Genomic DNA, 144179 nt, shown 5'->3' with positions numbered 1-144179 from the left:
GAGAAACCTCTGTAAGCCAGTATCCTCCCTATATGCACTCCCTACATAATGGATGGAGGCAGTTTGTTTCCTTACTAAAAAAAAAAAAAAAAGTTGGATTTCCTGGTAAAACTGCATACCTGCTGTGGACTTCCTGAAGAAGAGACCTTAAAATGATGATTAATAAAAATGACATATTGGAACAAGGAGTAAAGCTGAGATAGATGTTTTTAATTTCATGTACTTAAAAGTTTTTTTCGCTCTTTCCTTAAAGAGATACCCACCCAAATACAAGAGCCTCAGTCTACAATTCCTTTGTGGATTCTGGCAACAGTGACTGGAATTCTTGCACTCTACAGTGTGCTAATAACTGCAGCTTGTATTAACTACTGGGTAAGAAACTTGTCTTTTCCTTTGCTCTGTATGCTCTAGTAGTTCATTTCTCAGGCTATACTTGCCATATTTGCCACTAATTCACTGATACCCCTTCTGTACAGGATGACAATATTTCTTCATCCCAGCTATGTATGCACACCCGTGGTGAACCCCAAAAGAGCTGAAACACCAGATGCTCTCCAGGTGGACAGTCAGGCCTCTGCAGTAGAGTCCTACAGCAAATAGTAATGCCACAGAGTTGGCAGTGCCCTGCAACCAGCAATACTGGGGCACCTCTGGCAGCTGAACCTGTCAGGGAAATCTAGAACTACAAGCATTTCTGGCAAAACTCTTTGAGACTATACTGATTGGAGCTCACCTACAATAAAATAATCCATAGGGAGCCCTCAGCTCAGGACCATCTGCACTGGTCTTGTGCCTATCCAGCAATTCCCTTGAGCAACCACTATTTCTGGCAGCTTGACTACAAGGGAACAGGAGCACCTGGATCTCAGTAGAGATGAGATGTACAGATGTTGTCTGTACATCGACAGTAAGAAAGCTGAGATAGCCTTATGGCTCATAATTTTTGCTTTCTGATCTCTCTGGAGTTCTCCTCCTGGTGTGATACAGGGGCAGCAGAAGGACATTTTCTTTGACAAGTCTTAGGACAGTGATCTGGAGAGCCAACTTACACTTCTTACTCCAAGTGAGAAAGACTTGAACACAGAGAACTCAATTCCTTGCACTCTGACTTTTCCACTCTACCTTTGTTGTTAAATAGCAATTTTCAACACAACAATTACCAGGTAGCCTGTATAAGGGGTTCAGAGTCCCTGCCGGGTTAAACCTTGCACGTATACAGAAAGCCACTGTCACTGCTAGCTGAAGCTTGAGATCTGCTAAGTGTTTCACAAAAGGACACTTTCTCAGTCTGTGGCTATTTCTAATGGAAAACAATCAAAGGGGGCACTGCCGCAGGAAAATGCAAAGGCCGGTTAAGTGGTTCTTCTTTGTGTCCTATTGTAGAGGCTGACTGTGAGGAGAGCTGAGAGGATTAAGAGCAGCTGCTGGTGTTACAGTGCTGTACTGCTCTGGCTGTGCCACAGATGAGATGCTATAGCTTTAAATCCATCATTTACAACCTGAACCATTTTCTCGGTGCTATATTCATTTGTTACCTAATGGCTTCACGCTTTGCCACTAACATGCCTGCCCCCAGCAAGGGTGACAAGGCTGCATTGCCATGTGTGCTGTTTGCTGCATCAATTTTTACCTGCTGTTATTACTACTGGTAGTATTCTTCAGATAATATGTATTCTGATTGAGAATGTATTTAGAGTGTTGTTGAATGTAAATACAGCTGCCTAAAAGACATTGTGAATTGTAAAAAAAGGGTCTTAATTGTAGTACCCGACAGACATGTCAAGCTTGATCAGTTCCTGAAAGCAGCTAAAGATTTGTTGATTTTCATACAGTTCTGCCTTCCCTGAAGAAAAAACTGCTTTCCATTGCAAAAGTAGCAGTCTCTGATCCTGTAAGAGCCCAACAATCACTCATGCTAGCAAAATGTCTTTCTCCCATGCAAAACTACCTCCTAGGTGAATTAGAAATCCTGTATTATGGAGATGAACACACAGGGATAAAGCTTTTGTATCTAATGCTTTACATGCATTGACTGCATTACGTGGCTTAAGCAGTATGTAACTTAGATTCAACACTTTGCATATATATAACATTAATATTAAAAAACTTAAAATATTTCATAGTAACTGCCCCATTCTGGACATACAACATAATTCAGCCATCAGATTTTGTACTGCAAACCTCCAATTCCACAGCATCATATGCAGCATATGCAACTAATTCTGTATATGGAAAGGAAATTTCAGTAAAAAGGAGATTACAAAAGCGGGTATGATCAGTATTAAGGAAAAAAGCATGGTAGCACTTTATTTACCCCTGATCAATAAAGCCTTAAGCTATGTAAAAACCACCAACCTTTTGCACAGCCTGCAGCAGTCAGAGACTGAAATACTGCTGTAGCCACATATTTCCTCTGTGATTTTAGGCAAATTATATAACCTGTCTTCTGCTACTTTTATTTATGAAAGAGCCGATGCTTCCCTTGTCTCACAGGGGCATTATAAACAGTAATCCAACACTGGAAATAAGATTTTTGAGGCCCAGAAAAGGAAACAAAAGATTAACATCAGCTCTGATTCTTTCATTCCTTGAAGGAAGGTTCAGAACAATATATGCATTGTGTCTTACTGCTGTAAATGGTAGGAAAACCATAGTCTGGGCTGATTCTTTATGCTCTTATTCTGTTTAAGTTAAGCTAATTTCTCTTTACCTCCTAATAAATGAGGACAGCCTTCATAGTAAAAAAAATTTTGTTTCTGCTGAATCATTCCACAGATGAGAGAGGCAAGATGATGGTGAAAGGCATCAGTTTGTATCCTTGGTGTGTAGCATTCCTTTACCTGAAGAACTAACACTGTAAATCTCTCACCAGATAAGCTGGAGACTTACTTTCAGATTGGGCAAATTCCATAGATTATTTGATGAGAACATGTGTTCTAATTCTTTTGTAAATGTATTTAAACCTGAAGCTGCCTTGCAAATATGCATGCCTCCCTGAACAAGGACCTAGAGCCAGAACTGTCAGCAGTTAACATGAAAAGTTTTCACAGTTGTCTTCACCCTTCTCCCACAGCAAAAATCCAAAAATAAGAAGTACCATCAGAGCGACTACATGAACATGACTCCCCGGCACCCAATATACCAGAAGAACAAGGGATACCCATCCTATGCACCAACACGAGACTACACCGCGTACCGCTCCTGGCAGCCCTGATCCCGCCTGGAGCCTCCTGTGCTTCCAGGCAGCCACTTGCTCTGGGGCATGGAAGGACAGCCTCTCATTTTCTCATCATGTTTGTTGCTAGTGATCATGGACACCTACACCATAGCAAGTGTTAACTAAACTTTGATCTACTAAAAGGAAATCCAGACCAACAAACAAATATAAAAAGGCAGGGGGGTGGAGGGAGGGGAAGTAAAAAAAGAATTTTTCTCCATGGTGGCTGAAAATGAGGCCCAGCTTGTGTTGGTAGTTGTCAGTGGGTAAGATGGAAAGATGGCATCAGACCTCGGCGCTGGTCTCTTCCTAACATTTGTGGTTTTACTCAGCTGTTGGAAGAAGCACAACTTCTGATCTTTTCCAATAACTACTGCCTTAGAGTTAACCTTTAATTTCCTTCCCTGTATGTGTAATCCTCAGATTGTTGCTGTTAAATCTGGCAAAATGTAAAAAATAATCTTTTTTCTCTACAAGACCAGGACGCAGTTTGAAGTTCAGAACACATACTTAAAAGAAAGAGGAAAAGGTCAGTCAGAAGTCATCCAGGCTATTAGGCTATGGAGCAAACAATCTGCCAGGACAAATCAAGCTGATAGAAAATTAATAAACCTTCAACACCTGAGTCCTTAGGCTGGACACTTTGTAAATGTTCATAAGGCCATCTGCAGTCATGACCAAGCAACTCCATAGTCTGAAAAACCAAGCAACATGAAGACAAAATCAAGACAAGTGGGAGAGGAAGAAAGATCTGTCTTCATCGTGAACAACCCCATTTCTTTTTAGTTTGCCTTCTGCATCAAGGGCATGCAAAATCGTATATGAAGCATTAGGAGACAGAGAGCTCAGATTTTGAGAAGATTTTTACTTTTTGAATTTGAGAATTCAGAAGGTATTTTCCTGAGTCCTCCTGAAAATTCATGCACATCTTCTGGCACCTAGGTTGTACCAGAGCTCTTTCAAAAATCTGGGTCGACTTGTAAGCAGCTAAAGACCACTTGAATTTCTTTTCCCATAAGTGTCTGGGATGTGAGGGGATTCTTCATTCCTAGCATTGAAATTCGACCTGCAAGTTCTCAAACATCTGCAGGATCTGCTCTGGGCACTCTGAGGGACTTTGTGTTATCTGGAAGTTACTTTTCTCTCTAAAGATGTTCTTCAGGCCCACTCCATGCCACAGTTGGACAAAGTCTTTAGCAAAACATGATCCATTCTTTCAATCTCGTATATTTACAGTAACAGGACATCCTAAATTGTAATTGGGGTTGCCTTGGCATAAAATCCTTTTTCATAGTGAGGAGACAATGTTTATTTTTTTAAAGACTACTGAATAAAAAATTAAAAGAAAAAAACCCCACATTCCCACCTTGATAAAATTGGATTGTACAGCATTTAATTTCCTTCAAACTGGGATAAGAAGATTCTCTCTTTGAGAAGACAGGACAAAAGTAGAGATGTGGAAGCATGACAACAATCTGCTTTGATGTCTTAAGCCAAGAAAGCAACTTTGGCACTTCCAAATTGGAAGTTTTATTTGAGTTTGCTGACTGGGCCCCAGATCTTCCACTATGAGTCTTATGTCACCATGAACCATGTTCCTGGAGGGTGCTGTGCCACCTCTGAGCAGCAGTGAAGTGCCCCCTGCCCCAGCCAGGGGCAGGGGAGCCCAATGGCAATGGTAAACAAGGCCCAAGAGGCAGTGCTGGGCCTTCAGCATGAAAGCCAGTCATGGACCCAGCAGGCCCCAAGAGCCTTGGTCTGGTTTGGTTCAGCAAACTCAAAAGCTTATGATTGAACCAAAAAACTTAAAGACAAGGTCTTATTTATTTTTTCTCCTTTCCCCTCACCACATGCACAAACACCCCAAGGCTGACATTTTTCCCATGTACAATTTTTACTCTCTTTTCCTGAAAAGCCCTCACTGCACCATTGTACTGCAGCTGAGGCAGCAGGGAACGCGTGCACAGAGCAGAGGGGAGGGAGCCAGGCAGGACACACGGGCATGGCTGCACGGTCCCAGCCTGGCACTGACAGCAGGATGCGAATGCCTTGTCACCTCACTCCTCTCTTGGAGGGGAGATATGAATGATCCTGTGCTGGGGCACACAGCCTCTCCCAGCAGAGAGCACCAGGCTGAGCACAGCTCTCTGACAGGGTATGGCACTGTCTCATCAAGCTCCAGGCTGTCACTGTATGACACAATGACATGTATGATCATGTGTGCTGTGGAAAATCACAACTTCCAGTGCAAGTATAAGGTGAGATGGCAAATGCACATCAAACCTATGAAACAGAATAAATGTTCTTTGTGTAGACTGCATATATACATATTTAGGTATGGATGCATTTATTTCATTGCATCTATATTCCCCAGAGTTTTATTATACTTTTAGCAACCTCTTAAAATTATTAAATAGATGCAGTAAACTAAATCTTGAATGAATGTATTAGGCCTGAGGCTATTCAGAGGAAAGTATTACTTTCTAAATAAAATATTAGTATAATTTGCTTTCCTTCCCCTAGCACTTTTGTACTTTTCATATTTAAAACATACTGGTAGCTCCCATGACATGATACTGGAAAGTAAGTCCTGGAACATCTGCAACAAGTATTAATTTGTTTGACTGACAGAAAAGGAAGAGGGGTAAAGAGAATACCCTAAATTTAAATTGAAAAAAAAGAGGAGAATCAGGATATGAGAAGTCCCAGCTTCTAAAATGGACATTGCTGTTATATTAAAGCTCTATAGGGACATGAATTACAGACTGCTGGAGATGGGTTACCAGTAAATTCCTTTTATCCACCACTGTAAAGGACTAAAAGAAAGTGTTTGCAGAGAAGCAAGCAAGTTAAGCCTGGAGTCTGCATATATGGATTAGCATATTTGACAAACAGCAATCCTAATTTATTCCATCTGGTTTTAGGCAATGTATAACATGCCAGGACAGTCCTGTCCCTCCCTGGCCCTGCCTTTGGGGTCTATATGCTGTTTATGGGATGATGTAAAAAGAAACCTCCCTCTGCTGCAGTTCTGAACTTGGAAACTGTCCCTCATGGAGGGCAGAGGTAAATCAGTAGGGTTTTCTGCCTTACACATTCTTAATTCAAATATGAATATAACCATGCCAAAGAGTGATTTAATTTTTCATCCTCCTTTCCCCCACTTTTGGGTCTCAGTGTCAAATGAACATCTGATCTGCAGTCATCACATCTGAACAGCAATCAACATATGTTGCAAGGGGTCAACCAGGGGTTGTGCAGCTCCAGCCCCCTGCATGCTGATTCCTGTTGTGCACGTCTCCAGCACAGCACAATACAACAGCCTGGCTCTTCTTTGCTTCCAGGAACCAAAGCCCCAGAAGACAAATGCCAAGGAGGTAGCCTGTGTTAGCTCTGCAGGGTCTCGAACCTTCCCCACTGGGGAGGTCAGGATTACTAAAGCCAAAAGCCTTGGATGTTTCTTCTAGTCTGAATATTCCAAATTCCAATATCATCTTCCTGCATAACATTTTTTTCCAAAATGCCTCTTATTTCTTCTGAAATGTGAACCCTGCATCTCTGCCAAACAATATCATATCTTCCTTCTTTGAGCATCATCTTTTCCGTTTCGTTTCTATTCCAGACTCAGCTGTTCAGGAACCCACCCTATTTATTATCTCTAACACAATTGTGCAGCCTTCCACATGTACTCCTGCCTTATTTCTTGCCTTGCTTCACAAAGTTACTTGCTTCACAAAGACTGTCTTGTATGCCACATTACTCCTCAGTAGAAGGAGATCGAAGCCATGTGGTGATTGGATAGGTACATGTTTTCTGTTTGAAGGGTTTGGGGGTCTTTCATCCCTTTGATTTTTCCCATCATCTTCAGATTTTCAGTTTTGCCAAACAGCCATGTGGAGATCCCACATACCACATAATTCCCATAGTGCATTTAATTTCTGTACATTTCATTTCCTGTGCATAACAGGTTCTTGGCTATTGCCAAGACCATTATGCCTGCAGACATGCTCTGACAGCAGAAGCAACTTTGCCTACTGATGGTTTATTTGACTAATAAAAACATGGTACAAAAAACTTGAGTTTTAAGAGCACACAGGCAAAGGCTTCAGTGCTAAAGATCAAATCTTTCCACTTTCAGCAAGGCTTTTGCTGTGTGACTGGAAAATGCATTATGCAAGATGAATCACAGGCCAAGACATAATTTTGTTAGTCACTCATACTAACCAGAAAACAGGTTAGGATGATAACAGGATTAGCTTTGTGATCCTGTTTTAAGGTCCAGTAAAGACTGGGAAAGTCTGAAGACAGTACTAGGCAATAATTTGTAGCTAAAGTCAGTGTCTTTAAGTGGCTGTGAGAGGGAAACTAGCTGCCTATCTTGATGCAAATGGACTATTCTTCACAATTAGGTGCTTTTGTTGAAGCATCACATTATAGTATGTTACTATTCCAGCCTCAAGGGCATGCAGATAGTATGATGTGGCCAATTTGGCTGACAAACTATTAAGAGGCTGCCAATTTCATATTAACCCATTTGCAAAGAAACAAAAATGAATTATCTCAAATTCGTGGTGGGTTGTTTGTTTGTTTGTTTTTTTCTTTTTCTTACTGGATTTTCAGGATCAAGGCACTGGTTCTTATTTCCTGCCCCTCCTGCTGTTGTTGTTATTGTTGCTATTGTTGGTATTGTTGTTTTATTAAAAATTAAATATAACTTTAAGTCACAAAAACTTACTAGGAGCTCTTCAATTTCATTCATCTGACTATTGAAATTATGAGGAATTTTCAAATACCACGTTTTCATAGCCATTGTATCATTATGTGGCTACAACATTCCTTTTCCTCATTGTCTTCTTACTCCTTCAAGGGAACTGTTCTGAATTGGTTGAAATGTTCTCATGGGTTGGAACGAATCTAGTTTTGCAGGCAGGAAAGATTACTACCTAACCAGCAAAATCAAAGATGCAAGCAAACAATTAGTAACAGTTCTGTGGAAATTAACGTAGTGATTTCAATCTGGTAGGAGGATCAAATAGCCTTTTTATAGTATCGTTTTCCTCTAAATTAAAGAAGCTTGAGAAATTATATACTAAAGTACCTTAAAAGACAAGAGATCAGGTTGCGAAATGAAGAAATCAAAGGCAGGAAATGCCAGAAGGAAGCTGTCCCATCCAGCCTCCCTTCTGCCCCCGTGTGTGACCGGAGTGGCTCTTGAGCTAAGCGCGTTTCCCGCGCTCAGCCGAGCGCACGCCGAGCGGGGCCGGCCGCGCTCCCCCGCAGCGCTGCAGGAAGGCTCCGCTGGGCCGCAGCAGGCGCTCGGCGGGCCACCGATCCCGAGAGCAGCGCCAGCCCTTCACCTGGAGGGCTGCAGCAGGGCACAAGCAGCAGTCAGGCTAGCTTAGATAATTGCCAAATTAGTGCCCGACAGCCTCGTCAGTGCCCCATTCAATTAGATCGCTCTGTCGTGAGTCAGAATGAACTAGTTTTCCTGCTATGCTCGCTGCCTGTGACAGCCCTTGGGCTACTTCAATCTTCAAACACCAGTGGTCAAGATAAGAGCTGATTTATTATTTCTCCTCATGAAAATGATTAAGTAGATTGCTCACATTTCTTCCTGGGTTTCTCAACCTTCTCCAGACAAATCAAATCTGACTGCAGAAAGGAAATTGTTTCTCTGTTTGGATAGCTCATCAGCTCTTGATACTTAGGGACAGAGGCTGAAGTCCAGGGTGGAATGACGCCTTTGAGAGCATTATCCCCTCCTTGTAGCTCTTTCTCTCATTAGCTGATTGTTGAAGTAATGCCAATGTTCTATCTCAACAACAACAAAAAAAGTATGAGACTAAGAAGATCCAGAATTGGACAGCAGGGGAATAACCTCTCTTTCTCCCGCGAACACACACTTTCAAATCCAGCCCTGTAAGGGAGCAATTCATCAGTAAGGATGGAAGAAGCAGAAGGGGTTAAAGGAGAAATCACTCTGAAACCTCTTCAGTGAAATTCTGGAACAGTCCCTCCGGGAATGGAAATTAACAAACCAGCTGCAGTATGTACTACACAACTCAGACTTTTGCCTCTCTCTAACCCTACACTAGAAATAACTTAAAAATTCCCTAGTCCTTCTTGCCTCAAGAAGTACTTTTTACTGTTTGGCTGCACTGCATATATTATATCATATATTATACTCATATATTGAGATATAAACTGCATTGATGGTGGAAGCCAGTTAGGTCCTCTGTGTAGACTTGGGTGTACAGTCAAGTCCCATGAAACTCTTGAGATGAAAGCACAAATTATGTTCAAAGGGCAATGGACAAGCAAACTGCCTGGAAAGGTAGGATGGATGAACGGCTGTCTGCAGGAAAAGTGAAGTTAAGCAACTCCAGAGCTTTTCTCCAGCAAATGGAGAAATGCATTAGTTTGAACTGCAGCTGTAGTGGATTTCCTCCAGTAAAAGCAGCTCTTGGAAGGATGAAGTGATTATTTCAGGACATTATAGTAAAAATAACCATATATATGCAGAAAAAGATTTTAAAATACCCTTATTTTTGCCTTTTCTCTTTTCTGTATTAAATAATTACTTACTTACAAATCCTACATTTAACCCACAGTATGAGGTTTTTAAAATCAGTGTTCCTTTGTTGTCCCTATTTAATTTTTTTTAAAATTTTTAAAAAAAAAATTATTAAGGTTTTTATGTTGTATTTCTGCAATCTGATTTCGAACCACTAAGGCAGAGGCAAAATGAGGACCGGGGTATAGATGAAGTATATATGGACTGCAGCTCAGTCCAGTCACAGCATGGCAGTTCCCACATGCTGTAAAAAGACTGCAGGTGCAAAGTGGAGTTCAAAGAGTCCACTGGTTACATGAGCAACCTGGTGAAGAAATGTCAGTTAGAAAAGAGCAGCAGAAACCAGCTCTATTTTCCTACTGCTGTGGCTTTGCTTGGCGATGATGACATACAAAGATTAAGCCTAACTGTACGAGCTCCAGTTGTTTATCTCCTTTTTTATCATCACCAGTAAGTGAGGGAGATGTGTGGGTGTCACCTGCAAAAAAAAAGATGTTGCATTACTGAGAGAAAAACATCTGCAGATCCAAAAAGGCAAATGGTTTTGTTTAATTCATGCATATCCAGTTTCCTTCCTGTCACTAATCTGCAGTACTGAATTTAGTCTCCTGGATTTCCTCAGCTTTATTATGCTGAGAGAGAGTACAAGAGAGAGGGAGACAGAGAGACTTGAGCAATATTAAGCGCCCAGAGTGACTTCAATCACTGAGGTCATTTGTAAATCACTAAGATAGCCTGGCTCCCAGGGCATGGAGTTTGATTTTCCCTCCCCCCTCCTCCAATCTGCTGAACTATGCAGATTTGCAACAAGAAAAGCTATCTGCTGTGCAATCAATTTACAGAATAACATTTTGTTTGGTCTGCTATTGATGGATGCTAGCAGAAACTGGAAGCCCTGGGTTCACGACACAAGTGTTAGTGCCCATGTAGAAGATGTGGTTTTTTTGTCCTTGAATGTTTATGCCTGTGACAGTATGAACCTCTGCAGTTAGACACTGCTTGCTGCATACACTGCACAGAAATCACTACTTTAAAAAAGATTTAAAGCAAAGGCATCTCCTACATTGGATACTGAGGGATACTACATGTATGGACATGTAAACAGCTGTACAAACAGAGATGCAAGCTTTGGTCTTTCCTCTCCATTAGTGTGTATATATGTAAATATAAAATAAAAAAAAAACCAAACCAGTGAGCATATGTCTTGAAATGCACATCAAGCACAGTATGCTCACTGTGTCTAAGGTATTTCTAGATTAATAATGTTTGGCTTGGCTGTGTGCTGACTTGTCTGGGTCAACTTACCAGTCACTGAGACATCAGGAGTATCAGAAAAATTATAAATTCAGGCTATCTGTATTTAGAAGTAAGCCTTTCCTACACCTCCAAATTTGCTGTAGCCCTGGACTTGAGATATATTCATAAGACTTTTATCACTAAGTCCAGTGAGAACACTGATAACCGTCCCTTTTGAATGCAGATCAGAGAGTGGGTTCCCTGTGGCTCTGCTACATCTATTCTAATAGTCAAAAGTGCATGTTGCACTCTTCTTGCACCCCAGCTACAGCTTGACTAACCCTTCTTGCCCCAAGCGCAAAATATGACATTCACCTTCCCCACTAAACAGACCTCCTTATAAAAATTAAACTCACTTGTTCTTGATAGCTGCCATAATGAATGCTTGGCCAATAAAGATTAACTCCTTGTTCTTGCAAACAAGTTCTTGTGTCCATTTACTGAGGGAAGGAATCCAGTTATCTGCCACTAGTTGTGTGAGGAAGTTGCACATCTGTGCAACTTGGTGTAGGAGTGTCTTCTTCCTCATATAAATGCTGGGTTGTAATCTGGGTCAACAAACTAATGTTCAGCACTTTCAACTACACAAGAGCAGAAGAAAAATATCAGAACCAAAAATCTGTGAAGTTTGAGGGACTGATCAATTCAGTGCTGCCTCTGTTGAATGACATGAGCACTAGCAGCTGAGTAGCACTCTCAGATCCCTTAGGAATGAGTTCGCACTGTAGTCTCTCCAAGTTTAGCATCTCATACACATATAGATTGCAAAGGCACAGTAAAATACTAAAGGATACAAGACAGTGGGAAAATACAGAGAAACAAAAGGCTTTTACTTGATAAAGGCAGACTGGTTTTGTGCTGGCAAATGGAAACCAAGAGACAGTGCAAAGGATGTTGTGGCTGCTGGAAGGGCCATTACTGTAGTTACTGTGCATACCTGGGTGACTCATCATCACTGTGACAATGACTTGCACTCTAATGTCCCTCCTCTCCCTGCTGAAGCCATCTGTCTCATCCTGCTTGGCCTCTCCATGTTTCATCTCTGCTAGGGCATCATCTGGAAAGCATTGGGTTGGCACTATGATGGACTAGATGCTGGAGTTGTGACATAGATGGAATACACATGTGACACACACAAGAGTGATGTGCCAGTCCTTGCTTGAGGGGATGAGAAATGGAAAAAGGAAGTGAAGGGGGAAGCAGAGGTATGGTGCTTATGCACATGTACAAAGCCCAGCAGTTGTGAGGACAGAAAGCACTACTATGACATTCTTCACACTGCTTGTAAACTCTACCCACTGCACCCACTATGGGTACAAGTGCATCTTGTGGGGGAGTTGCTGCTCCACAGGAACTAGAGGGAATAATCTTTTCATTACTTGAAAAGCTTTGGGATTGGGATTTTTTCATAATGGATTTTCATATGGTCACAGAGTTGACCATCTCTCACAGGCTTTCTGTAACTTAAGTTATCCCCTAGCACCTTACACACAGAGGATGACAACCTCTGGTTATCAGATGACAGGGTTGGAAAACATCTTTCCATGGAAAAAGGAAAGCCTGCTACTGTGGGAGTAAAGAAATAAAGCAGCATGGCCGTACATTGTGATAATAAAGTATAGCAAATTGAAGGCAGCAGAAAGTCAAAGATCTGTGTCAGAATTTGCCTGTGCCACCAGATTGGATCCTTGTGAAGGTCATTTTTCCCACTACTCTCCAGGAAAGACCAGGAATACACCACATTACACAGCAAGAAGGCAAGTGAAGGTGATGAGTCTGACTCAGAAGACTGAGGAGCAGGAGCTTCAGACTGACTCACATTTTTTATTCACAAGAAGATTGCCAGGATATTGACAAGCATCCTTGGCATACATTCCCTCTTCAAGCTGTGGAACTTGCGTTGCATGCAAAGGATAAATTAGTCTGCAATTTATTCTTGCACAGATCGCAACAGACTCATGTACAGCAAGAATAGTGACTGAAGTCTGTTCCTTCATCTATTCCTGCAGACACCCTGTAGCTCTGGGTAGCTGCTGTCCCTACAACTCAGCGACTCGCTGACCAAGATCACCTGTACTGAGAGGTCATCAGAAAGACTTGGCAGAAGCAGTGTAATGTAGAGATGACACAGAGAAGCTGATAGGTGAGCTTTGCTGTCAGCACTGCCTCTGAGCTTTCACTGGCATTTTCTATGTATCTTCCTTATTGTGACTGCAAGCTCTTTGGGCTATTTTTACTGGTGACTGCATTTTTGTACAGTGCCTGGGACTCCAAGTCTTAGTCAAGGTTCTTATATTCTAGTGACAACTTCAGAAGATTTTATATCAGATCCTCATTCCCTTCTTCAGTAAATGTCAGCACTAAGAGCCATGGAGGGGAAAGTATAAAAGCAAACCTGCAAAGTGGAAGGGGCTGGGACAGAAACACATAAATGCTCTTATTTTCTTCCTTCCACACATTTCACTTCCTTTCTGACATCTCTCTTACTTACCACTTGGAACACATCTGGCTGTCAGAACTGTGGTCTTTCCAAAGCTTATTTTTCACTTTATCACTTATCTATATGGCTGCACGTGTTAACATCAAAGGGAAGCCAAGAAAACAATATCAACAGAGAGCTCTATAAGTGATCTGTCTCACTGCACAACTCAGAAACCACAGGTGATCCCCTCACACCGAATTCAAGCACAGCGTTGCTCTGAAAAAAGTTCCACCAAGAGAGAGCTTTGCTGATACTTGACTTGCAACAGATTTGCAACATCGTGGTGCTGGGGACAAAACAAGAAGGAAGAACAGAGTGCCGATCAAGCACTCCAGAAGACAAATTAGTGTTTTTCAAAGGGCAGAAGGATGCTTTAGATCCACCTCACACCCCTTCTGCCTCTCACTCTCATTCCCACACTAGAACATACTGAAAATGCTTTATCCCATGAGAAATATCTGTACAAGGTAGAGAGGGGGTAACCATTTACAAATATAATCAGTTCTATGAGAATATAATGTTTATTTTAGAGTTATCCCAGCGTGGTTTTCTATTTCACCAGCTTTGCTCAGTGTAAGGTCTCCTTGTACAAACTCTCATTCTCAGTGACTGCTGCCTGCCCTGCTCTCTGGTTGGCAAAGAGTGTTTTTTCTAATGGAAAAAAAACATGCCTGAAGAAACTTGCTTTCTGGATGCATCAGTCACTCCTCTTGCAAACTAGATAATATGAACTCTCTTGCCTCGTCCTAGGGGACCCAGAACTCATGAGGCTTTTTGCAACAGAACAGAAACACATAGACCTGTGCTCCATCTGGCAGTGGTGTCCGGTTTCCAACAAACCTAGCAGCTCCAGTGGAAGATATTATGCCTTTATGAAGGCCTAGCTTGCCACAAAAGCAATGTGTTTCTATCATTAGCTAACAATAATCTCAGGGCCTTTAACAGGAGCTTTGAGAAATAATATTTATGATTTTCATTCAATGCAATTGCAATCATTGTGATCACAAGTACACATTTATATCACAGTAATAATCAAAGATCTAATTTTTTCCATGCTGTATAAGCTGAAAAGTGATATTCCACGTCCTGAAGAGTTTAGAGGGGAAAGGCAAAACAGATGACAGCTGATTGACTGGGAAATAGAATACAAGAAAATGTAAGGAATTGTAATGTGATTGGCATGTGTAGCTGCTTGCTTTTAAATAGGGTGTATAACCAATGAAAAAGAAATGAAAAGAGAAGAATATATATTGTTTCTGCCTTTTGGAGTTAGCTGGTTTTGTTTTCAGTCAAACACCAGTTTAATGCTTGAGAAGAGGAACACAATCTACATCTCTCTGCTACACAACAGTGAACAGTCAGCAGTGACTATTTGGGATTTACACTGGTGCAAAAGCGTGAAATTTGGAACTGGAAGTGTCTTTTTTTTTTTTTTTTTTTTTTTTTTTTAATAACACCACACCACATATAACCTCTGCAGCCAGCAGAGGAGTGCCTCCAGTTTCTGGCTAATTGGTTGAACAGTCTTTTTCTTCCTCTGAGCTCATTAATTTCATCTCTGCTCCCAGCTATCATTCCTGGAGAGTTTTGGTAGGATGCTGTCAGATACATGTGAGGGAGAGATTTCCTTACACTGATGAGCTGATCCCATTTTCCTTTCTTGACAAACCATGGTGCTTTCTCCTGTCAGTATGTGACTGGCAGAACTAGGCTCTGCATTTTATGCCTCACCCAGATCTTGACTGCAGCATTGTATTCACTTTATTCATTAATTGCAACAGTTCTCTTTACTGTGAGCTGTAAAAGCAGAGCAATAAACTTAATGGTATTATGTAGTGTAGACTCCAGCTCGTGTTGTTACTCATTCTCTCAAAGCAGGAAGTTCTCAGGAGAAGGATGGCTGCCTAATTAACCTTCTTCTGCATTGAGGAAGCCTTGGCAATTGGGTCATTTTCATTTAGATTTCAACACAAATTACTTTGATTTCAAAAGAATCCTCCCTTTCTTGGACCAAAACAAATTTGTCATCTCCAGCCCATTGGCCTCCAGGTTCCAGCTGCACTCACAAGCATTACCTGACAGAAATAGGAAAATTGCTTACAGTGATGCTGAATGAAAGCACAAGTACTGTGCCCTCTTTGCAATGTCAGCATGTGCTGGTATTTCTTTAGCAAATACAGAATCTCACTGCTGACATCAATTGTAGGAAATCTCTACATTACAGCAAGAATCCCATCCCCTAAGGAAATAGTATGGCAGCATGTAAGTTGTTTTGAAGACCTAATACAAAAATACACAGAAGCTGAGTAGTGGTTCTTTTGCCCTCAAATCTGAGGTCTCATCTACTGAAGCAGAGCCCTGTTGATGTGGCTTGGCGAGTCCTGTGCACAGAGAGGACAACCATGGGAGGAAGCATTTCTTCAAAACCTCAGAAGAAATTTAGCCATTCACTGGGCAACAGCCTGTATCATGAGAAGGTGAAGCCTCACTATGAAGAGTAAGACAAAGAACAGTGGCACATCAGAACAACCTTCTGCTGTTACAAGAAAAAAAGAAGGACAAACAGAAGATCTTCAAGAGATCTGGTACTCTGAAGGAGCAAACCCACAAATCGATATGAGATTTCTATTCTCCAAGGACAAGTACTTGAAAGCAGTTTAAATAAATCAGGAACTCCTGAGCAACTGGATGTACAGAGACCATTGTAGGCACTACAAGGATAAACTATGCAGGCCACCTAAGTAATCCATTAAGTTTTTAGGACATGGGTTCTTTTAAAAGCCTTTGACTTCTCCATATACTTGGAAAGAGTCAAAATATCATGTCATCTTATCTTTTCCTAGATTAATAAAGCAAATAATTATGCAAAAACTTTTCAGATGCTCTCACTGGAAAAGTATTTCAGAAGACAGCTTGAAGCTTGAGTCTTTCATGTAACTGAAAAGGCTGACCATCAACTTTTTATGACTTTCAGACAAGGAGAAAGGAGAGAAAATGGAAATGGCTCCATTATCTCAAAAACAAAATGGCAACCCCTGCATATGTAAAATCGGTTTCCTTTTCTATTGAGATGCTTTAGTTTTTGAAGGGTTAAGTCACCAGAATGGAGCAACTCCAACACTGCAGAAAAAACCCGTGAGACCTTTTTAGTGGTGTACATGTCTCTGCAGAGTGATGTGTCTGCAAACCATACTGAATTATCTGATTAGAAAGTGAGAAAAAACAAAGGCAGCCTGCAGTGAGAAAATGAGACTGTGCAGAATCCATCTGCAAGCAAAGCAATTAAAAAGATGGACTTCTTAGAACAGCATTGATTGTCATTTGTGTGTGACACTCAGTGGGCTCTGATTCCCACAGATAACACTCATGCACTGCAGCACCTGAAGACCATGTGATGATCACTATGTGGCTCACTAGATTTTCAGTAGCTAGCACTAGTTTAATCCCTCACTAAGCTATTTAACAGGCTCTGAGAGTGAACAGCCTCTTCAAGAGTGATGCAGAAAGATTTGCTTGTTTGTTTTTTATTTCCTGTAAATGTATTTCTCTGAAGGTTTGTGGATATGTATCTCCCTCCTCTGGTGCACAATAAAGTAACACCCTGGTGGAAGATTTGGAAAATTTGATGTGGAAAAAAAGAAAATAGGGAAAGGGTCCTCAGTGAAGGAGCACTTCATGAAATTCATGGGAGATAATGTATTTCCTTTGTTTTTCAATTTCATTATACTAATTTCATCACATAATATGTAACAACTGTCCTCTACTCCTGGGCACATTGCATTCATTAATAGTTTGCCTTAGAAACAGTTCAGCCTGATTTGATGACAAATCTTCATGAATGTCAAAGAAAGTGCACACTGCCCCCTGACAAACTGGTAACAGTAGATGAGGAGAAGGCTGAGGTATTAAAAAACTTTTTTTGCCTCAGTGTCCACTGGAAACCTTTCTCCACACGTCTCTTGAGTGGGTGGACTGCATGGCAGGCAGACTGGGGGAGCAAAGGCCTCCCCACTGTAAGAGAAGGTCGCATTTGTTACCATTTATGGCACCTGATCAGATGCATCCAGAGTCCCCAGGGAACTGGCTGATGTAGTTGCCAGGCCATTCTCTGTAATATTTGAAAAGATGTAGCAGACAACTGAAGTCCCAGGTGACTGCAAGAAGGAAAATACTGCACCCATTTTTGAGAAGTGTAGAAAGGAGAACCATGGGAACTACAGAGCTGTCAAACTCACCTCAGTGCATGGGAAGATCACAGAACAGAGCAACTCAGACAACCTAGAGTCTTTCTGTGATGGAGTGAATACATCAGGGGACAAGGGAAGAGCTACAGATGCTGTCTATCTGAACTTCTGTAATGCCTTTGACACAGTCTCCCAGCACCTTTCTCTCTAAAATGGAGAGGGATGGATTTGATGGGTGAACTGATCAATGGATGAGGAATTGGTTGGCCAGTTGTATCCAGAGGGTAAAGATCAGTGGCTCAATATTCAGACGGACATCATGACAAGTGGTGTCCCTCAGGTCTGTGCTGGGACTTGTACTGTTGCATATCTTCATCAGTTACAACAGACAGTGGAATCAGGTGCACCCTTGGAAAGTTTGTAGACACCATCAAGCTGAGTGGTCCTGTTGGCGCACCTCTGATGCCATCCAGAGGGACCTGGACAAGCTTGAGCCTGTTGGAATGTTATAAGGTTTAATAAGACAAAGTGGAAGATGCTGTAGCTGGGTCAGGGCAACCCTCAGTGTTAATTCAGGCTGGGGCACAAACAGAGCAGCCCTGCTGGGAAGGACTTGGGATGCTGCTGGATGAGAGGCTGGACATGAGCCAGCATCATGTGCTCCCATCCCAGAAAGTCAGAAAGTGTCCTGGGCTGCATTCAAAGCAGTGATGCCAGCAGAGTGAGGGCAGGGATTCTGCCCCTCTACTTTGCTCTTATGGAGCCCCACCTGGAGTACTGTGTCCTCGACACAGGAAAGGCATGGACCTAGTGGACAACATCCAGAGGAGGGCCATGAGAACAATCATAAGGATGAACACCTGTCCTACGAGGACAGGCTAAGAGACTTGGGGTTGTTCAGCCTGGAGAAGTGCAGGCTCCAGGAAGACCTTATTGCAGCCTTGCACTATTTAAAGGGGCCCTACAAGAAAGATGGGGACAGACATTTTAGCAGGGCCTAATGCAATAGGTCAAGAGGCAATGGTTTCAAACTAAATGAAGGTAGATTTAGCCTAGACATAAAGAATAAATTTTTGACAATGAGGGTGGTGAAGCAGTGGAACAGGATGTCCAGAGAGGGGGGAGATGTCTCAGCTCTGGAAACATCCAAGGTCAGGTTGGACAGGGCTCTGGGCAATCTGTTCTAGTTGAAGAGCTCCCTGCACATTGCATGAGGGTTGGCCTAGAGATCTTTAAAGCTGACTTTCAACCCAATTTACTCTATGATTCTGTGACCTTCTCTGAACTCAATTTTTTCATTCCTATCAGGTTGATCCTGTTTCCTATCAGGATGATACAGACACATTTTTCCCATTTTCCTGGTTGTTTTGCTCATTCACAAAAATGGCATGACCACAAGTTGCCAAATCACATGTTAAAATGGCTGTACTAATTTTAGTAATTTTATGTAGATCTATACTTGACACTACAGTAAGTCCATTCATGGTCTATGAGAGAGCCTAAAGAAATTGGGCTCATTTCCTCTAACACCCAACATCAGTAAACAGATAATTGTTCTCTGATGATTTGAGGGGGCTCTGGAGAGCTGCCTTAAATGCAGATATTTCCATTGGCTAGCAGCCTGCCTTGGGCAGCTCCCAGAAAAGCACCTTCTTGCCTCTTGTGCTCCACTCACCTTCTGTTTGGTTCGTCTTCAGTTTGAGCTGGGTACTCTGCCAGAAATCCTAAGAGAATAATATCATTGCTGTAGTCCAGAACATCAGCTGGAAAGGGAAAGTGATCTGGCAGTAAGCTATCACTGCTGACATCCGTCTGCAGCAGAGCAGGTGTTTCCTCACAGGTGGGTAGAAACCTGCTTGTTGCTTCTCCAAGCAAGACTGCTCAAACTGCTGCAGAAAATTCAGATTAGAAGAGAAATCCTTCATCTGCAGACTTCTTTATTCTTTGACACAGTTAATGGAATTTAAGAGGAAAAACTCAGTGGGCTTGAGAAAAAAAAGAATTAAAAGTCTTTACAGTGTGCAGAGCTTGACAGAAGCAGACAGCAGCCGAAGAGCTACTTAGCTCAAGTGGCCTGACAAAATGTTTCTGTACTATGACTGTTCAGCTAATCATGCCAGTGGTACAGAAACTCTTCCATGGTAGTTTGGGAGATGGGAGTACACTGCTCATCCAAGCCCAGCCATCCTCTAAGAGGTTCAACACCCAAATGGGCCTTCCTGAAGGTGTTGCCTGAAGTAGTTACGTGTCACAGTGGGATAGGCACAAACGACAGCTCTATTTGCCCTTTCAATTTTTACTTGGATGCATGGAAATTCAGCTTTCCCCTTTGAACACATGGGTAGCCTTTGAGCTAGAAGGAGATAAATAAAGAAACCCGGAAGGAAACAAATGACTCAAGAATTAAAAGGAGCATCTAATACTAACAGAGGAAATGAGAAAATACAGAATATGACCCTGAAATGTAATACACACCTATGGCTTTACTGCTTTCAGAATAAAATGGCTACAATCATAATATTAAATACAGATCACTGTATGCCCAACACTTGGAAATTCAATCGCTTTACTAAGTGTAACTGATACAAGTGTGCAAGGCAGAGTGACTTTTAATGACTGAAATGATGTTTAAAAATTCTGCAAACCATTTCCCTGCCTTTAAACTTGTACTGTTCGTACAGCACATTACTGCTGTTCCTGGGGGTGACTGAGGGGGGAGCTTAATTCTTGCACAGAAGCTCTTGAGTCATGGATATTAAATTTAAAAATGTGGTTTAAGTACGCTCCTATTTGGAGGTCTAGTTGTGGGTGTGCTGATGGAATAGCAGCGCAGTCCAGCAGCACCCACAATTTACAGAGAGCTGCTGCACACGGGTCCGGTCCGGTCCCGGTCGCGCCCGCGCACGGCGCTGCTGCCGCTCCCCAGCGCCCCCCCGCGGCCGCCGCCCGCCGCTGCGGCTGCCCCGAGCCCCGCAGCTCCCCCTCGCCCGGGCCTCTGCACAAAGCCGTGAGCTGCTGCTCTGCGCCAAGAGCCTGCGAACCGCCGGGACGCACCGCCCCATGCGCAGCCCCACCTCACAGTCACATGGATTCACAGCCCCCTGGGGGCAGGAGGGCAGATAGGAAAGGGGGCCGTCCCTGGTATCTCAAGGAGCAGTGTTTCTCTACCTGCTGATCCATGTGCATCAAAATTCTCGTGTCTTTACAGGCCCACAGGGAGCTATCCAGAAGCACTCCATAGATTCTTGGATGTGCCTTGCCTCAGCTTTGGCCCATGCATCTGCTTTGCTGCAAGCAGAAGAAGGCTAAGTTAGGTAGCTGAAAGGAAAAAAAAAAGCTGTGCGTCCCTTTCAGAAAACCACCTACTCTGATGGGCTGCTGCACACAAGGGGCCGCAATCCTCTGTTAAACATGGGCACATTGTGAGCTGAGCTGAGGAAAACTGCATGTGGGAAAAGGAGCTGGGAAGTGCCTCTTCAGCTGAGATCCCATTCAGCCTTTCCCCATGGTCCAGAGGAATTTGATGCATTTCCAAAAGTTACAAATGTTCTTGAAAGCAGTGACATTCAGTGCTGAGTACCAGAGGTCTCCTAGGACTGGCTTGGACAGTTGCCACATGAGAGGATGTAGGGAGGAGAGAAAGAGGTCAGGGATATGTTTGCTCATTCTTTATATGAAGGCCAAATGAGGTAGCTAGAGGCTTTGGAAGGTTCACCACAGTTCTTACAACTCTCTTCATTCCATAGTGCTCATTTCTTTCGTTTGCTAAAAAAGCTCCAATAGTACAAACCCCAGGAATAAGCTTTACTTGATCTAGTCAACTATTCCAGATTTACACTTCTGCTTCCCACTTTAAGACTGTGCAAGACAAAGTATGACTCCATCCTAGCACAGCAGGAAATATTCCCTATATTTCCCATGAGCTCTCAAACTACTGATAAACACTGGGTTTTTCACTTCACATCCTCATGCAGCAATACTCCTTCAGCCTTGTAAACTATGAAGACACCAGCACTGAGCAATGACAAAATGTTCCCTGGCAGGAGAATTGGGCTCTACACAAAACTGGCCAAGGAACAAAGCCACTACGTGATGCTCCCAGCAAAGTACCTGCCAGGATGCTACACTCTCCATGTCCCACCTGCTGATTGGGTAATGGTGTAGTGACTGCGCAGTGAGAAACAAACTTGGCATATTGGATTTGTTCAAGCCTTGGGCTGGACCCTCATGATACTCATAGCACCTGCTCCCTATCTCATGCAGCACCTGCCATGATATATTTTGTGGGCCTTGTCTGTGGCCATGAAAATCTATATGACTGGACCCTGGTGCAAATGGTCTGCAACCTGCAGAAGGGCACCGAGCTTTCAGCTCCGGTCTGCCCAGCACAACTGTGAGCAACACTGAGTAAAAAAAGCAGGGAGCACATTTGCTTCTGGAGGACACCTGAGAGGGACATCCAGCCACACATCCACTTTGCACTAAAGCAGAGACTACTGGTGCTGAGAAGGATATGAAAGGAAAGACTTTGGCTCACACGCTTCTCATAGTTACCCTCGATATTCATCATTCCTGCCATGGGCACAGTATTGCTGCTTCTGAGAATGTGGCATGTCAAGTGACATTTGGCTGTGGTAGACCTACTTTACAGTGATGGTTTGTACAAACCCACACTTCTCAAACTGAAAAGGGGGAGGCTTGCAGGAAATGAATTCTTCAGGAAGGTATGGCAGAGGCTTTTCTAAGAATATACTGCACGATAACACATAACACTCTTGCCAAAGGGGAAAAGCCAAAGATATAAATTGCCCTGTTCATCTATCAAGGAGGCCTGATAAGGACATTATTGCACACTCAACTAATTTTTTTATTTCTAAGTTTTTTTTTTCATTACTCATTTATACCAGAGTTTTTACCTAATTTGCTATGCTTAAATATTTTGGAGGGATGCTGAATTTAGAGAAATTAGGATTAGATTCACTACCAATCTCTTTTTATCTACCCTTTTCTTTGGGGCTGTCAAGTTATAGTGGTCAGCAGCTGTTGTTTTTTCTTGCACACCCACTTACAAGGACTAGATACAAGATTACAAAACCTGGTCCTAGTGTGAGAGTGAAAACACCATAAATGTCATAGATAAATATAATAGAATCATAGAATATCCTGAGCTGGAAGGCACCCACAATGTTCACCAAAGTTCAACTCCTGGCCCTGTACTGGACAACCCCACACATCATACCATGTGCCTGAGAGTGTTGTCCAAATGCTTCTTGAAGGTGTGGGTGTGTTTTAGGGGAAGAGCTAACAATGCTTTTAAGATTTGAGGCCCACTCTTTAATGTAAAAGTATGTTCTTCCTAGAAGGAGAGAACTTCGTGAGTTCCTTATAAAGCCTCAGGGTTCCAACCCCCAGAGTTACAGGAACATCAGCTCAGAAAGCTGGCAAGTTCCCTTTGCACCATTTCCCTGGGGTTAAATCTTGCTCTGTGTCTGTTTGTAAATCAAATGGGCCCAAGGACACTCCTGTGGAAACCTCTCAGCCTCCTAAGCTGGCTGGCTGCATCCAAACTGCTTATCTGGCTGGGGCTAATACTGGAACATCCTCACTCCACAAGTGTGGGGCCCTTTGGTGAGGACACTTGCTGGCTGCTGTGGGGTAAGGGCTAGCTGCCCCTGCCAGAACTGTCAGCTGGTAAATAACACCTGATCTTTGAGTTTAAATACCTTACAACACTCAGGCATGGCTGCTGGAGAATGGTGTGGGGACAGACAGGATATTCCTGGAACTCAGAGCCATTCATTCCAGAAACAAGTATCTTGTGGCAAGCACCCAAAGCAGCACCTGCTGTTCACACAGACAAGTAGCAGAATTCCTCACATCTCCATCATTCCTATGGCTATGGCTGATCCAACAGGATTTACCTTATAACACAGACAACTAGAGTGAAATTCTGGGCACCCAGAACTCCTTTTCCCTCACCTCCCTCCTGAAGTTCCCAACTATGCCTAGATTTGCCTTATCCTTTGGAGAGAGAGCTCAGCCCTGCTTTAACTCCATCACATTCACTTGATACATGTCTCTGTAGCAAACTGTGTGTTTCTGGAAGATATTCCCCTGTTCAAATTAAATATTTCTGATATTTTTTACCACCCTTCCTTCAGTCCTTTCTATCAGAGCAAAAATGACATTTTGCTACAAAACTTTACTACAGCAGTCATTGCTTAGAGGACCTTTGAGGTAGACCTCAAGTGCAACACCAGGCAACAGTGCAGAAATAAATTTTAATTTCAAAGATTCATCCCATCCATTTATTCCCTGAGGTGACAGTGCTCACAAGTGTGAGCCATATCACACTTGTGTGTCAAGCCATATCATAGACTATGTTTAGGATTTAATTGTCTTCACTGTCTATTAGATGTACTATATACAGTGTGTTGTAGAGTCAAGACTCAGAAAGATTCAAACACAAACAAAATGTATGTAGCTGAGAAGAAAGCCTTGAGTAATTCTCCAGTCTTGTCCTGACTGTCAGGAATGTTTTGTGCTAGGAAGTATTTTAGGACATGTTTTCATGATATGCTTTACCTGATGTCAGTCAGCATCGACAAAGAAAGGCAGCACCATCCAGACTGCTTCTCTGGCCTCCAGCTGCACTGATCTGTTGTGGTGGCACTGGGATTAATTTGGCAGTGGCATGAACTGGAGCAAAGAAAGGATTTAGCTTACACAGCTGCACAAGGGCTAATGCTGCAACAAGGGAGAGAGAGGCACTGGGCCACTCGGCTGGGGATTTGGGGAGGGGGCAGGGAATGATCCTGCCCATTCTGGTAGGAGTTGCTTTTCCATATGATCAGGCTGTCAGTGAAACTACACCCACAGGACAGAGACCCTTCCTTCTCTGTGTGATGAGACAATTCAGGCACTGTGCAGTGTCTTCTCAGGCACTGTGCAGTATCTTCTCACTTGGATCACAATAATTTATACAGTAAAATCCCATGAGTGTGATCAGTTAAAAGGTGGTGGTTTGGGCTTGCCTGAGGGAAATGATGAGGTGGAACGGTGATAGCTACTTTAGCTTAAGAGATAAGAGCTGAGACCTGGCAGTAGCACACACCCAACTGCAGACCAAGTCCTCCATTTTCAGGGAAGGCTTAGTGCTGCCTTGTGTAAGGTTGCTGTCACAAGAGGAATCTTTCAGCAGCTCAAAAGCAGCACCACGGTCCCAGCACTGAATGTGCCCACAGTGTAACAGCAGAGGTGGCCCTGTTGATTGGTAAACAGAATTGCTCCCTGAGGAGAATTTCCTCTTGAAGGTTGACAATTGCCAATGCAAATTAGAGCTGCCTGCAGTTTCAAGAGTACAAGGACAAACATGTCTTCACCAGAAATCAAGTCATGTGATTTGCCACTAAGACATGTTGATTGTCTGGGCTTCACAATCTCCCTGAAATGAGCACAAGCAACTCAGAGGATAAGGTGCCATTGGCTGAGCTCTGCTCCTGCCCAATCTTTAAGGACTGAAGGTCTTGATAGCATTGGAATTGAAGAACCAATCTGTCCTTGGTAACAAAATACCTTATCATCTTTCTTCTCTTTCCTGCTAAATGAATGATGATTGCTATAGGCACACACTCCTGTAGAAGACTTCCACTCATCAAGAGGAAAAAATGTCCAACAAAGACAGGGACAGTAATGGTAGACATTTAAACAGCTATAAGTGTACAAGCTAGATGTGGCCTTTATAACATTTGCTCTTAAACTGAGTAACTGAGAAAAGCCTTGAAGAAACTGTGGGCACTGATTTGAGTGAATTCAAGTAACAGCAAATGCAGGTTAACTAAAAATGCAGTTAATCCCTGAAAGTGCAGAGCAAATGGACTACCATGTAAACGGTGTGCTGGTGGCTGCTGTCCATTTTAGTGCAAAGGGCAGGACCTGTGCTCAGCTAGAGCACCTGGGATACCACCCTGAGGCCCCACTGGTCCTATGTGTGAGTGAGAAGTGCAAGAAAGAGAACATTTCTTGTGCAAATTGCAAGTAGCAATATTAAAGTAGGAGGCATGTGTGTTCCTCTTCAAGGTCAGCTGAAAAGCCTGGCAGCATGAGGGTGAATGAGGCCAGGGTCCTCCTTCAGAGAGGCTGCTGGGGAGGTACTGGCTGTGATTCACTTCAGGAAGGTGTTGATTGACAGTAAAGAGGAAGCTGGCAGCCCTTGCTTCCCACCACGCTCATTGGTGGCAGCGTTGGCAGTCGCAGGGCACAGAGAAGAGGGAAATGAGAAGGTCGGGGTGGTTGCAAAAGGAGGGCAAAGTAAAAACTTCTTCTTTTCCCTCCTCTGCCTCTGGTCCCTCAGCTTGACCTTGTGTGTCCCAGCTCAGTTGTTTTTATGTGTTTGTTTTCCCTAGGGGTTCACCTGTAAGGACAGACCTCTGTGAAGAGAATCCCTCCACCCTTTGCCAAAAAGAATTCCTGCCCTGCTGGAGATCCTGAACATCAGGCAGGCCAGGCCTGCTATCCCTGCTCTTCCTGCCATCCCTGCTCTCCCTGCCATCCCTGCCATCCCTGTATCCGTGCTACCTGGGGGTGCCATGGGTGCCCCAGGGACAGGTGGCTGCTCCTCAACCTTTCTGCTGACACCATCAGAGTAGTAACAGGTTTTGCAAGGAACATCATGAACCAAGTCATGTAAACATTTCTGTCCTCTCATGTGCATTTGTCTCTCAGGATGCCTGTATTTGATATCTCAAAAGATAAAGAATATTTTGTTGTAAGCAAAAGAAAATTGGAGAAGATTGATGGTGGTATGAGGGAGGGTGGAAATGAACTCAAAACCATAGACAAGGCAAAAGTCTAAATAATCAAATGAGTGAGGAGGGTTATAGTGTGCAAATGGAGAGTCACTGAGTCATGTTTCAAGCTTATACCATAAAATGATCTATAACTATTTCCCAGAAGGTGATTAGTTTGCATAATTCAGAAGTTTTATGAAGGGTGTTCATTGGAACTCAATGAATAGTTATTTTTTGTGTTGCATTGGCAAATTTGGAAAGTCAAGAGGACTCATTTCAGTCAGACTGAAAGGAAAAAAAAAAGATTTTGTGAACAGAGAAGTAAAACAATAATTTGGAAGCTTCAAAACAGACATTTAATCCTAAAACATCCAAATCACTGATTTGGATGGTGAATATTAAAATATAATAGAATATTTAAAAATAGAGGGGTTTTGGAAGGAAAATGATGCTTTGAAAGAAAATTCAAATAATTTAATTTGGAAAAAAAAGATAATTTTTAAATTAGAAATTCTGATTTTTTCCTTGTTATTAAAGAATAAGATTGTACTGGCCAAGCTCTTGAAGTGTATTGCTATCTCCTGTCCCAAATTTTTGGCTACAAAAGTTTATTTCAAAAATAAAAGCCCCATTCCAAGGCTTGACAGCATATCAGACAAATCCAAATTTCTCAAAACTTCAGATCCTGCAGCTCCATGTGTCTCCAGCTCCTCAGTGGCCCAGGGACTTTAACAAAACACTGATCAGTCACTGCCAAGTCACAGACAGAAATTATAGCTGCATCCTCTCCAGAGCCCACATTTACCAGCTCAGTGCATTATGACTTAGTACACAACCTATCATTAAATATCTTGAAATAAAATTACTCTGTTCCAGGACACAGTATTAAAAGAGCAGCAAGAAAAGTGCTCTTACAGAGCATTTGTAATTAAACACCTTCAAGGCAGGAATGGGCAATGCTGTAGTACAGTAGCTGGAAGAATGGTAATGAAGGCAGACTGAGTCCTGCTTAACCCCTCTAGCCCAAAGCCCTTGGTACAGAGATAAGATGTGTTTTCACTGGATCTTGACCCCTGGCAATAACCCAACACAGGCTGATACATGAGACACGTAGTATTGCGGGAACACCAATCACAAGGCTGTGACAGCAAAATTTGTTGATGTGCTTAGGTTAATGAGAACCAGGTAGTCTGCTTTCTTCTTTTTCTAAAAGACATCAGTTAGTTGCTGACATTTGAAATTCACAAAAAGTGGGTTAATACAATGGCCATTTAAATGAGCAAACATAGCAAAAAACCTTAGGAAGTGAAACTTTCTCAAGAAAGTTTTGCTTAACTGCAGTTGCTTTTCTAAAAAGGTTCCCTTCACCTTTTTCTCATTTCACCCATTATTGGTTCTAGACAGAAAAAAGAAAAAATGTAATTTGCTGTGTCTTTTTTTGCAATTGTTTTAAAATGAAATAAATTCTGAGGGACTTGCTTAAAAAAGTTTTATGAAAATAGGTACATGCAAAATTTCCCTTTTCCTTCAACATTTCTTCAAAATTGTAAAATTCAAAAAGTTTCTTCCTATTTTGCTTTGAGTTCAATTTTTATTCCATCCCATTTGTTTTCTTTGTATGTTCCAGATACAATCTCACTGATATCAAAAAGAAGAATTCCCCAAGTCGTGTTTTGCCCACAAGCCCATCCTTTCTTACTGATTTTTCAGCATTTTTTCATAATTTATTTCCCCTCTAAAAATACATTTGCAAACGTCTTTGATTGTCCCTTTTATCCTTAGCCAACAAAACTGATCACTGTCATAGGTTGTAGTATGTCATCCCTGTGGCTAAATCATAAAGAATTCTTTTGGAGGATGGATTTGAATTTTAAGTTGTAGGATTTCCTAGCTGGGTCTTCAGGTATGATAGTGGGAGGAACCAGCTAGAGCTGTGATGAAGCACTTAAGTTAAATGCTCACTACAGTCAAAGGCTTCATAGCAGGCATTAATCAGTGCTCAGCATAAATAACCAGGAGAGCAAGATGGCCACACTCACACATACAGGTTAATATTCTTTAGAGTTGCTATGATGTGACTGCTTAAAAATATGAGAAAGACAAAGCTTGTAGGGAGCACTGATATCTGTCAGCAAACAGGGAGAGTAAGAAAGAGCTTTTGAGCAGAGAGGTAGAGGCTCATCAGCTATTACAAACTTCCCTTTGGCTAATGAAAAACTTCAGCCCCCCCTTGCACATCTGGCCTTTCAGGTATTTCAGGGGTTTGTTTTCATACTTAGCCCTGGCAGGCACTTTGGGAAAGGGCAGTTTCTAAGTCCTAGAAATATGGTTTCAAATACTTTGTAAACTAGGGAAGAGAAAGGGAGGTTCAGTTATCACTAATCCAAGAGTAAGACTTTGTACATGAGATCAGATTCTGTGTGGAAGAATGGATTGAACAACAAATCCTGCAGCTGATACATTTTGGAAAGTACAGGACCTGCTTTTAGTTTGCTGATGCCAGCCATAAAGCCACTGCTTGGCTATAGTATCCCATTTGCAGGGATGTCTACCTTATGGAGTGACAATTTTTTTTGCAACTGTTACACTTCAAAATCAGAAAGGTTCTTGTAAAGTCTGGGATTTATTCTACAATCCTCTGCTAGAAATTCTGTATCTTTGTTTTCTAGAGCCCCTAGTCTATGATATAATAACTATTCTAATGGCAACTCACAATCCTTGCATACATCACTATAAACTTTCAATAACAAAAAAAGCTACAGGTACCCTTCACTGATCCAGCCACTCATATTTCTGTCAAAATATCCTTTTCCTTCTTGATATTCTTGTTTCCCTACCTCCATCTCATCACAAGCCCTCTGAGATTTCAATGAAGAAGCTTCCCCTAAAATGTCCAAGACTTGTGGCTTGTGTTCCCAAACTTGGTGTGCCCCTGGGAAGAGAAGCATATTGTGCTGTACTTCTAAGATCTAGTTCCTGCAAAGGCAAATCAGACAAAATATGGATGTGGTTGAATGTGACCAAATGCCGTTAGAAGCCTTAGCTCAAGATTCTTGTTCACCTCAACTGCTGAAACAATCTCTGCTGGCCTTGACAAACGTTGGCTCACTGCTGCATATTCCAAATGTTAATGTGAATCTGTCAGTTTGAATACCTTGTCATTCTCTTTGTGCCTGTCCAGTGACTTCTGCCTTCTGCTACATTACCCACTTTTCCCTTAGTTTAATTTAATTTAATTTAATTTAATTTAATTTTCTAGCCCATTCCATTCTAACTATCAGCTCACATCCACTCTTCAGAAATGCCCTCCAGACTTCGCCAAACAAAGCTGACCTTCATTCCTCACTTGTCATTAATTCAAAGAAGTACTTTAGAATCTGCTCCATGCCTTCCCTTGGATGAACTTCACACTGTGAGCTTATGAAAATGCATTTCTTTGTTAGGTCTCCTGTCTTTCAAACATTTGAATTCTCCATAAATCTATGGTGCTGCAGCATTCTCTCCAAATTTCATTGAGTCCTTTGCTTTATAAAGGTTTAATTCTAGGTTTTCCAGAAGTCCTGCTTTGATCTTAATAGTTTGAAATTCCATAATTTTCTTTCTTATTTTTTTTTATATCAGGGAGCTCATTAGCCTTTAATTGTGCTTCTCATCTGCACCCTTTAAAAATATTTCTTACCCATCTTATTCTTTTATTAGAACGTAATTTGTCATGTGTTTTCAGCACTGATTTATTCATGTCCCTCAATAATGCAAACTGCTGCAGTGTCAGAGCCAGACGCTCAGAAATATGTCTACCTCTTGCTGTTTTTCCTTTCTGCAATGCTTTAAGAAATAAAGGAAAGTGGAAGTAAAACTTTTCTCCAGTCATGGGGTACAATTAATGGCCTAATTTTAAGGATGGGGGGTTCCTTTGGTCCTTTTCTGCTTATTCATAAAAACAGGCTAGCTTTCAGTGTTTGCTTTGGGGTGAAGATATCTGCTTTATTCTGTTCTCAATTACAAGTGATTGGTCTAGAAACAGCAAATATGTGGAGCTCTGCTCTGGAAAACTCCTTCCAGTAAAAGAAAGTCCTTAAACATTTGCTAAGACATTTGTGATCTCTGTTAAAATTTGTCCTAAAATCTTTCTCTTGACACAACCCCCTGCAGGAAACTGAAGAATAAGGAAGTTGGTGTGTGAAGACCTTTTGCCTGTGTTGTTTCTCAGGCCTGTGTCTCTATTTCCTCTTACTTCCATCTATATCTCTTTCCATACATCTCAGGTCTTAAATTTTGACCATAAGCTGCATGGGGATGGGGATGGAGACAATACATTCACACAGGTCTGCTTGCTACTGGGGCATAGATGGCTTCTGACAAATAATATTTAGCAAACCCAGCCAAGTAAGGGCTAGAATGCAGGCACTCAAGGCTAACTGAGAACTGGCAGCATTAAAAAGTTGGGAAGAGATTTGCCCTCTGTGTTAGATAATTATAGATGCCGTGCATATCAGGAAAGCTTGGATATGATTGACTTTATAGTATGTGAAACAAAGCCTAGCTTGCAGAAAAGAAATATCAATGATTGCATCACAAAGAAAAAGGACACTGACATATCCACCCCCATCTCAAATGATTCTGGACAATGTGCTCATCAGCAGAAGTTCACAAGAAGACCAAGTCCATGGGCCCAAAGAAGCAGTGGAAAGAGAATTCCTCAGCTTGTGCTGTCCTCACCTCTTCTGAGGCTGGATTGAGGGCACAGGCTTAGGACTGGAGAACAACATTTACAAAACCAGGTTAGAAGCTGAGAAAAAGATAACAATTCTGAGAGACTTAAAAATCAGTAGTTTTGTGATGTGAATTGTGATTCTTTCAGGAACTGAGTCTGATCCATCAAACTTGGTTGTATCTAGGACTTTACTTAAACTAACCAGGTCCTTTAATGGTAATGAAATGGTATTTTTCCAGTCACTCTGTTATTTCCTTTTCTCTTTACTTCTTGTTTTGTACAAAAGATTTTTTCTTCAGCCTTACCACTCAGAAGTGTGGATTTTTTTCAAATGACAGTGCATTTCAAACCCTAATAGGTTTGTGGCAAATGAACACGGTAAAAATGTGAACTGTTTAACATAGTAAGACATGATCTCACATCTGAGTTTAGCAAAATATCCTGAAACCAGATAGTTATGCAAATTATAAGAATTTCTTCTCCCCATTACATCTTAAGCAATTTACCAAGCAAGTTCCTGTCACAGGAAAGAAAACATGGGCAGCCTGAGACAGACTTACAAGTGTGAAAATTATTTTGTGAATAAAAACATTTTGCAATGGGTGTCAGCAGGACACCCTAACAAGTGTTCAGTGAAGAAGGGCAAATCACTAGAATGCAAGTGACTAAACCAAAATGAGAAAGCAACTTACATGAGAAACTGAGTTATTTAACTTACTAGCAATCTGAGTAATTGCAGGAGTGTAGTCCAGTGTAAAAGTGCATGCCCCTCCCTCAGCTAAGTTCAGAGAGGTCGTGAAGCCCAAGCTACTCCTAAGATGAACGTCTTGTTTAAGGCTCTGCAGCTTTGCACTGCAAGGACCTCAGTCCTTTCCCCTCTGACACTTTGCTGTGGGAGCATATGTAAAGTATAAAGGTTATACTTTAAAGTATAAAGTATGAAAGTTTATATTTCTTCCCTGTGACATGGGAGTTAATATCACCCCTAAGGACAAAGACCCCTACAGTATAACTATATGCATTAAAGGAAAGAGGAATATCATGTTGATCTTTTGAAGCACAAAGCACAAGATTTTAGAAAAAGCCTGAGGAATAACATCAATTAAAGACCTGAATTTCAAAGTCAAAATTAGGGCTCTTCTTTCATCCATTCCCTTGCCTGGCCACTAGACCATGTGTAAGGTTCCATTTACGGGAAAGGGTGAAAGATGAAGGGTTCCCAAGATAAAAGAGTCAGGGCAGGAAGACACCAGACGCCACAGACAAGAAGGTGCAGTAACTAGGTAAGATAGGTCCTGTGGCTGTAGCCCACAAAGCATGGCCTGTATTTTTCTCGATATATTCAGGGAAGGTGGGGCAAGCAGAAGTCTGGAGACTCTTGACCAGCTGAAGTTAGATAAGGGACACAGAGGAGAGAAAAGGTGTTCCCAGTGATTCTTGTGGATTTTATTTTAGTGGGGAACTCATTCTATCATCAATACCTTACTCCATGCCATAACTGAGCTGGGAAGGATAGGAGCAGTGAAAGTGAGATGTTATTTGGAGCAAGATCTCTTCTACTGCATGGTCTACCTGCTGTCTGCATACATTAACCCAAGAGCCTAAGTCTGATCAGGAAGGGTAGAAGGCACCATGGCAAAAGTAATCTCTGTCATTGGAAGGGATAAGCAAAGGCAGCCTGGGCTCACTTCAGGCTGCCTTGTCTGTGAAGATTAGTAGAGTAATTATCATAACACAAGGATTTTAAGGAGGAACAAGGGTAAAAAGGAAAAAGTCATGCATCTGAAAATGCACTGAGAACAAAATAGCCAGGAAACAGATGAGTACCACTGGAAACAAAGCTTGCTAGAGTGGTCTCAAACAGGAGAGAGAGGACTGCCAGAGCACTGCCTGTCACTCTAGCAGTGCAAGATCCTGTGGCATGAGCACTGAGTTTTACATGGCAATCCTTTGCCAGTGTTTAGTGGCTAATTGCACCAACAATTTGCAATCTCAATCAGTTATCAGGAGATGACACCATAGTTGATGAAGCTCAAATGCATAATTTGTTTAACTGCATGCAAAACCCAAGGCCAAAAGATACAAAGGGCTGATAATTCAGATAATTTAGTTACTACACAGGATATGAAAATAGGCAGGCATAACCTTGTAATTTAGTGCCATAAATCTCAGTGATATTCTGGTACATGATGTTGCAATAGCATTTATTTTACATTTAATATTAAAATTGATTTAAGCTTGTCTAACTAGTAATACAGTACGTGCCTGTCTCATTATTAGGGTGCAGTTTTTCGTTTTCCCATAGCAATATTTTTATTTATCATCAGTTCTGTTTTAAATGCTGGTAATGATTAAAATGACTGTCATTCTGTCATGTGAATCTGTCATTCCAAACAAATATTGCATAACCTAGGTATGGAAGCAGTAAACTTATTTATATCATTAGATATTTATGTGATTTCAAGACTAAGTATTTTTCCTGGATCTTTGGATTGGGCGAGGTAGTGTTCAAGAACCAATGCTGTTAGTTTTTCTAGGTCACAGTGCAAAAGGAGGTCTTTGCAATCTACTAGATCTACATATATAAATGATGAAGCACCTTCTAAAGGAGCTTCTCAAAGTGTAGGTAAAAAAAAAGAATGCTGACATTCAGGATAACCGAAGTGTACCTTCATTTTTATGGAATTCGTTAGGCAATGATTCATGGATGTGACAGCTTATCATATAAAAAAGCAAAACAATTTTCAGAGCTTATATGATTTTTAAGAGGTACATGAGCAAAATCTGTTTTACTGAGATTTGAAATGACGCAGGTGCTCTAAGCGGAGATAGTAAAAATCAAAGCTCCTGCAGTGTTTCATCTGCTGATGTCAAGGTAATTAGGCAGTAAAGTCAACAGGTAGCAAAGTTCTGTACAGATGTGAAGTCATTAGCTATAAACCTAGATATTTTTTCTTGGAAACAGGAAAGCTTAAAGAGGCTGGGTTATGATTCAAGTCACATTTCTGATACAAAAAGATGAAGTAATTGCAAGTGTAGCCAGTATTTTGAAGGGGTAGCAATTTTTAAACATCAAAAGCATTAACATTAAAGCAAGCAAAAAATTGGGAGTGGAGGCAAGTCCTCCATAAAAAAGCTAGCTTGCAGTGATTCACTGTGCCACACTGGGCAGAAGTACAGTTCTCTGCACATTGTATTGTAGGAAATACCTGATGATTGCTAAAATATTAAGTGCTATAATTCTGCAAGCTGGCACCCCCAAAGGGCCTGAAATGCCCTAGTGATGATTACCTTTCCTCCCACAATTCTTAAAGCAGAATGGACAGCAGTTTCAGATTGAATATATATTTTCCATCTGCCGAATAGTTGTTTTTGTTCATGCTGTTTGAGGTTAACTGTACACGTACTAATCAAACCCACTACTTCCTTTCTCGTGAAACCAAAACAAAGCTTCATACTACTTTCAGGCACAGCATCTGGGATCAAAGCTATATATATACACTGGCTCTGTGTGGGTTCAAACATTTCGAAGATTCAGTATCCTGAAAGGTGTCACCTCTTTTCCAGTCCCGAGAGTTCCAGTTTATCTTAAAGTCTGAAGGCATCCGACCTTCAGCCTCTTCAGCATCTGTCCCAGCACAGGAATGATCTCAATATTGGTCACCGTGGGCTTTCTCTGCACAGCCACTGCCATTGCTGAAGGTGGGTAGATGAAGGAAGCAAGGTGTCCGGGGGTGTTGACTTGTTTTCAGTTTCATGTCCTTGCATGCCTTGAGAGGACTTGGTACAACAGGGAGAGAAAGGCGACATAGGACTAATAGGAATGAGGTCTTGGTGCTCTGCAAGGTGTCTGGAAAATCAGACACAGACTTTAAGCAGTACTATCTGCAGGGACACTGGGCAACATTCAGAGTAGCTCAAGAAGGAAGAAAAGATCTTTAAAAACCAGGCTCTGCAAGTAAAGTTGTGACAGCTGATAACATGGGTATAGAGGTTTGAATGCATGGAGAAATTCTACTCTTCATCTGGAATTCTTGCACTGCAGAACTGAGAAGATAAACCCTGCCCCAAAATGGATTGATATAAAATAAGATTGAAAAAATAATACTTCATATTCACAGCCTACTAAAGCAAAAATGTCTTCCCATCATGTGTCATGATAGAATATGGAAGTTGCAAAAAGCTGTCAGTCAGGTTGTACATGGTACAGCAATTTCCCCCTAACATTATTTTTGGCAGTCTGTTTATCAGGCTTTGCTCTGTTCTGCTATATTGGCTTGGGGTATAAATTGTTGCTATATTGCAGTTTGGGAGTAGTGAGTTAAAAATAAAGAGAAAAAGAGATCAGAAACAAAAGTGTGCAAACAGATTTTCTATTCAGTTTTACTGTTATCTTAATAATTCTGTTCCGTGTTCCATACAGGATGTCAGTTTTTTAGTTCCTAAATGTAAACATGTTTATTTCTACTAGGCAGAAATTGTGGTTTAAAAGTCTGATTTTAAATTTCAAAATTCAGCCTTATCATCTATAAGCTGGTTTTTTTTAATTCTTATGCATTTTTGCATAAGAATAAAAATAAGTTTGTGCTGAGGAAAACTGAAACATGCAGGTCATTCATTGCTTGACTAAGTGGGCCAAATAACCTACTATTTAAGCAACCAGTAATCACTGAGATTTATAATATAATTTCTAGCAATCAAAACATTTATTGAGCTTTTAAAAAAATATTAATGCAGTGCTGACATGAACTGTGGTATCGGAGTCCTTTCTTTGAAAGCAGCCTTTCTAGGAATTACCCATGGATAATAGGAGATGGCAGGACTCCCTTCCTACTGTGCAGGTTGGAAGTAAATGGCTTCAGATCCTTTTTGACAGTTCACTTACCATCATGCTCTTTACTTCCTTACAGTAATGGAAGTGACTCAGCCAGCAATGGTGCTGGCCAACAGGCAAGGAGTTGCCAGCTTGGTGTGCAAATACAAGAACATCGGGAATGCAAAGGAAATTCGAGTGACTTTGCTTAAACAGACTGGTGACCAGTTCACAGAAATCTGTGCTTCATCATATACCATGGAGTTTAAAACATTCTCTGTGGAAGAGGTCATTCAGTGTCATGTTACCCCCGGCCAAAACAATGTGACCCTCACCCTGGCTGGCCTGCAAGCGGATGACACTGGGCTTTACATTTGCAAAATGGAGCGGATGTACCCCCCACCCTATTTTATGAACAAGGGAAATGGGACACACCTATATGTCATTGGTAAGGCAAGCAGGTTTACAGCACTGTGATATTTCCAAGTTAAGGTAGTTGCTATTGCGTCTCAAAGGTCTTCAGAGTTCTGTTTGTAAGAAGTGAGGGGGAATGCTGGTTTCAGCACTGAAAACTTGATGAGCTCTTATTTCTTTTAGGTCTCCCTGCACACACTCAAAGCAAGCATAGTCATAGCCATGGAATGATAGCATAAGCAACACCATGCAGCATACATGTATGTCCAGGCAGTTAGATACAGAAATGAAGAAGTGACAGAGTAAGGTGTGAGCTCTTCTACAGATAAAGACTCTTTTCATCGGAGGTTAAGTAGGCAGCAACTCAGAACTCAGTCCTGGTGGTATCACCTTAAGTTTTAGCTTTTATATTTTCCAGATTCTATACTTCATTAGTATATAACTCTGAACTTCATATAAAGTTTTAGCAAGCCCTCTTCACAGTTTAGTTAGACTAAGCAATCCTTTTCCAGTCTAAGAACCAAGGACATGGTTGCACCTTCAGGCCTAAAAAAGTATAAACAGCAGCAAATTGAGGAGAGCAATCTGGGAAGATGGGACTTCTTAACCTGAAGCTGTAATTGGACAATTAACCCCAATATGTAACTGGACCAAAACTTATAAAAGTGTGAAAACTGGTGACATGCCATCCATCTTGGGTCCATCTTGGGTCCATCTTGGATGGAGCCACAGCCAGGCTCTTTTACTGCCTAAGGTGTATCCTTTGAAGGCCTTTTAAAATAAATACCTGTTTTATTCCTTTAGCCTCTGTACTAGGTAGCTTATTTAGGCATCACTGGGATAGCACATCCTAGAGAAAGGCAGTGTAGAGGCTGACTTACTAACTCTAGGGCCTTTCTTATGAGGCTCATGTGTGACATGACTTGTGTGATATCATATGTTTTAGATCCAGAACCTTGTCCAGACACTGCCATATATCTCTGGGTATTAGGAGCTACTGCCTCGGGATTTTTCCTTTACAGTATCATCATCTCAGTCATTCTTGTGGGCAAAGCGGTAAGTTCCATTAACTCAGCCCCCTTCTGCTAATAATACCCCTTTGTGTGATGAAGACAAGAAGACAGAAATGAGAACAGGGAAGAACACTGGGAACAAACCCAGTGGGATGCTCCATTTTACTAATGCAATTACAACTGTGCAAACTAAGAGAAATTGCTGAAGCTGTCTCTTATATTTATTTATGGCTTATTTACGCTGCCAGCATACTAGAAAGCAGTCAGCTTCCCTCAGCTGGACTGAGCCATTGTTTAGGGCTGGATGCTCAAAACTAGGCAAAGTCCTGGATGCTTCTGGGATTGAAGGTACCAGTCTTTGTGTGTATCTTCATTTCACAAATGATTCACAGAAAATCCCAGAATTAGCTTTTTTCCTTTTCTCCTTTTTCACCTCTGCAAAGCAAATTTAAATAGCCTTCTCCTTGGATGGGGGAAGTATAACTTCAAGCATTTTTAATTTCACAGCTAGAAATGTCTGCACAAAAGCATGCAAAATGTAAACCTGTCTTGCCTTTTTCCACAGGGATCTGTAGCACTCATAGTCTGTTAGAAATGTATCTGAGCTTGAAACCAAGCAATGTCTCTGTCCCATATTTTTCAAGCAGTCCTTGTCCCTAGAAGTTAAATGAAGCTTCAGGTGTGAACATGCTTAGCTTTGGAACCAACACTGAACTCTGAAGCAAGAGCACCGTCAAAAGGCTAAATGAATGGAAGGATTATATTATTTTTATTTTTATAAATAGTCCCTGTACATCCTGATCCTCCCTCAAATGCTCTTAACAGATCTCCTATAAAGAGGCAGAGAAAAGTGTCTAGAGCACATTCTACTCAGCAAAGAAGAGCATCCATCGGTTTCTCTAAAATGTGCTGGTCAATAATTATGCTATGACTGCTTGTTTATTTTACTTTCTTCCCATATGTTACAGATAAAGAGAAGACAATGTCTCACAACTGGAGTCTATGTGAAAATGCCTTCTGAAAAGCTAGAGAAAAAAGTGATTCCATTCCACATCACTGTTAACTGAAACAAGGAAAGAGAGAAACCATTTCCTAGCTGGAATGGAGAGTCTGCCAGTTCGTTTCAGTTAAAGAAATGAATTAACTGTCTTTTTACAAAAGATGTACAGGAAGATGAGAGAATATTCTTTGTAACTTCAGTGGTTTGAAGGAGAATAAATAGTATATGTATTCGTATTTGAAGATTAACCTTGCCACATAAAAATGGCTGCATTAGGCCATTGACTTTTTTGAGATGTATTGTACCAATATGTGATATGTATATATATATATATATATATATATATGCGTGTAGCATTAAGAGCTATGGCTGTTGCAGTTGAGCATCTTCCTGTCAAATTTCCTCATGCCTACTGATCAACTGAAATCCAAACACTATTATGACAGAGGTTTGTGTGTCATTGCAAGGCTGATTCACAAGTCTAGGGGGCAGTGGTAGGAGAGCACACTAGTGTACAAAGGAATGTTGACTTTTTTCCTCACATTGGTATTTATTAGTTCCATTTCTGGCATTAGTGCTCTGCACTTCCTCAGAGGCCTCCCCATAGGCTGGCACAGATGACACTGCTGCTCTAGAGGCCTGATCTTAGCTCCCTTGAGTGTGTCCCAGAAGTGCTGTAATGGAGCTGAATGATGGTGTCTGAATCAGTGCTGACAGTTTGGTTAGAGGAAAGGCTCCAGCAGGAGCTCTCTTAGGCTGTGCTGGGAGAAAGTTTCAGCTCTGCTGGGGCCTTGTGTTTTACAAATGCTAAATTAGCATCTATACAAAAGGCAAAAGTATGTTGCTGTATTTAACAAAGTCTATTTTCCATGAAAATATTGACAGTGTATAATCTTGTTTATTAGTTATGTACCATTCAATAAAAACCTTGAAGCTTTGCCCAAATTCGAGTTCATTTCTTGTTCACCATTCTCAGAGGAAACAGGAAGTGGCTACGTATTAGAAAGCAGTGAAGACACCAGGTACCTTTCCTCTCTGACCCCGTGTTTTGCCCTTCAGAGACAGCTTGTGTGCTCATGCCAACACGCCCATTCTCAGCTCTCCTCCTCAGCCAGCCACCATTACAATCTATTTGTCTAGTTAATTACAGCTGCTGTGATGTGCTTCAGAGACACTACCAATCAAGTTTTCACTTTCAGCAGAGTTACTTGCAGAAGGAAGCTGTAATGCCTTTGACAGCACCTCTTGTACATGTTTAAACAAAAAACTTGTCCTAGTTTCAAATCCTGTTTTTTTTTGCTCCACTCTGACACTCTCATTCACTAAATGCCAATCAACACACAAAGCTGCTGGAGCTTAAAACAATTTCAGAATTCTCAGCTACTATCTATTAATTTGACTCTTTGCTTTCAAAATTTGACCTTGCAGCCCAAAACACTGTACCTCTGTTTCACATCTGTGAATTCACCTTCTTGGCTGCACAGCTGTGCAGCCAAACCCCAGAGCCCTTTATTTCATGCTCTTGCAGTTGCAGCAGCTCCCAGAACATCAGATCTCAGCTGTTTTAGTCTGCTTTCCCTCTCTTCTTTCATCTGGCACCACATCCAACTGTGCAGAAACACATTCAAATTCTCTATTTGCCAGTGTCTGCAGGTGCTAACTGCTCTCTCAGTGTTGATACACAAGTGTGCTGCATTTAGTAAAAGTAACATCTGATGACACATCCTTTTTCTTGAAGGTGTTTTAGTATTCTGATATTAGTCTGGTATTTTTTCCTAATTTTTCACTACCTGGTGTTTTGGGGACAAAAAATGGTAAAAGATCACATATCTATTGTCGCTGCAAAATGACTAAACTTCTGCCCTTTCAGGTGCAGCCTGATCAGGCAAGTGTGTTCCATGACTCCATGATGAAAAATAGGTTTGACCCACACATCCACTCATAGAAGCTGTACAGAGCATGAATAATTATCAGGGCCAATTTTTTCCACCACAGCAAGTAGTGAATCATGTGTCTGACTCCTAATCAAATTGACTGTTTCTTTTTATTTTCCTTTCCTTGGAAATTTCTCTGTACTTTGACCAAGAACTTACTTTTCTTAAGCAATCTAAAAGCAGTTCAAGTACATTATTTTTGAAGCTCATCCCTCCTAGGTGAAGAGATGCTTTGAATCTGTATCCACAACCTCATGACATCTGGCCACAGCTGGCTGCGAGTCTGTGTCATCACAGAACCTGTGTATATTCCAATTCACCTCCATTTCTGACCACTAAATTGACCAAAGCTAGGCCTTCTGCATCCACCTGGCCAATTTCCCCTTGGTACGCCTGCATTTCCTTGAGACATTCCTTGAATCTGTAACAACTGGGAAGTGTTCTGCTAAATAAGCAACAGGTTACTAAAATAGCTGAATAATGAAGTTGTGGGAGAGCAGAATAGAAACAATACTCTCATACACAGTAGTAGCAATATTTTGTGTTTGTCTTCTGCACTTAAATAAATTTTGGTATAATGTTTATTAATCATCTCATTAGAAATTACTTTGCTCAAATTCTCTGTCTGCTCTGATCTTCTCTTCATCCTTAGTGGGTACTTTTTCCACCCTTCTCTTGTTGCTGCAGTGCATCATTTTCTTTTGCTTTCCTTATCCCTGTGGCAGCCTTTTCTGAGCTAAATATTATATAATGCTTTATCACTTTTTGTTCTAAGCCAGGTTCCCCTTTTGAATTTTATGGCAGGGTAGTAGGTGCACTTGAATCGGCAGATGTAGCAGTGAAGAGCAAAGTGAGATTTCAGTTCAGATTTTATTGACAATTATATTGTCATCATTCATATCTGGCACTACAGAGATGAGTGGAGCCTAAGTACCTGCAGAGATGGTATTTATACCTACCTCCCTATGGTTCATATAGCATCTAGTTCTGATGAGGGCCAAGCCCAGACCTCAGGGAATTTCCATTGTCCTGTGATGCTCCCCAGAACTTCGAGATATGTGCTTTTCCCAGATAGCAGGGAGAAGCATCTTTCACTATCAGCACCCCAAAAAATTTTACATATACAAGTCAAATATAATGTTCTGTCAGATCAGAGCAGTACCAAAATGAAAGGTGCAAATGCTAGATCAGTATACATCTCAGAAAATGCAACAAAGAGGAAATCATGCTTCTTTCTGGGAAGAATGTGTAAAGCAAAGATGAAAGGATTTGGTCTCAGAACTTGGGGCATTAGAATGGGGAGTTTTAAAACACAACTGAGTATCTTACCTGGACAGTCAAAAAATGAGCCTACTGCTTGGTGAGTTTAGAAGGAGCTTCTTTTGATGTGCTCTTCACTCCTTTAGGAGATCTGTCAGCCTGTTTGTGAAACAGAGAATGTGAATTTCTGGCTGGATGGGTGGGAATTCACAGGTATACTTGTCTGCATCAAAGACAATGGCATATTCATACACCACTCCCAACCCCCAATATTCTTTCATTTTCATCCACTTCTTTACCTGAAATATTTTTTTTCCTTGTCATTTTCAATTATCAGAGTCCTGATACAGTATCTGATACAGAAAAACATATGACAAAGGTTTCCCACACAGCTACTCTGAGTAGACAACAACTAGTCTATCATTTTAGGATTAGAGATTCCCCACTCTTTGAAGGAATATGTGAATCTGAGCTCACTACTCTGTCAGGCCTTGAGGTCTGTAAGGAAAGTTCACTAATTCCATTTATCCACAGATACTTAACCAATTTTTAAAAAATTATCAAGGACTACTAGGCTATGCAAGAGCAGACATTTTTTATTTATTGTTATCCTTCCTAACCTCCCAACTTTTGTTCAAGACTCTCTTGGGTCAAATTTCTTGTTTTCCAATAATCAGTGCTGGCATTGGCCAGGTAACTCCTAATGGATCTGATACAATTCCTGGCTTCAGTACTGACTTCGAGCTTTGCAGGTCCAAAGAGTGTGAGTATGTGTGTAAGGAGAAGAGGTGAGGTTTGGAGGCAAAGTACCTTAGAAGGTTAGATAAAACAGGTTTCTTCCTTTCACTAGACAAAAGCTATTGCTGGGGAGTGAGTTCTGAAAAATTAACCAGAAAATGCATGATTTTGCCTGTGATAGGAACAGTTTGGACCATAACTAAAGAGCTCTACCTCTAAGAGAGGCATAAACAAGAATCAGATGATGTATCCAAGAGTTGTAACATGAAATCCAAACCAAAGAAGGCTGGTGTACATCAGATGGATTTATGCATTACTAAACCAAATTTATTGTTGACATTTGAAAACTGCATTCTTGCTTGAACATGTAAAAGTTATTTTGAGGTAGCTTCTATCACAGCCAAGCAGTGGGACCCCTGCACGTAACAGTTATTGATAAAAGATCTTAGAAATTGTGGGAAGAGGGATGTGTAAAACTTGTGCCTGAAGACAGTTTAAAAATTTTAGTTATTTCCTAGAGGGATGAAGCAAGGAAGTGTTTAGGTAAGGGACAAAACTCCACTGGGAATCATTAGTAATTGCAGCTGAGGGAACATGGCAGATGTTTCCATGAACTAAGAGATTGTTACCTACTCAAAATTTCACTGTTCTTTCCTTTTTTGACTTTTCAAATGTAATTTTCTTTCTATTTCTATTTCTATAGCAAGCTGTCATAATCACAGTCACATTTTTATATTTTACTGAACATTTTTTTTGTGGTTATGAAGTTCCAGTTGAACAAAAAGTTCTCAGTTTCTGCATTGATGGCTTTTCCTCTTCCTTCTTTTCTGACTGCTGTTTATAAAGAGTAGTACTTGAAAATGTTCAGTTTGGCCTGCCTCATTCAGCAAAAAGCAAGACTTTGCTTTCAGGGAAAATGGAATTTCTCACATAATTACATGATTCCAACAGGTGGTATTTTTAGATGACCACATCCTGTAACAGCACAGATGATACAAATGGGAAAAATTGAAACACTGGGTAACATCTGTTTGGATTATGCGGTGTTGTGGGTACAATTTACTGATATTCATTCGCTCTAGCCTGCGATGCAGCAGCTTGTGTGGAAAGCTGGAACAAGCTGTAGGGTGCTTTATTCTTTCCAGACAGATCAGTGCCTGGGATGTAGGTTTTCCATAGGAAATTAATATTAAAGTTTAGGCCAAGATTGCCACTGACATGAAAAACATAGGATTGCTGTTTTTTATATAAGTTAAAATATATACACTGAACAAATAGTCCATGTTTTTTTTTTCCAAACTAGAAACTCAGTAGCCAGACCCCAAAGACTCTTACAGTTCAGTATATACAGGCAATAAATGAATCCTGCTCTACATTAAATGGGTTATTGTTAACTTACTACACCTTAGTCTTGTTTGTACAGTTTCTCCTTGGGAAGTCGTAGCTTCCTTGAGCTAGTGATTAAAGGGGTCAGCAGAAGTACTGCTTATTTTTGTGCAAATTAGAAAGTCTTCCCTCTGCTAACTAGAAAGTGTGAGGGGATTGATATGTACTGACTTCCACAGTACTTAGTGCTGGGCACTTGCAACATCATCAGCTGTAAGAAATATTTCAATATCCTTCTTCCCTGTGAAAATTCTCATTAGAAGCTGAGTCTCTGTTGGCCTTCAGCTGAACTCCAGACACCTCTTTCCATGTGCTGGTGTGTGAGGAAAGCTGAGGTGTTTGAAGTTCTGTAGAAGCTTTGATAAGACTTCATTCCATCTTGCATGCTTTCAGAGCTGGCCTTTGTACCTCTTAGACAGAGCTGCTAGCTCTTGCTATTGTCATCTTTCTACTTTGTTTGAAGCCAAACAAATAGGTGATTTAAAATAGGCCTTCTCTTCTCCTGTGCTACAAAGGGTCTTAGGTGATACTATGGTCTAAATTATTTGCATCATACAGATAAAAAATGTACATGCAATCAGCTGGATAAAAATTGTAAAAATAGTAGGTGGTGGGGAAAGAAGTGCTAAAAATAATTCACATTTGAAATGGTCACAAAATGTCGTATGTTAGCAGTACTTAACCGAGATCAGAAAGCAAAAGAGTTCATTTCTCTGTAAGTTATGAAATCCTTCTGGTAAGTGACACTTTGGAAACATTCGACAGCTTCATAACAATGTTTTACATGCAGGAAAGATGGCTAGAACAGCAGTAATCAGCAGAATAAGTTGGTTTCATAGTTGAGCTTTGCTGAGGTGTTAGATCGTGTGGGTAGCATTTATAAAAGCTTTCTCACTTTTAATTCTGTAGCAAAGATGACTGTCTGCTTCACAAATTAATAATATTTTCCATTCTGTCATAATGCCAAATGAATTAATTCTATCATATTGTATTATATGACTATTTTTCTATTTTACTATTTTTTATAGTACTCTCTCACTAAGATGAAATATCTCTTAAGCTCTTTTCCCTCTTCATCTCTCTGCAATAACATAGTATCATTATAATTTTACCAATAGGTTCCAAACTCATATTATTCCTCCTCTCTTATGTAAGCCACAGGGACATATCTGGTGTAAAAATTCCTCACATTAATGCCATTATTTATACTGCAATTTTCAGAAAAACTTGCATTATTTTTATCATGTTTTTACTTCATATTTTATGACTAAAAAAGATCAGGCTTCCACATACTTTCATTAAATACAACAATTGCTTTACTGTCACTAGTCACAAGGAAGGTGTGGTTCCTTCATGGGAGTTGACAGAGAAGCTTCACTGGTGCTTCAGATGCCTCAGTCAGAAATACACGTTAAGCCATTGCTTCATGGTCCCTGGAAGGAGGGCATTCCCTGTGCTATGTGTGTGCATGTGTTTTCTTGGGTTGTTTTCCAGCCCTGAATGCTCCTTAGGACCTGATCAGTGGTGATCCAACAACTCCATGAAGTAGAAGGGGATGCAGGCTGTCCCTTACCCAGGGGGTGGATGACTTGCAGGAAAGGGAACAACCTGCACAGCACCGATGGAAGTCAGGCAGCAAAAGGAAAAGGCTGCAGAAGAGAGAGGGACTCAGCCTGTCTGCACAGTGTGAATGGCTCCTCCAAACGGCACCTTCTGAAATGGCTTTCCCTCAAAAATTTCACTTAGAGTCAGCAACTTGGCTTACTTTTCAACATGCAGAACATGAAACATTCAGTAATCTGTTCTAGAGACATGAAGTTCTTGAATTTAATAACCTCTTCTACTCACAATAAATGTGTCAATATTTATTTTGGGAAATTTTTGTGTATAGAAAGATTGTGGGGAAAAAAGAAAATTTGTTGGTATTTTTATATTGAATGCTTGGACTTCTTTTAAATAGTGTCTAACTTTATATTTAACTATATCAAATTTTTAATAAAATACCTCCTTTTGCCAAACACTAAATTATTTTTTCTTAACTTTCTAGTTTGTCAAAATTTCAGATTTTCAGTTTAGATAGTGAATTTAAAACTAAATTTATATCTAATCTTTGCAGAAAAATTGAAATTATGGATGTGAGTGTTAAACTTCTAAAGAAAAAAGATATTGAAGCTTTAATGTAACAAAAACCAGATTAGGCCATATGTAGCAAAAACTCATGTGTTGATCTTTCCATCTTGCAATGAAACCAGAAGTGTTCTGTGTTTTTTATGACATTTGAGTGGCTAATGAAGTCCAACTACTTTTCAATAACTAGTTAGCCTTTTTTGTTCTGATTATACTATGGGCAGTTTCCATTGTATGATTCCAAGTTCAAGTAATTGTTATGACAAAAAGAACTTTAGATGCTACCAGTTAGACCTTTCTGGGTCTTTCTAACTTCCTTTTAACTTAATCCTTTCTTTACTTGAATTAATTGCCATGGAGGCTAGTATCTGAATTAAAAGCATTAGCATGTGCAGCCAACTAATCAGATTCATGCTAAAAGTTTGTTCATATGGCTTTAAGCTCATAAACAAGTCACAAAATCTTACTTGTCATGTAATAGTAACAATATGGTGCACCAGAACTGGAAGAACAAAATCTGGAAATGGCCTGTTGCATGTGAAGCAGGCAGTGTGGGAAAGTAGATTTAGGATTTACATCTATTAAACATATACAATAAAATATAGTAATCTAAAATATGCTTATGAAATATGCATAACTCTATATTGAGTATGCCTGGAGGCTTTCCTTGCTACTTAAACCCACACTCTATTACAAAAATCTCTTGACAAAACCTGTCACTTATTCAGCAATACATTGTCTTGACACTATTCTCAAGTAAAACCTAAAAATTATCAGAAAATCAGTGTTGCTAGTTTCTGTCTAGAAAATATTTCCATGTTTTGCTAAAGTGCTACTTTCAGTGTTTTAAGCATGAAACTGATGCATTGATGATTTGTGATCACTAGAGATCCCTTGGCCCTTTTGTAATAGGGTATTTTAAAAGAATACTGCAGCAAAATTTCAAATCTGCAGAGTTCTCTTTAGTTCCTGCCCTAATTTCTTCTTAGGTATGTATGAGTACAAGGCTGACACTTTCCAGTGAGGGGTGAGTTGATGCAATTAGTCACCTTCACTTAACTAGAATTGTCCAGAAAACTCATAGAGAGAATGCTCTGAATCTACTGAAAAAGCCTCTGTGCATGCATGCACATGTGTGAATGCAGCAATTAAAGCATGCATTAAAGTCAAAACTTTCCTTGGGTCAAACTAAGACTTTGTGTTCAGCACCAGAGGCAGGAAGGAGGAGATCTACTTGTCCAAAGGCTGTGGTTCTGCTGGGAAGTGACACACAAAGGTTGCTGCTGTCTGATCCAACACCAAAGGCAGAAACATGCCTGGAGGACAGACTATCCTCATTCTCTGCCCTTGCAGTAGAAAACTTTGAAGGCTGGCAGGCCTTCTTGATTTCTACTGATAATCTGTGAGAGATGGCAATTTTGTACTGACACAGATTGGGAAATTCTTATCTTGGAACTTTGCAAGTTTAATAGCAAGTGTACTGGTATTTTTGTTTGTTGCATTAAAGTCCTTTGAGATTTCTAAAGAGGGTATGCCATTACCAATACTGTCCTGTTACAGCATGGATCAGCAGCAGACTTAGTAATGAGTACTGTGAATCTGTCTTGCAACAGAACTAGGCATCATTGCTTTCAACAGTTTTCAGAAACTTAAACCTTTACCCTTTACCCAGCAGATTTTTATGACAGAAGGAACAGGTTTTTTAAGGATCAAAACCTATAAGCACCATTATTTTGAATGCAAGAAAGATCTCTGATCTGAAAATCTTATCAATTATTTAGGTGCTGCCACCTACCAAGGGTTAGTATTTTGAAACTGTTTCTGGCTGGAGTTTTATGTGTGCTGGTAATACTGTGTTTAGATTTTCTTTTCCCCTCCCAAGTCACATATACACTGCAGTCAGGTATGTTATTTGTTTTGTTTGTAAGTAGTTAATCATGAAGTATCATGGCTCATCTTTTTGAAACTGGCAAACTGCACTGCAGGCTGTGCCCTTGGTTCCCAACCCTGCTGCAGTCACTGTTAACTCACTGGGAATGCCAAAAGACTCTCAGTTCTACTGATGCCTGACAGAAGAGCACAGCAGCAGTTACTTTTTTTCCATAAGTATTCGCATTATTATTTGCAATAATCAGGAAGAGTGCAGTACAAATGAATATGGATAAAACAGGGCCTGTTCTACCGTGTCTGTAGGCATCATTCAAGATCAGACAGAGCAGGCAGGAAAAAAAAGCTGGGAGTGATGCTAAATGCCACAGTAGCAGCTGTCCACTTCCCAGCAGTGCCCAAGAGCAGATGGCATGGAAGAATATACAATCAATGATAGCATGCTATGAAGCCTTCCTAAAATACTGTTCCAGCCCTCCTTCACCAGCAGCTCAGGAACTTCAAAGGCTGGTGACTTTGTCTTCAACAGCCTCAAGGGATTTCTCTTCCATGAATTTACTCTGTCACTTTTTGAAGTCCTGTGGACTTTTGAGTTCACATAAACAAGGATGATCAGCTGTTCTGTATTACAGAAGAAGTGGAAGAACTCAGAGCAACACAAACAGACTTGAAAAACAGTGGGAAAACCTAGATAGACCAAAGGGGATCTCTGGGGTAGTTTTCAAAGTCCGGAAACAATGAAATGTTTCTTTTCATAGTGGAAAGCTAGTTGTTTCCATGTCAACTAGAGCAATTTGTACCTGTCTGATATAAAGCTAGTAATAAAAATCACCACTTTCTTCTCTGTAACCACTAGCACTAATCACCTACTTATGAAAACGTAACAAGAAGGAAAGATGCAAATGGACAAATAATTTTTTCCCTTTAACTATTTTTCTTCTTCAAGCAAAAGAAGCACCAAAACAGTCTGTTGTTCGAGAACTACAGAGCCTTCAGTGATGTCACTAGAAAACACAGTGTAACCACAGAACCACAGCAACCTAATGAGAAGTAGAGTGGTGTGACTGGTTTACTTTTTTTTTTTTGACAGCTTTTTTCTTACCTAGCAGGGAAGGGGAAAAATAATAGCTTGTGGAGGTACATGCCTAAATTAATATAATATGAATCCATGATGTTGTAAGTACAGAAACCTATATTTGTTGATTGCACGTGCAGCAAGATACCCAGTATAAGAAGTAATTCATTTGTACCTGCACCATCATACTGTGATCACTAACAAAACAGTGCTTACAGATTTCTGAGTCACAACAAACTCCATTCCTGGCCTGGCAGCAAAGCAAGGCAGCTTCCAGCCAGAAGGGAATTACTGAGGAATTCTGAAGTTAGGTTTGTGAACTGTACTACCGTTAGCCTCAGATGCTAATGTAACAATGTTTAGCAGCAGTATCAACACAGTGAGAACAGAGAAACACCAACTTCCACCTTTTCTGACAGTCATCTAAATTCGTGAGAGTATAAAGGTAAAGGCTGTACCAGATGAGAATAAAAAATAAAAAATCAGAAGTATCTTGCCTCACAAATAAGTACCCATCAGTGGGTGCCTAGTGAGGGTGTATCATAAAGAAAGACATATGGTAATGCTATCCTGAAAGATTCTCATAACCTACAAAATTTTTCAGGTTGAGGAATTGTCTAATTCTGATGAGGAGACAGAAAATCCAGGATTCTATGGTATCAAGAGGAACAGTACGAACACCTCTATTTCCCCAGCTTTGCTGTGCCACAGCAGGCTCCAGCAGGTTGCTTGACTTCTGCTCTGGATATGGGTGTGCTTTGCTGTGGTTCAGTCAGGATCACATGAAGCTACAGGCCCAAATAAAGAAGGCAGTGAAAGCCCCCTAAGCAAACATTCACTTTTAATGACCAGCAAACACGGAGTGGAGATCAAAGAGAGCCAGCGTGAAAAGTGTGTTCTTTTCAGTCAGTCATGGGCAAGCAGGGAACTGCACATTCCTATACAATGTGTATACATCTGCCCAGACCAACTTCTAGCTAGCTGTTCTAGCTGGGAACTGCTTAGACTGAGCAGAGCTTGCTGAGGTTTTATTCTGAGCACAAGGGTGTATTAGTTACTGGGCAGCTTGTCTGAATGTAACTAGATACTTCCTGGATTCAGGCTTACACTGTGATCCCTTTAGAGCTGGTTTGGATAGTTCACCCTAAACTGTATTGAGAGAGTACTAGAGACTCAGAGCACCTAATCAAGACATGAGCCTGGCAGCAGCAGAGCTCGTTCTTTTTGGTGCAGTACAAAAAGAACTCCCTCTCCCGGGAGCAGAGAGGTGCATGGCAGCTGGGAACTTCAGTGAGGAAATCTGGAGTCTTTACATGACAAAGGCCAAATCACCAGAATATCCTATGGTGATCTGCAATGTGATCACTGTGGTTAAAGTCCTGTTTTAGAGTAGTAATTTCAATCACATGTTTTCTATAGAATATAAATATCTGATTTCTATTTTTTGCCCGTTGTCACTCCAGTTATTACTGCAAATTCCTTTTCGTGTTGTGCTAGCATCCAAGTTAGCTAAAAGAAGGGTGCCTAGACCCCTCCATTACAGTGAGATCCAGAAGCACACCAAAGGCTTTAAAGCTGTGCTTTGCTGGGTTAAAAGCACTCTGGAACAAATAGCAAACACGTCAGAGAGGTCTATAGTCGAATCCTAGCCTCTCTCCTGCAGGAGAGAATTTGCTCCCGGGTTTAAAGTTGGTTAACTCGGTTACTTTGGGTGGCAGCAAACTCTGCCGAGTTCTGTCTGGCTCCGAAGGAGTTGCTCCTTCACTCTTCACCGTAGCACCTCTGAGACCGCATCAGCCACAGCCTTGTAGTGATTCCCTGACAAGTGACTTCTATTCAAACTCCATTGCCTCTTGGAAGGCTTGTTTTTGCAGCTTGTTCTTTCTCATCAAATTAACAAGAACAGATGAACAATGTTCAAATACCTACAAAAAAGACCAAACCCCCTTCTCGGCTATGACGTTGTCAAAACCTGAGCCCTAAGAAACCTGTTCTGTCCCTCCAAGCACAGGCATTGGTGACCCTGACACTGCACTGCTCTCTGCTGTGCGGTTTCAGAATTTCTCCCTGATTTAAAAAAAACCCTCGAACCCTTTTAAACACAAAGCCACGTGCACGTGCAGAGGCTTCTGTGGGATTCTGGGAAACGACGGAGAGCAGCCGTACCTTCGTGAGGGTCGAAGTGGGGTCCTGCAGGGTGACCCTGAAGGGTCGCACTGCAAGCGAGGAGCTGGGCTGTGCTGAGACCGGGCTGAGGGCGAGACCCCGTGTGGCAGCGGCTGCACGGGCTGGCTGCATCCCCACAGGCTGGCTCCATCCCCACGGCCTGGCTCCATCCCCACGGCACGGTCCCATCCCCACGGCCTGGCTCCATCCCCACGGCACGGTCCCATCCCCGCATTCCCACTCTCCGCCTCACCCGGCCGGCCCGCAGCGCCCCCTTGCGGCCGCAGAGCCTCAGAGCCGCCCGCTGCCCGGGGGGCACGGGGACAGGGGGACAGAGGGGCTCGGGGACAGGGGGACAGGGGGACACGGGGACAGAGGGACATGGGGATACGGGGATAGGGGTACTTGGGGACAGCGGGACACGCGGCTGGCCGCAGTCCGGGGGCTCCTGTGCAGAGCCGGGCCGGGTGGTCACTCGGGGCTACAAGGCTTTCGGCCACGGGTCAGCAGTGCCGCTCCCCCCGAGTCGCAGGGACAGGCGAGCTCAGCCTGAAAGGCAGCTCTTGGAAGCCTCTCCTTCAGAAGGGGAAACAAATCCTTCACCGGCCTCTTGCAGCAGGAGCCCGGGGCTGACAGCACTGCGGGGTACCCAGCTCTGCTTGGCTTTGCTCTGGCACCATCGGAGTGCGGCTGGACTGAGTGAGGGATCTCGCCTTTGCAGGCGGGAGTACTGCCTTCGGTAGCCTTGGCCTGCATATACAAGGAACTTTGTTCCCAAGGCAGTAATCTGTGAGATTCTAAATGACAGACACGACATAGACGAGACTTAGTTACATATTTGTGATTTCACTTTTTTTTACTCCCCAAATCCACCAAAGCCTGAGCTGCCTAAGCCTAGCTCCAGTTAACCACTAAAAATAGTGAAGTCTGGCTTGGAGACACCTGAGAGACAGGGTTTGCAAAAGCAGTTTAAGTCTGCTGGGAAAAGCATGTGTATGTCCCCAACCACTTCAGTTTTTCTGGAAGTCCAAGACAGGGTTGTGCTGCTTCATCTGTCCTTGCAGTTTTCACCATAATTTTTCATTTATCTGTTATCTGCAAGACTGCATCACAACTTTGGTGACTGTGTTGCAGAAAGTTTCTCTTTGTTAGACTGTCAAGGCAGTGGTAGCAAGAGTTTAACTTTAAAAAGTAATCACAGCAATGGTGAGATCAAAACCACACCACAAACCCCAAGCATCACCACAGAATATGGTTCTTTCTATCCTAAAAGGCACCTGACCAGATAACCACATAATAGGGGTCTCAACCCTACTGCAAGCTTTGAAAGACTTGGGGTGTGAAAATTTTACAAAATGTGTATAATTTGTCACTGACACACCTGGAATTACTTCCATGGTCACCCGGCGCAACCACATGTATCTGTCATGCACTGCTCCCCCTAGTGCCAGGCAGTGACAGTCTTGGTCTCCAAGTTTGCGCTGCTGAGCTTGGGTTTTACATATTAGCCATCTGCTCTGAAAGATCTCCTTTCCAAACCTAGATATAAGGGGCCCTCAGCAGCATGTTTGCCATAGGGAACTTCAATGGCTTCAGAAGATACACTCCTTCTTCTGGAACACTGCCCATGAACACATCTACATGGGCATCTACAGGCCATCTACAGCCCTTGTATTATCCTAAATACCTCCTGCACACTCTGGCATATGTCAGTGAAAAGCACCTGCTGCTCACAGTCCTCTTCCTAGTACACCTTGAATGGCAGGAGCATGGTCATTACCTTTTTTGTTGTTGTTGAAGACAGTAAACCTTCCCCAGCCACCCTGTGGTCTGCAGCCCACACCACAAGCACATGCACATGAGCTTCACTGGGTCCTTTCTATCTCCACCCCACATCCTGAAGAAGCCTTCAGTACCTCTTTTAGGTAACTGTGTGGCAGGAGGGACAGAGCTGGAAACACAGAGGCATAGCAGTTCCTAAGATCAGATGGAGACAGTCTTTTATTAGGTGGCTCTCAGTTGCCTTGAGTCAGCCAGTCCAAAACATTAGTCCCAGGATCTGAAGAGGCATTTAGAATCATAGAACAGTTTGGCTGGGAAGGGACTTTTAAACACCATCTAGTCCAGTCCCCAAGCAACAAGCTATGACATCTTCAACTAGGTCAGGTTTTTTCCAAGGAGGGGGCATCTACTGTCTCTCTGGGCAACCTGTTTAGGCTTGACTGAATTTGCCACTTAGCACCTGTCAGCTGAATTTATAGGTCAATGCCCTTGCAAGCCTTAGAACTGGGCTAAACTCCTTAAAGTACTTTTTTCTTCTTCTTTTAGGAAACTTGATGACAAATATTCTCAAGCATCATCCAAAGGAAAAAAAAAATCAAACCCTAAAAATAAGTGATTTAGGGGTGACTGAGCTTGAATCAAGAAGCAAAGCCACACACAATCCCACCCCAAAGGGGATTGTCTCATTAGATCTGCTATGCAGGGAGGTGTTTGCCCAGCTGCTGAGCTGGCTGAGCTGAACCCAGTTGCCTCTGCTGTCATGTTGATGGAGAGAATATTACAGCATGCTCACAGGCCTGGGGGAGTGACCAGACCAATGTATCAGCAAAGGAAGCAGCAGAACAAATGAGGGAGCACATGAGCTGTGTTTCAGCTGAAATCACTACTGAATGACTGCAGCTTGTTTACACACCTAATGGGGAGTGGTGCAGATGGGAAGTGGGATTTAAACCCATCACAGAACTTTAAAAATAGCACAGTGAAAGTCATTGTTCCCCTTCTCAATTAGGAGGACAGGAAATGAAAACACATGAGTATAGAGGCTTTCTGCTCCAGCCCTGAGGGAATGACCCAGAGTCATGAGAATATAGGCCAGATATTGAAGCAAAGAATGAGAAGCACCAGGAGACAATGGAATACAATTTGTGTGGATAGACTGTAGCAGCCTCTGCAGAAAGAATTGCAAAACATTCTATGGAGAGACTATTGCTGTGGGCAACTGTTCATCCATGAGCAGAAGTGGAAAGTTGCTGGTGAGATGGAATACAAGTCCTCACTTGGATTCACAGTGGACCATGCAGTATCATTTCGCTAACATGCACATTGTTTTGAGTGATAACAGTAATTATGTGATTAAACAGAGCAAAGAAAAATATACATCATACACACAGGGGAATTCTGTGCTGTTTCCTTGGGGAAACTGCAGAAATGTTGTTTAACAAAATACTTGGAGTTAGAAGGGAGAAGCACTGGAGATGTGTAGTAGAGAACACTGGATCAAGGGATGAGCAAGCTTATCGTATCACTGAATACATTTTTAAAGGCACGAATATTCGCATAAGGCTTTTCCAGTTTGCAAACAGTCAGAAGCAAGATGATGGAAGGAAATTATCACTATACGGTAACACTGGGAGTAGGACACAAAGAAAGAATAGGGCATGGGGTGAAGGAAAAGCTACATTCCAGACAGGAGTTACCGCACATGGTGAAGGGAAGCTACTGCTTGAGGAGCAGGGTACTCATGGACTGGGGGACAGTCAAGTTGGAGGAGGAAAGAAGTAGCTCTGAGAGGTGTATGTGGATTGGAGAGTGAAAAATCAAGACACAGAGAAGAGAAATGCGTGAGGATGGAAAAAGGAAACACGTGTTTGTGAGCAAAAATAGTTACAGTTGTAGGAAGCCTGTGGAAACAGACTACTTGTTCCAGGTGTTTAACCGTAACCCACTGTGGTATTTAGAACAAACACTTTTAATCGCAGTAACAATGTCTTTGTGAAGTGGGTAAGCGCTGACAGGGGAGCAAGGCAAAGATGGAAAGACTGAAAGGCAGAGGAGGAGTCTGTTGGTGTGGGACTAGAAGGGGAGCATCCCTCACAATGAGCGCAGAACTCAACTTTGTGTCTCTTCACTTGTGAATATATGCTGTGGGTGCCCCTGGCTCTGCCAGCTTATCATCAAATACACTTGGAATCACATTTAGATCAAACTTCAGAGTGCTGCCAAATGTATGCAAAGTATTCTCTGGTCTTGACCCTTTTAAAATAAAGGAGTCAGTGTGTTCTAGCAAGTACCAAGAAGTAGAAAAGGAGAAGGTGTAATTGTAGACTTGAAGCTGTAATTACAGTAAAGAGAAAGGGCTTAACATACACAAAATGGACAGTGAGACTTTTTTGAATTGTTGTAGTGAGATGTATACCAGCCAAGCTATGCTGGTAGCTATTCTTCCCCCAAATGTAAAGTAGGTGTGTATTAATCATCTCTGCCTGGATGTAACTGATATGGTCATAAGGAGGAAGGGAAGGAGGAGGAAGCTGCTCCAAAATAACTATATTATATAACTAACAAAATTACTTTCCTAATAAAATGTTTAAATTTTTATGAAAGACAACATATTTTGGAACCCTAACAATACTGATTTGTTTTAAAGCTTGTTTTGATAAAAAAAGTAGCCAAAATTTTGCACATGGAGTACATTACCCTACACCTTTATTGGCCTTCCCAGTCAGTTATAGGCTTTGTAGGACTCAATCTTTGGTGTGTGTTGTCACCAAGCTCTCCAAAAGATGTGCATAGGGGTACTTAACACATGATTCTCTTCCACCCTTAATTCTCTGCAGCAGCAGCTCTTTTTACTATAGGCTTTTGGGGACCACCTCTAAGTTCATTTGGGGGGCGGTAAAGGTCATATCCCAGGAGAGGGTTGCTCTGTTCTTTCAGCACTTCCCTTTAGTTTTTATGGGGGATGGAAAAGACAATCCTACCCAGAACCTCAGTAGATCCCAATATAGTTTATTACTTCAGTGGCAAATCTCAGGAGTCAGATGTATGTTTTGTAGGTGTATCATTTGAATCTCCATATATTTTTGGGCTTCAGAATTAAAAGCATACTGGAGAAACTTTCTCTACTTACAGTTACTTAATTTTGGCCCCAGAGACTAGAGCTGAAAATTTATACCAACAGCTGATTTGACTTATGTTTAGTTCTGACTATAATTTTAAAAAATGCATAGAGTTACAGGGCTTTGGATGGATTTGAAGAAAGTAAAACCCTGCTGATGTCCATGTGAATAGATCTTTAGCAGTCATAGTGAAAGATATTTAATCACTTTTTGAAGAAGAGTAAACCAATATGTGCGGAATTACTTAAACAGTATAAAGTAGGAGTGAATCTGTAACACAGTCCTGTTATTTTCCAATTATTTGACCATTACAAGGACTCAACCTCAGCAGTGTCTGTCAGGCACCGCTAGCAGTCCTTTGTGTTTTCTCTTTGTGCAATCAGAAATGCAAACTTCATCTAATATATGAAACATGATTTAGAAACTGCTTTTCTTGCATATGCACTAAAATTAGTATTATAGACATAAATAAGCAGCCAGGATTAAATGATTGTAGAACATGTTACAAAGGGTCCTAAAACATTCCCAGGATAAAGATGGATAACAGGATAATAGAGTATTCTGCACAAAGGCAAGGAAGAAGGAAGGAGAGGACCTTTTGACCTAAGTCCCTAGGGCACTGAGTCAGATCTCCTCTCACAGAGCCACATGAAGTTTCCCATGAAACTTCAGGCAAAACAAGCCTGATCTCGGGATGGAAGTCACGCTGGAGTGAACTTGTTAGAAGTCACAGGGCCGAAGGGATCTTTCTGCAATTTGGCCATGTTCTTCCTATAAATTTCAGGACCATGGCACATGAGAGACTCCTACCCCATAAATTAATAGAGTTTCCACATAGAGCAAGGCCATTAGTTATATAAAACCAGTTGAAACTGGTAGGGAGAAACCAGGTTGCCAGTTACAAATATGCATGTTCTGTTAGTTAATACCAGTTGCTGACCATGGGCAATTTGCAGAAGTCTACTGTAGATAACTGTAGCCTCTATTGTGATAGACTTTACCAGAAACAGTCTTTGCAAAGTCATCAAAAGTAATGTCAGAAAGTCTTTCATCCTCCTGTCTGTGACAGCAAACCATTAGGTAGGAAAAAAAAAATTAAACATTAAACCAGGTATGTGCAACAGCTAATGCTGACTTAGCTATAATGTAGTCAGGGGACAGATGTTTAAAAGTCATTCTGATTATCTTACAATTTGCCCCAGAACCCACAAACCACTTCCTTTTCTACCCATGTGTTCTTCCCCATCTTCACAGTAGACAGAAGGCTGATGCCTCTGTGTCAGGCAGGCATGAAGGTGGTTGCTGTAACTTTCTGTGTCCTCTGCTTTCAGTTTGAAGCCCTGTACGGTGAGTAACATTTTGGATTATTCTCCTTGCAGTAGGTGTCTCTATAGAATATAACTCAGCCAATGATGGGAAACAGTAAATGAGGTGTGATAGCAAGGAGTTGGAGGAATAAAGGTAATGGAGGGTAACGGCTGCTCTCAACTTTAATATCACTAGAGTTGATGGGAAGAGAATTCCTGCCAGCATGGGACATTTGCTCTGAAACTAAAAAGTACAAGTTTTCATTGTTTATGTTCTTTAGCTCATCTGCTCAGAGTTACCCTTAGCTGTTTAGATTGTAGTGCTCCAGCCAGCTTCCCTTGATGGATATAATATCTCATAGCAGCATGATAGTGAATAATAAAATGAAACCAAGTTATTAATATTTAAACCTGTTCTTGTTTGGGTGGGGAATTTTATGCAATGAAAAATGTGTATGGCATAGAAGAGTAGACGAGATCATTTTGGTGCAGGCTGGAAATGCAGACTTAAGAGGAAGCATGGAATTCCTATGCTGTGTTTGAGAAGGTGCCAGTGACCTTTCTCAGTCCAGCCTTAAATATGGATGTAGTATTTAATAAGATTCAGTGTTTTATCCCAGCTGTGCTAAGTAAAATATCACAACTTTATCTGTAACCTCTCTGAAACCCTCATATTAATGGTCAGCACAGAAATAGAGATAGTAACAGATTAACAAGAGTCTTTTTTTCTGTACATTTTCTGTCGGAGGATTTGGTATGATGCATCTTATAAGTAAGATCTGAGATTTAGTGTGTACAGTTACTAAACACCATCTAAATATTCTCTTTGGATGGTCATGCCAAGGGCTATTAAATATTTATTTCAAAAATTCTAGTGAAAAAGAAATAGAAGTTAAGTGATCCTGAGGTTTCAGGAAGAACTTCCCTTTTCCTATAAATAAAATCTAGTTTTCAGCTCTTTAGGTAATGCAGATACATTTTTGAAGGCTAACTAATATATGGATAGTATGCTGAATTTTCAGATGGAATGAAAAGATGGAGAAAATCACAACAAAGAGTAATTGTAATCAGTATCTCTAACGGGAGTTCTCCTTGGAATTCTTCTCCTAAATCTACTAACAAAAAATCCTTTCAGTTTGGTTACTTCTCACCTAGACAAATTTGCATGAATACCTGACCAGCATGTTTTTACACATGACTGAAGCTATCTAGAAAGCCCTTCCTCATGGGAAGAAACAAGCTGTAATTTTAAAAGTGCAGACAATTGTTTTGTATGATACCAGCATTTCTTCCCTCTTTCTCCTTTCCTTCAAATATGGAGGGTAGGATTTGGGCAAGGAACTGGGGAAAGGAGATGACATGAGAAAGAGACTGTGTGTAAGAAGAAATGGTGTCCCTAATGTTTTTTGTCTTACAGTGTTCTCAGCATAACTTGTAACCTCTGGATGTAAATAGGTCACAGGAGGTAACATACATGTGTTCATATGTGCATTATGATTTGATAACCCAATTGTGATAAAGAAATTGTTCATAAGAGTAGGGAGCTTCTCTGTTACCTGCAGAGAAACACAGGCAATAAATTTTGGAGTACAGGTAGGATTCCACAGCACTTGAGGCCCTTGCTAATAAACATTGCACACGAGCTTTTGCACACCAGCATTTGCAAAGCATTATCACTCTTCACCTACTGATCTGTTGTCAATACAGGAGGACACCACAGTAATTTCTTAGAAAGGCTTCTGAAATATAATCAACACTGGCTGTTCTTTCCATGGTATATTTTATATGAATTTCAGTATTTCTCAACAAAAGTTATATCATAGAAATAATTCAGATTAAAGATGGCTTCCTAGAATAAATCTGGCCATTACTGTTTTGCCCACAAGCACTCCTTCCTCACGTAATCCTGGATTCTTGAAAGATAGAAACATGTTAGTTTTAGGCATATGACTAATGACACTAAATTGACAGTGTCATCTTTCAGACTGCCTTGAAAGTTCAAAACTGTAACAACTTAAAATCTATGTGTAGTTTCATTATGCATTTAGTATTAACAAAACAAATGTGTTTGTTTTAAAAGTGGGGTCTGCAACTTCCTTGCTAATCTTCAGAGGCAAACACACACAAGTGAAATTATGCTTATTCTTTCTATCAGTACATAAGTTTTCTGAAAGCTAGGGCAGATCATACAAACAAAAAACCAAGTCAGTTTATTCTATTCTACTGGCCTAAACCTCAAGCTTGAAAAGTGGTTGAAAGTGATTTTAAAACTTCTGTTTGGACCTAAATGCATAACGGATTGGTGCTGGGTCTGCCAAAGAATAACTAGAAAGCTCAAAATTGCAATCCTATTAAAATGAAAATAGTACACTTTCCATTGTCCTCAGTATCCAAGCACACTACCATAGAAATTCCCAGACTTCTGCCAAAAGGTTTTCCTGCTGCACTGAAGACAAAATTGACATGGAAATGTACATGACTGTAAATACACATACACAAATGTACACACACCCAAGCTTTCCTTCAGAGTTAAACATAACAAGATGTAACTTTCATACACATGTTAATCTCTTAGATTTATATCTAAACCACAATATTTGTCTTGGCACTCTGCTTCTCATCAGGTGAGCCAGGAACTACTCCTTGCAACTCTAAATTGTGACACTGCTAGGAAACAACCTAAAGATTTGTTTCCTTTTTTCTCAAACCTTTATATGCAATTGAATAATCCTTTTTATGAAAAATAACAAAAAGGAATCTTTTTGCAGCCAAATCTAAGTATTTTTACTGCTGATCTAGTGAAATTCTTCTGTTCAATTTTAACAATACCATAATGCATACTTTTATTCACATATTTTTGAGGTAGAATTAGGGAGAATTAGTCAGTGAATCTCTCAATATTACTTGATGCTTAAAGCCCAGGTTCCTTTCTCACATTCTACTATGTTCATTCATTCTGACTGGAACTCGGCAAGAAGCATCCCAAATGTGTCTGGCCATTAACAAGAGTGCTACAGGTCTGTATGATTATCTAGGAATGAATGGGTACAAATGGGCACAGAAGATCAGCAGGCAGACACCAGGAGGGGGAATGAACAACTTTTTAGTATTCAGCAAGTGCATTCAAATTAGGAGCTGATGCAGAATAGCTAGTGAATTGGAAATTTATATCAGCTTTCACCCATTGTGGTCATCCATGTAGACTATTTTGTGTTTTAACCTCAGGCACTGTTAATCTAATTCTAAAATGTACTGCCTTTATCCTATGCTAAGCACACTCTTCTCTATGGGCACTTATTTCAGAGGAATGCTAATTGCATCACATTTACCAAAATGCTCATTCAGAGAAATGTATTATTGGAGTGTTCCTTGAAAACAGGCATTTTAGCCTTTTGTGTTGGAGAGGATACAAAACAATCTTTCAGTTTGTCACAAAGTCACATGAACTAAATGCTTAATGACCTCTCTCTGCCCTTTTTCATTAAAAACAAGGATTAAAACCATGATCTCTGACAAACATTTTAACCTATGTGGTATGAAAGGGCAATTTCATTAGCTAACAGCCAAATCGAACTGTTCTCAGAGACAAACAGAGAAAACAAATCTGATGTTGTCACTTTAGTGCTCAGAGTAAGGTTATCCCAGGCCCTGGGACATTGAAGGAATATGGCATCGCTTCACTCTGTAGCTGCTCTGACAGAGTCAGCATCTGCCTTTCCTCTCAAATGACCAGACCAGTGACACATGTAGACGTTTCATCTCCAAGGTAGACGCTTCTCAAAAGTATCAGATAAGTTTATGCATTTATCACACTCCCTAGCTTCTGCTGTACATTTGATTTGTTCTTCTCTTCCATAAATAATTTGTTGGTTGTTAGGCCTAATTTAAAGGTACGTGTTACCAAACTACAGGATGTCAAATTACAGAGCATTTTAAATGACCTTTATCTCAAATACTGTTCTCATAGCAACTGTTTTCTTTCATCATACAACATATAATTAATCAAGAATTATTTCTTTATTTGACCTTTGCTTTAATCTTTTCAGACTATATAAAATTTCAAGGGCTTGCACTTTCTGTCTGTGCCTTCAGTGGTTCTAGAGCTCTATTTCACTGTGGGTTGGCAAGCTCTGTGTTTTCCCTGCCTTATCTTCACACCTGTGATACAAGATGCTAAATATCTTGTCTGTTATCCTACACTTATATAATAGTCCTAAGAGAAGTGCAGATATGAGAATTGTCACTGAATTAGATAAGGGTGCTGATGATGCACAGTAAACCAGGAAGGATTTGATAACTAGGAAAATGGTAGATCAATCAAGAAGGAATAACAGTTTCTGCTGATCTCTAACTGAGCATCTCAAAGTGTCTTCCAGAAGTCCATTAGCTTCTGTGTCACACTAAAGGTATCTTAAATGAGTATAATTTATTTTAATGCCCTTGCCAATGGCAGTAACTGAGGAGCAAGAATTCAAAACAAGAGAAAAGCATAAACTAAAAGACTGAAAGAATTGAGATCACATAAAAGTAGCCAAAAGTGACTGATCCTATGTCTCTGTGTATTTACAGGCCAAATGTCAAAGATAACAGGTGCGTTGGAAAAAAAAGGTTATTTATACTATGCAAACAGTGCAATACCTGGGATAGCTGGGGTTCTACTCTGTGTGGATCTATCTAGTCTACCAAGCAGCTGTAACAAGAATAGGATAGTGCATCAAAGTCTTTAAGTATTTGCCCTGTATTTCCTTAGGATCATAAAACTGATTTAGATATATTTCATTCTAAGCAGCATCTGAACAACTTACTCAGGTTACCAAAAACAGGAACAGAATATAGATTTTTTTTCTTTTTATCTGTCTACCTATCTGAACATTTAATTTTAGGGCACTGAAAAATGAAACCTTCCAAATGAAACACTATCAGACTGTGCTGTGTTGTCTGTACTGACATACAAACCGTTCTGAAGTGTTGCCATAGTGTATGGTGATGGAGGCAGTGGTTTAAAAAACAAAACCAGAACAATTATCAAAAATGTGTCTGTGTTCTGTAATGAAGATCACCTATGAACAATAAGAGAAAGAGTTGCTCTTGGAAAAGGAAAAGGAAACAAAACCATATGCATTGCTTGAATATTTTTGTGATATATGCTTTGAAACATCATCCAGATGATTGTTTCGGTGCTGTGTCAAGCAGTGGGGAAGCAGAACAAATATTGATGGAAATGAGTACTTCGGTCTGGGAAAAATACAATGCTGGCTTTTTGCAAAATCAGGACTCATGAGAAATCAAAAATATGCTTTTTTCATCTCAGGCAGATTTCCTCAGTATCTTGGTGAAAGAATTTTTCTTTCATGTCAGCTCTATTTCTGAAGTACACATATTATTTTGCAAAGGTGTTTTAAGAATTTGTGAACGTTATATGTATGATCAATATAAATTCTTGCCTTTTCTTTCTACTTTGATTTTTATATTTAATTATTTTATCATATCATATGACTTTAGAGTGTAGCACAGAAAGGATCAGATAGGATATTATAAATTGTAAAATAGCTTCAGCATCTTAACGTTGCATAGTTAACCACTTGTTCCTGCATTGCTCTTCTAGAATTTTAAACAGAAAACAATTTTGTATTTTTCAGGAGTTGACAGCTGCATATCACGAGCATGCAAAAATATAGGTAAGATGCATTTGCCTAATTTGGTTTACAGTTTTAAATGCCTTCCTACATCTGAAAATGCAACCCTTAAAGGAAGAAAACTGCCATTTTTTTACTGCACACTTTAACATATTTTTGTCTGAGGGAGTTTTATGTGCTATTAGTTGCTGACTTTACAAAGTCAAATTTGCTTCTCTGAGAAGATTGTAAAATGAGAGTCACACAACATCTGAGAGCTTTTCATAGAGATTTTGGGAGGGTCAAATGGGATTTCTGGACTGCATGTGGTTGCATGCACACAGTAACCTTCGCCGTCCATGCTTTTCATTATCTGAGCGATATAGGTGCTGTAGCCATCTAAGTAATCAGGTTGAAACTTTATGTGTCATATCTCAAATCACTATCTATTCCACAAGACAAGTCAGGTCCTGTGGTTAAGGCAGTCATGCAGGAGCTTGGGGTTCACATTCCATTTTGAATTTTCAGCTACATCATCAAACCAGCTGGGTCACTGGGCCCAGAGAGTGGTGGTGAATAGAGTTACATCCAGCTGGTGGCCGCTTCCAACTGGGGTTCCCCAGGGCTCAGTTTTGGGCCAGTTCTATTTAGTATCTTTATCAATGACCTCGATAAGGGGTGCACCTTCAATAAATTTGCAGAGAACACCAAGTTAGGTGTAAGTGTCAGGTGGGAGTGTAGGAAGGCTCTGGACAGGATGGACCAATGGGTCGAGATCAATTGTATGAGGTTCAACAAGGCCACATGCCAGGTCCTGCACTTGGGTCACGACAACCCAGGCAGCCCTGCAAGCTGTGGGAAAAGTGTCGGGAAAGCTCCTGGTAAAGATCCCGAAGGTGCTGCTCAGCAGCCGGCTGAACACAAGCCACTGTGTGCCCAGGTGGCCAAGGAAGCCAGTGGCATCCTGGCCTGTATCAATTATTGTGTGGCCAGGAAGATCAGGGCAATGACTGTCATGCTGTATTAGGCACTGGTAAGGCCACATCTCGAATCCTGTGTCCAGTTTTGGTCTCCTCACTACAGGAAAGATGTTGGGGTGTTGCAGTGGGTCTAGAGGAGGTGACAGAGCTGATGGAAGGAGTGGCTGAGGGAGCTGGGGGTGTTTAGCCTGGAAAAAAGGAGGGCTGCAGTAAGGTAGGGTTCAGTCTCTTCTAAGTAACAAGTGACAAGTCAAGAGGAAATGGCCTCAAGTTGCACAAGGAGAGATTTAGACAGAATATTAGGAAAAATTGCTTCACTGAAGGAGCAGTCAAGAATTGGAAGAGGCTGCCCAGAGAAGTGGTAGAGTCATTTCCCCTGGAGGAATTTAAAAGACATGGCGGTGTGGCACTTAGGGACATGGTTTAATGGCAGACTTGGCAATGCTGAGCTAATGCTTGGACTTGATGATCTTCAGGGTCTTTTCTAATCTAAATGATCTTATAATTGCATGTTCAGTAGGGTACAGATTACAAACATAAACCAGAGATACTTATTATCATTATCATCTTTGTCCCACTTGTTTTATCTATGAATAGGACAACCTGACACCGAGGCAGGGATTATACATCTATACAGTGTTTGGTCCAGGGGGCCTTTAAACAATATCTAGTAACTGGTACTGTAAGTAATATTAGTAACTTCACCATTTAGTAGCTTTAGTAGTAAGTAATACTATCAAGGTCACTGATCTACTGCTAACAGTGATATCTCTAGCCTTAGAGCAGATAACAGGCCAGGTCTCATTTATTTTATCAGTAATGTCTGGCACAACCAGAATAATGCACTGGTATCTCATTGTAAGGGCTGCTTTTCACAGCCAGACTGTTCTGGGTACCTACTTGCCTTAAATTACAATCGCATGGTTCATTTGTTTTGTTTAAATGAGTTTCTTAGCACTTTAAGGATTCTTTTCACTGCTATATGTGTGACTATACTTACTTTTTTCACGTCTTCAGATCAGGTCAATATCTCTGATGCCCAGGTGATGGTGGAATTTGAAAATGGAAACTTCAATTTCACATTTCCAAACCCCAAAAATGTGAGTGAGTTCAGCATAACCCTCTTCAAAGGGCGTGAAAAGAAGAACATCTGTGCACTCCATTTGGGCGAAGAGAAAGTTATCCTCAAGAGTAATGTCAGCTACTGTCAGACACAAAATTCAAGGAACAGCACCACTTTCATTCTTAAAAATCTAGAAAGAAAACATACTGATGTTTATACCTACTACCTGGAGATACTCTTACCTCCTCCTTACATAGATTGCTGTCTGAAAGAAACTTATTTGTACATCCCAGGTAAGTCTAGTTCTCTTCTCCCCGCACTTCAGTTTACTGATAAGTAGACAATGGGTATAGCTATGCTGCAGTGAAAAATGTGACTAGAGTTGGCACAGCTAACTGCCAGGCTTAAAACTACCTAGCAGGGGGCTGGTAATAGTGGAGCTGTGTTGGCACACCGCTCAGCATTTCCTCTCTGTATTTATTCATCTTCTTGGGCAGGTTTTCAGGCCATGCTGAACTTTGTGTCGTGGATGTGGCACCCAAGTTAGCTTGACTACAACTTCTTGAGTACTGCAGTCTCTCTTTTGTCTGCAACACCAATTTCTCCTGCCCATTTTTAAAATTGCTGAGTTTAAATTTTAAGATTACATCTAGCTAGTGGGAAAAAATTCCATTCTGAGAGCTAACTTCAAAAGCCTAGGATTAAAAAAAATCGATTGTCAAATATCCGTACTAGTAGTGGCGTATGGAACTCTTGGATGCCATTGAGGTGTGAAGAAGGTGGTGTTCACCACTGTGAAGCAGACCTTCAGCTTTAGAGCCTTAGGGCAGAAGAGATCCGCAGCTGTTGAGAATTTTTGGCTGTTTACTGAGAAGGGCTTGGACTAACTCCAGAAAACTAACTGCTCAGGCTTTAATTTTGACCTGGCTTTCATTCAGTGGCTCTTTAGTATACTAAACTGAAAAAGTTAATGGTTTTGCTCACATCAATTCTTGGATCTTCATACAGTTCAGTTGCAGCATGGTACTGCCTGTTGTCCTTCCCTTGCTTTCTTCTCCTCTCTCCCAACACCAGGATTAAACAAAGATAGAAGCTAAAATGCTACAGCAATAATATGCTTGAGTCAAGTTGGCTCTCAATCATTTCTGCATTTAAAAAGCTTCTCAGAATCAAGCTCTAACGTTTGATTTTGTCTGCAGTGTCCATTTCCACTTGTATGGATAGTCAGATGTTCAGGGCTTTTTCTAAATGTTTCACATCCTGTCATATTTTCTTCCAGATCTGGGCAAGGGCAATCTCAAGTACCTCAGCTTGCCTCCCTATCCAAACACAACTGCCAAAGTCTATCCTTCTCTTGATCAGGTTGCCCTTTATATCACCTGTGGTACTTGCTGCATATTAGCTTAAACCTTGTTCAGATCTGAAACACCATGTTGGAGGTTACGATTTTTCTGGTTTTTTGGTTTTTTTTTTTTTTTTCTTCCTCAGCATACTCTCAAGCCTGGCTTGGTTTTTTTTCAGTCTACACTTTTCCGCACTGTGTACCAACTTTCCCCTCTCTTTCTAAAAAATGCCATCTTCTGCTTCCTACTGAATACACTTTACCAAGGTGGCAATTCACCTCAGCAAAATCCTTCTTCAGAGTTCACTTTTGCTAATTTATTAATATGAAGAGGGAAAAGAATTGAAGTTATCTGCAGAAGACAAAAATGAAAATTATCAGTAATTACTTTTCTTTTTTTTTTGCCTCTCCATCTTCAGACAAGGAGGACTGCTTTTCACTTGGACTCGTGCTATGGATAATTATCGGCCTGATAATTTTTGCCATTTCCTGTGTCTGCTGTGCTGTGGCATGTTGCTTAAGGAACAAGGTAAGCAATATATGAGATTATGCAGAACCCTTCTTCCAAAGGTCATGGATAGGGAACTTGATTTAATGAGATTTAGAGAGTAGGACAAGCACATACTCACTCAGTGTGTGCTGTATTTTTTGACAATAAAGACTGAGTTGTTAATTTACGACTGGAATTCAAGTCATTGATGACAGTAGCTCAGATTTAATTTTTCTGAGGCAGAATTGTTTATTGATTTAAAGGCTTGGAACCAAAGGAAAGAGATGAAATGCTGCACAGGTCAGTAAAACTACTTTGGTAAGCAGTTCACCTCACTGTTTTCTTTTAGAAGGGGAAACAATCATCAGTGGAGCAATTCCAACATTGTTCTGCTGCAAAACCACTTAGATTTGACTCAGGAAAGTAGGAAGACCACAGACCTTAGCTATTCTTTTGGGCAATATGTGCTTTTAATTTTCAGTTTGTTTTATTCCAAGTTTTCTATGTGAGTTTGACATGTCTATTCTGACCTTAATGCTCCCACCGAAAACAGAGTAACTGCCCTGCTTAGCGAACAAAGGCAGGAGTGGCAAAGGTATGTGACCACAAATTAAATTCGTGGCATTTTCTCTCTGTTGGCAGAATCAGAAGTGTGAATCGAACTCCCACGAGTACAACAGTGAATACATGCCCATGGCAGCAGTGAACGCAGCTAAAAAACCAAGAATCTGAGGTTGTGTTAAACCCGGTGTTATGCTCTGCTTGTGTCTGCTTTTGAACTGCTTACTGTATCTGCCATTGATTCTGGGTGGGTGGGTGTTATAACACCTTGTTAATGGAGTTCATGTTGCCATGTCGAAGGAAGACAAATCTAAATGCAAAATCTCTGGAAACTTTTTGAATCATAATGGTGGGCTGGTTCCTAGAAATGCTGCTGCTTCAGGTCTGTGCAAAGTAATGATCTTATGCATGAGGAAGAGATCCACAACTGTTCTGTTCTGATTCTTGAGATGATGCATGCCACCTAAAATCTCAGTGGGGAAGTGATTTACTAAATTTATGAGTGTTACTGGCTAAGGGCAAATATTCTGTAGAGAATGAGGAGCTTCCTAACTACTTAAGCCCTATGGAAGCTACTACACAAGCAGTTTTGGATACAGAACAGAAACAGAATTTGGACTTATTCAGACATGAGTGTGCTGCACATAACTGATTCTCCATTTCTATTCTAGGTATAAGTTGCTTGTGGCATGGAAATTTTGGGAGCTGAGTTTTCCAGCTACTTGGACAATGGGAAATCAGCATTTCCCCACCTTTCCCAGCCTCCCTGGGCTCTCATACTCGCCCTGTACTCAGCCATGTGACACCCACTGTAGTACTGTTCTGAGCTGTTTTGCTCTACCCTTGTTTATGAACTGACACCCTGCCTGACCCACTGACTCAGACAAGAAAGAATAACAACGTGGTAAAAATGTCAGCTTTTAGTAGAAGAAAATGTAAGATTCCTGTAGTGCTGCTACAGAGAGAACTTTTATTTTCTAGTCTCCTTTATGATAAACTTTCCACTGGGTACAAAAAAAAGACTACCTCCAAAGCCAATCCTTTTGGTACAGCCATAGTGCCATGTATTGCACATGCCCTTTTCTTAGGGTTATTTTAGCAGGGGAACAAAACCTGAGAGTACAGCAGAGACATCCCCGTGACACACTGCTCAGTTATGTGCACCTGCATTTTTTGTATTTGTGCTATCAATACGTACTTGGCATTCATACCTTGGGGCTCCTCTTATTTAACTAAATCCTGAATGCTTTTACTAACAGAGGAATATATTACAAGATGGATATATTAGAACTGCAACTGCTCCTTAAGTCTGTTCAAACCTACAAGATCTGTCCCTAAACTAGGAGGCATGATCTCTCCTGTTCATGATTTGCAGCACAAACACAACACTGTCCCTGTGGCCAGTATATTCATGGACTCTGCATTGCAATTATCTTCCTCTTGTGATTTGACATGAAACCTTTACAACTTCCCCAGAGGGTTCAGGGATTACTTGACCTGCCTCAAATTGCTCAGTGCCTTCAGTATGAATGAAATGATCAATACTTCATGCTTCATGTGAAATCCAGGAAAACTGGCCATAAATGACCAGCTGTGAATCCAGCCTGCATATCTTGCCAGACACCTTTGGGCTGCTGGAACCAGAGTGGTATATTGGTTCTGAACCTCACTGTAATACATTAGGAAACCCCAAATATTGGTCAGAGGGTACTATTGAGAGAGATACATGGCCTCCTTGTCTGGCAAATGGAAGTCTGGTTACAAATTTGGTAAGGCACATGGGGATGAGGAGGAAATAAGCTGGTACATCAAGAACAGTGCTTTCCTCAACAAACACCTGGATACACAGAAGTACTGTGGAGAGAAGGTGCAAACTGCTAACTGTGACATTAAGCAAATGAAAATGAGTAAAGCATCAAATGAGATGGGGACTGCCAATTGCACAGCCCTGTTCAGCCAACCAGCTCCTAGGCAGAGGTGGAGAGGGGAGCCCTGCAGTGTTGGGTCACATCACATTTTCTCCCAGCATTCTTTGACAAATTACTTGACCTCCCCAGCAAACTAAGCTCGCCTCTGTACATCCATAAATACACTGTTTCCATGATTAAAAAAAAAAAAAAAATTGATGAAATTACTGTGTTTGAAAATTATTGGTAAAAATAGCTAACATCTACTACCTATGAGAAGAACTGGATGCAAGATCCTATGTAAGAGTGAAGAGTCCTATCCCCTGGAACATCTCACCAGACTGAGAAGGAAATTCAAGAAATAAAGAGTTTCTGAAAGAAGGAAAAGCTTGAGGTTTGCCTTGGGATGCTGCTGGATAAATGACAAATATGTAAGTCTGTACAAAGCAGTTCAAAATGCATACATGTTGCACTGGCTAGATAAATGATTTATATTCATTATAACAAAGCTTGTGGAAGTCTCAGGTTCCATTACTCATTTCTTTTTTGAAAAATATATTTTTATTCTTAATAAAACATTTTTAAATTATGCCATATGTGTCCATAAGAATATTCATGCATGCATACATGTCTTGTGAAAGAATTAATCTCAGCGAAATCCACAGCACAATGAGGAGAGAGTGCAGGACAATTTATTCCTGTATAGCATTTTAGTGGGTAACAGGAAATGGACTTAGGAAAAAAAAATTAAAAACCGAAAATCAAAAATTTGGACTTGTTTCTAGGCATTGAGGTAATGACACTGTTTGCACATGTTTATTTCCTATTATTTTTATGAGAAAGTGTTTTTTCATAGTGTCCCATATATTCTTCTTTTTCTTTAATCCCTTATGCAGTGTGCTTATAATGTCACAGATTATTTTGGAACATTTTTCAGTTTCTTTCTGCCAATTTCCAATACCTCCAAATCAAAATGAGCTGGAAGAAGATAAAGGATGACAGAATAAGAAAAAAAAAAGAAAAGACATGTAAAAATAACATGAATCAAGTCTATAGACTGTGTGACAAGAAAGGATTAAAATAAAAGAAAATAAAAAATAACAGTCAGTAAGACTAAACAGAAAGCCCGATATTCTAACAAGTCATAACTTCAAAAAGTAAAATCTCTCTTTGGAAACTCCCAGTTTTGGGCAAAGACCATTTCTGGAGGAAGGATAAATGATAAATATATCATAATTTGAACACCTGCACGTCTTGAGATGGTTTGAAATTCAAACCTTGATAAGTATTTTGCAAGTTTATCTTCCCAAGCTGAATTATGAACCCAAGTATGAATGTTCCTGGAGTTTAATGATTAGCTTTAAGACTGCAAATTCATATCTAATATATGGGATAGGGAATGAAATTACACTAAGAGGATCATTTTCCCTTAGTACAGGTGTTTCATTGACTTCAGAGTTCAAATAGTTCTATATTCTATCATATTTCTTGCAGGCCTTAAGAAGTTTATTTAAGGCTGGGGAAAAGAGGCTCCCAAACTTGAGTAAAGGAAACAAACGAGTCTAAGTGGGGATTGGTACTGAAGATATCACACACCATTATTCATGAAGTCTTTTATAATGTGGGAAGTTCCTTATACATTTGAATCTATAAGTTGGCATGCAGAAAAATACAGGGGAAAAAAAAAGATACAAGTATTTGAAAATATTTAGTTAAAAATAAATCCATGTGGTCAGTAGGGACTTCTGCCCATTCAAGATTTACTGGGGAGCTGGATCTAAGTCTCTGCCTTCTTTTGACTTTAACTGCAATGAGACACTCCATATACTCAAGTCCCTTGAATTGTCCAGTCCATCATGGTAATAGCAGTCTACCCACTGAGATAAAATTCTCCCATTTCCTTGAGAGATGAAAGTTTGTATTTATGTTCTGTGATTAGGAGTTCAATTCAGTGAGTGGGGTTGCTTGGAGAAGAGGGAGGAATAGGAAGGATTAAACAGCTTTTCTGGAAAAATGAACAGGACAGGTATGACCTGGAGATATGAATAGGAGGCCAGGGGGTGAACTTCATCTAAATGAGCATGCCTGAGCTATTTAATTCCCCTTGGGAGTAATTAGTTCTTGTATGGCTTGAGATCAATTTTTAAAAAGAGATAAATCAGCTGATTATCAAAAAGAAAGATTTAGCTGTTGCACACATTTTTTAAACTGCAAATATTAACAACTTCGAAATATTGAATGTCTTCCACATATTAAATCCTCCAACACTCCTTGTAGTTTTTAGTATTCTGTTGGCAAATCCATCACCAATGATATTTCATCCCCTGTCTCAATGCACTGCAGCAGCAAGTTTCACTGCAGCTTATATATTGTATTGCCATCTCTCAAAATTGAGGCCAGGATTTAACACCTGGATCACGCAAAGACTTGTGAGGGGGAATTCCTTTTCCACCTGAAGGAAGGCTCGTTTGCTAGGGTTCTTCTGGAAAAATCCCTGAAACACTGAGAAAAGTGGAAATTAGGTGAGCTCTAGCTGATAAGAGCAGAACAGAGATTATTGCCTTCCAAGGCTGGCAGTTTAAACATAATCTATGAAGTATGAGAGCACTGCATAGGCTTTTTAGGCTCCTGAGGCCAAACAGCAGAGGAAGAAGCTCAAAACTGGGATTCTTCAGTTCTTTAACTGGCTACTTTCCTCCACAAAATGTGGAACCTGTTTTGGTCTATTCAGTGAAATAATTCTCCCTTTGAAAAACTACAGTCCCCCTCCACAAAAAAACCCCAACCCAAAAGAACAAACTGAAACCCCACCTCAGCCTCATAAAAAACAACAAAAAAACCCCCAAATAAATACATAAATTTTAAAAATTGTCCATTAAAGCTCTTTTGGGCCCCGAGTGGAACAATGAATGTTGTATTAAGCACTTGGCTGATTGCCAGAATTCCCTGTGTTGATGCTCCTTTCTATGGGGCTGCCATGCATGTTCCGGGCAGGACCAGACCATGAGACAAAGGGACAACAATCTCTCAAGGGAATCAGAGCTTAGTGCTGCTGCTGTCATGAAACAGAGCTATATCTCAGTAGCTCCTGCTACCTACATTCTTGAGCACCAGACCAGTGCTTGCACTGTCTCTTCTGGTTGTGTGTCTGCTGTTCAGCCACAACAACAGCTCCATGGAAATCTACCTCGTTCCAGACTCTGGCTCTTCTTAATGCCTGTGCTTCAGAATTCCAATCAGGAATTCCCCTCCTTCCTGCAGCAGGGTAGTGCTCCAGGACATCGGCTGCCAGCAGCAGGACTTTACAGCAGCTCACTTGTATAGAAAGGGGGAGCTCAGGGGAAGGGCCTGGCAGAAGGCCCTGCTTGGTTCTACTGTGGTCATGAAGGAGAAGTTAAAAGACATTATCATGGCCGTGTTAGAGGGATGTGTGGGTTTCAGGAGTGTAGGGAAGAAAAACTAAATTAAAGGATTTACTCTTTAGGGGAGCTGCAATGTCTCACAACCATGACATAGCCCCCTTTGCAGTAGAAGTTGGCAAACATTGCCTGTGGGGACAGGTAGCTTTCAGAAAAATATCTGATTCACTCAGTTAATTGACAAAACCTTAGCCAGACAGCAACTTCTATCACCTAGAGACCTTCTGTAGGCTACAATAAGTAATCTTTAAGGCATACTTCCGGAACAAAAAGTGCTTTTCTTCTAAAAAAAGGCCATGTTTTTTACACAAAAAGCTGTGGGGTTTTTTTTATTAAAACATGCAGCCCGTGAATAAGGATCTCTTTCAAGCACAATTTATTTATTCATTAAAACAGTCCCTGGCCTGGGGCATCATCTGTAGGAGAGTCTGGTGCAGACAGTGTTCCCATGGTTTTCCATCTGTGAAGGAGCTGCTCAGCCCCTGACAGGGCTGTGCTATCAGCCAGACAGGAGCCTTCAGTGGTCCGCAGCAGTCTGGCCAAGGAACCTCATCAAGGCAGAGCAAGAGATGCTGCTGATCATCATTTCTGTATTTCTTTCTTTCTTTCTTTTTCACACTATCAAGGCAAAGTGGTATGAAGCATTTCCTACTGCACCATCACCAGCTGCAAAAGCTAAAGGAAGCTTCATCTGCGTCAGGAATCCAACCCAGATGAATCAGGCCCTGCTTTTTCTTCCTACTAACTGTGTTGGTAATCTTGCTGTTCCAAGATCAAAGAAAAAATATGCTCTTTACAGGAAAATATAGACATACTAAAGAAAACAACCACCCATGTTGAATAGTGGCTCATGAGTCATAATTTCCACAGAAAATTTGAGTAAGAGAAATAACCTTTTCAGCCAAGATGAAGAAAACATATGTTTTATTTAGTGAGAAAAGAGCCACTGTATGTTTTAAGAAAAATCCTGCCACTAGGCACAATTATTAAACAATAGTCTCCAAGTGACCCAAACGCCTTCAGCACTCCCAGCTCTCCTTCTGTAATTAGAACTAGCCAAAGCATCTTGCAGAGACTTGAACAGTGCTCTGGTAATGATGACCTTTCCGTGACAAAAAGTGTTCCATTAGTAGGCACCAATAGAAACAGGAGTTGTGAATAAAAACAAGCAGAGAAACAGTTAAAGTGGCAGAATAAAAAACATGCAGTGGATTTTTTAAATGCAGACATCCAGTCAGATCACTTTGATGGCTCATCAAGGCAACCCCATCATGAAGTGGTGGCCATCCCACCGTGGCAATCAAATAATTTCTTAGTCATTTTTAACGTACACTTTCTCTGCTTTCTGTGGTGATGGCAAATGCAGATAAAGAATCTGTGTCTAGAGCAATGGCAACTAGGGCAATTTTCAGATATTTAGGTGCAATCGAAAAATCCAGAAAGGACCTGCTTGTATCTGTGGCATCTTGAATTGTTCACAGGTGTTGTCCTAAGAACCCAGAAGCAGAAAAGTGCTATTCCTTTGCCTACATATGGTAGGCCCTTGAAGCCATACTCCAGCAACTCAATGCACAAGTGTTGTCACAGGATAAATGGCTTTAATGTCAAAAAGGGATTTTTAAAAAATGGATAGGACACATATGTAGAACATGGCTCATTCTCTACTACAATACGGGTGTCCTGTGTGACCTGAAACACTCAGGCTTCTCCAACCCAATATACAGCTGCTTGGCTTGGGCAGAGGATGCCGCAGCTGCCTGAAGTACTGTGGTGTCTGGGGACAGCACTTCAGTGACTTCACTGCAGCAGGTCACAGACTTGGAGAAGGGATGGAGCACGCTCTGCAGTCCAAGGGTTGCACCCTCACAGTACCATTCCAAGGACTGCTAATGAACTTTGTGTGAAGAATTCAGGCTTAAAGTACCAAACCCAGATTCATAATCAGAACTACAGCTTTGCCTTTCCCAGGTGACTGTCAGTGACTAGTGGACTACAGAGGTTTCTCTCTACCATACTCTCCCTCACCTCACTGAAACTTCAGCCTGTCTCAGGTCATTTAAATCACTCCTCATGGGAGCAGTTATTTGATAATCAGGCATATCCTCAATAAAATACTCTGCATTGAGTGAGCCACATGCTACTACACAATTATAAATCACCTAATTAGGCATTTTGCAGCTGGATGCTGGCTACACTCTGTGCCTGCAGAGAGATGGTGGCCCGTATCTGCGAAGGGAAAAGGAACACCTATGAAAGTTTAGAACTTTGGGAGGGTATTATGCCACCATCTTATACATCATTGTCATACATTATTACATATCACCAGTGTTTCCTGTGTTTGCTGTGCACAGACTAATACTGCTGTAAGGAAACTACCAAGCATGTTTAGAGCTACCCCAGTTACTGCCCCTCATACAGGCAAAATTCAGGCTGGCAGTAAGGTTTTAGTGAGTGGGGGAAGCAGGAAAGAGACCCTGGAATAAGTGGGGTATGGCTAGAACAAAGAGCTGTAAAGTTTCAGGCATGCATACAAGGAAGAAGGAGGGTCTTGTTCCCTTCCCATTCTTTCTGTTCTGCTACCTCATCCTCTGGATTACAGAATTCCCACCTGGGACCTTGTGATACCAATGATTAATTTCTTCTCCTGCAAGTGCCTCCTCTCCTGCTGCTGCACTTCTGAAGGAAAGGAAAACAAGAAAGGGCTTTGCATGCAACTCTGCCCATACAGGAAGCAGGGTAGAAGATATGAGCCCTGCAAGGCAGATGAGGACTATCCTTTACCCAGACTTCAGGACAGATTTGTTCAATGTCTGCAAACTGAACTGGGTCCCTTGAAATGATGAAGGGAAGATTCTAAGAGGCTAAACAGATAAGGAAGAGTCAAACTTGTTCCTGTTGATAATTTGTATTTAAGTAATGCTTTGCAAAGCCACTTTATTTCAGTGCAAACTGTACAGACAAACTTTAATAAAACTCCAAATTATGCGAAAGTTAAATGATCTGGACTTCTTAACCAAGGTTGAGATTTAGGTCAAATTTGCTTAAGATACAAGTAAACTTTGAATACTTTTGCCACATATGGCTACTTTTGATTTGACATCAAAATAATGTAAATTTCACATTACTTTCAGGATGTGCTTGATGGTACTAAAAATTAGATAAATCTCTGTGGTTTTCATCAGATTTGCTTACAGATTTAAGCCAAATTCAATTCCTTTGTTTGCAGAGGTAACTTAAGTAAGATGAACTCAAATAAAATGAAGAATCGAACTGGTTTTCTCTGGTTTCTCTGCTGGTAACTGCTAACAACTCTTCAGGCCAGTTCCAGCATTGCTGCAGTAAAGGTCCCTGGGAATTTCCCTACCAGGCAGCTCTCTGGTATTCTGTGTAAGGGCTGGATAATCAGGACTAGCTTTCTTCAATTTTTTTTCTGAGTCTTTCAGTTTTTTCAGGACCACAGATTTTTACAGATTTCTCTGACTACCAGCAAGAGACTTCAACACAGTAAATAACCTGGTTGAAAATGGCAGAAAACAGTTTCTTGATGCCAGCCCCTTTCTCAACACTGGCTTATATTGTTGCCTCTTCTATATCAGAAAGAGTTGAGAATCAATGCATGAAAAACAGGTGGTGTGTGATTTTGCATGTGGATCTGGGCTTACATTGCAATTCCACTGACACCTGCACTTGTTGGTAATTTCAGGACAGCACACTGAACATATACAGGGCATTGTTTAGGTATTCATAGAAAATGATGTTTGCAAATAACCATAGAAGAAAATAATAGCAATGTGAGTTCACATGTGGACAATCAAACCCTTGTTTGGAAGTTCAGCTGGTGAGGCCAGCCAAAAAAGTAGTTCTCAGTGTGCCTCTGTTCTGTGGGACTACCAGCAACACAAAATAAGTGAACTATTTTCATAATGAAACTACACATGTACAACCCTAAAGGCACAGAGTAAGCAGATCTGTTAGGAGATGGTACTCTCTCCCTGATTGTATTCAAAGCAAGCATATGCTGCTGCCAGCAGTCTGCCTTCTCAACAAACCCAGACAGTGTCTCATGATGGCCTGGGACCAAAATCAGCAACTTCAGCAAGTTCAGCAACACTTATCTTCGGTAAAGCAACAGCCAGAATCTTTTATCAAGACTGGGTGTATTTTGAGAATACTAACTTCAATATTACCAAGATAAAAATAGAGGATTTAAGTGAATGATTAACCACTTCCAGGAACCAAAACCCCTACAAACGAAATCTCTTTTTGAAAATTGTATGTTATCTAAGTGCATCAAGACGTTGATCATCAAATAATTAAATTTTTCAAATATGCAAAAGTGTTTCTTTAGAAATATAGAATTGATGCATACTTCCTTATAAGCCCATCACATTGCCAAACAAATATATATTCTCTTTATTTTTTCCTAAAGAAAAATCAAAGGAGTTAAATGATACTTCTCACAAATAATTTGGATCTCTCTACTGTTCTGTTTAATTCTTCCCCTCCTGGTTCCTTCAGTTTTATCTCCGGCCTTTAATTTGGAGGTTCCTCAGTTAAGGAGTGTTACATTGTGCAAATATAGCAAGACCCTGACCCCTCCTTTCAGGCCTTCTGGCACACATAATGTAAATAGTATAAAATTACTAAAGTCTTCCCCATCTATACCCATCTTCTGAACTCCACCTGCTCCAAGCTAGCCCAGCTATAAATGGATGATGCTCATTTTGCTTGGAGGCAACAGCCATGGAAGTGTCACCTCAGCCACTGCCTCTGTGTCTGCTGCAAAGCCGCAGAGTGTGAGCTGATAGGACTCCAACATCCAGCTTTGATCTTCACCTTTGCCTTTTCACTATAAACAACTTTGTGTCAAAACCACAAAGCACAAACTGTGGTGAGTGTATCTGGGCAACAGGAGTCCACTTATTTCAGGCACAGACAATGTGGGTACTGTGCAGAACTAAAAAGTCACTTCCATATCACTTCAGCTAAGTGTCTGTGAACTTCCCTTGGGAGCTCAGAAGATCCTAAATAAGCCACAGCAAATTCCAGTTTCTCAGCTCAGTACTTTCCCCTCAGATACTGGCAACTCAGAGTACCGCTCTGGGATGGAATTCCTTAGCAAGAATTCAGGCTGTATGGTCAAGGACTTCAGTGACCCCTATAGATGTCTGAAACTGGAGCAAACAGAAGGCAAAGCAGGAATAAAGCTCTGAATCTGGCTAGTGCAGCACAGCTGGCAGGGCAACAGAGTCTGCCTAGAAATGCTGTGCTCCATGGGCTTGACACTCCTTTCTTCTTTCAACTCATGGACACCCCTAGTCCCAGCTCCAGACTGAGCTGAAAACTGAACAAGGTAACTTTGTTACTTGGCTCCTGAGAGATGACAGGTCATTGGAGCAGTAGCAGTAATGATTGTAGCAGCCATGATCGTGCTATACCCTGGTCCTTGCAGCTGGCCCAGAGCGGCCTTTGAGATGTCCTAGTTGTATTATTGGTATTCTATAAACTGCTTTGACACATATGTGGTTTTGGCTTCTGAGAACTGGGTTGAATGATGGCTGAAAACATTGGTATAAATGTCACTCGTGTGTACTAGAGTTACAGATGATAAGGAAAAAAATATAATCAACATTTTATATGGTATATAAACAAATACTCTCTGTATATTATGTAATACTTTTCATATATATATATATATATACATAGATATGCATATATTAATTATTATCATCAATCTGTTCTGAATGACATATAAACAATCATTTCTGGTTTATACTTCAAGTGAAAGACCTGAAGAAATTCATTATTTAAAATCCTGGTTCTATGAGAAGACTGGGAGATACCTTTCCTTTTCTTTTTTTGTTTTTTTTTAGTAATTCCACCATGGGAAGAACATTACAAATTTGAGGATGATGATTGATGCCTGCTAACTTTCGGTAAGAGATTTCCAGAAACCAAGTTGGTGAGCTGTACTCTCCTAGTGCCCTATTTCAATGGTTCCTGGGGTTATTTCAGTTTCATGAGGGTAAAGACAATGTAGACTTGAGCAGTCTACACTGGGGAGAGTGATCTGGTGTGCACAAAGCCTTGGGGCCCTTGGTTCATCGATCAAATTCTTCACTATGAAAAAAGGCAACCCCCTCCTTCCCTCCCTCCCTTCCTTCCTCCCTCCCTTCCTCCCTCCCCCTCCACAGGATGTGGGATTTGAAGGCTCTAAAGCTGTTGCCACAGGGGTTTTTTCAGTTTTGAAAAATCTTCATTACCTTGGTCTTTTACAGAGAGAAGAATAGTATGGCATTGCCAGCATGATGCTTGGGAAGAAGCAAAGTTTCTAGAATGGTGTGAGAACAACAGGGTTCTTAATGCTGCCTAGGGGATGTTTGTATTTTAAGAGCCTGATTCCTCTTCAGGAAGAGATCACATCAGTGACAAAAGAAACCCTACAAAGGAGAAGAAAGATTTCAGGATGAACAGCATTCAGAGACTAAACAGTGCATAGCCTTTGTATGCCCTTGCAAGGCTTGGTGTGGATTTATATTTTGAAAGACCTGACACACGGCACTGTAGCTTCCCCCAGGCAGCTATCATGGATGGACAAACAATTCGACCCCATCAATATAGTGGCTGTCATATATCTCAAAGAGAACACAGAGAATTCTCATGCTCTGAAGCACTAAAGAGGGACCTCTGGTTTAGGACAGTGATACAGTTGCTATTGGGGAATTTGTGGCCTTTGAATTTAACAGATTTTTCCTCCTGTATTTTGTCACCTGCTCCTGCAAAACAGAGCGATTGTTCCTAATGACACCAATATGGGATTTTCTTCCTACCAGAACAAGGCATATATTATTTGAGTGCTGAGTCCTGTTCTGGGCCCCTCAGTTTAGGAAGGATGTTGAGATGCTTGAATGTGTGCAGAGGAGGACAACAAGGCTGGTGAAGGGTCTGGAACACAATCCCTATGAAGAGTGGCTGAGGGAGCTGGGGGAGCTGGGGGTGTTCAGCCTGGAGAAGAAGAGGGGGAGACCTTATCACTTTCTGAGATTGTAGCCAGGTGAGGGTTGGTCTCTCCTCCCAGGTGACCAGTGACAGGATGAGAGGACAAAATGTTAGGCTGTGCAAGGGGAAATTTAGGCTAGATACAGAAAAAATTCTTCACAGGAAGAGTGGTTTGGCAGTGGAATGGGCTGCCCAGGGAGGCGGTTGAGTCACCATCCCTGGGGGTGTTTAAAAAGAAACTTGATGAGGCACTCGGTGCCATTGTTTAGCTGATGAGGTAATGATAGGGCTCCGGTTGGACTCGATGATATCAAAGGTCTTTTCTAACCTAGTTTATTCTGTGATTTCTGTGTTTCATTGCACGTCTAAAGCACACTACCTGCACCATTTCTGAAAGTTAGAAATTGACAGGGAGCCTGTGGCTTTTTAAAAGAAAGCTCAAGTACTGTGGCTTCTGACCTCTAGGATTATTTTTTGGGGAGGGAAATAATCAGTGCATGTGCTTTTACAAAATTCTAGTTCAGACTTTGACACATACTTCAAAACCACAGTGAATGAGAGCCATATTTAACACAAGTCTCTACTACCAATGGGAAGTTTCTCATCTTTTTTCTCTCCTACTTCTTCCCTACAAATGGTGGGTCCCAGGTCTTGACCTCACTTCTAAAGCGTTTAGGAGGACATGTATATATAATGGGAAGTAAATTCTTCTTTTTCTTTTAGCTTTTTTGTTTTGTTTTGTTTTATGTACCAGACACAAACACTTCCCTGAGAGGATGAAGTCAAACCTTATTCAAAATGTCCTACACAAGGCTTAGCAATCTCTAGGCTCTTTCTCAGAAAGGGTACACTTTTGTGAGACAGGATGTCAGATATGTGCCCCACACATATCACCCTCACCAGGGTGAATCAGGAACCCACTGACAGACGTGTTGTGCAATAGTTCTGGCATATGGAAGGATTTTCACAATTTTCACCACATGAATAACTATTCTTAATCAATTCTGATGACCTAGGGTTTAGCTTGACCATTACTTTACCAAGAAGGAATGTTATCATGGCCTTATTTGTCCTTATTTGTGTCAGCTTAACTCACAGGAACTTCATGCAAATTTTCCTACATAAACAATAAACAGTTTTGCTCTTTTCTTGAAGGGGTAAGCAGCACAACCCAGGTATAGAAAGTCTCCCACATGCACTACAGTGTCCATGTATATGCTGCAGAGGGATGTTCTGTTAATCTCTGTTGCCAAGAGGAATTCATGAGCAGCCCCTCAGCAAAATTACTTTAAATAAGGACTAGTGTAGCATCCCTGAAAAAATGCATTTAAGCACTGTTATACATCTTTTTTCCAACCATCTGTTCATTGCTCAGCAGTACCTCAGGCAACTTAGCCTACTTGTCCTACCTTTGCTCATTTGGAACAATAATTCCTGAAGGGATGAATAATAGCAGAGCAGCATAAATTATGCCCATTTTTTGCTTCCCTCAGGAGATCTAAAAAGTAGTTTCTTCAGAGGTATTGTTCCAGCTGTAAGGATATTTTATTTCCACTAAATCCTCTTCCCAAGAATGTGAAAATTTCAAGGATTTAACTGATGGGATTGTAAAACATGAGTTCACAATTTATGGGCAAATTCCAGCACAGGGTTTGCTGCACAGAGTAGAGTAAAAGCTCTCATTACTTATATTGTCTTGTGAAAGCATTCCAAGCATCACACACCTCTGAGACTTCCATCCAGCTGCTGAAGTTAGCATCCCACCTCAGCTACTTCTTTTGCTAATTGCTTGCAAACTTCACTCCCTATCCACTATTGCAACAACACAACATCAGTAAGGCAAAATTAACCTGTCTTACAATGGTCTAACCCAGCTCAGATTCTCTCTTCTCTATTTACTTTATTCCTTTTACAGCTGTAGCAGTTTCATCTATGTAAACCCTGTCCATGTTTCTAGTTGGATTTTTTAATTCTTGAAAGTAAAAAGAGACAAGAGTCTCCTCCGGTAATCTTTTACTTGATACCTTCTTCTCAAGCATTCTAATAACTCCATCTGCTTTGAAAATGTCACTGGCCTACATCTGTTAATAACATTTTTCAAGGTTCTTTTTATTTCCAGCACATTCATATAGCCTCCTTTGGTAAAGGAAAGCCCTTTCCTTCTTGTTTTCTTTCCCTTTCCCCCTCTTTTTCTTTTTCATTTCCTTTGGAAAGGACTTCTTAAAGGATGTTAAGACCTGGTAGCTCTAAGACAGCGGCAGAAAGTGGGGCCCACAACAGCAGCAAAGGATGTCTAGTCCTGATGATGAGTGTTACTGGCAATGATTACAGGCTGGTTTCAGGGCTCCTATCTGAAGGAGTTTAACTGGGTGCTTAAGAGCAGTCTGGACCTAGAACTGCTCCTACTCACAGCTGACAGATTTAGTTCAGCTCTATCTGTGTCACTCCATTGCTATTATCAATTGCAATTAATTTCTGCTCCCACATGTGCACTTGGAGTTTAGGTCACTGAGGGAAACCTATGCTGTTTAGGACACACAAACTTCAGCTCCAATATGACCAAAGGAAGAGTGAGGTGAATTTCTGGCCAGGCTCCCACACCAGCCAGCACTCGGCTCTTGGCAGCCCCACAGCTTGACCTCACTGGAGTCCAGCCCACAGCAAACACACACAGCTGCAGGTGTGCTCTTGCCTAGGGAACAGGATTGTGCCTTCGACTCAATATGACACACCAGGGAGAAAAATGATGTAAGATACAGCTCACCCCATTCCTCCAGGTTCTAGAAAACTCTTTTGCTTATTGACAGCAGACAGCTTCTGCCTCAAAATGAGTGAAAGGTTCAGGGGCAGGATCTGGATCTTGCTTTCAACCCAGAAAGCTGGAACAAGGGAAAAGTTGCTGTAGTGGGTATGCTGCCTTGGATTCATATGGATTTATTTATTAATTTATTTATTAAGTCTTCATTTGAAGTGAGATCTGGGGAAGTCTTGGTCTAAGCTCTCTTCTCAGAAAGGCACATAATTTGATTTTATCAGGTGAGAGTTTCAATCTAGTTTTAGAGTGGGGGAGGGGGAACGTGCTCAGATCTCTTCAAACCAAATTTGAAGCAGGTTTTACTGGCACAGACATTGCCAGTTTCAGCTCAGGTGACTCAAGAATCACACAAACTGAGTCACCATTTCAGTGACATCAATGCTACCAGCAGTAGTAAATTGCTGAAACTTATCAAAATAGTTGTATGATAGAGATGCTTCTGTTTTAACTCATCTCGTCCCTATCATGGACAGCTAGTGAATGTTGGCTTTTAGCTGTGGCCAACAGTCACGTTTTTTAACTGGGAGAAGCAAAAAATGGTGCAGTGACCATCACCAGGGGCTGGGTGACCTTTCTGCACTGGGAACAGCCAAATTTACAGCAGGCAAGTGCCTCTGATGTGGCTTTGCTGCCTCTGCCAGCCATGTCCCAGAACGACCTCCAGTTCTTGAACTAAAGGGTTTGAACCAGTCACTTTTGTGTTGCCCACAGCCATAAAACACAAGTGTGCCAGCCACCAGCCCTCTTCCCATGCAAGGAGAGCAGATTGAAAATTAACATGGAGGCTGGGAGTCTGGGACCAAGCCACCCATCATGGAATTACTAGAAATTTTCTCAAGTGGAAGCATAAGGAGAATAAATTTACTACTCTAATTAAAACCGAAGTAACGCACATGTTTGGGAGGATAGTGATGGTGTCAGAGCTGTAAGAAGATATGGTCCAGTTCCTTATATCATTCCTTTACCTCGCTTTGTTCCCAACACCTAAGTTTAGGATGCAGCATTTAGGACAAGCTCTCAGGGTGGTGTAGTAGGATGTTAAAAAACCCTCACATTCTGTTTCCTTTCTGCTGGGTTCAGACTTTTAGATGAAATCACGCTGAAAAAGATGTTTGTGCAACAGGAAAGTGTGGTATCAAGTTTATCAGAACAAGGTAGGCAGCAATAGATTTCATGTGACTTGATCGCAAGAAATGACAAGGAAACCACAGGACATCGGTGTGAATGTAATGGAATGAGGCCATGAAGCATGTATTATGTGCCACAGACATAAGGGTTTGTATAGATTTGAATGAGATTCAATTTAGATCAAAAGCACCTTCAGGGCTTTTTTCCTTCTTTAAGATAGAGGCATGTCTTTTGGCATTACACAGCTTGTGGCTATTGAGGCAGATCTGAAGGTAACAGGATGTGGAGCATGCACTTCTGATTTACTAGTACAAATGGCTTACACAGGCATGGAAAGTGAACTGCTTTAAGCACTTTAAGATCAAAGATTAGACTTATTAGCAGGACTGTCTGGGGAGCTTTTTCTCATTACTTTCTTGCCATGTTAATTTGGTATAAAGGTGGCAGACAGACCTATTTGCACAACACAATATCAGAATTTTGTAACACGTTCCCTGCACTAACCTCCATGCCATGATGCAAATATCCCCTCTCACCCAGCTGTTACATTTTGTTTCCTTTCTTTCCTTCTATTTCTCTTGGGTCATAAAATCAAAGAATTGTTTGAGATGGCAGGGATCTTCTAGATCATTTAGTTCCAACAACACTGCCATGAGCAGGACACCTCCCACTAGACCAGGATGCTCAGAGCCCTATCCAACTTGGCCTTGAACACATCCAGGGAAGGGCACCCACAATTTCTCTGGGCAACCTGTGCCAGTGCCTCACTGCCCCCACAATAAGGCATTTCTTCCGTATATTAACCTAATTTCCCCCCTTTCAGTTTGCAGCTTGTCCTATCACTACACTTCCTGATGAAGGGTCCCTCTCCAGCTTCCTTGCAGGCCCCCTTCAGATACTGGAAGGTTCCTATGAGGTTTCTACACAACCTCTTCTTCTCCAAGCTGAACAGTCCCAACTTTCTTGGCCTGTCAGTACTAACTGTTCTTTTGATTCCTATTTTCTTATGGCATCTTCTTCTACCTGCAGGCAGAAAATAACATGACAAAACGCATATGAAACACTGCAGAAATAAGTAATTTTTGGTTGCTGTGACCTCATGGCAGAATGGTACTTTGCAGCAATCCAAAATGCTCCTACATAACAGCAGTCTGCAAGAACTGAAATAGATGGCCATGAAGTACTCTGATAAGTAACTCACAAAGGATATTTTATGGTGTTTTTTCTCTATGTTTTTCTCTATTCCAGAATTCAGTTCAGTATAACTGAAGGAATTTGTGCTGAAATTCAGTGGCCTCTAGGACATCCTGGTAGAGTAATTTATTCTGTAGAGCTGGTTTTAGTGAGGAGGCAATACTGTCTTTCCCTCAGAAAGCATTATCCTTCAGTTTTTTGTCAAGTTACGAATTTCAGACTCATCACAATTTAGAAACTGCAGATGTAGCTTTTTAAATATCACTATCAAAGCATCCAGAACAAGACTTGATGCATAACTTAGAACATGATGGTTTGATGTAGTTGATGGTTCCTTCATGCCCTCCTTGTGAAGTATTTTCTACTCAGCTCTGTGCCCAGACCCATCAGTTGAAGCCAGGCTCATGGAGCAGACCTTCCTCATTCTATTGCTTCCGAGCAAAGATCTATGAAGTAATGTCCACTCCTGAAAACCATCCACCTCCAAGGGGACTGTGAGACAGAGCAGTTGGTCCTTGAAGAGCCCATCCCTTAAAAGCAAGTGGTATGGAAAGGAGCAGAAATCAAGCTCTCATCCTAGCAGTCGCCCATTAGCTGTGTATCCCAGCCCCTAATTCCAGCTACTAGAAGCTGCTTTCATCCCAATAGCTCTCAGCAATCCTTTAAGTCTCACTCCAGAAAGAGACAAATCTCCTACCATTTTCTAATTTTCCTTGTCAGCTTCTCTCAAGCACCTTCTGGAAAGTACTGAAATGAAGATGCTTTCCTCAGAGCTTTATTGTTTTCTGCTACTCATGAGGTCCTTGCACGAAGAATCTTTGCCTGGCTAACACCAATAGAAAGTGCCACAAATGAGCATCAATCATCTGGGCACAGAGCCATTCAAAAATAAAGCAAGACATTACTGTTAGAGAAGAAATTATTCAACTTGAATTTTTAAAACTTGAATTATTTCAGAAGAGAACATTTTATAATTTTCTGTTCACAAGTAAAGATCTTGACAAAACCAGCCAACTGATTATAGTCTTTCACAGGAACAACACAGGGAAAATTACTTTAAACAAAGAACTCTGAAATGCACCAATACATAATAACCCATTTCTCTCTATATCTTTCCTTCTGACTTTCTCAGGAAGAAAAGCTATTTTACATACCAGATTCTGCTAGCCTTCAAACTGAGATCATGCTGTCCAAATTAATAGCACCATTCTTACTGGTACCAACTATGGAGCAATTCAGTGTATGTGAGTTCTCTAGTAAAATGCCCATATGCTCTGAATTTTTGTGTTCATGCAAGCCCAGATTCTCTATGATGTTCTCTCACTGTGCAGGAAAATCTTTTACACCTCATTTTCTCACATCAAGGTTTTCAAAGTAGGTGGCTACATCATGTTTCACCAAGACACAGTGTTCTGTCTTTATCACAAAAGAAACAAGTGTGTGCACTGGGTTTCTGGTGAGACAATTAGTATTTGGAAGCAAGAGAAAAAGCAGACATGCCTAGTCCTCCTCAAGTTTTTCCTTTTCAGAGAGTAAATGTTAATAGGGATTTCCAATGCTGAGAGAAAACTGCAGATCAGACTAAATTATTGGAATTACTTATTTAGAAGAAGAGGTGTATATTACTGCCACATCTAAAGCTTTCCAGTGCGTAACAATATACTAATTTTTTACAAGAACCTATCTCTTTCACAGAAACATTTCATAATCCTTAAACACGTCAATGCAAACGTGTACCAGTTTTGATATTGAAATGTAGTCACCTTTCCTCTCAGTTAACAGGACTTTCAAGATTAAAATATCTGTTTCAGGTACATGATTGCAAAATTTACTCATTTATGTTCATCCCCCTAATAAATATGTTTGATCAGTAAAGATATTTTAGATAGTACTTCTAGGGTGCTTTCTTCAGTGAAATTTGAATGATTCAACATCTTAAAAAAAAAAAAAAGAATAGGTTTATAATCTACTCAGGCTTATGGTTGAATTCAAGTTACTTGCTTTCAGAAAAACACACATTTTAATCTCTAAATTCTTTATAGTCTTAACTCCAAATGAAAGGCATCTTTTCAAATGTACTTTGTTACGTATTTAAGTAGAGTGAGGAGCACACATACCCTGAGAAGGAGATTGAATTACTTCGTACAAATCTGGTCTCTCTTTGCTTTTATTATTAAAATGGTGTCTGTTGGAAATAGAGACACTGAGTTGCTAATTGTCTGAAGCAATTTTTTTGCTTGGCCTTTTGCAGGTTCATGTATGAATGTTCCTTATATGTTCTTCATTCTGAGCCTCCATTATGCTTTGTCTCTTATGTTTAGACCTGAGTGACTTGAAAGGTTTACCACATTAACTGTATTAATTTGATTTCTCTAAATATATGGAATGTAGAATTTCTCTAGCTTGTCTCTGCTTGAAAGACAAAAAGTTGTGTTTAATTAACATAGACATCCAGAAATATAACTGCAAACTTATTTCAAAATATCAAGAAATAGAGAAATCCCACCACTCTGTTTGAAAATTTATTTTACTGGTTGATCACTTTCAGAGTTAAACCCTGAACCTTTATTTGTGTGGGTAAATCCTTCTGGCCAACCTCATTTCTGAATTACTAAACATGTGCCAGTGCTACATGGCTCTCTTGCTGTCACAGTGTTTGGAATTTGGGACTGCACCTTGAACTTGCTCAAATCTACTGTGAGTACTGTTTTGTATTAGCAAATAGACACACCAGCTAAGATTTCACTGACAGGTGCACAGTAGGTGTCTGTTTCTGTGACAAACAGGCAAAATGCAAGTTGTGAGAAAAGTTCTTCCTCTTTTTACAGATGAAGAAATAGGAATTTACAAAGGAATAAATGAAGATCAGCATTTGGCTCTGAAACTTGCCTGAGAGGAAGTTTGTGGAAACTGAACCCAAAAAGCCAATTCATGTCTAAGAAGCCCTGGTAAAGAGCCAAACAATTTATATTTATAACAGATTAGAGCTCCTGTCCTAATTCTGCTTCTGATCCCCAACTGCTTACTGCCTCATATCCTGTAAACTCAGTCTGTGCCTTGAAGCACTCCTACATACATGGCACCAGACTGACACCACTTGTGTCATTTCAGTCCAAGCCAATTACAAATTGGGAAGCTTTTAGTCAGCAGCTAATGTGATAGTTTCACTGTCTTTAATGGATATGAAAAAAATATGTTGTGCCTTGTTACATACATTTTCTTTCTTTGCCAGTAAAAGCATTTCTGTGGCCTGAGTGCTGTGTGGCATGTTGACACTGAGTGTTTGGTGACAAGCTGAAACAAACTCGCTTCCTCTGGGGTGATGTACAGAATTTTACCATTTGGTCCAAATTTTAACTTAGTCCTTTCTTGAGTTCCTTCAAATTTTTTTTTTCATGTTTTGTCCTGTAGCATCTCAAGTAACACAATACAGCTGCTACTGTCTGCTATGGCTCTTGGCTTGTCCATCTAATTATCTAAACCCTGAACTTATAGAATATTCTCTCACGTGGCCCAAGATAGACTAGAGACAGACCAAAGTATAGGTTTGTAAAGCAGCCTTAATAGTTTTCATTTTGGCACATCATATTTGACTTTTAATAGATATTGTTGTTTCTATCTTATGTTAGCTTCACTGTGGTATACAGAGGGTATTTCAACAAATCTCATTATTTGAAACAGGTTTTTTGCTTGCTGTGTGGTAGATTTGCATATATCACTCTTGTTAACTATACTGAAAGTTACACATGTAAAAACCCTGGTGGCAGATTGTGATAAGGCAGATTTGACACCCATCACTCTGCAGATAAGAATGGTACAAGACACTGATATTTGTAGTGAAATACTTTGAAGAAGGACTGTGTATAACTGATAATGAGATGCAGATGGCTGAAACAAACTGGATTCCAAAAGGCAACCAGCCTTGGAAGAAAGTTTGTGGCAAAACCCATCCCATAGAAAAGGGCAGAGATAGAAAGGGTAAGCCTGATTTGCTCTTCTATCCTTACTACAGGATGAGTGCTACTGGAAGTAAAAAAGGACGACTGGGGAGAGAACAATCCCTCCAAGTTCAGAAGATCAGGGTTAGAAGATCAAGGTTAGAAGATTTGACAGCAGCATGATAGTTTGCCTGTTTCCTTCTTCCCACCTCCTTCCATTTCACAATGGCAGTCTTTGAGTGCCTGGTGAAGGTTCCTATCTTAAACACACTATGTCTTTAATGCAGAGTTAAGAGAAAAGTAACAAGTGTTTATTGAAATGTCATACATCGTTTCCCATGCCACCTGCATGAAGAATTCTTTCTATCTTTCTGTTAAAGAAATGGCATCCTCTATTTACTTGGATGGCAGACATTACTTTCCCCTGGCTTCTACTTTAAATAGTTTCAAATATAACTCAGAGCTGATTTAGAACTACAATGCTGATTTCTCTGCCACTACTCTGGTGATTGGTCATATATACAGCTATTGCTTATGAATAATAACAAGTAACCTTGAGATCTAGCCAAGCCTGTAGTAGGTTTGAGGACTCTGCTTGAAAATACAGCCCACTTAGTTAACTGAACTTGAAATGTGGAGCCTGGGACCAGCCTAAAGAGGTATACTTCTCACCTGAAAATTTCCTAAGCCAGGGGTTTGAAATCTTTAAGAGACCTTGAAGGGAGAAAAAAAACTTCCAGTGAAATCTTATAATCATCAAGCCTGGGAGAAGACTTTAGATGTAAACTTATGACTTGTTTGCTACTTAATGTTGATTTAATAATCCTCTCTCTAGTCCATTAATGTCTTTTAATGCTGGATTCTTCTGGCTCACAGATTTCTTTCCTCTGCTTAAAGAAGGTGGAATCTAATAGCCTGTTACCTCAGAGAGAGGCAACTATTTCTTTTCCACATATGACCATAGACAATCTCTTGTACCAAGAATTGGTCAGCATTCATGGGCATTTTCTTCAAACAGCTAAAACCAGAATTATTAAATGCAGAAAGAAACCAAAGACATCTCAGATAACTCGCTAAGACATGACTGACTGCAGGAAAAAGAATGGGAAATACACCAAGCTGAAATGTGGAGAGAACCATGCTCTCTGTTACATTTCAGGGACTCGGTTCTTCATACTCTTTTGTAAAGCCACAGATGAGCCGAGCTGGGCCCACACTAATGGCCCAAGGACCCAGGTGAGTCCTTGTTCAGGCAGCCGAGCAGGGACAGCACCCTGCAGGGAACAGCACCCCGCCCGTGATGGCACCTGGCACCCTGCAAGGGACAGCACCCTGCTCGTGGTGGCACCTGGCACCCTGCAGGGGACAGCGCCCCGCCCGTGGTGGCACCTGGCACCCCGCAGGGAACAGCACGCTGCCCGTGGTGGCACCTGGCACCCTGCAGGGGACAGCGCCCCGCCCGTGGTGGCACCTGGCACCCTGCAAGGGACAGCACGCTGCCCGTGGTGGCACCTGGCACCTTGCAGGGGACAGCACGCTGCCCGTGGTGGCACCGGTGCCAGCATCCCTCGGCTGTGCTCCTCGGTGCCACACACCTCAGCCAGAATGCCCCCAGACCTGCTGCAGGCAATCTGTTCCAATCTTATTTGGCCAACACTCCTCTGGTGCCCATCAATAAATCATTGAAGCAATTCTTTTTGCATAGCCGAGCGAACTCCCCATTTCCACCTCTTGCCAAAACAATCCGTTCTAATCTGCTTTTAGCGTTGTCCCACTGCTGTGTGACAGGTTTTCCGCACCTCGACTCCGCTTTAGCCCCACAAGAGGGCACTAACACTGCATCCTTTGAGGAGTTTTATTTCCCAACAAACGTGCCTCAAAGGAAACCGGTGGAGAGAAGCCAGAGGGACCCAGCATAGGACTTCAGATCTAGATCAACTCCCTTCCCCCCGGGGCTCCACAGTTTTAATTCCAAGGTTTTGATTCAGAAACATCTCTGGTAACAGCAGCATGAAGCCTCTAATAGAAGACAGTTGCATAAAGCCACTAATAGGAGATGGTAGTTCACAGGCATATATTTGATTTTATTTCTGTTTTGTCTCTTGGCCTCCGCTTCAAGCAGTGAGACTATAAAAAAATATAGGCGTCTCTGGAATTAGAAACCTTCATGGACCTTAAGAGAAACCAGTGGGGGAGCTGAGAAATACCAGACACCAAACGTCTCTTGAAATAAAACACACATGAGACAGCCAAGAGACAAATCCTATTCAGAGAAATCAGACTGAAGTAAAAACACAACTAAAATTGCCATAGGATAGGGAGAATCTAGTGAACGGAGAACAAGCTAAAAAAAGCCCTTGTGCTGTGCATAGCCTGACACAGTGACAGCTATGGATGAAACAAGATAAATATACAGAGAAAATTAAGAAAGAAAAACACTTAGTGTGGTCTATGGGTTTATGCTTGCATGTACAGAAATAATTCTCAAGAAAGGAGAATTTAGGCTAAGTACCAGCCAAGGTTTCTGTGCATGGCAGAGGGCTCACATGCTCTCATGCAGGCAGTGAATGACCACATTTGAGCCACTAATTTGGTTCCCTTATTCTGGAATTTATAAATGCTGGGCTAGCCTTCAGGGACAGGACATAGCTACTGAGATGGTGTTACTTGCTTTCTGCTAGATCTTTAGTTTACTTAAGCTACTAACAAACATATTTTTACACAACTCTCTGATCAGGGAATTATAAGAAACCCCTGCTCCCCTGCTCTTTCCTCCTCTCTCCTCATCTACCTCCACTGGCTGTGCACAGCACCTCCTCAGGTAAAGGCAGAACAGTTTTCACCAAGTCCTGTAACTAGAAATGGGTGCTTAATGAAACTAATATAAGATTGGGCTAAAACAGACAAAATAAATTGCTTCTTTAAAAGCACATAGAAGATTTCTGGTATTTGCTTCCATAGGAGGATTTTGATGCTCAGGGAATACAAGGGGAATGGACTGCAGACAATGGCCAAGCTTGCATTGTCTCTTTAAATAACTGCTTTTAGTGTTACTCCTGGAGAGAGAACATGGAAATGACAGACCCTGGTCTGGCTCAGGAGTGTACTTCTATAGCCCCATGTTACCCCCTTCCACTCTTCTGATTTAGGCAGAGCTGTAACAACCACAACTTTTAAGGCTATGGTCACTCATCAGCTATCTGGAGGCTTCATGGAAAAAGGGCACCTTGACCAGCTGATTTGAAAAAGGATTAGAGAGTATGCACAAGTCTCTCAAAGCCACCACTTTACAGGGGTCCCAAGTTTCTACACACAGAAAACCTGCTGGAAAATTCCCCCTGAACTGTTGTTTGAACCATTTGCTATCAGAATGCAACTCCTGCAAGCCAAATATGCTGCACCAAAATGCATCAGTTTGGCTTAAATTTGTTTTGGCAAACAAACAAAGGGGGAAGGGCGGAATACGCTTGGTGTTGTCCAAACATCCCAATCCAATGTTTTTTGAATGAAGCCTTTTAGTTTTCTGTGTTTTGACAGCATATAAAATAAAAGAAAGAAAATAAAATTTTAATGTGTAGTGGTCCATGGATTCTGACTCACTTTAACAGTTATGGAACATGAAATTTCACTACCCAGTGAAAGAATTAATATATCCAATTTTAACAGTCATAGCAGTAGTAAAAAAAAAAAACAAAAACCAAAACAAAACAAAACAAAAGGGCAACATTTCACATTCTACAGTATAGAAGTAGCCATCATGTATTCATTGTTTTCGTCATATGAAGATTTCACTAGAAAAGTTCTTGAAGGAAGGTTTCATGTCTAATGCTGTAAGGAATACAGAGACAATATACACAAGTTTTTCCAGGGCAAGACCTCAAAAGAAACTCTCCTGGACTTTCCAAGGCTCTAATTTTCCTAATGTCCATAAGGAATCCCTTTCAGGACCATATATTTATTGCATGGAGGCCAGACCCTACAGTTGCCCTTCACAGGACTAGGCAAAGGAATTAGTTCTGTTAGAAAGAATTACATTATTTAGAAAATCAGTTCTGCAAGAGGACTTCAGGGATGGCTCAGAAAATTCTCTTTCTGGATCAACTTTTTGTGTAGCCTTATGCAGATCCTGTAATTAGGCCTGTAGGTATGGGCAGGCCACATCAGTGGGGTTGCACCCAGGCACGCACATAGCCCACGCCACCAAACAACACAATTTTCTCTGTCAGACTTAACACCTACTTACCTGTGAGAAGGGTTATTTCCCTGCCTTGGGAGGAGGAGGGGGAATAACATCGGAGAGACAAAATCCACTAACAATTCTGTAGCATTCAAATAGTGCCGTAGTGTAGGCGGTAGGAACGGAGCTAAATCGTTATCGTACTCTACTTAACACCTACTCATGGACATACTGATTCATATTGTGAGCGTTGGGAGAATACACTGGATTGTACTCACTTTTCATTACAGGTATGAGACTGGTGTTTGAATATAGCTCACCTTCTATGGTTTTTCATGAACCTCTTCTCTATTGAGGTGTACTTCTTGAAATGACTCTTTTGTAGCCTTTGTTCTGAACCAACTTTGAACAAAAACTACTGGAAGTTATAGTAGTTGCTGTACTATTTTCCACGCATTTTACAATTCAGTCCCAGGTTTTACCTTAAACAATTCCACTCCCTGTTTTTAAGGCTAAGCAGACAACTTTTTTCAAATGACTACTGACAACCCAAGCTGCCTAAAAAGATGTAAACAGAAAAGGCTCTTGTCCCAGGCTCACCCTATGGAATGAATAGATAGCCAGTTACACTCAATATTTTGCAATTTACATAAATTATAGGAGTTTTGTTTCTTTGTTTATTTGTTGGGGTTTTTCTATCCTTTCACAGTAAACTTTTCCTCTGCAGTGGTTATTTGTGGTTCATAATGGGAGACTAAAAGTCAAGTGGGGAAACAAAAGTCTGGAACAGTAATATTAAAACACTTATCATGTTCCATGCATTAGCACCATAAATGCTGTAGAATTTAAGTTATCTGTGGACTCAGCACAGACAAGGTGCCAGAAATCTGCAAGTTCTAATCTCATCTTTGCAGCTCTAGAAATAGGCATAAGAGAATTAACTCATCGTGCTTTATTGCTTGAAAGCATCTATAAACTAAAATTGTATTTCAGATATTCCTCCATAATTGATTCACAGTTTTACTGCAGTTATTTTCTTAATGGCCTTTCCAGGCAGTAATTCTTAATACATAAGCCCATCCAAAACATGGAAACTTGTTTCCTAATTCGTTGCTGGAAGTATTGGGACAGGGGGCATGTTCCAGTGAACAAAACTCCTTATCATTTCAGCATAAATTTTTACTTGCCCCAGGATTTGCTAGCTGTACCCGCACAAGTGTTTCTTAAGCTCTTTTTTGGTGTCAGAATTCATTACAAGATCTCCTGCCTAGGAGACAGTTTCCATCCTTTCCCCTTTTTTTCATTTTTCTTTTTTAGAAAAGTGAGATAATACGTGAGAAAGATGCCAGATCAAAAAGCCCTCAAGTCCTCCTTGCTACACTCCAAATCCCACGTCAAGAAACACTCATCTCTCCTCCCAGGCATGACTCTTAACCCTTTGTCTAATAAAATAATTGAAACCTGCTCCCGGGCTCTCCTGTGCTCCTCCATCTCCCTTGAAATTCTCAAATAGGATGCCCAGTTGTTGCCCTCTGAACCCACAATAAGTCTATGAAAGTCAAAGCAATTAGTTTAATACATCTAGAGAGCACAGAAGTTCCTCTCATGTCTGCGTCTGAGCCTGCAAGGAACTGCACATCCTCAGCTGCCTTTGACTGAGAATGTCTAAGCACTTTGAGAAGACCAAGACTAGCTGAAATTAAAGCTCTGGATGGAAGAAGACTGTTAATAGTAAATGAATGATAAAGCAATTTTGCATTAGTAAAAATAGGAAAGGAAATGTGAAAAATTGAGATGATGGCATAGAATGATAACAAAAAGATGAAATTAATAGCACGGAAATTTATGGATGGGAGCTGAAATAATGGGGCTGATAATAAAGACAGAGATGGAGTAATGATAATTTCCAAGATATCAAGCTTGGCAATAAACCTGTTAGTAAAATTCAGCCTCATCGAAGTAGAAGTGAAAATATAATGGCTAACTTTAGGGGGAATTATATGTTGTTATCTCATGGGAGGGACAATACAGGTGTGTGTCACCACTGGCAGCACTTTGCTGAGAGAGGAAGAGAGGGGAAAGAGAAGTCTAAGTCAAAACACCTAAGGTCCTTCTCTTTCCCTCCAAGATACTAACTGTTGCATGGGGACAGAATTTGCAAATGTAGGTCTCACTTTCAGAGAAGGGGAATGTCTCCCAGGACCCCTTGTGTCCTATGAGCCTGAAAGACACTCTCTCCTCTCCAAGGGAACCTGTCAACTTCACCAGATCTCTGCCTCTCAGAAACTGAACTACTGCCTCCTTATGTTCTTGTGTCTCTTGGATGGTGAGAGAGCTGCTGAGATCTCTGAGGATTCCTCTATTCCTCTATCTATGTTACTCCTGCCAAGAGGAAGAATGCTCTGCTTGAAGAGAGTATTTATTTTCACAAATTAGGAAATTAATACCACAAGTTCAGGATTTTCCCAAAATAACACAATATAAGAGAAAGGGACACAGACATTCAGAGAACAGGGTTCTGAAGGCAATTTTTGAGAAATGTGAGCACTTTACTGTATTATCTTTCAAACTTGTATTTTTTCAAACTTTTATTGTACTTTCTCTTGTATATTTCCTTGAAGAAGCAGAATAAGATGGTACTAAAATTTTAAATAGAAATACTGAATTTTTTACATGCTCTGCCGTCTTTCCAAGAAAACAGACTGCAATAGTAGCCTGTTTTATCAAAGAGGTGAGTTTGGCTTTCAGAGCCCATTTTCCCAGCCTCTTCACTTCCTGTTCACATCACTGTTCAGAGACATAGATTTCCCTCCACAGATAGATGTGCTTTTCATATCTACTGCTGGCTTTTTAATTGTGGTGGCTGTAGCATTAGGTCAGGCTTCAGATATTTGAGTTATAGGAGTTGACTGTAGCCTCTTAACTAACCTGTTGCATAAATCCTGATTCAGTAATACATTATATGCTGGATCCATTCTTCACATTAATGGAAATACAGCTTTTAATGCAGTTGGAATACAGTGCTGAAAGTTTTGATTCAGAAGCAGATTATGTGCTGAATTCATTCATAATATTAATGGAAGTTTTAAGTGCTCTTGGAAGATGTCACAGGAAGAGTTTTTACATTTCGTTCCACACTGTTTTCAAAAATACATTTGAAGGATTTTAGATGTTGCAGCACATCCAAATGATACAGCAAAGGTTAATAAACCAAAGGCCTTATATTCAGGTATCCTGTAATGTCAGATTTCCACAGATCCAGCTTCACTATTCTGAACCCTGAGCAACTGTGAGGCCACAGCTAGCAGAAAGGATTTCATTGTCCTGATGGCACATTTAGGTTGGCCAGTAAACGGAAGCTTCACTTTTTCCACACTGTGCCTTCTTGAAGGGAGAAAGATGCAGGGGCAAGTACAGAATCTATGTAGCACTGGGTGGAATGACAGAAAACGCTAAAAGTGTGATCTTGAAACTCCTATAAATAACTTATGAAAAGTATTCTTTACTCTCCACGGTGCCTTTGCACTGGGCCTAAGACCATACTAGTCTTTTGGAAGAGGCCTCCAATGTGGAATGTTTTAGCCACAAGGGCAGGGTCTGCCTAGCTAACACCACGGTAAAAAGGCCTATAACCCCACTACAGGACAAGTAAGATTTCCCCCAAATGTCCTGTATTCCCAGATTTCTCTTCCTTCCTGCAAAAGCACCTGAAGACTTGCAGCTGCTCAGCTTCTTCCTCTGCAGCATTGCATGTTCATGGCTGCTCAGAAACCCATCAGACCCTCTGGCTCATTGAATCAGAGGGGTGTGGGATTTTTTCTCTCATACACATCATGATAGTCGCTGTATAGAGGATATTAAAATTAGGAGCCACCTGCATGTGGTTTCAGAACGATCCAGCTGAGCTTGTAAGATAGGAAGAAGGCAATATGGGTGTCTGCTGAGGTTCAGATATCCCCAGAGTATGTGTGTAGAAGGTAGTTATGGAGTGTATTGATCCTCTTGCTAGATGCTGGAATAAAGCCCAGACCTACGAACACTGAGAACACAATCTCAATTTTGTGCCAGCAGAGCCACCAGAAAGGCTAACTTGGAAATTTGGATCAAGTGATGGAAATGTGGACATCTTGTTATGATAAATACACCTTTTGGATAGAATTTTTCAAAGTAAAGCACACAATAGCTTCTCAGTATTGTAAAATCCTGCATACTACTATCTTAGCCTGGAAGTGAAGTTCAAATTGCATTAGAGTGTAAATCAAGACGCCAGAGTTGACTTGGGTCTCAGCAGACACCATAGCTCTTGAGGAGCAGCATCCTGGATGAACTTGCTCTTTTGCAACTGTCCCAAGCTCTTCAGAGATACAGGCATTTACAACAACACATTTGTGAGAGGCTTTAAGTCACTGCTCAGAATACTGCAAAGCATGATTTTGTCACACCACGCATTTTTGCTGACATCTCATTTCCTCTCTCACTTTGCGGTGAAGGTATAGACAGGGTTTATTATCAAGTCATCCTTCCTGCGGTAACAGATGGAAGTAACAAAAACAAAAAAGCACACAAAAGGATTATTAACATCTATGGCAAATGTCTCGATATTCTGGCCATTAATTTTGAGTATTGCAAGCTGGAATGTATTATCACATCCAAGTGCATCCAATCTCCAAAGAAGGAAAAAGAAATAATATGAAGAACGGACATATGTTCGCAGAATATTGATCCAGAAAGAGACATAAATTTGACAATGGATGCAGCACTAAAATATTATTGGGATTAATAAAGTTTTTCTTTAAAAAAAAATTACATAAAATGCACTAGTTTTATGGATAAACACTTGATTTTACCCGTGTTAGGTTTCAGCTGCAGAACCCAAAAGGCTGCTGCTCAACAATGGGCTATTACCTGAGCAGTTGCTCCTGCAGCTGTAAGCTCAAAGCCTGCTTTCGGATAAAGAAAGAATTTGGTGATCCTAGCTCTGCTTCTTTTTTATGTAACTCATAAAACACACTGACAAACTGGCTGTCCTGTTGCAAAAAACCCACAAGATTGGATTAACAGGACTCAAGGTTGAGGTGCAGTGGCTGAGCTACAAGATGAAGCTTGTACAGAACATGCATTGTGTCTAGTTTAAACCAGAGCAATTAGCTGTTCACTTTCATGACTATTAAATGCACTCATAATTAAAATTTAAAAGTCTGAAGTCTATACTATTTTTTCCAAGCTCCAATTATGAGTAATAAGATTTAAGTTTAACTTGTCTTTTAATAGAGGGTAAAGAGCCCTTATAAATCAGTCAAATAGAAATTGCCATTGAAGGGCTATTACTGAAGAATTGCTGTCGAAGTAAAACTAATTAATATCTGTCACTGCAAAGAGTTAACTACAGAAAACTTTCCTGCTTAACTACCAGCACTATTAAACCACCAGGACTTACATCATCAAAAGAAAAAGTAGGAGAGAACACACTGTTTCTTTTGACATCAGCTTTTATCTTCTGCTCACAAGATTCTGAAGTCTTTTTTCACAAAATCTGACCAGACAGAACCCAAGCCAGGTCTGGCTCCCCAGTTTGCTCTGGTAATGTGGTGTCACATCGCATTCTCAAAGGGTTTCCCCTTAACTGAACTTTCTGCTCACAAAACTACATAAAAGAGACAAACTCTAAAGAAATTGAGAGGTTAATAAATTTCATTGAAGTGAACCAGAGATGGCTTTCCCACCTTGGGCCCAGAAGTGGAAGACTTAAAGTACAAAATTTGACAGCTGTCTGGTACAATATTGGTATTTTCTTCTTGGCTTTGGGACATTTTCTTAACAGTAATTGCAGATTCTTAGTGGAACACTTACTGGATGAGTTTTATGGGTTAGTCCTTCAGAAAAAAATTAGATTCATCTTCCCAGGGTCTGTCTCAGTCCTTAAAACCTGCAACAGCCTCTCTGAAGAAAGCTTTGATTTCTTATTCAGAAATCCACATCAGAGATTATCAGAAATGTTTGTAATGTGACAATTAAGGCCCTCAACAAGCTAGTATAATTTTAAAGCTGGTCCTGCTTTGGGAAGGAATTGAACCAGGTATCTCCAAAGGTCCCATCCAATGAAGATTTTTCTCTGTTTCTATGATTATGCCTTGCATTCCACTGCACATGTAGAAATACATGACATCCAGTGCATAACTGGATCAGGCTGTAATAAGCCCTGAGGTTTTTTTCTAAGAAAAAGAAGCAATCCTATTTTGATTGTATCATTCTTATAGTAACTTCCCTGTGATAGATTTCCTGAAAAGGATATTGTTATCAGCTGTAGCAGCAAACCATGCATCCCAAATATTCTTCTGACCTGAACAAATTATAAAGTCCAGATTTCACTTGAGCTCATTGCAATACACCTCCACTGGATATTCTTTTCTCTACTGCTGCCCTTTTGCATGGTAAGTATTCCTATTTTCCATGTCCAATATTGGGAAAGTGAAGGATTTCAGAGAGGTAGTGGTCTCTCCTCCTTTGGCCCCAAGGTGAGGAGTCAGTACACACTGACATTTCTCCAGGGCACCTCAGATCCAGACAGGTGTTGGCAAGCAGGAGAGAATTAAAAGAGCAGGAACAAACGTGATTAAGGAACAGAAGTACCTGATTTATGATAAGAAATTAAAAGACCTCAGGTTAAAAAGTTTTGTCAAAAGTTCCAAATTAATTTGGGGAAATGGAATCAGCTAAGAAATGGGACATGCTCAGCCTTCCTACACATAATCCCTACATTTCATATCTCACTAGTAGAAATCTCTTTAGGAGGTGACTAACCAGGCCAACCTCCAGGTCTGCTATGTCATTCTCTGTTTGAGCAGTCTAGCTAACTGGGACAACAAATCATGCTTTGGCTTTGCAGTTTTTAGCTGACCACTGGAGAGGAGCTGAGCCATCTGCTGAACTTTTATGTCTTGCTATAGAGTGAACGACTAGCTAATCCATTTTATTGGATGATCATTCCTTATTTCTCCCAAGTAAAAGAAATATTTTTACATTGCTGTTTTTAATAAAGACACTCAAAATGCTCTACTGTTAGCAGTTACTATGGTAACGGCTGGCAATTTATTTTAGAAAAGGGAAAGACTCATTTTTTCACTGGTTACCTGATTTAGTTTGGTTTTCTTCACTTGAAATCTGATATTACATGTAAAACAGCTACCAAACACCATTTTCACGGCCAGCTCAAAGTCCCAGTGATCTACTAGGCCAGAGCTTCAACTTAAATTTTAGTGACTTCAACAAAACTACTTGGAAAGGTAAACCAGCAGAATGAAATTTTAAAACCTCTGTCTTTTGTATCTCTGCTTCAGTTCTGTTAAGAAAACAACATAGCTAGTTCTTTGTCAGATAGAGGTCTGCATTTAGTTTCAGACACAAGCTCACCAACTTAAATTGGGAGTTTTCACCAATTGAAATTGGGAGTGAGGGTTTGTTATTACCCAGATTAGTTAATAGATTTTCAGTAGTAAAACAACTTGATTCATTGTTGGGTTGATAGCTGCCATTATGTTTCAGGTTGCAACTACCTGTACAAAACACAGGAAAGCTGGAAACCTCTGATCTTTCCATCTCTCCTTATCTGTATTTTTCTTTATATAAAAGCAAAGCTGTTTAATGCTGGAAGCATGAGTGCCATTCCTTATTCTGGAAAAAAAGCCCCAACAGCTTGTGCCTTTATAACCTGCCAAAAGAAAACAGCAAACTTAAGTTCTAGTCCAAATTCTGCAGCTGGATCCAACTTCACATAATAGAGGGAAATGTAGAGGCAGAACTAACACTAATGACAAAGTAGCCTGTATGCATGTGAAACCATTTTACTGGTTTCACATGTTGGGAAGAAATATAATGATCATTCTGTGCTACACAAGTCTTTTATGCTATGAGCTTCACCAAGACTATAAAATACATTTCTACCGAAAAATACAGCCTTTTGTAACATGATAACATTTGGGAACCATTAGGCATGAACGAAGTATTAGATACAGCCTGTGACATCAAGAACAAGGAAAGCCAAACAGTTCAAACCAAGACAAAGAAAATGCCAAGAGACAATGTAAATTAATAGTTAAAAAGAACAAACTGGCAAGCATCTTAAAATGATATTATAGGGGAAAGGAAAACTGGCCCAACTTCATGGAAGCTAAGTGGTTGTTCTTGGAAATCAACTAGGATACATGGCATGGAAACATAAAATGATAAGAACTATTTGGCATTTGGATGCTATTTATAAATAACCTCCCATTTCTACTTTAATAAATCAGGCTGTTTTAGGAAGTGCTGACTTTGTACCTTTTGGCTTTATCAGCAGTACTTCAATAATGTTTAGGAAATAAACTTCACAGGAAAACCTCGAGTGTTCAATTAGTTTTAAATGTTTCAGGGTAGGAACTGAGATAATTAAATTAAAAGGATAATGGTGGCTTAATTCTTTGTGGCTCACATGAGATTTATACATTCCAATATAACCTCAAGCTGTACATATGGCATTAGAGAAGGAAAAAAAAGAAGGAAAAAAGAAAAGGTTCTGTATTGGAAGAACAAGAGTATAGTGTGGAATCTGACTACAGTGTGCATTTTCTGGCTTCTCAGGTTTTGTTGGTTTTTCTTCTGTACCAGTGCTTAGTTTGGATTAAGTGACCAGGAAATACAGCACATTTAAATGCCATCTTTCCTGCTGCCCAACCCTCTGAAACCATGAGCAATGCTAACTGAACTGAACAGCATTGAAACACACTAAGACTTACTTTGCAAGATTCATTTCCTCCCTATGTTAATTATGCTCAGAGGGAATACAGTGCAAACCACAAGCCTGGAAAAGCTTGCTAAAATATGTGTCCCTCTCTCAAACTGCAACTGCGAAAACCAAGGGGTTTAACTTCTGCTGTGCAAACTCTGGGATCTGGGGAGGAGTGAGGGCTGGGAGATGTGGAGATGGCAGGGGAGCAAGGGAGAGAGTGGGCTCATGCTGGGTGATTTGGAGCTTTGCAGCTTCAATTTAGCAGACAAGGGTGGCTGTTTTCCCATCTCAACCTCTGCCTATGATTCAGTCATGCATTCTTTTTTGTGAAGAAGGGCCCTGACTCTGAGTGCTCCCATTACAACTCAAAAGTGTGCCTTTCAGATTTCTGGGGAAGTCTGGAAGGAGTTAGCTAAACTGCAATAAAACAGTGAAATATTTTTTAATTTCATAGAAGCATGCTTATTAAAACAACACAGTTTTCAGAAAAGAAAACCAAAGGGAAGCTTATATCCCTGAAGAACACTTGGCAGGAGAGCAAACTTTATGAATCCCTGGTGGGCTCTATGATGAGCTGGCTTCCTTTTTCCTCTGAGTAGTGAGCATGGTACTAGACCAGCTGGATGCTTCCTGGAGACCTTTGACTGCCTGTGCCACAAATTACAAGCTTTGAGAACATACAAGGAAGCTGGCCTTATGTATTTGTGGCTGCTCAGCTCTTCCTCCTTCTGAGGGCAAGACTGCCTCCAAACAGATTGCTGCAAGTAACTCTGAGACACTGGAGGTAGAACATCCTTAGTATCTGCAATGTTTAAACTGTTGACCCTTGGATGAAAAAGAAGAAAGGGGAAAAGGGGCCAAAAGAGACCCACTGGAATGAAGAAACTCCTCATAAAGCCAGCTGACAGTCCTAGAAAGAGCCATTCAAATCCCTGCTAGCAGAAAATTAATAATATTAAAAATACAAAAACCTCTGACTTGCACTCCCTCTCTCTCCTAGAGCTTTATGACAGCCAGGGGGAACCCTACTGATCCATTTGATTAAGGAGAAATTGGATCTCATGCCAGATTTCTGGCACAGATGTAGACTAAGGGTGCAGAAGAGAAGACGATCTCATCTTTGCATGTAATGTCACAGCCTTCCCTTTGACAGCTCAGTATCTCTAAAGGCAGAGACAATTAAAAGAAGATTGTATACATAGGTACAGTGCAATTTTTTTTTTTTGCTCTCCTTCACGGCAAATCTGACTCCTCTGTGCTCATTAGATTCTGTGGGAGAAACCCTGCCTTGGGTTCCTTCAAGGTCAGGAAGACAGCACCACATAAACTCCAAGGACATGGCAGGGAATGCCATGGCAAGGGAGGGACATGGCACGGCAAAAGGCCCCATGGACGTGGCAAGAAGGCAACTCAGGAAATTTCTTTGCCACAACAGTCCTGGGCAACTCAGTTCCTTTCCCAAGTTTCAGTTCCTTCGTTTGTTACATTCTCTTACCACTGCTTGCTCTTTCCCTTGAGGCTGTTTGGTCTTCAAAGCAATGTTTGCAGTGTACTGTGCATTTGCACAATGGCTGGCAAAGCAATACTATTCAGAGCTGCTTTACCAGCAGTGAATGCATTAACTCCCTGATTCACTTTGCCTCTTCTATTTGACTATTCAGTGGCACACATGCAATGGACTCATTTAATTTCATGTGGATGTGTATTCATGTTGACTCACTCAGAAATGTCTTTATCTGGTCATAATGGCAGCTCATTTTGCAGGTGAATGAATACACTTCAGAGCTGCATAATTTCCTTTTTTCACTGGACCAGTGCTATTCAAAGAGGGTTATGCTTTAAATCTGAGAACAGCTAGATGAGCCCTTTTAGCAGCCTTTTCACTTATCCATGGAGTGTACTTAAAGGAAAATACTTTTCTCTGACTGCTTCAAGTGAAGGTGCCATCAAGTCTTTCAGGAATGGCAGGAAAAGGCTTTCAGAAAGACATGGACCAGATGAAGAGAGCCCGAAGGAAAGAATCAAGAATGATCAGATGTCTAGATACACTTGATTTACAGGGAAAGATGACATAAATTTGGATTGCTTATTCTAAAAGGGGCTTGGAGAGAATGTGATAACAGTCTTCCAATACATTAAAGTCTGGTTCACAATGACAGGGATAACCTGTTTTCTCATGGCGGATATAATGAGAAGTAATAAACTTCTGAAAATTGCTGCGTGGTGGACCTAGGTAAGATACTGGGAAGAGCTCTCTTTATGGGCATAAAGCACTGGGATAGATAGAGTAGGGATGTACAGTACCCATTACAGGGGGTCAAAATTGCAGAAGTATAATCCTTCCTTCCTTTCTTTGGGCTAAAGGACACAAAAATGACCTCCCTTCCAACCCTGTGATTCTTTCTGCTCCCAAATCCATCTTCATGCATAATGCAGAAACTCTGAATTAGAGATAATACAAAAAACAGTATAAAGGAAATCTTGCACTGAACGAAATCATCACTACTTGAAATACAGGAAGTACTTTTGAAAGGCTTCCTTTTATTGCTTATTATTAATTTCATTTCAGGTATTCATTTTATTGGTTGTTACGCACCAGTGGTGAATACTGGATCCAGAAAGAGGAAATGTAATGGAGATCCTTGGATATTGTTATTTTTTATTAGATGAGCTGAGCTCTAAACCTGCAGCAATCTTGGCAAAACCAAGGTGATTTTACTCAAACAGAGCCCAAATGGACCTCGTGGACTTCTGCCATTTGAGCAGCTGCCCACACCTGCCTGGAAATCCAGGAGCACCAGCTAATCCTTCCCCCTAGCAACGGCCTTGAAAACCAATCTTGAGCCTTAAGAGATTGGCATTGATTTTTCCTTAAGATCACAGGTTATTCACAGTGACTTCTGCAGCCCCATGCTGGATGCAAAATGCTATTTTTGGTGTATTATTATACCTTTTTTTCTCTTAAATAAACTGCTGAGAACACTGTCAATACTTAACTTACAACAGCAGGAATAATAGTGTAGTCAAGCTCAGTTCCCACAGGACAACACTGAACTGATAAAACGCAAAACTATGTATTATCTGATGCATAAATAATGCTGGTGAAGCTATTATTTTTTCATGTTCAGCAGACTAAAAAAATCAATAAAATTTAGTAAAGATTTGATAATTTCAAAACTTTATCATTTCAGAATAACAATTTTTCAGAAAAATCTGCTGGTTATTTGACAGAGTACAAATAGCACTGGCCCACAGGAGTCACATGACATCATAATCTTTCCATGTGTCTCTGTGCCCAGTGGTGTGGCTGCCTTGCTGAGGCTATCCCGAGCTGCTTCACATACAACTGCTGAAGTCACCAGGCTCTAAATAGTAGAACAAAAGTACATCCTCTATCATGAGACAAAATCAAAGAGCTGGGAGCTTGAGCAACAGGCACAGGGTAATCTAAAGTTCTGCAGACTCACCCAGTGGCTCCGTCCAGCAGCCTGGGCTCTGCTCAGGAGCTCAGAGGAAACCCACCTGCAGACCCTCGGCCAGCAGAGTTACAGCCCTCTGGTGTGAGGGGACAAAGAGCCACATCCAAGGAGCTTGACAGCCATCAGCTGGGGTCTACTCTGCTCTCATGACTCCCAGCTGTAAATCACAAACAGGAATAGAAACTCAGTGTAGCTGAATGTACTAATTTTTTCCTATTTGTCTGACCAAAATAGGAATTCAATTAATGAGCAGGAGGAAATTTGAAGAGAAGGACCAAATTCAGCCCTAGCATAAGCAGTTGTAATTCTACTCCCTGTAGGAGCAGGGGTGTCATAAGATTTGGCCCATAGGTAGATAATGACCAAAACAAAATAATTACATTCTCATGCAAGGAAATAAAATACACATAGCATACAACTGTCTTCAACTCTAATTTTTAATTTTTTTCTTTATCTCCTGAGAAGAGATTCATAAACATATAAGAAAGATTTTAAAGAAACCAACATTAGAAAAGACTCCAGGACTGCAGGGAAGGAAGTGTGTGTGCCTCCTATACTATTACATGCAATTTTCTGCATTTATCAAAGAGCTTCTGTCATGAGAGCCCAATTCTTGAGACAAATATGGAGAAAATTAAGCTTCTAGCAGTAGTGCACGGTGTGCCATTAATTAACAGGACTCAGTGCAGCTTGAGGAACAACTGCAGCTTGCAAAGTAAAGCTAATGACGGTACAAGGCTCACAAAGAGGATGCACAGCAGAGCTATGTATATGCTGTCCCCAGACTTCTGAATTCTCACATTGTTCTGGTTTTGAAAGGTGTCATATGGCGGCACAGCAGGCTAATGATATAGCGTGTTCTGAGGAATTAGTTTAAGGGGCTTTTTTTCCCCAACCCACTGAAAAATAGTAGAAATAGTGAATTTTGGAACTTAATGGGATCATACTGTTCTTTCTTCACATTGTCAACTTCACTTAATTTCCTCCTTCCTATTAATGTGTCTAATGCATATGTCAGGCAGAAGCCTGACACACTAGTGGCAAACAGACTGTTGTACGAAGGCGGCAAAGTGTTAAAACAATTGAGCAAGTGAGTACTAAAGTTTGCTGCTCTGGCCATATGGTACAGTGTTTAATTTCCCGTAGTGAAAGAACGTGGCTGTCATAGAAAAAGATGATGAATAAATTTACTTGGGGCAACTTATTATAATGAAGAATGACTTCTCAGAGGAAGCAAACAGAGGAATTTAGAGTCTGATGAGAAGCATATGGGAAGCATTAAGATATAAGAAAGGGTAGCAAGGCTGTGTGCTTTAAAAATGAAAGACATTTAATCGATGCTTGTTGCTGGTGTCGACATATGGAAGTGAAAAATGAGTTTTGATTTAGAAGACAGGAAGAAGGTTAATAGCAGTAAAGGTGGTTGTGGAGTGATTGATACTTTGAATAACTAAGGCAGAGAGGGAGACAGCACTTCATGCTAGTCAGGCAACATACTCAGGAGAACAATGTAATCCAGAAAATAAAGGACATTAAATGACTGGGCAGATGACTTGCCTGCAAGGAGAACTGACAGGCGAAACCAACAGTGATCAAATAATAGCCCATGCACAGCACGGGAGACTGAGACAGGCAAGAGCATCTAGGCTGCCTGTGAAAGGGCACAGTGGAAGAGATCAGCTGTTTTCTCAGGATCAGTCTGCTGCAGAACCCCTGGACACAAATGATGGTGGGAGATTGGGTGGGAATGAAAAAGCAAAAGTGATGTATGAGGAATACACATCAGCGTTGCTGCTGTCTGTGTGTATGAATTTTCCCAACATCTGTGCAAGACAAATCAAGGTGAGTGAATGAGATTGCACAGCTCCTTCCTTGCAGCAGCTCCTGCTTCATGTGGGCTCAGTGAGGATGGATAGGCCCTGATACCAGAGGCCTCACAGAGAGGAGCCCTGTGCAAGCTGCTACACGTGCAAGAGCTTTACCTGTTTGCTCTGGCACATGTTCCCCATCAACAACCCCAACTGCCCCAGGTACGCAGAACTGCAGAGGAGCTGAACGCATAATTCTTCTCCTCCAATAGACTTCTATTGAAGCCAGCTTCACAGAGGTGAAAGGTGAGCTCATGAGCTGCCATGTGATTTAGCATTTAATACCAGCTTATTCAGCCTGTTTCTGCTACTTTCTCTCAGTCATAACTCTAGCACACAGAATTAATTCTTACTTGTTAAGTGCTGACATTGCATCTAGATATAAACGATTTACAATAAGAATGCATAGCAAACCAGCTGCACACTCTAGGTACTTTTCAGTTTTCAAGCAGAGCAGTGGGCTAACCTGATCCTTCTGCTATGCAAGATTAAATAACTTATTTTACAACTAAAAGTAATTGACATGAAGTTACAAGAAAATGCAACAAGAATTTTTACTTTTCAAGACAATGATCTGCTTTTCACTAATTTGGCTTTAACAATTCTTTTACTATGATGCAATATAGAAAGATATGAGTTTAAGTGGAGAAATTGGACAGCTTTAAGATTGTAAGAGAACTTGTGACAGCTTCTTAAAGGGAATGAGGCAATTTGCCCTCTGTGTAGAAGATATTTCTGGTAGGAGGTTTCTTAGGGTCAGCCCTCAACAGCTGCTACTGAAATGAATCTCATTCTGAGTCTTCTGTGTTTTGATGACCTTGGCATGAAGAGCCAGTGTATGCAGAAGTGATTAACAGATGCACAAAGTCAGAAGGCATTATCAGTAAAAAGAAAAGACTATCACTATCTTAAGTGGGAAGAACTCGAAAACCAGAAATGAAATAAAGTTATACAATATGAAGTCATACACTTAAGGACCAGTACCTGAACCCCTATTGCAAGCTTTGGCTCATCAGCTGGAAATCACTAAGAAGAAGAAAAGCCTGGGTATATTGTACATGATCACTACTGTATATGATCACCATCAGCAATATAATATGGCTCCTAAAATGTAACATGGCAAGAAATAAGAATTCTGGGTGAAAGGTTTCCAGAGAAAATAAGGCAGCATTGTTGACAGCAGACAAGTACTGCGGCTTCACTTGGAATACTGGCCAAAGCTATTCAAGGCAGGGTTTCAGACTGGAACAGGTCTGGAGAAGATTATGGAGCAGATTGCTGTGTACTGACACATTGTTACAGGCCTATCCTCATGGGGAATAACTGTTTACATTGAAGAATAAGGTCAGCACCAGAAAAGATAGGTCTAAATTAATGAGTACACTTTAAATGAAAATCAGCTTTCCAGAATAAGAGGATTCCTATCTAATGTGGATTCCTTTCCTTTCCTGACCTACTTATGAATTTGTGTATAGGGTGGTTAGAGAATGGTTAATTACAGTCTTTATTTCATATTCATACACTTTGGATATGAACAAATGGTGGGCATGTTGGAATCAAAAAGTTATTGTCTGTGGCACTATATTCACAGGGGCACTGTATCACAAAGACCTGCTTCATACTAACCTGGCATTCCTGAGACCACAAAATAAGTATCTGGCACTTATCCCAGCCTCCAAGCAGTGAGGAGCTCTGGTCAGTGCAGGCAGCACTGTGGTGAGTCTCTCTTTCCCTGGCATCACAAGAAGAGGAAGATAAAAACTAACCAATCTGGAGTAGACCAGACTGACACTGGCAGCAGGAGAGAGTTCCAGAATACAGGAATGAGAAAGATGACGAAGAATTTACCTGAATTCACTAAGTTTTGACCCCATAGGGCTGAGCAGAAGAAAATATCACTCTACCTTCTGAACTAGAGGAGAGGAGCTGAGTTGTGCATTGGGTCAATCGGGCCTGCAGGACATTAGAGATCAGAGGAGTACGTAAGTGGATGTGGTGCAGTCAGCCCCTTCCCCTAATATCTTTGGGCAGAGCCATGAGAGGGTAAGCTGAACACAAGGTTTAGTTAAGATGGACTGAATTCACAAGTTACAATTCACTGTTTCAACAGTACTGGTGTCACACAGTTGGGCTTTAAAGGCTTGCTCTCCTGACAAAATCCTTAATCCTTCAAAGAAAAAATTTCTGCAGATGCAAGGGCAATTTAAAACCCGCTCCTCATAACCATTAAGTCATCTCAGTCTGGAATTTAATTAAATATTTAATGAGCACAGCAGACAAAGATGAAATATTATGTTTAATTTTCCAGTCATACTTTTGCTTATTAGACCTTTAAAAGACCAATTCAGTTTAAAAAGATAATATTCCTTTAATTTTCTCATAAAGGCCACAGAACTTAATTAATGAGAAAAAAAATTCTAATTTTAAAGAGCTGGAGACAGGTAGTTACAGAGGAAATTTTAAAAAATTGTACAAAACATGTTGTCTCTTGAGTGTTCTGAGGTACTAGGAAACTCACTCTAAACCATGTCTGCCTGTTAGCCAGATGGGGATGAATCAGACAGCTCCAGTAAGATGTCTGCATTATGAATGGGTATCTGTTATTCACAAAGAAATTGCTGGGACAAAAGAGAATGCTTTTCTTTCAGCAAGCACCATAGAACCTGAATATCCAAGAAGAACATGGAAGATGATGTAACAAGAGGTGAAAAAAAGGGGCGAAATCATCCATTATTAAGAATTGGCACAACTCTGGCAAGTAAAGCCAAACTAAACTCAGTGGAGCAATGAACTATTATGATAGTTAAGGATCTGGCTTAAAGTCTTACACGGGGTGAAGGAAAGGGAGAGTGATATGCTGCACAGTCAGAGGGCAACCAGCATCTCTTGTAAAAGAGAAGCAGGGAGGAAAGTGAGAGGAGGTTAGGGAGAAAATATAACAGCCCTGCTCCTTGAGCACTCACTCATGTCCATCCATGCTAGCCAAGGACTCGGTCTAGGGGAAGGGCATTCATGTGGGGCAGCCAAGGTTTTGATGGATAGTCTTCAGGGGGGCATGTTTTTAACATGAGTCATCCCCGAATAAAGCATAGCTGAAGTTCACAGAAGGTTCACAAAATCAAACTGGTTATGCAAGCCCAAAAAGTAGTTCACAAATTCACAAACACAAAGGAACTGCAGTTTATTCGTTTATCCTGAGGGAACCTAAGACATAGTTCAGCATTCCTGTGTGTGAAGCAGAAGGTGCTCACTCTACCTGCCCTGAGAAGGCTCCAGCAAAGCGTGTGGATGCTGCTATCAGATCAACCCCTCCACCTCATGATGGGGACACAAAAATAATAAAGGGATCAGGGAATCTATTGTACAAGGAGAGGTAGAGAGAGCTAGGATTATTTAGCCTGAAGAAGAGAAAGGTCAGAGGGATTTTCTAAGTCTTTATAAATATCTGACGGTAGAAATAAAGAAGACAGAAACAGGGATTTCTCAGTGGTGCCCAGTGGCAGCACAGAAAACAGTGGGCACAAATTAAATACAGGAAATTCAGTTTAAACAAAGAAATTACTTTTTCACTAAGAGGGCAATGGGACAGTCCAGAGCAGTCTATTTGGGAAGATGGGGTAGACTATATGATCTCCAGAGATGCCTGCCAGTCTCAGCCACTCAGCAATGCTGTGAAATACCACTCATTGAAATCCTGCTTTGCTACTGCTAGGTTTGCAGTACCCTTCAATGTCTTAGAGTAGCACAGAGTTCCAGTGAAATTAATTAGCAAGCACTCCTTTGTCTGAATAGATCACAGGTCATTTTTCCACCTCTTAAGCGTCCTTTTTTGCCCTGTCACCACAGGCCTCCTGATAATTATGTAACAAGTACACTTGAGGATGAAGTGATTATAGACTGGGAGCTGCAATCATACTCTGAACAAATCGTATTTTCACCTATGTCTGTGCTGTAGACCTGTGACCTGTTTGCAGCGCTGTCATATGCACTGAGTAAGAACAAAACCTCAGTCAGTAGCTCTTCAGCCAGCCAGGGTGATTTTTACAAAACAACAAACACACCTGCTTTAATGTCTACTCGAGGGATGTAATTATATGAATAAAAGGAGGCCATGTGTACGGGTGTATAGTTGTGTACTTACTGTTCAAGCAGGAGAGCCAGAAAAGCACATTATGTATACACACAAGTGGCTGCCTTGTAGGTTAATAGCACTTGGAGTCTGCAGTCTGGAGGGTCTAGATAAATGTGCACAATTACTTTGTAAAACTGAAAGGGATTTCCTCTATCCATGTTGAAATTTTCCTTCAAGAACACTGAGGCTACAGATACCTGGTTTAATAACTGTGAGAGAGAATAGTAATAGGCCACAAATTCTACTCTTTATCTTCATAGAATCATTCTCTCAGAAAAAGGCAAGAGTCACTTGGAAAAAATCAAATATATTTTCTTGCACAAAGAGCCAGATTTTATGCTTTGAAGTATGCAGTTTGCTCGGTGGTGAGTGGTCAAGAATTCCTTGGACATTACAGAAGGCATCAAGCATAGGTTTACTTTGTATTCAACTTCTACAGCTACTGAAACTCAGTAATTTCTTTCCCCAGACTTACTCCTTTCCTTACTGTTAGAGCTACTCTGCACTTACTCTCCACCAGTCAGATCCAATATAAGATTCAAAAGAAGACTCAAATCATCTGTCCAGAGAACAGTAATATCGAATATAAATTAGGTTTCTGAAATACCTAATTCAGTGCCAGCACAGCACAGGCATCTCTGGAGTCTGGAGGCATTCAAAATCATGGGGCACAGGGCTGAATGAAAAAGGCTGTTGGAATATTAACCCTTCAGCATGAAGGATGTATGTAAAGTGACAGCTGCAGTTAAAAAGAGGGATGCCTACCAGCAGTACAGAAAGGGTAAAGAGAAGCGTGATTCTCAGCATCTTGTCCAGACTTGCATAAGGAGGCAGTGAAATTACATGGTTAAGACCAGAAGACTGTGGACCAGCTTGGAAGAGTGCATTTAGGGGAAGCCTCAAGCAAAATGAATGTAACCTCACTGCTCTGCAAAATCCTGGGAAACATTAATATTGCAGTATCAATTATAAGTCACAGGAAATTATTATGGCATTGGTTAAGTACATGTGAGATCACAGTTGAGATGTTGTATGCCTTTCTGGGCACCTTATAAAAGAAGGATATTATGGAAAAGTACCAGAGGGCAACAGATATGACTCAGACACAGCAGTATTTAGAAAGGTTAGGTAAACTGAATCTGCATTCTTTAGAAAAAAAAAAAAGAAAGAGAGAGAGAGATTATAGGACTTATTAAAATACAGCAGGCAACTTCTGAGAGAAGAAGAAAAAGCTGCTGTAGCCTGAGCTAGGGTGCATGAATGTCATCAACAAAGAACAGACAAACTAAAAGAACTGATGAGGCACTTCAAGGAATAAATTAGCTGGGAGAGAAATGTAGAGCTGCTACATAAAAAGTTGAAACAATATGAGGGCAAAGGAATTATTTAGAGAGAGGGGAAAAGTACAGTCTGACAGGATAAGATAACCTTGGGCAGTTCTTTTTAAATAAGGAATAAAATATTAATCCAGCTGGGTTTCTGTTAGTGTTATACTGGAGGTAAAGCACGATTGCCTGCATAATGCATGACTGTAGGAGCCAATAACATGAGTAGTATTAAATGCTACACCATAATCAGTTGACCAAAAGATGTATTTCTCTCTGGATCATGAAAATGGAATTATAGCATCAGCACAAAAATGTGAGAGGGCTGGGAAATGCCAAAGATTTCCTGTTTTCTGAGTTTTCAATAAATTAGGTGGTCTCACAGGACTAGAAGGGATAACAGTTCTCCAAAATCCATTAATATTATGGCCTGCAGGAGGAAATCCCCTGGATATCAGAGCATGTCAGGAGGTCTGAAACATTGTTTTTTGGGACTGCCTGTTCTCATGCTGTGCTTCCAGGAACACTGCTGTGGTAGCACAGTTTTTCTCAGGAGTCACATTTCTCTCATCCTCCTGCAGATGGAGGCACTATTGAGATGGGTAATTGAGGAGTAAGAAATAATTAATCAAAATTAGCTGACCAGGGATGGTATCTACATCAGGCATTTTTAGGTCTGCTCAGAGTAATTTGTTCTCACTGGCATCTCTAGAGGAAGGGCAAGAAAAAGATGGCCTCTGCCATGGCATGCAAATCTCTGTTGGCCACTGGAGAAATCAGTGCTGGCTGAGGGAAGTGCAGGGCCAGCAGGGACTTCTTTACTTAGAGCAAGGCCATCAGCTAAGCAGGGACCAGAATCGTTCCTCGCCCTGCCTGGCAGGCAAAGGAGCTCTCTCACCTTGTCTCTCAAGTCACCACAGGTCTCTCATGTGGCTCAGCAAATCCTGAGAAGTATTGTCTCCCCTCTCTGCGACCCTTCTGATAGCGGTCATTAGAGAGGTTCTGTTGTGTTGATCTAAGGTGCAGGAAGAGACACTGAGCTACAGACAGCCTTTTGTAATGTAAGACCTACACAGAGAAGGGCTCTAGTAAATTCATGAGATAGCAATGATTTTATGGCACTGGAAGCAAAGGGAGCAGAAATATGCTCTCAAACAGCACAGCTGGAGTGGGTGATAATCAATCTGGGAACTGCTGAACTTCTCCTATTGCTCCCTTATGTCTTCTATACCTGGACATGTGCAAATACTCTGTGTTTTTCCAACCTCTAATAATGATGGTATGAAATCCCCTGTACCTAGGAAAGGCCAACGACAGTGGAAACACTACAGAAAGGGCAAAGTCAGGAGGAATAGTTATTTACACCATTGTGGATGAAGAGCCTCAGGAGAGCAATCTCAGTGGCTCAGTTTCTCACACTGAAACAAGTAGGAGCCAACAAGTGACAGGAGCTGCTGGGCTGCTTGGGCGGCATTCATTATTTATGCAGATCTTGGAAATTGTTACCTCTTTAGGAAAAACATAACTAAATAAAATGGCTGGAAGGCAAACAGATTTCAGTTTAAACAACATCAATTTAAAATACGAATAACAGTCTTGGTAGATTAATCTATCCAAATGTTGGGGTTGTTTGGGGAATTTTTTTCTCCTCTGCAGCTGTATCTTGCTAAGTAATACATTTCTATTTCAAGACTGTTAATGCTGTAGCAGCTGCAACACACTCTGGGAATTTTTAAAAATCATATTGAAATAAAGGCTGAGACATAAAAACAAATCCTTCACAGCTATCCTAGCCCATGGTATCATAACAGTAACAGGCATTTTCAATACATCATATTCTTGGCACATGCTACTTTTAGTCAGTGCAAGTCATAACACTGTATGTGTCTTAATGTATTTTTCTCTCTGCCACCTGAATATAATTATCGAATATTAACAAACTGAGCTTCACAGCCTCCCTTCAAAAATGTACTTTATCTCTTCCCTCCCCTGTTTGTTTTTTTTTTGATAAAGACATGGAATAACTTGCTCACCCAGTTGTTAGCTACAGCTGGTTTTGTCTATTTTTTAAGAAGTCGGGGTTTCTAAAAAGTATGCACCTAATTGCATAGAAACAAGAGATGTGATTGCAAGCACAAATTAAGTATTTGCATGTAAAAGGTGAAATAGCCAATTTTGTTGAGTAACTCAACTGTAGGAGCTAAGAGTGTGACTGAGCTTATGACATTTCTCTCACATACAATTTCAGGGAGAAAAAAATGAAATCCAGATGTTGGGGGACCTTCACATATCATAGAATTAGAGAATCATCAAAGAAAAGATTGGGCTAAAGGGACCTTAAAGATTATCTAGTGCCAGCTCCCCAGCCGTGGGCTGGAATGCCACCCACTAACTCACGTTGCTTAAGGTCCCACTCAACCTGGCCTTAAACACTTCAAGGGATGGGGCAGCCACAGCTTCTTTGGACAACCTGTTCCAGTGCCTTGCTACACTCTGAGTAAAGAATTTCTTCATAACATCTAATCTAAATCTCTCCTTTCATAGTGTAAAACTCTTCCCCCTTTTCCCATCACTACGTGCCCATGTAAAAATTCATATGTACCCATGAAGCACGAGTAGGGCTAGAAATGGAGCACATGCCACTGCCCTGTGTCTTTGGTATAAGGGAAATGAAACATCTTTTTATAGAAGTCCTATTCAACTATAGAGCTGTAGAAGTGGTTGCTGTCAGCAGTTGTTTTAGATGAAGAGCTATGAATCCAAACTTTCACATCATATAAATACTGTTCAGAGCATAGAGGTGAAAGAACAAGCAAACCCCTTCTCCACTGCAAAAGCGTTGCCTCCAGACTACGTATTTTGTAGGGTACCAAAAGCCTCAACAGACTCAAAATAATTCATAAAACCCAAAGCTTTTTCATTCTTAATGTTCATTCAGGGCTGAACTTGTAAAGTCACCTTCTACTTCAGTACATGCAAACCAAGCAGAGATCTCTCTCCTTATTTATGAAGTCCAGACACTTTAAAATGCAGGCTTATTGCCTGCACAATAGAAGCCCCAAAATTACAATAGACCACAGGAGTTCAAGAGAAGTCAGAATTACTCCATCAACCTAGAAAAATTGGTCCTGTCAGGTAAAAAGGTGCTGTGACCCCAGGAAGGGCTCTACAGACTACAAAAAAAGCAGGAAAACAGCAAATAGTCCTTTGCCCCTCTCTTCAGGAATCTTCTCTTTGAGCTGGGAAAAAATGTCATTTCTCTCTCTAAATCTCACAAAGAGCACAATCACTGGAGCAATGCACACGGATCAGGTACCTGCAGGAGTTTCACTGTCTCCTCCATCATCCACGAGAAGTGCTGTTTAGTCTGTATGAGCTAGATCCTGCTGCTCCAGTCCTTGCTACATAGAGGACATAAGGCCTTAACCAGGGCAAATTGTTGTGGGATTCAGCAGAGTGACCCTGATGCAAGCCCTGCCCTTATCTTAGTGTATGGTTACAGAATATATACCTGGCATGACCAGGATTGGATGTCTTTACCCCTCAGTTTGTTGGGGAAACAGAGAAGAAGAGGTTACAGGAAGGCTCACTGCTCACTACAAGAAGCTAAGAGTGAGTGACTTTTGTAGAAGACAAGAAGAAGATGGCTTCACACGGAAGTAAAGGGGAAGCAGGATTTATGTGAATAAAAGATGCTGGTATTTCATCTCCCTCCCCATCAGGTAGAATCTGATGTATACATCTGAGGCTTGGGGGAAAGATGTAGACAACCATCTTGAGGCCTTTGCTTTTCTGACAGGATTTGGGCAGGTGTTTATAGTCTTGTGCAAAGCAGACACACTGTTCTTTGGCCTGATTCTGTAAAGGACTGAGTCACTTCCAGGGTTTGGTACCCCTCATCATGAGGGGACTGTCATAGACAGTTTCAATGGTCTTTTTTATTTTTTATTGTCTTTGTGTTTCTTTTTTTCTTCCTTTGGCAGAACAAATTTCAGTTATTTCCAATGAATCATTCCCAGCTTTTTTTCTTCTAAGGCTGATGACAAAGGAGAGAGTGTGCTGACAAAAACCAGCTCTATCAAAGCATGATAAAGTTCTTGCTGTCTGCCTTTATCACAGATCTAAGCAGTGTCAAGAACCCAAGATTTAAACAAGCAGCAAACCTAAAAATAGATGGAACAAATGCACTTGTTGTTTTGACTTTTAAGAATTATTACAGATGAAATCTGCTTTGTATTTAATATATGCAGCGGAAAGGGAGGGGGGCTTCAAGGAGACTTGGATGCATTCAACTGTTGCCTTGCAAGTGTAGCACAGCTAAGACATGAACCCTGAGCCTGTGAAGGCACATTTATCTGCAGCTTGTCTCTGACCTAGAAGGGTCCTTGTTCCTGTGGCTGGATCCAAGTGCAGGTTCAATTCCTGCATCTGCACAGTTTCACAAATTTCAGTGCCTGGGCAAGATTCAAACCTTTCTGGATGTCTAAGTCCAAACAAAAGAATCATCTGAGCACTCTCTTCTGTCTTTGGAGTAAGGGCTCATTCCCATGTCTGGGAGTGCTCAGCAGGACAAGGAATCAGCCTGGTCTCCAAGCCTCACCACACAAGTGGTGAAATCCCCCAGAGAGAAAGAAAGAAAGAACCACCAGACTGACTGGACTGGGACCTACTGATCCTCTGGTGGAGAGCTCGGGCTTGGAGTTCAAAACCCACACTCTATCATCCTGTTTCCTCTGCACTAAAAGCAAGACTGCTTTCAGGACCACCTGTGCCAAGGGCATTCAGCAGGTCATTCAAAACTGGTTTCAGCTCTCTGGTTCACACTCTTTATACCATCCAGTCTTTCCATTGCCTATCACTTTCTGTACTCTGGACACTATTCCTATTCTTGAGCATCCATCTTATGCGTTCATTCTCAGCCAATCCCCTTCAGACACTGACTTGGAAGCACCAATACACAGAAAAAAATGAGGCCTGAAGCACTCACCAATTACTGGAGCACATGGGCCATCTATAAACTTGTAGAAGCAGGTTTGTGGGGAAGCAGACACACTCAGTCCTCAACAGACAGTGGAGAAATGACTTGAAGAAATGCAAGGTGCTTCTGACATTTCTCAGGCTGGGATAACAGCATCACTGATGGCATTGTATCACAGTTTTTACTTCCCACTGTGCCCAGTTGCACCTGGGCTGTCCATTACCATCATCATTGGTGGAGGCCAAAAGTAGAGATGGTTTGAGAAATGACTGAACACTTTCCTGGCAGATATACCTATAGTGGTTTTTTGAACACAATGATTTATATGCTTACAAGGTCCTTAATCCAGTAACTTTTGAAAAGTTATATAGCAAGGAAGGAGTACATTCCACTTTCCTGTTTTCCTAAACATCTGCTACTGGACAGTGTCAGGAACATAGAAAGAGGGATCTTTGATCTAACCCAGCAAGGCCATTTCAGTTCAAAAAGACTGAAAACTCCTGGGGTTTCCTTATTCATTCTTGACTCCAGTTCATATCCTTAAGTGCTCCCTGGTCTCTGCTGCCCAGATAATGACCTCATTTTTTTGCTTATTACTGAAGGGCTTCTCTTTCTTTGATTAATCATTCGCCGTATTAATATCAAACAGCCTTCAGCTTTCTCAAATGGATTACTGTTTCTGTCAAACTCTTCCCTCCCATTCGTCTCAGATAAAGAAAATGGATAAATTATGACCACCAGTCCAATGGGAATGAAATAGACACATTTTAAATACATCTTTGGAAAAAAAAAAAAAAAAAGAAAAAAAGAAGAAACCCTGCAGTTAGCGTTTGATATGAACTTGAAATGACTTGTGAAATAGATCAAGAGTCTTAAAGGCTGAGACTTATATTATGGGTTTCTATAAAGTTGGCTGAAAAAATTATGAACATTTTTTGTTGTTGTTCACTTAGAGCATCTTCAAAAATGGAGCCAAATTTTCTTGAAGAATAAGGAAGTATATGCTAGAGATTTTGAAACTTTTTTTATTTTCGAGGTGGAGGGAAGATATCTTTTTTTTTAAAGCAATTAAAATTTTATTTTGCAAAGAACTTGCCAGTGCAGGATAGCTAAAACATGAACTCTTTGTAATTATTAAGTTCTTTTTACTCTAAAGATCTCAAACCAGTTTAACCATCCAGAATCACTTGTTATATGCAAGACAGACAGATACTGTTACCATGCATCACTATCTAATGAACTCTGGACAAATCAGTTTTTCAGTCATCTTGACTACTTGAATGGGTCAGGCAGCAGTGTCATTGGCCCTGCCCAGGTAAGAGCTGCTCAGAAATAGTCCAAGTCAGTGACAAAATGAGGCAAGAGTTCCAATTCCTGTTCTATCACTCTAACACTTCACTTTCTCCAGTAAAGCTGCAGATATTTCTTTTGCTACCATGGCACTTCTCATGAGCTCAGGCAATGGTGTTGCTGAAGAGGTGTTATTTTTTCCTCTGACAAGTTGTCTAGCAAGTTTAATAAATGGAATTTGAAAGGTTTTTAATATTCTCCCCTACAGCTGTGTGAATGGCACTGAGCAAGCTGTTATCTGCTGGATTTGCAAGAATATGAGCTAATTTCTGAAATTCTAAAATAGCATCTGATTTCTCTCCCTGATCAAGAGACAACTGTCTCCAGCAAATTTCAGCTGAATTCTTTGGCAGTTTTCTGAAAAGATAATCCAAAAAAAACAGTCCAAACAAACTTTGGGGTGGGAGAGAATAGGGCTTTGGCTTTCACAGATCAATGCCTCAACAAACCAAGTTTCCTATGGAGTCAGAATTTATGCTGGGGACTGCCCAGCTAGAAAGCAGCTCAGCAGAGAAAGAACATGGGGCTCCTGGTGGACACCAGGCTGACCATGAGCTAGCAGTGCCCTTGCAGCAAAGAAGGTTAACAGCAACCAGAGCTGCATTAAGCAAAGTACTGGCAGCAGATCATGCAAGGTCATCCATTCGCTCTAGTGAGCGCTGGTGAGGCCACACCTGGAGTCATGCATCCAGTTCTGAGCTCCCCAGTCCAGGACAGACATGGACATAGTGGAAGAGTCCAGCCAATGGCCAAAAAGTTCATTAAAGAACTGGAGAATCAATCCTGTGAGGAAAGGCTTAGAGAGCGGGGACTATACAGCCTGGAGAAGAGAAAGGGGGATCTTATAAATATTTTTAAGTACCTGAAGGAAAGATGTGCAAAAAGGTTGGAGCCAGACTCTTTTCAATGGCACCCAGTGACAGATCACAAACAGAAATACAGGAGGTTCCCTTGGAACACAAGGAGACAATTTTTTACTGTGAGGGTGACAAATTACCCACAGAGTATCCTTAGACATACTCAGGAGCTCTCTGGACAGGTCCTGGCTCTAGATGCTTTGTTTGAGGGGAGTTTGGACCAGATCATCTCCAGAGGTCCCTTTCAACCTTAATCACTCTGCAATTCTCTGATTTTCTGAAAGCACTAGCTGTCAGCAGTGGCAACAAAAAGTTTGGGGCTGGGGCTTCTTTCAGTCACCCCAAGTGTCAGGTCACAAGCAGCCTGTGAGCTTTAGGCACATCCTTTTCTTTTTAGCTTTCTAGTTCTTCAACTAAGAACTTGCAGTGCCAGATTTGGAGATTAAAGGGTTTTTTCCATATTATGTAAGGATATGCTGACTCACACAAGGACAAGAGAGAATATCTACAAAATCAATTCAGTAGGTCAGAAAAAAATTTCATTATTGTCCTTCTTCAATGTATGTGCTATAAGTCTATGACTATCCCGTGTAGAGGAATGTTTAAGAGAGATGTGTCTGGTTTGGGCATGAAGCAGAAAGCCAGCCCCAAGAGATCCCAACCCTATTTCTAATGGTGAACATCCATGCAACCCAGTTCTAGCCTCTGCTTTCAGGGAGATATTGCTTACCCCTCCCTCTGTATGAGCATTTTCTGCTGAGCCTGTCGAGGCTTGAACCTGATCTCTGGAAAATTGATGGGACAATTTGCCACTAACTTTGACAGAACTACAAACAAATCCAAGTTTGTTCCTATTCTGTGTCTTTCTAGCTAATAGTTGCACTGTTTTCTGAGCCCTAACCACAGATCAAAAGATACAGGAATGTTCGTATGTGCCCAGAGTCATTTCCACAGCATAAAAATCTTTGCCCACTAGATCTTTTAAGTAACACAGGGTTAGATGCCACCTCCTGTAATTTAAATAACTCAGGAAACCTATTTGATATGGTTCAGGGTCTGTAGAACTTTCACAGAGAAATCTCATACTATTTTTTTTAACAGAGTTCCACAACAGAAAATAATTATAAGGAAGAAGATAAGGTGCCTCAGATTTGGTCTCAACAATCAAGTTGCTGAGTTCGAAAAGCAAAAGTTCACCAAAGTAGCAACAATAGAGATTGTATCTGTCTCAAGTCTTCACAAGAGGTTATTTTGATTTTTGGGATCGCTTCACTTACAATTTTATACAGAATTAACAGCTCACTGATTGAGTTTTAAGCTCTGTCCCCAGACAAACACAGCCATAGGCAGCTCCCAGGGCTTCTGTATTGTCTAGGAGTCAGTGGAAGTTGTTGGCACAGAACAGGCAGCAGAATTTTGGCCTCCAGCCAATGCACAACTGTGAAAGCCTCAAACCACTGTATAAACAAAAAGGACTCAGTCCCATCCAAGAACACCTTCAAAAGTGCATTATCATGCAAATATACCAACATGGCTTGTATGAAAAGCAAACAAACAGCACAGATAAACCCAGCTGTGAAATATAGCTGCAGCCTTGACTGAATGTCTCTCTTTCCCCCTCCAAAAGTGTAAGCCCAGCAGCAGTACCATTAAGACCAACACGAGTAAAGAAGCAAGCAAGAGGCGACACTTTGTTTTACAGTATGACGAAAAGTCCCTTTAGGAGTAGAGATTTCGAGCAAAGCCTGTCCAATGTGTTGAAAGGCCCAGAGATCAAGTGGTCACACAGTTCTGAATTCTTGCGTGCACTTCCAAGTGATGTGCAACACCAGAAGCTCTCCCAGAGCTGCATGAATCACCTGCATTATGAACATTTCACCCAAACAGAAGGACATGTGGTGGCCAAGGCACTGTTTAGCAGAACTGCCCTCACCCACACCACACGAGCAGGAACTCAACAGGAGAGGTTTGCTTGCATGCATCTCAGGGTGGAGAACAGAGAATAGGATACAGCAGTGAGATATCCTGAAATCTCATCTGTAATTTTTTCCTCTTACTCCTCTAAATACTGCCAAGGAATGAAACACAATCAGTTCTGTGGAAACTGGGTATCTAATTCTCTTATCCTATAACAAATTACCTGAACAGCTTTTTGCAAGCAATCACAAAAATGTAGAGTCACACCCTTTTATTTGCTGCATGGATTGAAGCATTTTCTACAAGTAGACATCACAACAGTTACCATCATCTAGTATAACTGAGGCAGAGGTAGGCTCAGACTTCTCTAAGTAGGGGAGCAGTTCCTCTGAATTAAATGTGAGCTCTAAGTTCTTATTTCATGTGAATATAATTAGTTTAATTTTCAAATATTTAAGGGTTTTTCCTATGGCTTCAGTGAAAAAGCTTATGGTGTTCAAGAGTCTGGAAGTTAAGGCTCTTATGGTGGTTCCTACTCTATGACTTACAGAGGATTTAGCCATATAACTCTTTTTGAGGGACCCAGATCAGGATCTTAATTTCAGGTACCAGTTTGATCATATATTTTACTGACAATATGAAGACAACACTTGGCTAGCAGCTCATTTTCCTTCCAAATACTTTTAAAATTAATGATCAACAAAACTACAATTTTTTTTAATTGGCAGTTCTTCCTGCGGTCTACAAGAAACATGACTAAAACTTGCAACTCACATCAAGGTCTGGCAGAGTAAATGTGCATGTATACCTGCTGCACTTGTGTGTGCTGACTGCAAAATGGTACAGACAGTGCATGGTGAGACCCTGTGGTTGGTTTCTGACTTACAGACACACTTTTGTCTGCCTGAGAGAGTAAAGCACCGACCTGCACTGCATGTGAGTATCAGAAACCCTTCAGTGTCACCCTATCACATGTGCATGGGGCACCAAATAGATTCTCAGAGACCTCAGTTCTTTTCTTAGAAGTGTTATTCATGTGCTACATGACCTTTGGAGCATCCCTGCGCTCCTCTGCACTTCTACTTCCTCTCCCAGGGCCTGCTTTCTCTCACTGCAAATTCTTTAGAGCAGAAAGTTTCTCATTTTTTTCATCCTTCAGTCTCATGCAGGGGTGATGAAATACAAAACATAATAACAACTGAGAAAAACAAAAACTTATAAATTCCTTTATAGTTCATGGATGTTATAATTTTGTCCATGAGGACAAGATGGAGCATTATACTCTTGCAATTGTCTCTTTAAGACATGCCAGGAAAACGCAAGTTGGATCTTTGGTTGAATTGTTGAATATATTATTAAGAAAAAAAATTTTAAAATCTCACATTGCAGACTCACATCCCTTGCAAAGTTGGTCTGCCTTTCTTTTTTTAACCTCCCACTGGGCCAAAATAAAGCGTCTGCTTGCCAAAGAAAACGTTGAGTTTTTGAAGAGCTGACACATGGGAAGCAAACCCGAGAGTTTAGATGGCTAGCTCTCCACCTCTCACGGACGGAGACCCTCACCGGGAGTCCCGGAGCAGCAGTACCCGCTGGCTGCGGGCTGCCCGCGCCCAGCTCCCCGCGGGTGCCGCTCCCGAGCCCCGCAGTGTCCCCGCGGTGTCCCCGCGGTGTCCCGGCTGTTCCAGCGGGACGGAGCCGAGCCCGGCTCCCCCGGCTCCTCCAGGTGTCAGCACAGCACTGCCGCTCCCGCGCTGCTCCTCCGGCGCGCCGTGCCGAAGGGCGGGCGTCTGCCTCCCTCCCGGCTACATTTGTTTTTCTAATTTCTTTTTACTTCAAGGTTTACCAGCTGCTTTATTACCAGGCTGAGCTTTCCTTGCAGTCTCTCCCTCTCTCCTCCTCCTTCCCCTTTTTTTGTTCCTCGAGACAATCAATGTCTCTGGTCCCAGCTGCCACTGCTGATTTTTCATTACAGTTTAATTTAAAACTGGGATTGGAATGGAAATGTCTTTTTGCCATTTGGGGTTTGCGAGGCCTGTGGTTTTATTGCCAAAGGCACAAATGTTAGCTACTACTGTTTTTCCAGAGTACAAGTGTAAGGGGTTTGCCAAAGGGGGGCAAAAGGGTCGTGAGGCTTGTGGGGAATGGCGAGGGGGAGGAATAAATCCATTTCGCAGAGACAAAATAACCCAATTCTTTGTTTTGCATTTATGCTGGTACACGTGCTGGTGTGTTAGAGGGAGGTGGGGCTGTAACATGTCTCTGGGCATGGATCTGTGCAGTGCACTCATGAAGCAGATGTAAAAACAGACTAAAGCTGTGCTTGCTTTCTCGGGCCAGGGGAAACCAAAACAGACTAGCTACTTTTCATTTACAGCTCCCTGGCTCTCTTGCTTTATATAGCAAGCTGAGTGTTATATAGCACCCTGCTCAGTAATAGCACTTCAAGGGGAAACAAAACTGCAGCAACGATGTGTGAGATGAAAAGGAGACCTGCTAGTTGCTTGCTTCAGTCTCTTTTCCTTGCCTACACCAGAAAGCAGAGCACTACAGACATTGCTACAAACTCTCCCAGGGAGTCAAGAGCAAGTTCTCCTAAATCAATGTTTCCCCCACATGTCGCCAGCTGGCAGAGCCTCTGCTGCTCCTGGTTTGCTTTACTCCATCTCTTCCATTCATCTGTAAGGAAATTATCAGAGAGAGAAGAAAGAAATAGCAGTGCTTCCAAGTTCAAAATTAACTTAAGCTGCATGGAAAATTTAATTCTTTCTCTTTAGAAATAAATGGAGGAGGATGTTGTGGACCGTTACAATCTTCAACTCAAATATTCAGCATCAAGACAGGAAGCTACTGTTTCCAGCATGGCAGATTTCAGACGGGAGCGCCTAATCTCCAGTCTGTCACACTAAAAACAATTACTGTCTCTCCGCCTAGAGAGTGCCTTATCTTTCCCCAGCTACATCATTTCAGATGTCAGACAGAACATCTGCATTATCTGGTGGATCATACTGACTCTTCACACATCCTAAATTGCAACCTCCTCCTGCGTTGGCCTTAGGCTTCTCTGCATCTGGAGCCTGTCTGGTGTCACTGCGGTATTCCACTGTCAGTCCACCAGTGTGGGGGGCATGTCCTGCTCTGCAGAGAGCTGTGTAGATCCTGGATTTCTTCTCCAGCATGCTCCATTTCTGTCTCTGCCAGCAAACAAGTTCAGTTACATGGAAGCACTGACAATACATTCAGTGGGACAGCACAACTTCTGGCCACGTGCAGTTCAGGCTGCTTTCCCCCCTGCTCTCCAGACCACTAATTAAACCCTGCAGTACTATGAAATACTGATTCTTTTCCCACAGTCAAGCAAAGACAGCCATTTCCATACCTTCCTGCGCTGCTCAGGACTTGTCCAGATCTACTTTTCCCTTGCACTTAACTGTAATATATACACATTTCTAAAGAGGAAGTTTCACGCTGAAAAACAGGATGTTGTGTCTGTCAGCTTACTGAGCTGATGCTCCATGTTTGCCACGATGTTAGATGGGCTGAGGCATACTGGGGCAGAGCTGAGGGCAGTTAGTAGGAGAGGATGAAAACACCGAACTTTACAATAGAACGGACCAATTAAAACTCTCAAAAAATGAAGAAGCCTGATCAGAAATGGCAGGAAAATATCTTAAGAAAGCTTAGACACAAAAGATCCACAAAGATGAACCAAGATGCCACAAAGATGAACCAAGATGCCACAGATATTTAAAGATATAGTTTTAAAGATTTTGCAGTTAAGTTCAGAAAGAAACAATAGTTTCTGCAATCACTGCAAATGAAGAGGTGACAGGATTTGGCAGAACCACAAATATGGTAAAGGCTAAACAGAAAAATGCTGAAGACTGTTATTTTCTTTCTCTTAAAGTGCATAGGTTTTTCTGTCCACTGTCTGTCATCATCCAGGAAACATTCTTTTTGTAAAGTGATCTTCCTGTATCCTTGTCAGCCTCCAAATTTAATTTTCAACATCTGTTTTCTTTGCTGCCCCTCTGTATCCAAGTTAGACCTATGTGCCAAGGGATTGTGACAGAAGACTAACAATGGGGGTTATTTAGTCTTAGTGATGCCCTGTTCACTTACAGCCTTGGACAAAGACTTGGCTAATGCCCACAGATAAATGCAAACAAACCAATCCTGAAATAAACAAACAAACAAAAACCAAAAAAAACCCAGTTTCTCATAGTTTTTCTTCCCCCTCTATACAAACAAGTTCTGCTGAGGTCACTGAATAATTAAAAAATAGATCAGTTAGAAGAAATTTTGATTAATTGCAATGGTTGGCCCAAGGTAAGTTGGCCAAGTGTTTTATTAGAGAAAGGAAACAAACTCTTTATCTCTCAGTTCTGAAATGAATAGAAGTGCCCAGACAGGCTCATGCTCCTGAGGAGCAGCTGTGTTTATGAGGAGGGGAAAGCATCCCAGGCACACTAGAAGAAATCATCTATTTCTGCAAAAGGTGTTCGATGGATTACCAAAGCCTGTCCTAAACTGGGGAACACAAAAAAGCACCAAGAGAAGCATTCCCAAGGCTCAACTGGAGGCACTAGCTCAGGGTTCAAGCTCATATTGCTCTATGGTGGCTCATTGTCCCACACTGCTCTCAGTACCAGGAACTCCTGCCCAGGTACTGACACAATTTCATGCTGGCCTCCCTGGCTGTTCTTGGTGATTTTTTATCAAGGACTGTCTAGCAGGATTCTCCAATTTGCCAGTCATCATGGCACCTCTTACGCACAGAACTTCTTTTTCTCTCCTTTGTTCAGATCTTTATTACCTATTTGTGGGAAAATAATACAGGAACAGATAAATCTCCAAGGTCAGCTCAGACTGTAATGTAGGGTGACTCAACAAAATAATATCTCCCACATTAACACCTGCAGTTTGCTCTCACACTTTGCTGCATTCTTCATCTCTGACAGTTTTTCTTCCTCAGAAACATTTCACACTTTTTTGAGAGCTTTCCACCTGAAGATCCCACAGAAGGCTACAGACAGAAATAAATGAAGCCACCCAGAATCTCAGAGTCGAGAGAAACTGAGAATGTGATAATGTGGCAAGTTATCTATTGTTTATGTTTAAACTTCTAAACTCTGTTGAGGCTAAAGGGCTCCCCAGAATGTTAAAGCAAGTCCTTCAAGTGGTCTCAAAGGAACAGCAACTCTCTCTTCTGCTCTTAGGGGTAATTACTAGCTTCTACACTGATGAGCTTCCCTGCAGGAATGTGAGGGAGGTTTGAAGAACCCTCCTAATTGTACATGAGGCTGTGATAAAACCATGGAAATGATCAAAAGACAATCTTCTGAATGCCGGCATAGCAACTCCATGGGTACCAAGAGAAAAAGATGTTGATTCAGCCTGTAGTGTTCTTGATACCAGTTTTTCTTGGGAGACATTCTTTGTCAGGACTTCTAGCTCAAAATTCCCCAAATACTACTTCTGCCAGCCTAAGCCCTTAAAACCACACATTTAAAATCCCCCAGCACATCTGCACTCCAGGCAATCATTGGGAGAAACATGTTGCTTTTTAGTTTTCAGACCTAGCTTACCGATCCTTCTCTTATGCAATGGTAAACAGAATTCTAGTGGTTTGACCTTTCTCACTGAATTCATGTAAGCACATGAAAACAATATTTCTTATCCCTGCCGCTCCAAGCACATTTAAAACGTATGGGGTAAAAACAAACCAAACCCAGCCTACTCAGGTTTAGTACACACTAAGACAATACATTTCCATCTCAGTAAGGATAAAACACAGTGAGTCCTACAGCAACACTGGAACATCTCTTGAAGGCATCACCAAGTTCATCAAATTATGTGAGTTGTGTGTACACTGTACAAGAAGTAAGTCATTATCTAACTGCAACGTACGAATACAAAAATATCTAGGATGACTAACACACTACATCTCCACAAGATTTAGAGTAAGGTAAATATTTTCTGAACAATTTCAGATCTTGTCTTGTTGGGAAGTTGATTAAAGCTTCAAGTGTCTTCCTGTTCAGGAATACTACAGCTGTCATCTGTTCTTTTTAGAGTGAGAATCCTATCCAGGTTTGTTAGCCTGTATTTATAGATTCAACTATGGAAAAAAATGTAGCCTTAATGTTAGCTGTCCAGTTTAACAAGAAAATGGATTTTTGTTCTTATTTGCTGCTATAGAAATTTCTTCAGAAATCTCATGGAAAATCTCATAAAGCCCAGGTTAGCTGCCACATATGGGACACATTAACTCTTCATTTCTGCTGGTACTTAGCACATTTTTTTCTGGTGACTACACTTGAAATTTTTGTGGTTTTGTTTTGCTTTGCACTGCAGAGCACTCTCTTGACTTGATTTGGTTTTGGAAAGCAAATGGTATTCTAATGGTAGAATACAGCCCTGGTATATCTGAGAGGATCAGTTGGTTATGTTAAATTGTATGAAGCCCCATTCAGATTTTTTGGCCGAGAGAAGAGTCTGATCTTTCCTTTTCTTGGGATTTCAGTGTTGGCTATTGTTGCACCAAAGGCTTTTCCCCATGTCAAGCAAAGGCACATCTAAGGGTTATGCATTTGGACATGAACTCTATCCCATTCCCCAGTGATGGTGGAAAGTGAATCTCCCATATTTCAAGCGGTCTCTGAAGTGTGTGTGTGTGCACATGTACCTGTGTATACAGGGAGCTTCTCTGGGCACTTAAGGAGGTAGCATCCTGTTGCACACCTATTCTGGTGCTTTTGGCATATGTCTGTTGGAAAGGGCTGCTCATCCTCACCAGATGAGTATCTCACTCTCATCCCGATGGGAAAACGGAAGGATACTACCAACAACCACACATACTTTCTCCCATCTGAAACCCAGAAGTTCTGGGGATCTAAACAGTTCCTCGGTATTGTGGGAGAGAGCAAGGAAAAAAGCCCTCTTTAACAGACAATAATATTTCCAGGTTTCAGCCATTTATTTTCAAAAGCCAGAAGGCAAACCCTGTCAAGGTCATGTGTAGAAATAAGTTTTCTAAGTCACAAAGCAATAATGAGGATCTTCAACAGACAGCTGCCCGTGGAATCTGTGGAACACACTTCAGCTCCAGCACGCTTCTCATGCCCCTGGCATCCCCTGACATGTCCTGAAACAAAGCAAAGATGTTGCTCCAGCACAGCCCAGCTTTGTGACAGCAGGGCTGCTTCAAAAGGGACTGAGTTGTATTGGCAGGGAAAAGTGGTGAAAGTGGTACAGCATTTGGCAACACCAAATTTATCCAAGCTGGTGTGATTAGCACTTCTTTTTCTTAACCTTTCTTTTCCTCAAAAGTGTAAATTATGAGAGGCTGGAGGGATTTTTTAGTCTTTGCGTTTTGTTTGGATGATAAGCGGGCTTGGTGAACTGAATGTGCTTAACAAAGATGCACACTTTGTATCCATATTTATGGCTCTGAAATGTTCAGCTCAGACCATTAGGAAAAGGGTTTGTGTATTTAACCTTTCTCTGGGGACTGGACTACAGGAAAGGCAAAACCTGCCAGATAGTGAAGGTCTTTCCTTATAAATTCAGGGCTATTTTCAGTTTACTAATGTAAAAAGTCAGTGAGATGAAGAGTGAAGTGATCCGTTTCCAGCAGAAAAAATGTCTGAATCTTCATTAATAATTCTTTATAGATGGATGTGCGCCTTTATCTGACAGTCTGACAAGCCATGCTAAACAACAGTTACTGCACAAATGGAAAAGATATAATCTCACTACCCAGTCTCATGGTGCTTCCATTGCCATGTTGCATTATGACTGGAGTCTCCACCTTCCCAGAGAGACATGGCAGCAGGGTTATTTTGTTAGGACTCGCACAAATGTGCTCATGATGAATGAAGTTTAGTGCTTTGACATGGGAATGTGTTTGGAAACCAGAGCTGACGCATGATATGAAGAAGGGAAGGGAAAAAACGAGAACTCAAATGTATTATCTTACCCTTGATCTGCTTGTCAGTGATAATTAGAAAAAGCCTATATCAAAAGCTGAGCTGCAAACTGCCCAGAGGATGGGATTTCATAGTTCCCAATTAAATGTCCTAGCTGGCTTTTGCCAAGCTAGGTTAGTGGATATTAGTGACATGAGTTCCATTCCTGGCTTTAATTTCCTTGAAAAATAGGTGACTTCTGCTTGTAGTGGTTATGAGGCAGTGGAAATGAAGACTTCCCTTTTGCCATACCCTCACATGCAAGGACAGAATAAGTTCAGTCATTTTACTGTACTCTATGTGCTGAAACCAAGTCAAAACATCTCCAACCTTTGGACTGGCTCAGAGCAGTCCCATCTAAGGTATTGAACCCATCTCAGCTGCTGGTGGGAATGGTGTGACTTCGTATGCAGCACCAAGTCTGTGACAGTGACACTGCAAGGGAAAGAACAGCTTATAAATCTGCTAGCCTGGGCTGATTTTACAATGACAAACACACTCTAAGCTACTGAATTGTTTGCCTTCCTCCCTCTTCCTGATGTTATCACTATTTCCTAAACCCTGCCTATCAGGCATGCTTTGTTAATAACCCTCCAACTCTCTCCAGAGCAAAGGTTGCCCAACAGCTTTCTGATCTTCCTGCTGCCTGTCAGGAGAGGAAATCACAGCTTTCAGGAGAACCTGACAGAGGGAACTGGATAGCACACTGGGGTCAAGGGTAAGAACGCACGAAGAAGTGAGAAAGCACAGGCCCTCCAGCTGGCTGCACAGGAAAAGCTTTGCCTTTGCTTTGCTTTCCCTTGTTTACTGTCGGGATGTTCCAGGAAGAAACTCAGCAGGCTTTACATCTGAAACAGCCAGCCAAGCACAAATCACTGCCCACAAAGCAGCATGAGGGAGAAGAATGACAACTAAAAATCTTGGCTTAAGTTTTTGATGACTTAGATCTTTCCTCTTAAGCAAAGGGTTCTGAAAGTGTAGTGGACAATGCTACCAGCATTTCACACAGCTGTTACATTCTGGCTCATCTTGACTGCTGTCTGTGAGAAGTCCCAGTCAAACCAGAAGTACCAAAGTGTCATCAGAATATATCAAGCAACTCCTGCAGCAAAGGAAAAACTTTTGCAAATGATTTTCCTAAGACTGTTACCTGGAATAAGAACGGCTGAAGCAAGGTTTGGAGGGGAAAGTGCTCTAAGAGGTGCCCTTACGTGAAAAGTGTGTTTAAAAGTGGAACCTCTGGCTGTTCATCCTGGTCTATTTAGGTCACAATTACAAAGCTGGGACAGGAGAAACCTCTGCATACCCTCCCCCACCTTTCCTGGGTGTCTCCAGGTCTTCATGTTTTTCCAGCCCTTAGCCTGAGCAAATGTCTCCTGTCTCTACCAGCTCTGCAGCAGCCACAGGCAGCTACCTTCTTCACAGGGTAAATTTTCCATGCACTGGTCAAGAAAACCAGATAGGATTGAGCTTGAAGGAGTAAGGAATGGTGTGTTTCAAACTATCTGAGTTCAGATTTACTAAAAATTGTCAAAACAAACTGCTGAAAAGAATTTATAATTTTTCCTCATGAAGAATTTTATAATGGTGACAAGGCAAAGACATAGTTATAAGAGATGCTTGTTGTAAAAGGCTATAACATTTCTGCTGAAAAAGAAAAAAAGAATATTCTTCCACAACAAAACCAAATCCCACAGGAAAAAAAAAAAAAAGAAAAAATAGGGAAAGCAAGCCAAGCAATTTTCCAAACAATTGGTAACAAACAAACCCTCCAAACCATTTTCTTGAAACATGATTTTCTGTCATGATGATCATATAAAACAACCATCACCATCTGTACATGAGGTTGTGCCTTAGAATTCTCTTTTTCATGAGTTTCTGGAACAGATAAAGCAGTGTTTTACTGACTCAGAAACTGAGGCAGGAATGAGAGAAATGGTTTCATCATCATTATTCAGTGGGCCAGTAGCAGAAAAGAATAGGGTACCAGCCAGTGCCAAATCTTCACTGGGCCTTGACAGAGTGATTGATCAGAGATAGTGAAAATGCAATTGGCAGTTGTTGATCAGCTGGCATTCAGTTTGATTTTACTTAGTTGCAGGGTAAAAGGGGAAAAATCTTCTGTGGGACAAAGAGAAATTGAAGTGGATCAGAAGAGAAAAAAAGAAAAAATTTAAAAAATGAGTCAGTCTTGGCATATACTGAAGGTCCAGACAGAATCATCTCAGGGACTCCAAAAAGCACTGAGGGATTTTGATCTTCCTGTTAATTGTTTCATATTTGTTTTTCAGATAGCACAAAAAAGCCAAGTCAGTACCCAGGGGAGTAGCAGGCAGCTGTTCAAAGACCGGTCTCTGAAATATCAATGTTGAACATGAGTGTCCAGGAAAAAGAAAAATAAGCAGAAACAGGGAGGAGTCTACAGAGGAGCAAGCTACAAAGCAAGCAGCCATCCCACAATGAAAGACACACTGAGCATGTTTTCCCAAGAGCAGTCACAACCTTTACCCTAACTGCTGCACTTTCCAAGGGTGGGAAGGAGCAAGGGTAGCTCCTCTTGATAGAAGCCATTTGTGTTTTCTACATCCGGAGCTGAGACTGGGCATGTACACAAGCGAGTATTTGCGGCTCCAGAGGAAAAAATCAAACCCAAAAATATTGTCAGAAAATTAATTAGAAATATACAGAACTGATCAGAGTGATAAGACAAGCCAAAAAAGAAAACAACTGAGAGACAGAAATATTAATTAAATATGTGTGACTCCCTTCACAAGGAAATTAATGCCATGAGGAAAAAGGTAAGTTTCAGTAAAGGGGGCAGGAACTGCTACCCTTCCAATTTCAAAATGCTCTTTATAATTGCCATTGTTTTGGAGAAACACTTTTCCAGAAAATTGTTGGCTTGGATTTGAAAATGTCATTAGACTTAACTGAAGATGCAAAGAAAACACAAAGGATTAAGCAGATGGGGTAGGTAATAAAATGCCAAACCTCCCCCTGTTAATTAAACAAGCCTACCAGATGGTAATGGTGCAGAATCAGGGTCCTGAAGGGGGAGCTTAGCTGCAGGCCCTGCTACATCCTCTCCTTAAGCCTCTGATTACAGATACAGGAGGGAGGTACCAGGGGAAGGGTTACTCTGTACACCTTCAGTTTGCCTTTCTTCTTTTTGTCTCTCAGAGTCAAGACCATAGGGCTGACCAGTTTTGATGAGTTGCAGTTTTTGTGAGTCCAGGGATGAGAGAGGTCTCAGAATTATGATAAAGGAAGAACAGTTTATGACAGACACTGCTTTCTTCTGAAAAAAAAAATTAAAAAAACCCAACTCAAAGTCATCCCTTTGGATTATGGACACAACTTTGTGTTTTCCATGGAGACAGATATTTTTAAAAATGGATGTGATGAAAAATTCCGTGCCCCAATGAGTAACACATTGTGGAGCCTTTCCTGGACTTAGCCCAGAGTTCTAATTTCAAACTAGCTCCTGACTCACACTGCAAGAGCTAGTGGTGGACAGTTAATCCTTCACTTGAGATAAAACCAACATTAAACATTGCCAACATTCTTACATTTATTACATTTAAAAATCAGACTTTGTGTCTTCGCATGATTTGTAGTATGCAACTGATTTTGGTGGATTTAGTTTACTTTCTAAGTTAGTAAGAAATGCATATAGTTTCTTTGTCCCATGTTATTCATCAGGCAGTTTTTTACAAAGCAAATTTCAGCTTATAAATCTGTGGCAAGTTCACTTCCATGGTATCACTGATCACTGCAGTCACAAAGCATTGTCTTTTCATCTTTGATGAAGTGACTACCATAGTCCAAAGCATTTTCATCATATGCCCACTGATAGGCTGTAGAAATGAGACTTAATCAAACCATCCTAAGACCAGGTCTTCTCTGTCTATAGGTCAGTGGTAGGAACATTCAGAGGAGCTGCAAATACCACAAAAGGCTCTTTTCCTCTTGTGACAGCCTCTCACATTATAACCCTAACAATTTTGCCCTAAGACCCAGAAACAGGGGCTCTTACGTGCCTATGCATAAATGCATACAGTACCGATGCACAGCCCTGACAATCTAAGAAAACTGTATCTCTATTCTATAAAAGCAAGCTAAGGCCCACAGAGGTGTCATGACTTGCTGACACAGGAACTGAGCTCATATCTCTTGGCTTTCCAGCTCCCCAACCACCAGATCTCTATTAACTACACAGCAGTACCTCTATTCAGTGGCATTTAAGGGCCACTCAATAGCTTTTTTAAATGCAGAAGCAATTTCTACTCATCTACTGACACTATATATGACAATTTTTTTTCCATCCGGAAAGCCTCAGTGGTAGAAACTAAGTTAGGAAAGGCACACTAAGAAGGACTTGACTGTCCAAATCAAGGCAAGACAGTTAATTAGTTTAACAAGGTATAGGAAGAAAGCCTCAAGAAAGAGGGTAATTATAAAACCAGTGGCTGGTAGAATGCAGTCTTGTAAGAGTCAAGACCTAGATTAGCTCTTTCTGTAGAACGATATCAAGACTATCCCCAAAAATAATATTTTTTCACTGAAAAATCTGACTGCATGGAGCACAGCCTCTGTTCAGGCCAGGAAACCATGCAGAGAGAGACCCCCCAGGAAAAAAAAGACAGCAGCATTCCCAAAATAGAAGATGGAAACCAAATTACCCAGGCTCTTCCTGATAACCTTGCAAGGAAGAGATTGTACTTTTGAAAGCTGAAATCTTTGCATGGGACTCTGAGGGTCAGACCAAATCAAACCTCAAGTATGTTGCCAGTTAGGGAGAAGGATGCTTGTTGTTACAAAGAGAAGTGAACACAAACTCCTTTGCTAAAATAGGCTCACACTAAGTAGTTTCTCACAAAACCCACAGTTTTTGCTGGGTAAAAATAACACCTTCTGAATGACCTTTAGGACATGTTGAGGAATATATTCTTCACAATACTCTGCTTGAAGAGGCCAAGCTACCTCACATACCAAGGACATGCCAATTTAGATACCTCCTAGGCATAAAGGAGTTCTCACAGTCTCACATATTCTCCAGGGTAGATGAAGGACTGAGGGAACTGCTGATGGGTGGGAAACAGCACTGCCACACAAACATGCTCTGTTGGTTCAGAGTAAAAGATTCTTCTCTGTGTGAGAGATATGACACACTCTCCAATAAAAGGGCATGTGCCAGGATCCAAAGCCAGCACCAAATCTCTTCCCAAACTTCACTCTCTCACTGTCCACTCTTTTTCCCTTCCTCCTTTTGCATGCTTCAGTGAGCCTCACAGGTTAACTCCAGCTGCATCCACTCACCAGACACTGATCCCTCAGCTGTCTGCTTCCAGCCTTTTGCACCTGACAGGAAAATGGAGTTTTGGACTTGGCTCAGATGCTGCAGTGATAACGGCCATGGAAATACCTTTAGTTAAAATAAACAGCATTGCACCAGCCTTTTCCATTTTAGGACACTGAAGTCACCACACACAAAACTTTAGCCTCTTTCTTCCCTCCCTGTCCCTCTATAAGAAAGAGATGGGGTCACAGCCCAGCTAGGTTAATGCCTAGGATGAGGAACCTCCCTGAATGTCTGAAGAATCCTTTAGTGTTTTAAAGATCTTTTGAAAATCAGAAAATGCCACATATATATAGGCACTCTGGAAGTAAACTCTGTGAGTGCACTGCAGCTGAAGTGCAGATTGCAGTGAGGTCAGATGCACATTCAGACTGTTCTCTAGGGCACTCAGAGATGGGGTGCTTGCCTTGGAAACCCAGTCAACAGCCAGCAGCTGCCCTTGAGACTGCTCCTCCATACGAAAATGCATCCATTTTCTGCAGCAACCACTGGCAGATCTTACTGTGTATATGTGCCACACAAACCAGCTGACAGCTCATGTTCTTCACCCAGGTGGTGGTGACTGATACCTAAGGACAGGTGAAAGAAAAGAAAAAAGTCTCTAACTTCCAACACCCTCTATTCTTACTCTCTATTTCATCTTGGAAAATAAGGAACAAATGCAGCAGTAGGGTTTTTTTGTGATACTCTCATCATTGGGAAAGAGAAAATAATTTGTCATTCCTTGGTCTGATGGAAACTGTGTTTAAAGAACAAGTCCCTGCTGACAGTGTTTTTTATCCACACAAGCTGTCAAGAAGCTTAGTTGAGGCCATTCAGCAACCACATAGATCAAATGAGATCAGCACAGCTCAAAGCCCAGAAGTTCCTGCAGGAACTTACAGGATGCCCTTCTGCCTGTCCCTACAAGTAGAGATTTAAGATATACTTAGTTAAATTTAATCACAAATATGTGTATAAATCCATGAACAGGATAATGAAAACTGATAAATGTGTAGTTGCATCTGTGTGACCCAGTATTGACTCAGCAAAATGAGCACCTCCAAGGCTGATGTTAATAAATGAATCCCCCATAAGAGCAAGACCTGATGCAGAGCAGAGTGGCATTATTTTGGCACTAGTAATAGATAGGGGCAGGCAGCCCCTATTAAGGAGATTTGAAATATTTTTTTATCTCCTTTCAGCTTTGTCTAAGACTTAACTCTTTCCCCTCTGCTGGGAAGGGAGTATACCTGCTGCTGTTTTATTCCTGTGTGTAGGTAAATCAGAAAGGTAGGAACTGTCAGCAATGTGGGACACCTGCATTCTTCTCTCTGGACAAGGCACTGACCAAATAATTTGGTCTTTTCTTTTGCTTATTCCCAGAAGGGATCATACTAATCCTCAGGCAAAAAAGAGCTTTGTCAGCGCCTTCAGCAAAAGCAGTAGAATGAGGGCTCAAATTACTGTTTTATATGCCAAACCTGCAAGTGCTGAAGTGAAAAAATAGACAAAAAAAAGTCAGTGTGGAAAAGCTCCAAGGGTAGAAACCACTTCTGGTTGCAAAGCTGACACCAGTTTTATCCTTGGGAGCAGAACAATATGTGAAGAATTTGGATGGCTCAGAGACTTAGCAAAATTTGAAGAACAGTAAGAAAAAGAAAGTTAGATGCTAATATGGTTCTTTAAAACTTTTGTTGACTTAAATGTTCATTACAAACTGTATTCTCTAAGCCTCACAAAGATTCATGGCACTGCATCTCTGTGTTCTGTAGTTCTCTTATCAGGATACGTGGTTCAGACTGTTTTTCTTTATGTACTTTCTTCAGTTTCATGGAGTGGAGATGCCTGATTTTGGGCAAATCATTCCGCTGCTCTGCCTATTTATCTTTTTCATCATGTCCTGCAAATTATTTTATACAGTTTATATGGGGTAGATGTAAGAAGCTTGAAGCACAAGGGTTCACCTTTCCAAAGCATTATGAACCTTCTCTGCAAAGATTTTAAAAGTATTCAGACATATATGTTTTACAACTCCCCTCTGAGACTTTGAGACTTGTTGACATTTGGTTTTGGGCCACTGATTATAATCAGCCTTGTCATGTCTCAATGAGTATAAAAATAACAAAATGAAAGTCAGTAATATGAATATATGAATATATTGCTCTTATAAAAGTGAATATTGAGTGGCTTGAAACTTAACCATAATCCAAAAAGCTCTGCTTCAAACACTTCTCATATAATGCCTTTTAGATATTGGTGAAAGTCACCACATTCAGATGCAGCTGCTGAGCTGCAAAGGTTTTACTTGACATAGTGTCAGGAGAGGGACATTTGCAAATCACTGCTGCAAACTAGGATTTCTGATAGCTCCAAAGTAGGCCAGTGTTAGAATGCTTATTTTACTCTCTTACTTAATTGTGACAAATCTTTGTGGGACCTGTTGATCCTCTACACCTTGCTTGTTGCTGTCCTCAGCACTTACATTCCACACAATTCCTTTGGAAAAAAGGTCCATTATTGGAATTGTATCTGCTTTTATCCTGGAGATTAACAGCTATTTTCTCTGCAAGGAAGGAATTTTCTTGTCTTTTTTTTTTTTTTTTTTTTTTTTTTTTCTGTAATCCTAAATGGGATAAAGAAAGGAGTTTTCATATACTAGATATTTGGAGGGCTTTGAAGATTTCACTTCACAGAACAAGTAATTTTAGTTTCTGACAGATGGGTTTTATGTTGTCTGAAGAAGAAAGGGCAGAAAGGCAGAAAAGGGTACCATCCTTGGAGAGATATCTGGTTGAGTTGATGAAGCATGTATAGTAAAGGGGAAAAATCCTGTCTATGAGGGTCTGGCAGATCAACATTATGGGAAACATGCCAAAAAGGAACAATAGGGGATATATGTCTGGCTGAAAAATGAAGCTCAGGAAATTTATTTTCCTAGCATTGCTACATCGGTGTTTACCCGTTAAAAGAGTACACATCAAAAGGTGATACTAGGAGCTATGACTTTTAGAAATAAAAGACTGTCATTTCAGGTCCCTGGTTTTGTAGTTTTTGCACACTCAAACTCTCCAGTTCAAGAAAAAAAGGAACCAAAAAAAGAAGAAAGATTGATTGCAAGGTTGGGTTGATGGTGTGTAAAAGGCTGGCAAGTAACTGGTGGGAAAAGTTAGGACAGATAATGGTTGTGCATGTGCACTACAGTCTATTGTCTGTCAGTATGGGAGACAGACATTCTCCACCACAGAACTAGGATGGCTAATGACAGCCTAAAGTGCTGCTGGGCAGTCTCTGCCTAGACAGGACAGACAACCAAATGTGGATCTGGATCGAAAGTAAACCCACCAAAGGTCAGGATTTTGGCCTGTCCTATCCAAAGGGAATGTATAAGCTATGAAATCACTTTCTTTGCTTAGGACTCCAGATAGATCCTAAATTCAGCAGAGCTTTGAGTTGTCACAGTATTGCCAATAATAAAAACTCATTCTGATGGTAAGGAAAACCTGCTTGCTGAGTTTGTTTGCTACCTCAGTAGCTTTTTAATTAAATAAAAAGTATTAATTTTTCCCTGCCCATTCAAGCTGCGCAAGAGACTACAAGCAAGCAAGCATGTCTCTACTAAGAGAAGCAACAATAAATTTCCAGAACAACATTGGCACACCTGCCATTCCTGAGCTGACTGCTAATGCTCCTGCTGTTACTGCCTAAAACATAATTTTGAAGAGGCAGTCTTTTGTAAGAACCTGGTGGTCTGTCCCACCCTGGATACAGTTATCAGTAAGGCAGTAGCACATGGGGTAAAAAGACTTCAGAAATCAAAAACCCATCAAATTGTTTCAAGGCAAAAAAAGCCATGTTAGGCTGTACCTAGACTCTTTTCCTTTTGATAGTTCAGCTGTAATCAGAGAAGCAGACCCTATATCAAAGTCCCTGAGAATGGTCATCCAAGGTGACAATAAGGTAATCCTGGCCAAGTGAGGTGTCAGAAGGTAAAAGGTTACATCCATTTATATGTTCTTATCTGCACTGTCATCTTTAACCAAAGGGAAACATGGTCAGACCTCCCTTCCATCAGCACCTCAACCAATGTTGCATATTATCTCTTCTAAAGTTTGAAAGCTTTTGTCTACAGTGAACTGACCCTTGACTAACAGCTGAAAGCTGGGTTAGAAAAATATCCAGCCTTCAAATTCCAACTGGAAAGTGAGTGTGAGCTTTTTTACCTTGTATTTCACAGTCAAAGCACACAGCACTCAAAGATCGAGCCAGAGAGATGGGAGGCAAGTGAAGGATGAAGAGAGATGAGCTTCACCCTTGATAAAAATGAAGTAATTAGCTTAGTAAGTGCAGAAGGAGGAGAGACAGGAAAGAGAGATCCTTTTGTTAGGCATTTATAATACAATCCTCTCAACTGGCCAGATGTGCTTGCAAGATGTTATCAGATTGCCCACACTAATGGACGTAAGGACTAGGGCTACACTAAATTACTTTCAAAGCGCCCATCTGAGGAATCCTCATTTCTGAAAACAGGAGATGTTCCACCTGTGTGCAGTGCATTTGATTTTTAGGGACTGCCAGTCACAGGATTCACTACCACTTTCCCTGTAGCAAAGAAACATTATTCCTCTGGTTTTAAATAGTGTATGGAACCTTTAGTTACAATATGCAACTTTCCAGGCCTTTAGGGCTGTTACAATTGGGACTTTGATGGGCAAGGGACAAGGGCTGAGGAACTGGCAAGCATTGAAACAACCCAAAAGCCCTACAGATATAGAAATTCCCATGAAGCAGTTCCTTGCATGATGGATAATCTTCAGTTAAAGGAATCTTCTATAAGAAGAACTCTTCAGTGTATTTAGGTGAATGTTTGGAATAACAATTGCCTATGTTCTTACTGTCCAGAAGCATAAACAAACAGCCAATTTACATTTCCCCTATAACCTTTAGCAAAAATCTTTTCTAAGATAAAGTCTCTCAGCCCCTGATTGCAGCTTGAATTTCAATATTAAAAGACAGAGCTAGACTGTGGAAAAGGGAATAGTTATGAGTAACTATTGTATAAGCTTCTTCCCTTTGAACCTTGCCTCACACACTGTTCACCAGTCACATAGCCTTGCCTCTGAGCTTCTTTGTCAGAATATAATGGGCAGAAGTTGGAAGCACAGCTCAGTTCATTGTAAGCACTGTGTAAACCTCCAGGGTAATTGAAATTATACATATTGAGGAGCTGTTTGAATAAAAGAATATCCAAAGAGAAGAGAAAAGAGCAGAGCCAGCATAAACTGTTCTGAAAGCAAGGCTGAGTGTGTTGTGAAACCCTGAGGCCTGAAAGAAGAAATCTACCCTACAGGGAAGTTTAGAAGCCTCTCAGGAAATTTCCTTATAGGGAGCGACTTCACCCAGAGGAAGAGAGCAGAAGAGTATCTAAGACAAACCCAGGGTCCTGCTGGAAGGTACAGGTAACTTTCCAGAGGCACCAGATAATAATTATACTCGTTTTCAGTTTTGCTGCAAGAAGCAAAATTAATTGTTCATTAAGAGTACAAGAAAAGAAGTTTTACTGACACGTGGAATGTGTGGAGAACAAAAATTGTATTTAAAAATTATGGAGAGAGATGGGAGGAAAGGATCCCCACTGCACCTTTTCCATGGCTTCCACAGCTCCCTTGCTCTGCCTTTCTGTACCTGTCTCCACAGAGAGAATGGTGTTACCTGTTTTACTTATCAGGCCCTTCAAGATACTTATCCCGTGTGCCCTCATGCTCTCCTTCTTACAATTCCTTCCCACACAGAACACTGTAATATTGCTATTATCATTCCCACTCTTATTTTACACTTAAACCTCTGCTGTTTTCAACTCCTCCTCTTCCTCTGCATCATGTTCATGGAAATTCCCACTTTCATTTGAGGGGTGATGTCAAATCAAGTTAAAGCAATTTCAACAAAAGGACAATTTGCCAAAGAAGAGGTTTTTCAGGTGGCTCCAAGCTGTGAGTTTGTACGGAACACTTTGACAACCTTGTTTCAACGGTACAAAAAAAAGGGAAAAAGAAGAGGATAGTCTGTTTGAAACAAAACAGCATTTTAAAAAGAATGCTCCCTCGTTATTTTTTTTCTTTTTGTCTGAAATTGTTTCCAATCTATTCTGTCTAAGTTCATGATACATACCTGAAATTACTCTACCTAGAAAGTGTCAGAATGTGTTGTTAACTTGTATTTCAAGTATTAGTATTTTATTTTTTAAGTATGTGTTTCAGCTGTTTTGGAATGAGACTTTTCATCTCCCTGTTCTTCAAGGTTCCTCACTTCCTCCTGTTCTATTGCACTGAATATTATCCCCATCCTGCCCCTGGTCCAAGTGATGTCTGTAGTTGGGATCTTTCCCTCAGTATCCAACTCAGCCTAAACAACATGGCTTTCAGTGTAGCATCTCTAAATGTTTCCTCTTTAGTCAAGGTTTCATGCAGACTCATGATTTCTCATTTTCATCAGTGAAACATCCTTAGCCTCCATCTGTACAAATGGCATCTTGTCCCATTGATAGCCACTCAGAACAGTGAGAGGATCTAGGGGCAGTGTGCACTGTGAGGGTCTCTGATGCACTTCCAAATAACTATGGAAACAGAGCTTTGAAGAAATCACTGTAAAATGAGTACCAGACTGATTAAAAATCACTGACAAAGAATACATAGTGTTAGAGGATCTCTCTCCAGCTGGAGGGATACTTTAATCAGGACCCAGCACTGATCTGTAGAGACACATCTTTTATTTCATTAGTGACCTAGGTGAGATAATTGAGCATACAATCAGAAAACTTGTGTGAGATTGATCTGACTTGTCCTTGTTTTAATTTTCCAGGTGTTTAAAAAAAAAAATCTTTGAAATACTTGAATATAGAGCTGAAATACTTAAACTTCTTGTTTTTGTTCATTTGAGAATGCCTTATTCCTGATAATCTTAAGAAAAACTATTTTATTAATATGTTTATGGCTGAAAAACAGAATTTGGGGGTAATCAAAGAGTCCTCCACATCTCTCTCTTCCTCAGTTTAGTTCTCCATCATATTCCTTCCTTCTCCTAGATATATCTGCACTGAGTTATATTTCATTTCCCAGCAATACGAAAACATACATACTTCCCCTTAAAAGTGCTTCTCCATATCTTGTCATGGAAATTTGTGGCAATAACTGAAGGGCAGGATATCATACATGCAAAGCATTGTCTCTGAAAGATCTGGCACACAAAGTCAAAATCTGCCTGGCTCCCTTTACTTTCTATTTAGGTCCTTGTCTTTTAGCAGTAGTGAAAGACATAGGTTTTCAAAAAGAGCTACTGCTTTGCAATTTTGTTAAGTTTACATATTAATGAAGCTTTAAACATTTTAATTTCCTTTTTCAAAGCACAGAGATTTTTTTGTCTCCTTCTCTTTCTGATTGTAGTGGTCAACTTAACTTAATCCAAAATACACTGCATGTCTCCAGGTCACTGTCCAGAAAATGACACAAGCTCCATAAAAAATCTCATTAATTCTTTCCACGGAAAGTCATTCATTCAGAAAGTTAGAACAGAAATTTAAATTTTCAAGTACATCTAGTATGCAGGGGAGCTGCTGGTTGGCAGCCCCCAAAGTTGCAGTTGCCCATGCACACACTGGCACACTGAAAAGCAGCAGTGCAGGGATCCTGACTCGGCCCTGCCCCTGTGCCCATCTTCCTGCAGAGCACAGAAGGGATTCTGTGTTAGGGACTCACACAGGGCTCTAGTGCCCATCTACTGGGACACCTAACAGGCTATTTTATGCCACTGCTTGGTTGGCTACTCTGGCTCAAAGCAGGCGCTTGAGGGCTTTTCTAGATTGCAAGGAAGTAGTCAGTGTTTATTCCTGAACAAGAGCTCCCTGGGACCAAGCTAACTGTGGGCTGGGTTTGGGCGACAGGTATTCAGCAACAGACTAACTTACCCTAAGCTTTCAAGTTGGTTTTCTCAGGGCAATAATTACTTGGTTGCAAAAAAAGGTGAAAGGTTTTCAATCCATTCTCAACTCCCATTTAAATTATCAGTTCCTTGAGCATCTCAGCTCCCCTCAGGCATCCTTATCGCTGATATTTCTGCCCTCAGCAACTTTAATTTACCTCCCAGGCACTCTTCATTGCTGTAGTGATGGCTGGTGGGCATCCTTTGCTACTAAGTCACCAGCTTTCTTTGTCTCCACTCCCCTCCAAGCCCAGGCTTTGGAGAGCTTACTACATAATCTCTTTTCCCAATATAAGCTTTCCCTCCACCTTGATTCCACTCTCCCACCACTGAATGTCAAAGCTGTTAATAATGCATTGTCAGGTGCTTTCTGAGTTTCTGGGAAGCTGAGCACATCTTTAGTGCCTTATCTAAATATTTTATGCCTTAAATCTAAATATTTTACATGTTAAACTACAATCTCTTTGCATAACATTGCTTCACCAAATACTTCAGAATGCAGTTGAGTCTCTGGTGGCATTTTTAATGGTGAACTCCCTGAAGATTACTATTTATGTCATGTGCTGCTCAAAGCTATATTCTGCTGTGTGCTGCCTGTTTCCCATAGCAAGTGACAAGCTATGCTGTTAACAGTGAGTATGTAATCACACACTGTACATTACAGCTTCAGCTGCAATGATTTCTTAAATATTTTTAAATTATCTAACTGGTGAATATTTGGACATACGGTCTGCCTTGTAATTCTATTTGTTCTCAGTACATCACTGCTAAATTATATCTGCAGAACTAAGGGTACCATTGTAATTACAGCCTCCATAAGGCTGTAACTGTCCAACAAAGAGAATTCATTCAGGTCAAAACAGTATTTAATGCCATTATGGCTACAGGGGGCTGCCTGGTAGTGCTGTTCTGACTTGCTGTTTGTTAATTGGTAGTCACAGATGTGGGCATTGAAAAGGAGTGTCTGGAAGTTGGGTGAAAGACAAACTGACATAATTAGTGGGAGTTGGGGAAGAGATGGACACAGACTTACAGGCAAAAGAAGCTCCCTGCTTGCCAGCTAAAAAAAGCTTGTCTCTGGCTGTAGGGGTTGCTTTCTGAGTCTCATGTCCATCTGCTTGGAAGATGGCTCTCCGAAGGTGGCAGACCAAATCCTATGCTCAGACAAAACACATCTCCTCTGTTGCACAAAGAGGAAGCTCAGAATAGAGGGGGAAAGCAGTTTCTAAATCCAATCTCAACCAAGTACAAACACTTGAGCCAGAAGAGTCCTTGGCATTGAGACACCCCTGAGGACAGCTTATTAAAGCAATTTCCTTGATTAC

The 144179-nt window shown here is 41.0% G+C and overlaps 3 protein-coding genes and 1 long non-coding RNA gene across 4 annotated transcripts in view; 3 read left to right on the top strand and 1 right to left on the bottom strand.

The window, feature by feature from the left end:
• Window positions 1–3842, top strand: part of CD28 (CD28 molecule) — a 10608-nt gene extending 6766 nt beyond the window's left edge. The window contains exons 3-4 of the mRNA XM_056496610.1: window positions 254–372; window positions 3074–3842. Of these exons, the coding sequence (XP_056352585.1) occupies window positions 254–372; window positions 3074–3214 (260 nt within the window). The 3' untranslated portion in view covers window positions 3215–3842. The remainder of the gene's footprint in view (window positions 1–253; window positions 373–3073) is intronic.
• A 30165-nt stretch (window positions 3843–34007) lies between these two features.
• On the top strand, window positions 34008–39441 carry CTLA4 (cytotoxic T-lymphocyte associated protein 4). Its single transcript, XM_056496612.1, has 4 exons — window positions 34008–34958; window positions 36167–36517; window positions 37430–37539; window positions 38465–39441. Exons 1-4 carry the CDS (start codon window positions 34901–34903, stop codon window positions 38561–38563), a joined length of 618 nt encoding a protein of 205 aa, XP_056352587.1. The 5' UTR covers window positions 34008–34900; the 3' UTR covers window positions 38564–39441.
• LOC130255664 (uncharacterized) lies at window positions 34975–132632 on the bottom strand. The gene is made up of 3 exons (XR_008840963.1): window positions 132561–132632; window positions 41760–41849; window positions 34975–35106 (listed from the first exon to the last, which is right to left on the bottom strand). It is a non-coding gene; the product is annotated as an uncharacterized LOC130255664 (long non-coding RNA).
• On the top strand, window positions 57154–69829 carry LOC130255662 (inducible T-cell costimulator-like). The gene is made up of 6 exons (XM_056496611.1): window positions 57154–57317; window positions 62917–62955; window positions 64890–65228; window positions 66697–66806; window positions 67410–67500; window positions 68000–69829. Exons 1-5 carry the CDS (start codon window positions 57239–57241, stop codon window positions 67497–67499), a joined length of 657 nt encoding a protein of 218 aa, XP_056352586.1. The 5' UTR covers window positions 57154–57238; the 3' UTR covers window position 67500; window positions 68000–69829.
• Window positions 132633–144179: the final 11547 nt, after the last annotated feature.

This window comes from Oenanthe melanoleuca, chromosome 7 (assembly GCF_029582105.1).
Source record: "Oenanthe melanoleuca isolate GR-GAL-2019-014 chromosome 7, OMel1.0, whole genome shotgun sequence".
Taxonomy (NCBI): Eukaryota; Metazoa; Chordata; class Aves; order Passeriformes; family Muscicapidae; genus Oenanthe; species Oenanthe melanoleuca.
This window is presented reverse-complemented; position numbering and strand designations above follow the sequence as displayed.

What these genes read in the sequence shown, in the direction of transcription:
- CTLA4 (XM_056496612.1), top strand. Translation starts at nt 34,901, where the DNA reads ATGATCTCAATATTGGTCACCGTGGGCTTTCTCTGCACAGCCACTGCC. An exon ending in GACACACCTATATGTCATTG is followed by an intron (nt 36,518 to 37,429) that starts GTAAGGCAAGCA and finishes CATATGTTTTAG; the next exon opens with ATCCAGAACCTTGTCCAGAC. An exon ending in TCATTCTTGTGGGCAAAGCG is followed by an intron (nt 37,540 to 38,464) that starts GTAAGTTCCATT and finishes CATATGTTACAG; the next exon opens with ATAAAGAGAAGACAATGTCT.
- LOC130255662 (XM_056496611.1), top strand. Translation starts at nt 57,239, where the DNA reads ATGCCTCTGTGTCAGGCAGGCATGAAGGTGGTTGCTGTAACTTTCTGT. An exon ending in ACGAGCATGCAAAAATATAG is followed by an intron (nt 62,956 to 64,889) that starts GTAAGATGCATT and finishes TCACGTCTTCAG; the next exon opens with ATCAGGTCAATATCTCTGAT. An exon ending in AACTTATTTGTACATCCCAG is followed by an intron (nt 65,229 to 66,696) that starts GTAAGTCTAGTT and finishes CTCCATCTTCAG; the next exon opens with ACAAGGAGGACTGCTTTTCA.